Here is a 144179-nt window from a genome sequence, read left to right on the forward strand (position 1 = left end):
TGCTGTTGCCCTCTCACGCACACCAACCAACGCGTTGATGGCCGCCAAATTATGGAACTCTAATTATAGCATTTCTCTTATTATGGTTCAATTAGCTAATTATCATTATTCGCTAATTAAAGCATTGCAAATATCCTCATCCACAGCTCCTAACACTTGTGTATAAACAAATTCAGTAGGTGGTATTACCTTATTGTCCTTGAAGATCAATGATCCTAGAGAACGAATGGATTATTTTTCTGCTTCGTACCTTCGAATATTGTCTAGCCAAATTCCAGATCTAATAGCTATTCTTACTGTGTCAAGTTCCATGTCCCTTTCTGACGCTTCCTCGATGTCCCTCTAAGAAACCCCCTCTAATAAGACCTCCCCCTAAAGTATACAGTACATGTTTTTCGTCATCTTCGTCGAATGGTTCATCTTCCTCTGTTTGAGCTAACAAACGCGATAAAGCATCTGCCATATTTAAGTGACCTGGAATAGGCTTCACCGTAAAGTCGTAAGCTTGCAGTCTCAACGTCCAAGCTTCTGCCCTCGTAACCGCTCGCTTACTTTGCCTGCAACTTTCGCCAAAGATAAATTCATTTGCCTCGGAGTCCGTCCGAAGTTTACCATTATTGTTTTGCTTGTTAAATATAATGAGAATCGCTCTACTCCCCAAACTATGGCCAATGCCTCTCTCTGTGTCTGAGGATACTTTTGTTCGTTTCTAGCTAAAGCTTTTGATGCGCATGCAATTATTCGTGGCTTACTATCAGTATTGAATTGCACCATGATCGCTCCTAAACCCACCGGAGAAGCGTCTACGTAGATTTCAGTCTCATCTTTATAGCTAAAGTATCCTAATCTAGAAATTGACTTCAACGCTTCGTGCTTAAGATAAACAAATTAATACTCCTCTGATTCTGTCCAGTAAAACTATTCTAACTTTGCTAGCTCGCGTAAATGTTTCGTCTTGTCTGCTCGCATGTAAATGAAACGCTCTGAAAAATTCATAAATTCTCAGAAATTTTTCACTTCGAGCACAGTCTCCGGTCGACGGAAGTTCCTAACTGCTTTCAGCTTTTCGTCTTCGACACGCATTCCCTTGTCTGACATAAAAAATCCTACAAACTTAACTTGGTTATTACCTAGACGCATTTGTCGTTGTTAATACGTACATTATTATTTTGAAGTCGATCTAGAACTACTTTCAGGTTTTTATCATGTTTTGCTTTCGTTTTTTCGTGTACCAAAATATCATCCAAGTAGCATTTTTGTCCACTGCAGCCCAACAATATTTTTGTTTGTAATATTTCCTGAAAGATGTCAGGGGCGTTGCACAAACTAAATGGTAAACGTTTGAACCGGTAAGTAGCATTTCCGGCACAAAAATTGTTAGGTGCCGCGATTGTTTTGCGATTTCTACATAGAAGAGGCACTTGTAAGATCAATAGTAGAAAAATATTTGGCACCATGAAAGTCGGTCAGTTTTTCTTCCAAATTGTTCCAGTTTTTCTAAAAGATGTAGATCCACTACTAGCCGTATATCGTCTTCACCTTTTGGGACGACTAGTAAAGAAGAGCAGAATGACCTATCCATTGAATCCGTAACGAGCTCTATAATCCCTGTATCTAAAAGATCCTGTAGTCTACGTTCGGTCTCTCCCCGAAACGGCAATGGAATGTTCGTAAATATTTTGCGAGATGGTGGTTTGGTAATGTCATACGACAAAATTACCTGGGGAACATTGAATTTTGGGAATTCTTTCTTTGTCGCTGCTGCTAAAATTTCGCCTTGGAATCTGGCAACACAACCTCGGTAATCGTCCTCACGATCGACTACGACGTTGAGTCCTAACTGCATCAAACTGTACTCAAGGGCGTTATCTCTTCCAAGTAAAGGCTTACCGTCTTTGATAATTTAACATTTTTCGAAAAAACACGATCTGTCCTCGGAAATAAAAAGCTCCGTAACGAAAGTTCCTACAACGTTTATCTCTCTCGGACTGGCGTACGCGCGAAGCGGTTTATCGGTACTTTCTGATACACAATATATATGTTTCTTGGAAGTTTCACCGATGTAGAATTCGCTATACGACCGAGGATGTATCCCCAAGGTATCCGTTTCGTGATCTCCATTTATAGTTACTGCCATCTGTTCGACAACCTGAAATAATCATCAAAATTATCAGATCCATGTCATAGTTTCCATGTAATACACCTTAAATCAGAAATGTTATTATAATTACTCTTGTAGATTATTCATCAAATTTATTTTATGAACACAATTCGTAATTCAAAGAACATTAAAACCTGGGGGAAAATACGGACACCGTTTCAACTTTAATAATCACTTACGATATTTGTGTCATCCTTTTCGTCTTCCTCTTTTGCCAACGTGGCAATTTTGCACGGTTTTGCCGATCTCTCGTCTTCTCGACTGATCCGACGCTTAAGTGTGTTAGGGATTGGCGTTATTCGACAAGTGCGTTCGATATGACCCGTTTTATGGCAGTTACGACAAACCTTGTCCACAGCATGACATTTAGATGACACGTGTAAACGGCTGGTGCATCTCCAACAAGGCACAATCTTATTTACCGCTCTTGTACTAAACCGTTCATAGTTGCTTCCGTTGCCTCTAAAATTTCTCCAATTTGGCCGACCTTGGTATTCGATACTTTTTCCACATAGACCTGAAGGGTGCCGTGCGGGAGAATCAGTTTCAACCCGTCTGCGTGTAACCGTCTTTACTATGACTTCCGCTTCTGGTTGAAGCGTCTTCTTGAAGATTTCTTCGTTCGTTTTGTCCAACTCGTAACCTCGGATCATATCCACAAGTGCCGCTAAAGTACCTCCCTTGCGCATAACCTTACGACCCGCTTCCCGAACTTTAGAGTTTAGTGCATGTAGTTGAAGAACTTCAGTCACGCTCTTCATTAACTTTTCTTCATCGAAATCGCACAGCCTAGCTGAAGCTATCACGCGCTTTACGTATTATACGTCAGATTCATCTGCGCCTTGGTTCAGGGATCTAAACTTTAGACGCTGTAGTAAACGATATTCCCGGGATCCAAACAGATCTTTCAACCGTTTCATAGCGTTTGAGTATGGTGCAATAGCTACGTCAGGAGATGCTAGGGTTGGTTGTCCTCCCAAGGCTTCCAGTAGTAATGGTCCGGCCTTTACCTTAAAGACGTTGCTCTTGGTATGTTCGTCTGTATTGCCGGCGAGCTCCATGGATGCCTCTAATAAATCTTTCCAATTTTCAAATGATTTGCGATCGATATCGTCCTTTATATCGAGCGATTTACACTCCGGAATGTTTATAGATACCGCAGAGAGTGACTTCATTGAAAAAGCAAGTGTGGAGCTGTTATTGCTCGGTATGTCGATTGCGGTCGAGTGTCGTGGTTCCATATTAATGCTTTCTTCAAACAGCGTAGCTCTCCGCATTGGTCTAAAACTTCATCTTCTGGAGTTTAGCAACTAGTAGCATATTTCTTTTTCTCTCCAACTCTAGCGCCTTCCGTTACTTGTTTCCTTTATTGGGCTTTCTAAAAATATGAGATTAAAATTTTGTCCGTTCAATGTGTTATATTTTTTTATACATCATGTGAGTAGCCCTCCTATAGGTGTAATTCTTCTAGTCTTAATTATTGTATACACCTCAAAGAGGCGTACATTTTCAGAGCAGCCCTCTCAAATGCATCCTCTTTGCACACTTAGCCCTCTCAGAGGCGATTATTCTGGTATCCCTCCCAGAGGTGTACCTTATTATAACTATTATTATTTTTGTAGTTTTTTCCAGAGGCGTGCATCTTCGAGTAGCCCTTCCACCCGCACAACAAAATCGAGCAGTTTTTGAGCTCTGTTTGTAGCTCGCTTTCCGCCGAAACCGATCGAGAAAGCGAGCAGAAACGTCCGAAGAACCGATTGAAGCTCTTGATCGATTGAGCGTTTACGGTAGTTCGAGAGAGCGCGCTGTATGTGTTTATCTATTTCTGACAAAAAAGCTCCGGTACGCGACCGTGTTCTCGCAAAAATGATAATGGCTGAAAAATAGTTCACACTCACGTTCTCTTTCTCCCCTCCTTCCGCTCTTTCCCATCTTTTCACCTTGTTTTATCATTATTGGTTCTTGCTCTCTAGCTACATTGAGCGGGAGGTTGAGAAGTTTACGATCGCTTTGCGCAGCGGGATGCCTTAAGACTTTATTCTGTTCCATGGTTCGCTCTCTGTTCAAATACTGTTCGGTGGTCTGGTCACCATCGGCTATGATCCATATCGATCGTATCGAGAGAATGCAGAGGTCCTCTACAAGGATCGCTGCTCGCAGAAGTCCTCGGGGTTAGCTCTTCTTCTCTTACTTCTTACGACGAAAGATATCGTTTGTTTGGTCTGTTGTCCCTTCAATCCCGCCGATCCAAGGCTCAATCTTCTTTGCTAGCATCACTTCTTTTCCAGTGTGTTCATTCAACATTTTTACTATCGTCTATCCCCTTATATGTAACATCCCAAATCCTATGTCCTCATCCCACATTACTTCTCGTTCCTTCTCCTCGCACAGCAAAAGGACGCAGATATCCTCTCTTACACGCGATACATACAGGGTTTACCTAGCCAATCGGGCGTTGTCAAAGCGTTATCGGTCGCCGTAAATACTTTTTCGGGCGACGTAAACCCTCAATTGGGCACTGTCATTTTTATTCGGGCCTTGTGAAGTTTGAATCGGTCAAAGTACAGAATGAAAGCGTCCTACTCTATATTTTCTTGCTTTCTAGTTGTAAAACAATACTTTTTTGCGAGTAGTTTAACTGATGTCTAAGAAAATTCACTATTTTTAAGGTTAATCACATAAAAAATTATTCAAATTCCTTTTTTTTAATTTTTAATTCAAACCCGTACAATGCAATTTGTTTTTATATATTTTTTTTAAATATAATACGTTTAGTGATTTAATTAGGTAAACATTTTAAAATAATACATAATAAGTTAAACAATATGCAAAATACGTATTTTTAAACAACTTGATGGATCAAACACACCAGAGCTTCCGATTTGACACCTGCAATATTTATTTTGTATTTCTTCTTACTGGGTTTACCTAGCCAATCCGGCCTATTCAAAGCATTATCGGTCGCCGTAAATACTTTTTCGGGCGACGTAAACCCTCAATTGGGCACTGTCATTTCTATTCGAACCTTGTGAAGTATGAATCGGGCAAAGTACAGAATGAAAGCGTCCTACTTTATATTTTGTTGCTTTCTAGTTGTAAAACAACACTTTTTGCGAGTAGTTTAACTGATGTTTAAGAAAATTCAATATTTTTAAGTTAAATTACATAAAACATTATTCAAATTTTTTGTTTAAAATTTTTAATTCAAACCCGTACAACTCAATTTGGTTTTATATTTAAAAAAAATTAGTATGTTTGGTGATTTAATTAGGTAAACATTTGAAAACAACACATAATAAGTTAAACAACATGCAAAATACGCATTTTTAAACAACTTAATGGCGTTTATTCACACAATGGTAAAACATGTAATTTGTTTTAAAATGTTAAAATAAATGTAGCATTTATCAGTATTAGTATTAGTTTCAATATGAGCAATTATTATTAATATTATTTCAAATTATTTCACACCGTAATGAAGCTAATTCTCTAAGTCACGCGAAATTAAACGATTGTGTAATATGAACCTGCCACTATCGTAGAAAAGTCCCGAGCTTTTTCATATGTGACGGCTGTGTTGGGCGTTGGACACAGCGTTTCAAATCTTTTACTTTTCAAAGCAATGAATGAGGTACACTGGAGAGAGACAAAATCAAACAACGAAATCTTTTCGGAATCCAAATACTCTCAAATGGATATCGCTCATGTAACATCATTCTGCGCATGCTTCACAATGGTCTCTTGGAAGTCTCTTTCCGGTTCGTTCATGTATGTATTACTAGTTATCCTGAAAAATGACTCTCTCCTTTTTTCAGTCATAACATAAACACGGTAGAGATTCAGGAATAGCCACTTGTGATGGGAATTTAGTTTCGAACCTAATATGTTCAACGAATCAAACGAACTTATGTTCAAGTAATATCACAAAGTAGGTTCATGACCAATATTCGTCTTATGTTATTGTTATGTATATGTTATGTTAAATGTTTATTTGTTTTGTTTTATGTTAAATTTGTGCTGAAAATGCTTTTATTTTTTTACTTTTTTACTTTTTTAATCATGAAAATAAATATAATTTAACTGAACGAAAATTGTTTTGTAAACTAAAACTCCAATTGTTAAAATATAAAAAATAAACCACGTTTCAATTCGACATACTTCAAGAAGTTTATTGAAGTATATTAAATTACAAAATAGATTCGTAGGGTAGCGTTGTTTCTGAACATAATTCCGTTCCGTTACAGAAATTTGGAGTTTTCCCATCACTACTCTTTAGAAGAGCATAAGAACAACTTTGAGCATCGATAACAGTGCTGAAAATCAGAGAGATATTTAGTGCAACAAAGGACTTAGAAACTGTAAGTCATTGTCTGATATCAAGTCAGTGATAGGTGTACGATATTGTTGTTATACTCGAAAATTTTGATAGAGTTTAGTCTACTGCTTATTTCAATAAACATGTCGTCTGGCGCATGAAGCGTTTAATGTTTATTTTTTGTTTCAAGTTTTAAGGTGCAAACAAGTGGATATGCAGTGGCAGTAGATACTAAGAAGTCTTTAAAATGTGTCTTTACTCGTTAAATAATAAAATTGTGAACCCTATTTGATACTCTTGGTAATGATTAGCTAAATGGGTTTCACATAAAGTGCAGTTTGTTTACAATGACATTAGCTTGTGCTCATAAACGAAGAAGCTATAGTTATATTCCAGTCATCGGCTGGTCAATCTTAACATTCTTATCGTGAAAACGGAGCATCTCAGCAATAAACCTGTCAATCTATTACATCCCACGACGAGCCAACCATTATTCGTTTTCCAGAAAAGTGTGTATATGAGTGTGTGAGTCTGGTAATGGTTTGTCGAGTCGGAATGCAATCCATAAAGTATTTTAATATATAATCAGTTTCATAGTTACACATAGTTTGGTACATGAATTCTATTAATGATAAATGTCCTTGTAAACAATAGTTTGTCTTATAAATAGTAAAATAACTGTTGATGTGTAACATAAAAACATCATTTTCTTATGTATTGAATCTTAACAATCTTTTTTTTTGCAAAATCATTAAATTTTTAAATAAAAATCTACGTGGGAGGAAACATTCTCAACACGTGTGAGAGTTTGGCCTGCGCGCTGAACATTGTTACATAATGCTATTCGTTTGTCGGGCGAAAAACTAGTATCTTTCATATAAATAAAATACCGGTCAAGTTGTATTGCCATTGAACGAAATTATTGAAGGATAGGAAATTTTACATGTATTATAATTAATTAATCAAAATTAAATTGTACATCTATGCTTTCCTCATGCAGATTCCATTTATGCGATCCGCCTATGCTATTATGCCAATTAAGCTTAACCTCATATTTCATGCATTGTTTACACTGACATAAAACGTCAAAGAAATAAGATAACATATTTCAAATTTGTTTAAGAAACAAGGCATTTATAAGTATACTAGAAATTAAATATCTCAAATTAAAATATTTAGTTTGAATTAAATATCTTTTAATAATCACATGATAATCTTCTTGATGTGACTATTGTGTGTTAAGCATGTGTAAAAAATGAGATGTTTTGTTTATTATACCAAAGGCATAGTGATACAAAGAAGATCAAATTGTAGATAAGCTAGTTTAAAAATGTACTTTTCTGTAATGTGGTAATGATAATTTTGAAAATTTGTATACAGGATAACAAATTGTAATCTAACTAAGAAATCATCCCAATAGAGATTTGGTATGTTTGGCAATTATTGAACAATTTATCTTTGGGCAGAATTATACAGATGACTATAAATAACTATCACATGAATTAAACGTTTTTTTTCGCAAGTTTTAGCTGGCCCAAGTAATTACATATACGGCATTTTATCCATCTTTTAAATCCATAAAAAAACACATCCAACAATAAAAGCAACATGTTATTTTTATCATTAAGCTTGAGAACTGCTTTATACTAAAAAAAATCATTAAGAATGTAATGCATTACAATTGTTTGTAATGTGTTAAAAGTAGTTTTATTTTATACAGTGAAAACTCTCAAAATGAGTACGCATTATTATACTTGTTTGCATTACGAAAGAACGTTTATGCTAGTGTTGGCCGTTCCGGTTCGAACCTAGTAAAAAAGTTCCGTTCTTTATGCAGGCCGTTCCGTTCCGATCCTTTATACAAAATCGTTCCGTTCCGTTCATTCCGTTCTTTCCGTTCATTCCGTTCCGTTCATTCCGTTCATTCCGTTTATTCCGTTCCGTTCATTTCCTTCTTTCCGTTCTTTCCGTTCATTCCGTTCCGTTCAATTCGTTCTTTCCGTTCGCTCCGTTCCGTTCCGGTCTTTGCCGCTTCAATATTGTTAGCAAGGTGCTATCGTTCGTGCGTTCCGTTCTTTGAAAAACCGGCTTTGTCCGGCTGTTGCTTGCTGCATGCAAGATAACTGTTCACTCTTTCTCGCACACAGTATGTGTTGCTTGTACACTCTCCCATGCTCACAGGAATATTCATCGCACTTCGTCGCGTATCGTTTATAAAAATCGGTGATAAGCGAAACCAAAAATGGAGTTGCATTTGGTATTATGGTGCAATTTGTAACATCTATTATACTTTTTGTTATAATTTTGCTTGTCTTAACTAGTCAAATAACTATTATAAAATTTAAATTTGTACTCATATGGCAGAACGGGTTGGAAAAGATGTATTATAATATGCGAGTATGAACAACGAAAAATAAAATGTATTTATTTTTTATGCCACGATATCCACTTGATCTTGGCACTCGGCATGATTCCAATATTTGGCCATTCGATTCGAAGCATTCTGTTCCATTCGACAACCGTTTGAGTGCCGTGATCTTGTAAACGATTTGTGTGGAAAACTATTTGTTTTAAATAGTAAGTGAAATTGAAATAATTAGTCAATCTCGTGATACAATCGTCAACTCGTAGCACTCAATAACATCGGCATGGGTAAAAGGCTCGAATGGATCGTGCCCCATACGCTGGGATGATTATCCTGCTATGGGCATTTAATAAGTTACTGATAGCCAAGCCTATTAGTGGTACAGGAAGGCTTTGACTGAAAATGGTCGTCGCATCTAAAAAGTTTAAAAAATGCTAGATAATAAATGCATGCTTTATATTAGCACAGCTGGTACAGCTTACTGGGAATAGGTTGAACCCATCTAGATTTGGTGTCAGATATGATTTCAAATTAAAGAAACGCCTTTTCATATCCTGGAATAAGTAACATTATTCCAGGATGATTCCCCCCCCCCCCCCGGATGACAGTTTGGCATCTAAGCTTTGGGTCGATTCTTTTGCACCCCAGATTTACGTTCCGGTCTTATTGAAAAATGAACTAGTTCCGTTCCGTTCCTTTTTTTAACGAAATTCCCAACACTAGTTTATGCTCATGAAATACATCTCATAACGAGCAATATAAAATATGTTCTCCATACTTTGTTTGTTGCCGATGTGTAATCAATTTCACAATTGTTACCATTGAGATTTTTTCTTTAATTTTGAATATTGTTCTGGCAAATGAGAATATCGACATTTCTTCTTCCTCTTTGACACAACAACCGTTGTCGGTCAGGGCCTGCGTGTACCATTAACGGGCTTGAATTTCAGTGACTTTTTGATTACCCATAGTAGGATAGTCAGTCCTACGTATGGCGGCACGGTCCATTCGGGGCTTGAGCCCAAGACGGGCATGTTGTTAAGTCGTACGAGTTGACGACTGTACCTCGATACCGGCCGAATGATCGGTACTAAGGAACCTTTAATATAGCACTATTGCGTTGAAAAAATAGCCTTATTATGGAGCATAAGTATGTGGAATATTGAAGACTGTTACTTTTGTTTCGGTACTAAACTACGAAATCGTTGTTTGTAATGTGTTAAAAGTAGTTTTATTTTATACAGTGAAAACTCTCAAAATGAGTACGCATTATTATACTTGTTTGCATTACGAAAGAACGTTTATCTAGCTCTAGACTTGATTTGCCAACGCCAATGTATTTATCAAAATATCAATTCATGCCGGAGAATATTTGCCGCACTTTTTTTTATTATAACATATCATTTTGGAAAAAAAGTTTGAAAGTAAAATAAAACAGCTGAACACCAAACTCTTCCAAGACACAAACCAATTAATGTCGTTAATACAGTGAAACTCCTGATAACGAGTACCCCTTGTTGCGAGTAATTTTTGTCCTATTTTCACATGATGAGTTAAGGTGTGAATATTTGTAGTAGGTGGACGAATAATATATCATTGGAAATTAAACTTTACTCACTTTTAATAAAAAATAAACTAAAATATTTCTTTCTTGTTTTATCACCTTTTTCAGTTTGTAAAGTTTGTAATAACTGAAAAAATCGAACTAAAACAACATTTTTCAACTTTGGTAATTAATTTAAAAAAAGTACTTTTCTATTTCTTCATTTAATTCACCAAATCTCCCTTTACTTGTCTTTGCTGTCATTATTATTTTCATTTTTCAGAACCCATAACAGAACAGTGTACGCATAAAATTTGAACTTAAGAAATCCCTGCTGTCAGACCATAAGACCGATTATTAAACACAAAATGTAAAGACAAGTTGTCAAAATCGGAAGATTTGTATTATGACATCCGTTTGTGTGTTGGAAAAATAAAATTTTACGAAAAACAAACTCACTCATATCATACTGCCAAGATATGTATTATGAAACACAAACGGAAATCCAAAATTGTCAAACTGCTTTCCGTCAGCTTTTTGTCACGGAAAGGCGCCAGTCTCAGATTGTTTGACCGAAACAACACAACAATAGAGTTGTTGCTGTTGCTTTCACGACGAAATATAAGTATTTTATTTCAGAAAATAATCAAATTTTATCATTTTAATAAAAAAAAATTGTACTGCCATATCTATACAAATGGCGATAAGCTGGATATACAGGTAACGTGCTGCTGTTTTGGGTTAAGAAGCTGCTGTTATTTCCTTCCTCTGTTGTTGTTCGATGGTAGTCGAAAGATGAAGGGCTCACGCACCTGGTTTGCGTTCAACAGCATTGGATTCCAGCAACTTCTTCAGTGAGTGACTGCTTCAACAACCAACAGCATAGGCACATGTAATTATTACATTTAATACTGCATACACTTTAAGGAATAACAAAGACTAGGAGGGCTCGATCTCCGCCAGAATGTCAAAGAAAATTTCTTTCGACACACGATTTTTTTTCACACCGATGTATAACACGGTTTGCACAAATGATCCGCAAGCTTAACTCACGCTTGGTTAGAAAACTGTAACTGGTCGAAAACAATTCGAAGCAGTCGGCGCTGTTTTGCCAGATCTACCGTTGTTTCTTATTCACTGCTGCGCTATCGTCACTTACGAAGTGGGAGAAAATCATTTCGATGTTTTAGACAAGTATGTTAGCTTGATAAACGATCGTGTCTTAAATAAACTTGTTTACTTACTTACTTACTTACTTATCCGGCATTACAACCGCTTTGCGGTCTTGGCCTGCCTCAGGAGTGCCCGAAACCGCTCACGGTCTCGCGACTTCGTCTGCCAGTCCGTTATCCCGGCCTTAATGGCGGACGCCTCCACGCCATCTTGCCACCTCAATTTGGGCCTACCACGACTCCTCTGTCCTTGTGGACGGCCAAAAGACTTTACGGGCTGGGTCGTCCGTTTCCATGCGTATAACATAGCCAGCCCACCGGAGCCTGGCGAGCTTTATACGCTGTACGACAGTGAGGTCGCCGTACATCTCGTATAGCTCGTCATTATAGCGGCTCCTCCATTGTCCTTCCACACATACGGGGCCAAGTAACTTGTTTACGTTTTTTTTATTTTGATTTTGAACATTTTGACACATCTGCAAAGGCTTTGACACCCCAAGCGACATTTGCTCAAAATTGTTTTCCCATATCTGCTCGATTAGTACTCGATACGCTTAAAATTGTGAATTTGTGTGTGATCAAGTGTATTGCAAGCGCCAAGACTTGGTGTGTTGGTAAATTAGACGTTTCTCTTTCAATGGACGATGCCGTCGAGCTCATTTTTCTTCATAGCTATGGTTTTTTGATGAAAAACAAAAACTAATATTGTGTGACGTTATTCTATAAAATGGGTATTTTTTAAATATAAAATGGGTACATGACCAACTATAACGATAGGAAACATCATTTCCGAGCGAATCTAGAAGAAACTAACGAAAAAACCGCATCACAGTTGATTTTAAAGGACTTTTTCTAAAATCCCTTAAACTAGTGCAGTTTAAGAGAAGTTTAAGGCTCCAGCCCAAGTGACATTTGCTCGATAATGTTTTTCCATATCTGCTCGATTAGTACTCGATACGCCTGAAATTGTGGATTTGTGTGTGATCAAATAAGTTGAAAGCGCTAAGATTTGGCGTGTTCGTAAATTATACTTTCTTCTATCGATGGACTATGCCGTCCAGCTCATTTTACATTCGTAGCTTTGATTTTTTTATGAAAAATAAAATCAAATTTTGTGTGACGTTATTTTATAAAAAATCGAAATTATTTAAGTGTAAAATGGCTACATGACCCACTATAACAATAGGAAACATCATTTCCGATCGAATTTGGAAGAAAGCAACGAAAAAGTTGCATCACAGTTGATTTTACAGGACTTTTTCTAAAGTCCCTTAAACTGGTGCAGTTTAAGGGAAATTTAAGGCTCCAGTTTAAGGGCTCGAATTCCCGGTTATTCGTGCTCGAAAATGTCAATTGGGGATTTAAGGGAATTTGCTCGAATTCCAGATTATTCGTGCTATTAAATGTCAGTTGGGACAGCTTTTACGAAAAATTTTTTTAACGAAACTTGTCTGTCACAAGAACGGTTTCAAAATGCATGCCTATTTTCCGTTTGTCTGGACTAGTGGTGGGAGCTCGGAATCGGACCCACCCGATTCCGATTCCTTGTTCAGAATCAATTCCTGAGCCGATTCCGATGCTGGAATCGATTCCGATTCCGGAGTCGATTCCGGAGCCGATTCCGGAAATGGTTCCGGAGCCGATTCCGAAGTTGGTTCCGAAGCCGATTTCGGAGTTGGTTCCGGAGCCGATTCCGGGATCGGCTCCGGAATCGATTCGAGGATCGGAATCGGCTCCGGAATCCGGAAATAAGAAGTGTGGGAAGCGATATAAGTCCGGGAATCTCCATGTGAATAGATCATTTACAATTTAATTTTGATTCTTTGCCGTTATCAACACGTAGCATCATTGGACCCAACCCTACAAACAACGAGCGGGATATTTTATCATGGTGTGTGTAAAAACCTAGAGTTAATCGGAGAATCGGTGTGAAATACACAGAGGCGAGAGCGCGTTTTGGTTTCGACACAGTTTTGGCACTAACACAGTTACACATGTGGAAATGTGTGCGTTCATTTTCGGCCAGCTCGCTCAGTTTGATCTGCTCGCAGCGCTGTGCTGATGTCGGTGTCTCGCTTGCACTGCTGTACCGAAAGTTCCTCTGTGTGCTCTCGTTCTTGCTACTACACGAAATCGTCAGTACACCTCAAGGATCCGCAGCGAGCGGCCGCACGTGCGTCAGCCTAAGTCCTGGACGATTGATGTTATGATTTTGTAAAGTGTTCAAGTGTTCAAGTGTTGTGCGAATTCAAATGAAGCTGCGCGAATGATTCGTAATGCATGTTATGTACATCGCGCAGCTTCATTTCGTACCTTTTTTACAGTAATCAACGTGTGCAACAGGATCTACGCAGATATTCTTCAACTTTTGCATCGATGGAGCGATCAATTTTATTTTAGTCAAATGTTGTGTAACAACTTACGTTAATGTGTGAAATCGTGTAAAAATAAAATGTAAATTTTCAATAAAGTGATGAAAAAAAATCTACGCGTGTTTGTTTTTTTGTTTAGCTTTAGATAACAAAAAAATACGCAGCAAGTGTGAGCGATCGCTGAACGAAAGAAACGCACACAGCGCAACACGAAAGAAACTAACACAAACACACGAAAGGATGGGCGCGCATGGGCGCGAGCATTGAGAGAGCGCACCGTGTATTTTATATGGGAGCGGGAGAGAACCGTGGTACCCGTTCCCGCCCCCTTTTTTAAGCCTAGGAAATTATCCATCGGCTTAACTCTAGGTTTTTACGCACACCATGATAAAAATTACCCGCTCTTTGTCCATAGGGAAAGGCTATTCCTATGAAGATGCCGAAATCGACTCCGTTGCCAAACCAATTCTGATTTCGGAATCAATTCCGATATCGGAGCTGATTTTGATTCCGGAGCCAATCACGGAGCTGATTCTGATTCTGGAGCCAAATCCGATTCCGGAGCCGATTTTGATTCCGGAGCCGATTTCGATTCCGGAGCCGATTCCGATTCCGGAGCCAATTCCGATTCCGGAGCCGATGCCGGAACCAATTCCGGAACCAACTCCGGAGCCGATTCCGGAATCGATTCCGGAAACTGATTCCGGACCTACTATCCGGAATCGATTCCAGAAAACTTCGGAGCTAGCCGGAAACGATTCCGGCGAAATCTTCATTTTTCCCATCACTAGTCTGGACGCACTTGTCTTGTGTCATTTCCTCATTTTTCGAGAGCGGGAGAGAACCGTGGTACCCGTTCCCGCCCCCTTTTTTAAGCCTAGGAAATTATCCATCGGCTTAACTCTAGGTTTTTACGCACACCATGATAAAAATTACCCGCTCTTTGTCCATAGGGAAAGGCTATTCCTATGAAGATGCCGAAATCGACTCCGTTGCCAAACCAATTCTGATTTCGGAATCAATTCCGATATCGGAGCTGATTTTGATTCCGGAGCCAATCACGGAGCTGATTCTGATTCTGGAGCCAAATCCGATTCCTGAGCCGATTTCGATTCCGGAGCCGATTTCGATTCCGGAGCCGATTCCGATTCCGGAGCCAATTCCGATTCCGGAGCCGATGCCGGAACCAATTCCGGAACCAACTCCGGAGCCGATTCCGGAATCGATTCCGGAAACTGATTCCGGACCTACTATCCGGAATCGATTCCAGAAAACTTCGGAGCTAGCCGGAAACGATTCCGGCGAAATCTTCATTTTTCCCATCACTAGTCTGGACGCACTTGTCTTGTGTCATTTCCGAATGTGTTTAATGATTGGGCCTCATATGTTCCTTGGAGATGATTATGTGCCCGATAAAGTGTGTCGCAGTCTTGCAATAGAAATCCGCAGATCCCAGTATCGTCAACGTTTTCACGTATCGTTCCGTAGTCTTGCGATTGACTTCCACCGATTAGTCTTGCGTGAATACAAAATACTGCGGGTTTTAAAAAAGTAAAAATCCCAAACACGCTGCAACGCCAACGTACGTTCTATTGAGTGTGCGGTTGTGCAGATGAACGATTTTTGTATGGCGCAACGTGCAAAGGCGCGCGGCTCCTAACATGTTTAAATGCATTTTTTACAATTGAAGTTTAATGATAAGTCCGAATTTTTGACAGCATGTTAAAAACAGGTAAAGGGAGATTTTGTGCAAAAATTGAAGAAATAGAAAAGTACTTTTTTAATCCATTACTCTAGCTGAAAAATGTTGTTTTTCGTGCGAATTTTTAAAGTTTGTAATTAAAAAGGTGAAAAAACATATTGAAATATTTTTGTTTTATTTTTCATTAAAAGTGAGTAAAGTTTTCTTTCCAATGATATATTATTCGTCCATCTCATTATGTGTAAATAGGACAAAAATTGGAAAGATTTTTCAAGTTTCTACCAGTTATAACGTCTGAAATGGAAGTGATAGAGTGATAATTTTATAGATTTTTTTTAGCTAATTATTGAAATTTGTAATAAACACGATATTTTTTCAATCAGAGAAAATTTTTGTTTTGATTTCCGACCGCCCTTGGCCTACTATAGTATAGTGCCATGGTGTAGTGGTTGCCGTGGCGATGTTCGATGTAGTACTAAGAGCGGCAGTATAAAACTGATTGGTGTAGCAAGCCTCATTGAAAAACTGGTAAAGATGGTACTCCCGCTGCGCAAAGCGATCGATTGCTAGAGAGCAAGAACTAATAATGCTAAAGCGAGGTGAAAGGATGGGGAAGAGGAGAAGGAGGGGAGAAAGAGAACGTGAGTGTGAACTAGTTTTCGGCCATTATCATTTTTGCGCCAACACGGTCGCGTACCGGAGCTTTTTTGTCAGAAAGAGATAAACACATACCCCGCTGCGCAAAGCGATCGAAAACTTCCTAGCCTCTCGCTCAATTTAGCTAGAGATCAAGAACCAATAATGATAAAGCGAGATGAAAGAATGGGGAAGAAGGAAAGGAGGGGAGAAAGAGAACGTGGGTGTATGTAAACTATTTTTCGACCATTATCATTTTTGCGCCAACACGGTCGCTTTTTTGTCAGAAAGAGATTAACACATACAACGCGCTCTCTCGAACTACCGTAAACGCTTCAATCGATCAAGAGCTTCGATCGGTTCTTTGGACTTTTCTGATCGCTTTCTCGATCGGTTTCGGCAGAAACCAAGCTAGAAACCGAGCTCAAAAACTGCTTGATTTTGTTGAGCAGGGGATGAAAAGATAACCCTTAAGGCGAGACAACAAGCTGATCCAAAAATAGGGCCAATTAGAAACAAGTTCGGCAGCGGTCACAAAACATGGTCAAGCGGGATCAAGACTTATCAGCTGACGAAGAATAGGCGCCATCAAGGAAGTTAGTTACGAATTATCTACGAGAGAAAACAGACCAATTTTTAAACTGTGCGGCGAAAATTTATAATACGCGAGCGCCAGTTCTAAGAAAGTCTAAAACGCTACTCATATAAATAGATTGTTACCAGGCGTAACAACAACCATGGCAGGTCATCTTGAACAACAAAAAGCGTAACCATGGCAGGTCATCTTGAACGTGCGTTCTGCGTTCCGTTCTTTTTCTCCAGATTGGCAGGTTCGTTCCGTTCCTCAATTTTCCCTCTATTCCCATCACTAGTTCAGATGTTAAATCCGTACAATTTTCTCCATCAATTGTTAAATGAAAAATAATTTGGATTTTTTTTTCAAAGTTTTAAATCACTAAAAGACAGAAAAAACCGAATCAAATAAGTAAAAAAAAATACATAAATGATTTAAATCAAAAATCAATATTCATCGAGTAAATTTTGGGTTTACTATATATTCGCGATATTCAACTTACGCGAAAATCCGAGATACGCGAATGTCTCCGGAACGCATTATTCGCGTAACTCGGGGAAATACTGTATCATCAACGTTTTCAGGTATCATCAACGTTTTCAAGCATCATATCGCAGTCTTAGCATTGGCTAAGGCAAATTCGGGAAGGGGTCCCGCGGTCTTGAGATAAAGTGTGAAACCCTGTAATATTTGGGTTTCGTTTGTATGGAGAAACAGCAAGAGAGTGAGGGGCTAAGGGTATCGCTGAAAAAAATTAAAAAGGGGAGAATTGGCTCTTGGCTATGTTTCTGCCAAGGGCGCAAGATGACCACGATACGTGGATTTGTATATATATCCATTTTTCATGACATGGAACCAATTTTTTCACTTTCAATACAAATTGTATGAAAAAGTGCCTCCCGGATAACGATAACGGGGTTTTTTGCATAAGGAGTGAGTCATTGGAAAGTAAACTAATGATAAGGGGTTTTTATGTATTCTTTATATAGCTATGGAGGGCCCTGTGTAAAAATGTTTAAAATAAGACATTGTGGTAATATTTTTACTATATAACTATTCTTCCACATGATACCTGACTTTTTTTTAGGTTTTTTGATAGTGAATTTACGTGATATATTAATATTGAGAGTGAGTCAGAAACGAGTGATGAGTGAGAAAAATATATAACATTGAAAACAGTGCTGTGGTTACAATCGTATAAAAAACTAGCATAAATCTAATAAAAGAACAAATTTATTTCCCTTAAAACCAATATTCAAAACCACTTTAAAGTAACGTTTTTGTGTTAGACACGACTAAAAACGCACTACAACGAAAAGGTACAACAACTAATCGCAGCAATGGGAAAGAAAAACTCCAAACTAAAACAAGACGCCATCGATCGTCTGACGACAGCAACGTACTGTAAGTATTAAAAACTCTTAGTACATACACCGATTTGGAGCCCAAATAAATAATTTTGCGCCTTTGAACTTTATTTATCTGTAAGTAAACAGTTGACGCTCGACTGAAATATTGATGCCTATCTGAACTTCGTTCAACCGTTACTAAACAAGTGAAACCCCTAAGTTGTTGTATGGAGTTAACACTATTAAATTAGAGCAAAAGCAATGTTCTATTTTCGATGGAACATCCTTGGTTTTTGAACGCAGCGGATCAAAGTGTTTCGAACAATTCGTTCTAATCCGCTTCACCACGAACTAAAAACGACGTGTCGACACGCGCGAAATGTCGTCGACTCACATTTCGCGCGTGTCGACACGTCGTTTTTATAACCACCGAATTAAGAACATCGAATTGTAAACCGAACCAAACTTCTTCGCTCCATGTGTGAAATGTAAAAGAACTTCCTCCTCCCATACAGTCCACTCTTAAAACCAAACTTGTGTTCGTCTTTCCTCGCAGTCCAACCAAGCAATTTAAATTAATCTGTAAACAATTTAATTTTTACAATTAAACAAACCAAAGAAACGAATAAATATACAGTAATATTAAAGAAAGCAAGTGTTTAGTGTTTATGAACAAGCTGTGTAATGTTCAAAAAGGCATCAGAATTTCAAATGGCCGTCAAATGTTTACGAACGATGTTCGAAAGCATCTAAACATTGTTTGCTTGAGCTCGAAAACGGTGTAAATTAAAATAATTTGAGTCATCTTTATTAAACACTGTTTTCTGGCTAAGTTATCAATGTGAACAGCATTATTCAAAACATTCAAAAAGTTTTCCAATAGCAGGTATGATTTTTGACAGCTTGGCTGTTAAAAACTTTGCGCGTACTTACTTTAAACAGGGCTTGCTTGATAACCTTCTTACTAAGCTTAAAACTAAAAGGAAATTCGATTGAATTTTATTCTACACATATTGTTCTGATACATTAAATTTCTTCCAAGAGGTTTGTTATAAGAAGAAATTTTATGAGTTTTCACTTACATTTGGGATCGGGTGATAGGATGATATCTATGATGGTATCAAGATGGCAAATGGTACGTTTGGTAGTGTATCCATGGCAATCGCTGAGAATATGACGAACAGTAATTTTCGCCACAAAAGCTGCATAACGGTGGGACATTAAAGCTGCAGTATCGGACATTAAGATAGAACCCTGGTGTTTCCAACGCACCGTGCACTTGTTTTGCCACGTTACTTGTGTTTGTGTGTGTGTGTGTGTGTGTGTGTGTGTGTGTGTTGTAGTAGTAGTAGTAGTAGTAGTAGTAGTAGTAGTAGTAGTAGTAGTAGTAGTAGTTGTGGTAGTACTAAGAGAGTGTGCTTTTTAATGTGTATTTGCAAGTGCGCGGGTTTGTGTCTGAAAAACGTAGCTTGTCATGATGTCATATTGCGTTGAAAGTATTCTGATAATGTGTGTTAGCATGTGAAACATCGTGCGTTTACACTAAAAACTAAAGTTTGCATCGACAGCAGCGCTTGTTCCTCGGACGACAACGCAGATGTGCTGTTTCATGAATGTGAATGCGACACCGGTGCGAAATGGACACGCGCTCAATAGCAATGAACTCGGCATTCCCTCACAGGTGTTTCTTCAGTGCACGCCATTGAAAGGCCTTCGTGCATCTCTGCGTTGAACTTTGTGTGCGCATGGAAAACTTGGTGCGTGCATTGAGCTGGTGCGCAGTTGTTCTTTTCAATGGGCGTTTTGTTTCATGAGCGCGGCAGTATTCTGTTCTCGATTTTGAAGGGAAGACGCTTACTCGCGTACTCGTTGATAGTTTTTATCCATGCGATGTTTTCGCTGCTCGACAACGATGTAATTCATCGCGTATAGAAGTAGAACGCAGGCAGAGCACGGGATCAGCCGTGTCCAAGTTTTTAACCACCCCTTTCTTGACGGTCCAAGCAAGCAATGTTAGTAACCATGGGTCGAGGTAACCGATTATCAGCGCCATATGATAAAGCGAATGGCGGCTGCTGACATTAAGCGCAAAACGATCGAGTTCGTAATGGAACGATCGCGCACTTTTGTGGCAAACGCGCTTCGGACAACTGAAACGTGCTTAGACAACCGAAACGCGCTTGGACAACCGAAACGCGCAAGTCAACCGGACGTCTTCAGAAGACCACAGTGAAAGAAGACCGTAAAATTGTTATTATATCGAAAAAACACTGATCGCGAGGGCAGTGGTCCTGCTTATTACATCAAAAACCTAACCTATAACACAAAAAACTACTAACAAAACTATCCGAAACGACCTACTTGAGAAACAAACACACACACCAGCACACACACACACACACACACACACACACACACACACACACACACACACACACACACACACACACACACACACACACACACACACACACACACACACACACACACACACACACACACACACACACACACACACACACACACACACACACACACACACACACACACACACACACACACACACACACACACACACACACACACACACACACACACACACACACACACACACACACACACACACACACACACACACACACACACACACACACACACACACACACACACACACACACACACACACACACACACACACACACACACACACACACACACACACACACACACACACACACACACACACACACACACACACACACACACACACACACACAAACTACACATAAACCTGTCCCAACGGTTGCATGCTGCGTTGAAAACACTACGGTCCTATCATTCTGTCTGATACTGTAAGCCGAGTGTGCAATAGAACTCGTTGGTTGTGTCTGTTGGAGTGTGTCTTTACAGGCTATTATTGATGGTTTGATGGCTCGATTTTTTTTATTTTCCATTCTAGATGAGGTTCCATTTTTGGTTGATTATTGCTTTGCTCCAGTTGTTGAATTCTCTGCGGGCTATTGCAGTGTTTTGTTACAAACTTGACTTATTTCTAAACTGTACAAGTGTAAGGCTCATTCTGTCCCCAACCACGAAGCGAATCAGACGTGGATGGATTTCGCGCTCCAAGTGGATGGATTTTTTGCCGGACAACAGCCACTGACCTCGACCATACGCACTGCAAAGGAATACGTGCGAGAACGATCGGAAAGCGATCTGTGCTTAGTGTATAGTACGTACAGTGTGTAGTGCGTAGAGTTGTGTGCAGCACGTGTATACGCGCTGCGTGTGTACTGTAGTGTAGGTTTGTGAGTGTAGAGCGCATTCGTCGGACAGGTGCGTAGCGCTCGTTCGTCGTGTACTCTCGCTATCGTGTGTCTACTTGTGGTAAGTGATCCTCTCTTGTTTACCTATCCTTTCTCGTCACACAGTTGGGTTTTTTTCTCTCGCTCCGACTCTCTCATGGAGGCGGAGCCGATGGATGAATCGCAGGAGGGCTTTACTACAGTGAAGCGGAAAAGTTCTGATCCAGGACAGAATGCGAAAAAAAGGGTAGTAACGAGCCCTTACCTTCAACGTCCCGTGATCAATTCATGGGTCAATCGTTGAAAGGGAATCCCAGATTCCGAGCGTATCCCGCATCTTATAACGGGATACATGATGTATTTTTCATGCCGAAAAATAACCAGCTCGATGTAAGAGCAATTACGGCATCAGTTTATAAAAAATATCCAGGTGTCTTAGACATTATTCGCCCGCGTCCAAACAAGCTGCAGGTCACCGCAAAAGACCGGATGCAAGCCAATGCTATTGCGGCCGATCCGTCCTATACGGAGGATTACCGGGTAGATATTCCCGGTGGATTGGTGGAAGTCGTCGGTGTCATTGATGACTTAGATTACCCCTTAGAGGACATCCTAAAGTACGGACAAGGGGCTTTTCTACACCAATCCTCCCCTCGGGTAAAGGTCCTTGAAGTTAAAAAACTTTACGCTTCGAGTGCGGTCGATGGAAAGAAGGTGTTCCGTGAGACTTCCTCACTCCGGATCACCTTCGAGGGTACAGTCCTGCCAAACACGCTGTACATTGAAGGGCTCAGAGTGCCCATCCGTCGACCATTTGTGCAAAAAATAGCATGCTGCACAAAATGTAGCCAGATTGGACATTCAGAGCCTTACTGCACAAACTCCGTGAAGTGTGGTAAATGCAAGGGATCGCATTCAACATCCGAATGCAAGGCCGAAACCCAGAAACGCATTCACTGCAAGCAGAAATGGCACGAAATGTCGTTGCGTTCTGTGTACCGAAAAAAACAATCAGAACACAAACGGGCCGTCTTGCAGAATACAAGAGGATCGTACGCCGATGTTTTGAAGTCCACCTCAAGTGTGTATCCGTTCGATAACCTTTCCCTATTGGAGGGTAATGAACCGTTGCACTATTAAATGAAGTTAAAAGATTGCATACAACACGGGTACCAAACAAAAAGACGTTAAAAAAATTGTTAAAGCTTCACCCAAAAAGGTACCTCGACGTCACGACAATGCGATCCCACGCCAATCCCAGGGGTCCAAACTCCCCCGTGAAGCTCGCACCCATTCACGTTCACGTAACCCTTCCAATCCCAGCATTCTGGCGTTCCCTAGCGAACCCAGGTCTTTCTCCAGGCCATCCCTCCCAAGCCTGACAGAGATATTACACACTCTCCTTGACTCCCTCCAGCTCCCGGAACCCCTTACCGGATTGATTCCCCTGGCATTTCCTTTCCTAAGAAAAATGGTCAAGCAGTGGTTATCAAAATGGCCTTGTCTTAGTATGATGGTCCGTTTGGATGATTAATACCTCCAATTACCACTATACTACAGTAGAACTGCTGAAGTTTTTTAGGTAACATTGACTCTTTTAAAGTACTTATAGGGCAACACAATTGTAACGCATTTGTCCTAAGTGAAACTTGGCTCTCACCCGATAAAAATATTACCTTCCCGGGATATAATATTATTCGTCAAGATCGACATGATCCAACTAGCGATAGGCGTGGTGGGGGAGTGTTAATTGGTATTCGTAGCAGTCACAGCTTCAACAGAATACCCCTCCCCACACCCGAGGTAATCGAATACGTCACGATCCAGGCAAAGCTAGGGGATCTTGACGTTTCTATTGCCTCAATTTATATCCCATCGGGAGCCAATCTGGATTCAAAGAAAATCAACAAGGATCTTGAGACAGGTACTACGGAACGGTACTACCAAAACCATTTTTCATCCTGGGCGACTTTAACGCCCATGGATCAGATTGGGGTTGTACGCATGACGATAATCGTACACCAATCATTAGGGATATTTGCGACACACACAGTTTGACAATTCTAAACTCTGGTGAAGCAACTAGGGTGCCCTCACCTATGGCACGACCCAGCGCAATAGACCTATCTCTTTATTCGTCGTCTTTAGGGCTGGATTATATGTGGAAGGTAATCCAAGACCCGCTTGGCAGCGACCATCTGGCAATAAAGATCTCGATTATCAAGAGGAGTCGCACAGTCGATCAAGTCCCCGTTCATTGTGACTTAACGAGAAACATCGACTGGACGAAATACGGCGACCAAATGACCGCTTTGCTAAACCGTGTAGAACTAAGTTTCTCCGTAAATGAGGAGTATACAAATATCGTTATGGCAACAAACTAGTGTGCCGTCGGTGCCCTAACGGAGCCGCCCCCCCAGGCAAGGATTTTTAAAAGACCTCCCACTCCTTGGTGGGACGCGGATTGTAAAGCGGCATTCTCAGCGAAGCGAAAGGCTTTTGCCAGGTATAGAGACACCGGTTCCATGGAACTATACATTCATTATAGAGGCCTGGAGCGTAGGTGCAAAAACTTTATTAAAGCAAATGGTTGAGCTATTGCTTGCTCTGTACTCCAGCAAAAATCTCAGGACTGGATCAGATTCGGAACAAATTGCTCCATAATCTGCCAGATCTGGCGAGGAAACGGCTGTTGAGATTATTCAACATTATGTTGGAGCTTAACATCGTTCCGTTGGAGTGGAGAGAAGTGAAAGTAGTCACCTTGTTGAAACCTGGTAAACCGGCATCAGAATACAATTCATATCGACCGACAGCAATGTTATCTTGTCTGCGAAAATTATTTGAGAAAATGATTCTTTTTAGACTGGACAATTGGCTTGAATCCAAAGGCCACTTGTCAAGTACCCAATTTGGCTTTCGCAAAGGCAAGGGTACCAACGGTTGCTTGGCGCTGCTTGTGTCCGAAATCGAGATGGCTCATTCTCGTAAAGAAATGATGGCATCTGTATTTCTTGACATCAACGGGGCTTTTGACTCAGTACCAGTCAATGTTCTGTGTCAAAAGTTATCATCTGCGGGCTTAACCCCAAGACTGAATAACGTCTTATTCAACCTCCTTTGGAAAAGGCATTGAATTTCGACAATGGCTACATGAAAATTCGGAGAGTCAGCTTTTATGGACTACCACAAGGGTCCTGTTTGAGCCCCTTGTTGTACAATTTTTATGTCAACGATATAGATACTTGCCTTGCACCTGGCTGTAACCTTAGGCAATTGGCGAACGACGGTGTTGTATCAGTCGCCAGCAACAACATCGCCGACCTTCAAAGTCCTTTGCAAACCACACTCAACAATTTAGAAGTGTGGTTTACAAACCTAGGTATCGAGTTTTCTCCAGAGAAAACGGAAATGCTGATATTCTCTTTCTTTTACAACACTGAGAGCAATAGACGCTTGAATTTGGTTGACCCAAAGGTCGATATCTCTTTATATGGTAAAAAGATATCCATTGTCAGATCTTTTCGATACCTAGGGGTTTGGTTTGATAGCAAAAATGTATGGAGGACACATATTGACTATCTGGTACAGAAGTGTACAAGTAGAATCAATTTTCTCAGAACGATTACCGGACTCTGGTGAGGAGCACACCCCAAAGACGTCCCTAACCTATATAAGACTACGATACTGTCCGTCTTGGAGTATGGTTGCATTTGCTTGCACTAGGCAGCCAAGTCGCATTTAATCCGACTTGAGAGGATTCAGTATCGCTGTCTTAGAATCGCGCTAGGTAGCATGAAGTCGACTCACAACATGTCACTCGAAGTGATGTCCGGAGTGATGCCGCTAAAGCTACGTTTTGAGCTACTATCGCTTCGCCTTTTCGTCCGCTCTACAGTATTAAATCCCTTGATAATCGAGAACTTTGAAACACTGCAAGAGATAGGTTCTAAATGCAAAATCATGAAGGTCTATCATGATTTTGTTTCTTTACAGGTGCACCCTTCTCAAAGTCTTCTTAGTACTTCTCAAAGTATAACTAGTACCAGCTTACCAGAGTCCTGCAGTTCCATTTTAAGTGTAGATACTTCATTGAAGGTAACCATCCGACCGTTGCGCAATCGAAGGCGAAAATTGTGTTATTGAACTGGACAGAGTAGCTTACACCATCTAACGTGTGAGCAAGTGGTAGACAGCGGTGTCTATTCAAAACGACTATTGTTATAAACAAGTGGACAGTTGTTTATTATGCTGGTAAACCCTGTAAGTGCAGTGGCGGATTTTCCTATAAGCGGACTGAGCGGCCGCGGGGGACCCCGACTGAAAAGATGCCCCGAGTACAAGGCCTGAAGCTAGTTTTTTGTATGACCAACAAGTATTTGTGTGTTGTCCTCAACGGTTAAATCAATCACACACTCAGAAAAGGAAGATAAAGGATTGCTGGATGGTGTGCGAGTGTGAGAGTGATTAACTTACAGGGCTTGCAGTCCAAGAAACAACTGTTCAGATGCATACTACATTTATCTTCTCCAATAGTCAATAGGTCAGGCTATCGCTATAAATATATAGACAGTTATTTATTGTTCTATAACCCTGTATTATCACCACTCGGGGGAGTTCTGACCTTGAACACAACTACAAAAGCGAATATGCTTGTACAGTCTGTTCTCGAGTTACGCGGTTTATGCGGTCCCGAGGAATCCGCGTAACTCGAATACCAGCGTAAGTCGAATTTCGCGGTTTTCGGCACAAATACAACTGACTTTTGGTATTTTTGATTTATTTTAATTTTTCATACACTTTATCAATTATTTGATAGGTTTCGTGCAGAACACTTGTATATTTTTGTCTTTTAAGTGGATTAAATTTATTAGCAAAAATGCAATTTATACTGCATTGGACGATTGTTCAATAAAATTGTACGGATTTGATATTTCATTTGTCAAATTTAGAAAACCGCTTATCTCTGAATCTGCGTAAGTCGAGAACCGCGTAACTCCAGAACAGACTGTATGAGCAAATAGTTTAACTTGCTCTGAATAAGAATGACAAAGGATTACAAAAGATAGCTGCACGGTGCACGAGTGTGAGAGTGATCAGACAATTATCACACCCGCACGTGCAGCTATCTTTTATTGTTCTCTTTCATTCTTGCAGACTTGCACACTACCAACGAAGCAACGCTGATTGATTTTACCGTTCAAAATCGGTCAGTTCCAAATCGCGTTGAAACACGCGTTGGAGTCAGCACACTTTCGCAACTGCATAGTCAATTGTTCTTGGTCATCTGATACGTCGCAACTGGGGTTTAGTGGTTTCATCTGCTTTTTTCAAATTTAATGGTTAAAACATCAAAGTTATTTTTACGTTCTATTTTTTAATGTAAGTAAAGTAAGTAAGTAAGTAAGTAAGTAAGTAAGTAAGTATTTTTTAATGTTTTACTAAATTCCATATGAATTGAGGTAAGGCATGTTTAGTGAACGTTTTTCTTAGCATAATGTACCATCGTGATTTGAAATTACAGGAAAATATCGAAAACATGAAACGAGTTTATGCCAGTGGTGCAGAGAAACGTAAAAAGCAAAAACAGAGTTTGCAAGTCGCTGAGAAGCAAAAAAAAATGCGTTACATAAGTTTTTGGTTCCTGGCGTGGAATCATCGGATGCTTCAAACCTCTCGGGAGGTACATGTTCAGTGTCCAATGATATTTCACATCAAATAGAATTTAATGCTGATGAAGATAAACATGTGACACAGGGGGAAAACAATACAGACAATGCGTGGATGGATGATATTGCTCTTTGGCCTGTAATTGTGTCTGATGACTTGATAGAGCATGTTAAAAAAAAAAATAAGCCTAAAAATCATGGTAATATTGATGCGTTGAAAACATTGTACACAGACAACGGTGTATCGTACTATCGAGGCCTACACTTGGATCATTTTACAGGAACAAACCGAATGGATCAAAAGAAGCTAGAATCTGGCTATTTTTTTCTGAAACAAGCAAAAGTGTCTATTGTTATGCTTGTAAATTATTTTCGTGTTCACAATCTAAATTAATTAAAGGGTTTAATAATTGGAGATCCATTACTGGAACATTAACTGATCATGAAAAATCTAAAGACCATATGTTTGCTATGTGTACATTGTACAAAAGAACTTATAAGTCAATAGAATAGATTCTAGTTTGTTAAAAGAACAAGAAAATCATCAAGCATATTGGAGAGAGGTGTTAAAGAGGGTAGTTTCTACGATAAAATTACTAGGTCGTCTAGGTTTAGGCTTTAGAGGGCACAATGAGCAGCACGATTCAGAAAGAAAGGGAAATTTTTTTACTTGCTTGGACTACCTGAGCGAATATGACGAAAGTTTGAAGTTACATTTACAAAAATATGGAAACAGTGGCCAGGGAAAAGCAAACTACTTATCACACCACATTTGCGACGAGTCTATAGAAGTAATAGGGAAACGAATAGAAACAGAAATAGTGTACGAAATCAAAACAGCAAAATATTTTAGCCTAGTATTAGATTCTTCACCGCTATGTCTGGACACACGGATCAATTAACGTTTATTTTAAGATATGTCATGGATTCTGGTAAAATTTTAGAAAGATTTATTGCATTTATTCCCATAGATAAACATGATGCATCGTATTTAGAAGTCAAAGTTTTGGAAATGTTGCAAAAACTAGATTTAAATATTGAAAACTGTCGCGGGCAAACGTATGACAATGCAGCCAATATGGCTGGCAAATATAAAAGATTACAAACACGAATCAAAAGCTTAAGTCCTATTGCTACTTTTATACCTTTTGCAAACCATTCGCTAAATTTAGTCGGGAATTTTGCAGCCGAAAACTGTAATTCAGCAGTTAATTACTTTTCATTTGTTCCAAAATTGTTTACATTTTTTTCTTCTTCAACACATAGATGAAAAATACTAAATGAAAAATTGAAAACAAGTGATCTACAATCAGTTACGTTAAAATGCCTCTCTAACACAAGATAGTCTGCTAGGGCAGATGCAATATTCGCTTTGAAAGCTGGATATGATCAAATTAGAGGAACCTTACAAGAAATTAGCGAGAATAGCTCCGAAAAAAAATTACGTCAATAGAAGCTTCTTCACTGATGAAAAAAATGAATCGGTTTGAAACCGCTTTAATGACGGCAACATGGAATAGCTTACTTCAACGCATACATACTACTAGCAAATCGCTGCAATCGCTTTAATGTGAGGTATCGAAAGGATCTGAACTTCTTCGATCATTGGTGGCATTTACTCAAAGCGTTAGAGAAGATTTTGGTCGGATAGTGCAAGAAGCTACTAAGCTGTCCGGATTGTCTTTCAGCACGGAAGAAGAACCAAAACAAAAACGAAAGCGAAATTCAGCGTCAAATCAGGGATACACATTTTCCACAGAAGAGAATTTCAAAATAAATTCGTTTTATATGATTTGCGATTCTATAAGAGACCAACTGAAACAAAGAATGGAAGTTTATGAAGCAATAGTAAACCCTTTTCGAATATTTTTCGATTTATCCATATCTAATGTTGAGAGGCAAGATTCGATAGAAAAGATAAAAACAATGTTCAAAACTGACATTGGGGGCCTTCACGATTCTAGTTAGTTTTTTGTATGGAGTTTGACAGTTGGAGGCTGAAACCATGTAAACACTCCATACAAAACCACACAAAAAACTAGCCTGCAATTTTCAGTCTAGATTATTCTAGCCTCAAAGCTAGAATTAGATTCGAGTACCTGCTCAAAAACACGGTGTTGTTTACATTCCCAAGGTGCATTAAAGAGATCAGGTGATGAAATATAGAATCAAAGTGTATGTAGTCCAGGTGGTCTCATAGCATTTTTTTATAACCAATTTTGAGCATCACTTTTTAACAGAACGAGTGAAAACTTTTGCTCAAACGAGCTTTCTGGAGGCTTGACGAATACTCAAAACACTCTTAAAATCTTCATTCAGAAGCAGAAGCGATAAAAATCAGTCTTCTAAATTCATACACCTTGGGATAAGCCCACCTGTATATTATACACGCTTAGATAGCTGCTCGAAAACTGCTATACAATGCAAACAGCTGACAGGCTGAAATTTCAGCCTACGAACTTCAAAGGAAAGGGCCCCATTGATGGAACAAATTTAGAAGATGAACTTGAACACTTTATTCTATTCATGAAAGACCATGAACCATCGCATGAAAAATCAGCGTTAGACATTACAGATATATATATAAAATACTCCGAGACATGTCTTGCACTTTTCCGAATGTGGAAACAATTATAAGAATTTTCTTAACTATGCCCATATCGAATGCCGCTGGAGAACGATCTTTCTCCGCCATGAAGCGAATTAAAAATTATTTACGTAGTACGTTAAGCGATATTAGGTTAAGCAATTTATTTTTGATCTATATAGAATAAGAACTTCTCAATAGTATAGATACGAATGATATAAGAGACGAATTTGCCAGGAAGAAGGTTAGGCGAAGACATATTTAGCGATCATAGGACTAGGACAATCTGGGATTATCAATTTATATTGTTTACGGAAAACAACATATATCGCTAATGAAATATTTTCGAAAATATAATGGGAAGTATTTTATCGCGTTGCTTAAATATACATATCATTCTGGCATTACAGTGGCCGATGTGGGCCCCATTACATCCAACCGCTTGGGGCCCCGAGATGGATAAATCCGCCACTGGATAAGTGCATGCCCTGCAGATCAATATGTAATTTTTTCAGACAGCCTAAGTGCTATTGAAGCATTAAAATCCGTAAAGGCTGTTAAGAGCCCAGACCATTTTGTGAAAGAAATTGTAAAGGTTTTAAGCTCACTGTTTGAAAAGTCGTTTAGCATATCTCTGATATGGTTGCCTGCTCATTGTGGTATACCAGGAAATGAACAGGCAGATCATTTGGCCAAAAGGGGAGCTGCAGAAGGTGTAAAGTTGTAGGCGGTACGGACGTGTGTTCAGTCGAACGTCCAAACGGAAAAAGAGAGTCCGCTCGGGTTTATTAATTTCTTTTATACAAATTAACACTAACACTTACAGATTAAACTTAACGCATCTAACTTAACGAATCTAACTTAACGAATCTAGCTTAACGAACCTAAATGACCTAATTAGATAAGAACGCGGCTACACTACAAAGGGTCCTTTTTTGATAGGCCTATACTTTCTCATGAGTTCTTACAGGCCCCTCAGGCGTTTTGCATGGCACGTTGGAAAAATCTGTGGGACTCGGCTGAACTCGGAAGGTTTTTATATACAATCACTCCTCGTGTAAGCTTGAAGCCTTGGTTTCATAACACCCCTGGCGATCGTGCGTTCATTCGATTGATGTCTAGACTTAGGTCTAATCATTTCGCATTGGGTGCACATCTCCAGCGTATAGGACTAGTCGACCCCAAGGTATGTGGCTGCGGGCTTGGATTCCACGACGTGGATCATCTTTTGTGGTCCTGCGTGGAATACGAGTCTGCTCGACCTGCTTTGCTGGACGCGGTCGAAAGACTTGGAAAATGTACTCATATTCCGATTCGGGATATATTAGCGGCATCGGACTGGGAATTCCTGAAGGCCGTATTCGATTTCTGTAGAGAGAACGGCTTAACGGCTGTGTGACTTTCCTTAAGCAAAATGTCTGTGAACCAACCAACATTATTGGCAACAGCAATCTTGCATCCTATGTTATTCCCTCTTGTTTGTCTACGTGTTACATGTTGTACATCGCTTGTATGTTTGTGATGGATGAATGTATGCATGAATGTAAGAATGAATGAGTGCAATGTGTATGGCTGAGTAATCGGCATTAACGGCAGACAGAAGATCTTTGCTTGAACGATGTTCATGCAAGGATTTACTAGATAACTGGAACGATACAGACCCCCGCTGTGACTCGGACTACTGAAGGAAAGGACTACAACAATACAGACCCTCGCAATGTCATTTGGGCCACTAAATGCTGTTGGATGGATCCGACGAAATGCTTGGAATCCACACGATACAGACCCCCGCAATGCCATTTGGAACACTGAACTCGAATAGACAACCTCGAAATGATGATGAATGACGAATGATGTAGACCTTGACCACGCTCATAGGACCGCAAAATCATGGACTGGATTGATTAAAACCTAACCGTCCGAATACACCCGGGATAAGGTGCCCTTCCATGGCTCAGAGAAGGAAATGTCTCCCAGCCAGTATGGATTGAAGCGCCATGACATATGTTTGTATCACTTACTTACTTACTTATCCGGTGCTACAACCGCTTTGCGGTCTTGGCCTGCCTCAGGAGTGTCCGAAACCGCTCACGGTCTTGCGACTTCGTCTGCCAGTCCGTTATCTCGGCCTTAATAGCGGACGTCTCCACGCCATGTTGCCACCTCAATTTGAACCTACCACGCCTTCTCTGCGTCCTTGCGGCCTAAAAAGACTTTACGGGCTGGGTCGCCCGTTTTTATGCGTATAACATGGCCAGCCCACAGGAGCCTGACAAACTTTATACGCTGCACGACAGTGAGTTTGCCGTACATCTCGTATAGCTCGTCATTGTAGAGGCTTCTCCATTGTCCTTCCACACATACGGGGCCAAACATCCTTCCTCTCGAAGGCGGCCAAAGTGTGAACGAGGCGTATGTGAGTCCCGGTACTATATTAGTACTATATACTCTCAGCTTCGTCCGTCGCGACAGATTCATTGAGATGAACTGATTTTTCAGACTGTAGAAAGACCGGTTGGTAGCCAGCATCCTCGCGCGCAACTCTGCTTCCATGCTATTGTCGTTGTTGACCTTTGACTCAAGATAGGTGAATTGCGGGACGACTTCAAAAGTGCGTTCACCTATCTGTACGTCACAAGTTCGTAGTTCGGATTATTTATTGAAGGGGCACTGATGTTGCCACCATCAGTTTGGTTTTGCCTCGTTTATCTGCAATCCCAAGTTCTCTGTTGGTAGACTTCTGCTGTGTGACATAAGAGAGCCGCAGACAAATTATGTCTATGTCATTAGCGTGTGCCAGAATCTGAGTTGACTTATAGAAGATGGTTCCCGTAGACTCCTCCCTCGAGTCGCAGATGGCCCTCTCTAGCGCCAGGTTGAATAAGAGACAAGTTGAATAGGAGACATGCGAGCCCGCCCCTCTGGCGCAGACCCTTGGTGGTAGCAAAAGGTCCTGAGAGTTTTCCATCCACCCTCATCTGGCAAGTGATGTTGTTCATTGTCATTTTAATTAACCTTATCAGTTTCATTAACCTTATCAGGTCAGAAAAAAAGAAGGAGATAAAGACCACAACCTTGTGGAACTCCCGACATACAGTGGAATTCAAAAGATTGTCAGGTTGTTAGTTTGATTGGTTCTTTTGGATCGTAAGGTTCCAATACATCGTTAAATACCAAGAGCTCCTTACATTTTTAAACGCTTTTTCGCACCCGTTTGACCATGAATTTTTTTTAATTCCGATGTCAAATTCGGCAAAATTCTGTGGTGTAGTTTAACAGACTTAAAAACTATTGTAAATAACCAATATCTTTAGGTGCTGGGGCATGAGAGATTGCCTCCACTTTACCTTTACATGGACGAATTCCCTCGCTTGTACGCATGAAAGCGAGGTGTTCTATTTTGTTTGGAAAAATCGCGATTTGGCAAAATTAATGTTTATTGAACTATTATTTTGCGGTATAAGCAACTTATTTTTTGAGGTTGAAGAATAAAAATATTGAGCGAAACAAATGGTCATACCAGTTCCTCCCTTGTAATAGTAGCTCTCTTATTGGAAGAATAGTTTGCCCTGACACCGTTTGAAACACCTTTGTCGTCTTCCGCAACGGCACGTGAGAGAGTCTCTTTTCGTACGTCTCTTCGATATCACCGACTCGCACGCGCCGGTATGCACCTCGAATCGCACACACACACACACCTTCAATCTGCAGCTCCATTGTCGCCGGTACATCTGTGCGCATTGAACTCGCACCGCTGGCACTGTGTCGTACTTAAACTTCTCATTCTGGCACGTTGTTCATATCAATTGTCGATGTTGTACACTATCGACCTTTAATACAGCTTCTTTCAACTGATTCAGGTTCATATCCTCCGTAGCGTTCATGAGTTCTGCCACTCGATTCTTGTTGTTTTTTGACCGACACAACCATGACACATGACCAACCTTTCCGCATGCGTAACACGTCCATTGTTTGGGAGGACAAGATTCTGGGTTGTGAGCCCTACCACATCGAAAACAGTTTTTGTCGCGTTCCGATGCGTTGATCTTTTTCAGTTCTATTTAGCTGATGTTCTCTCTGACGGCATCCAAGCAGTGCATGGTTTTAACGTTGCCAGCTTTGATGCTCCCTGCATCTTTACACTCATCATCCGGCGCTTCCCAGCTTCTGCCAATCCTTCTGAGACCTTCTTTGGTAAGGAGTTTATCTCCGTTATCGTTTAGCCTATCGATTGTTCGTATTTGCGATACTTGTATCGCTCTGCCACCACATTTACTTTGGGAGCTAAGAACTGTTTCAAAAATTGGATCAGGTTCTTATACGGTTCAAGATACGGATCATTTGGCGAACATATTCGTGATGCCATGGAATAGAACAAAGGATTGTAGCCAGCATTGGCCATTTTTTTACTTTTTTCTACGTCGTTCATGGTGAAGAACCGCTGCAGGCGACTTTCATATTCCTATTCAATATTCAAACATTGGCACTGCCATTTCATATGGACCAAGCCTGACGTTGACGACTCTGGCTCTTCCTCGTTGGACATCCTCGGTTGCCTCCGCACACTAACCAACATTAAAAAGCACTAATCTCAGACACGAACTTGATCGACTGACTGATAACGATTTTATTTAATTTAATTTCATTTCATTTCATTTATTAATTCAATATCCGCCATAAAGGCTAAATAAAGCAGACTTAAAAATAAATAAACCCTAACAAATAAACGAAATAATTTATGAAAAACTAAGCCTAACTAAACTAGTCTTGACCTAGGCAAAAAAAAAGAACAAAAAAACATAGGTAGAACGTAGAGACTATCATAAACTTAATGAAAACTTAGAAGAATAATTAAAGAGAATTAGAAGAAAAAATACGGTTACGGAAAGAGTTGAGAGAGGAGTCGAAATCAAAGAGATGGTAAAAGTGGTTAAACAACCTGAAACAGGATAGAATAGGATCATTGAAAGTATAAAGAGTATGACGTGTTTCAATTGAAGAGGATCACGAGGACGAAGGGAACGAGAAGGAACATACAACGGGATGGACGAGAGTAAATCAGGAGCATCAGTATCAGAAAGTAATCTTCTTCTTCTTCTTTGGCTCAACGACCGTTGTCGGTCAAGGCCTGCCTTTACCTCTTGTGGGTTTGGCTTTCAGTGACTAATTGATTTCCCCCCATAGCAGGATAGTCAATCCTACGTATGGTGGCACGGTCTATTTGGGGCTTTAACCCATCCATGACGGGCATGTTGTTAAGTCGTACGAGTTGACGACTGTACAACGAGACCGGCCTATCAGAAAGTAATAAGCCACCAATAAAACATGCCTGAAGACACATGGCGGTGGAAGCTTAAAGAGTGAAGATTGAATAACTGCAATCGCGTTTCATAGGGAGGCAGCACCGAACAAACGACGAAAAGCAATCGTGGTAAAGAGGCGCTGAATGTTTTCAATTCTCGAACAGCCATCAATAGTAGGAGGATTCCAGATGATACTAGCATATTCAAGAAGAGGCCTTACCAGAGCACAATAAAGGTTTTTAGGAAGCTTTGATCTCTAAAAATAGAGGTAAAACGTAAGATAAACCCAAGGGTTCGATTAGCTTTTAGTAGAACCTCACCAAGCAGCAGTTAAAAGTTAAGACGGCTGTCAAGTATAATACCAAGGTCACGGATGGACATAACACGAGGGAGGGACGAGTTAGATAGAGTATAGTTGAAAAAAATAGGAGAAAGAGAGTGAGAGAAAGAAATAACAGAACATTTTTCAGGGCACAGGCGAAGTAAATTGGATGAACACCAATGAACAAAAGCTTTAAGGTAATGCTGAAGTCTCAAACAATCAGAAGAAGAAAATACTGTCAAAAAGATTTTGATATCATCCGCATAAAGGAGATGTCCATCAGGAGGCAAAACTTAACAAACATCATTGATGAACAAAGAAAACAGAAGTGGACTTAGCACACAACCCTGAGGAACACCTGACGTACAAAAAAACTCCTAAGATAAGTACGACCCGGTTTTAACCCTGCATGATCGATTACTTAAATATGAGGACAGCCAGCTAATAATGCCATCACCAAAACCAAGTTTAGACAATTTAGCTAATAATAAAGAGTGAGGTAAACTATCAAAAGCAGCATGAAAGTCGGTGTATATTGCATCAAGTTGGGTATCGGCCTCAAAAGATCTAAACTTATTGGAAACAAAAACATGAGATTAGTTAAAGTAGACCTACCAGGCATAAACCCATGCTGTTTAGGGCTAATAGCTGAACTACAACTATGAAATATGGTTGGAAGGATACATAGCTCAAAAGATTTGACTGTGGCACATGTTTGGGTTATCCCATGATAAATAGAGACAATGCTACGGCATCCCTTTTTGTGTACCGGAAAAAGCCAACAGGATTTCCAAAGAGAAAGGGAAGACCCCGAGAGAAAGTGAAACGTTGAAAATTTTAGCAAGGTGTGGAGCAAGCACGTCCTTACAGTTTATTAAAACTGAGGCAGGAATGCCTTCTGGACCAGGAGTAAAAGAACGTTTCAACCCAAATAATACCTATACAACTGTTTCAGAACTAACCGAAATATCAGAGAGACTAATTAAGTTCTCTGGCGTGTAGAGTAGCCCACCCTCGATAAGGTTAGGGTCACTAACCGGTGGCTCAAACATTTGGGAAAATGAGCAGAGAAGAGTTCACAAATCTCAACAGGAGTAGAAGCAGTTAGAGAATCAAGTACCATTTCATTAGGCAACGTATTGCACCCTCTTCGTACCCTAACAAATCGCCAGAAGGATGCTGGATCAGAACGAAATCGCGATTGCAGTCTACTCGAATAGGCCTCAAAACGAGCCCTGTTGTATAGTCGATGCGCAGAGGCAGCGTACTTAAATAAACGAAAGTTGAATGCAGATCGGTTCAGACGATACCTCCTAAGATATTTCATTCTATCCTTTTTCAGGTTGCGAAGAGTACGATTGGACCAGGGAGGATTAGGAGGGGATCGAAAAATAGGTGTACATGAAAGGAGTGCAGAGGTTAACAAAGCATTAAACGATTGGACAGCCTCGTCGACCGATGTACATTGATAAAAAAAGACCAGTCAGAACGAGATATAGTAGAATTAGAATAAACGACGATAGTCAGTGAAACAAAAATTATAACCAACACTCAATGAATTAGGAGCAAAAGGCAATACATTCCTAACCCTACTAGCTCTGAATAAAGAAGACGGTAACGCAATTTATAGAGCAGGATGATGGGCATCCTGGGGCAGGAGCAGTGACGAAGCAGGATGCACAGAACAACAAGCAGCTGCAGCAGAGTTGGAGAGCACCAGGTCCAAATAATGATTTAAATGGTTATGCACCCCGTTCAGCTGATAGAGTTCATGCTAATTTAACACATCCAAAAAGCAGGAACTGGATGAATTCGAAGAGATATGTGACACATAATATCTCATTGGTAAAGATGAATCTGACGTTACTGCGGCTGCAGGCGACCACTCTAACGCCAGTTGATTAAAGTCGCCAAGAAGGATAAGATGATCATTCGGTTTCATTTGCATGTATGCATCGCTGATGAAAGCAGAAAGGGATTCAAAGTAGTTGCGGTCGCTGCTCAAATACGGTGGCACATAAACAATCCCCACAAAATGCCGAAACTTAGGAAAAGAAACACGTATACATAAAGCTTCAAGCGTGGGTTGATTCATGTTAAGTGCCACAGATGGATATCGACAGGAACATGCAAGCAGCACACCACCCCCACGCGATCGTTCATTGTTAAACCTGCTGCGATCGCAACGGTATATAATATATTGTAGGAATCACTATCCAGGACCATGTTGGATGGAATCAATTCATTTAACCAGGTTTCAGTAAGCGCAAGCATATCAAACCCTGATTCATTCGCAGAAAGGCGCAATTCATTATATTTGGTGTGAAGGCCTCGAACATTTTGGTAATAGATCACAAAAGGGTCTATTAATTGTGAGCTATCCGTTTGGCAAACGGGCTGATCTGTGGTGAGCGGTTCGTGTTGCTGAAATTGGTCTGTGATTGAAGCCCCACCCCCGGTGATAACTGTGGCGGTGTGGGAGGAAACTCCAGTTGAATAGCCTCTAGGATCTCGGTCATCTGGGATAGCGATTGAATCCTGCGCTGTGGGGATGGCGATCGATGTTCCAAAAAATTATCCGGATTAGTGGTAGTTTTTGGCGCAGCAGAATAGCAATTTGAACTGTTTGAACGAGGCCGCGATCAACAAACTCCCGAACAGTAAGTGAAACTGGCCAAATAGTAGATTGATGCGCGAGATCCTTAAGTGATTTAGGAATACTCATTTTAAACGATATAAAGGACATCAAATCAAGGTTCGCACCCTTTTTCGTGAGACGGTAAACATCTATGTTGTCGGTTGGCAGCACAGCTTTAAGCCACACACGCATATCATCAGCGGAGAAATGCGATTTGATGTTCGTGAAGTATAACCATACTTTCTCAGCCATGCCAGTGTTCGTGGTATCATGGTTCAAAACAGGATCAGAAGATGATTTTGTATTTGTTTGGCAGTTTCCAGCACTAATATCACTAGTCGGCTTAGTACGATGATTGTAGTGGTTGCAGTTATCAGAAGCTTCCACAGTGTTAGTATCGTTCGCTGCTTGTTGGATATCTGCAGTGAGCTCCATTGAGTTGGTAAATGTACGGCGAGTGGATGCTGTTTTAGTCGTTCTGATATTAGTGGCGTTGTGTGACGAAACATTAGTGGAAGTGTGCGTTCGCGATGCGTGAGAAACAGACGGCTTAGCTAATATGGGTGTTAGCTTATCATCGAGAGCGAGGAACTCGGGAAGCAAATTGCTCTTGATAGCCGATCTAAGAGAAAAGAGAGATGAGTCAGTCGTGGTGAGAACATCTGCTTTCACCAATTCGAGTAGGGCTGCTATCTCACTTGTGAGAAGTGAGTTTGTGCCATTGCGAAACTCGTTACATGTTTTGCACAACCACAATAACTGATTATTACGCCCAAGCTCACGAGTAGAATCACGGGACAACCCCGTGCAATGAGTGTGATGCTTGGAACCACAAACACCGGCACAGGACACCGAATTATCACTATCGGTGGGTGCATTGCAGGTTGAGCACTGCATAACGATGACTCAGCACAATCTGATGAGTGACAGGAGCAGAAACGAAGCCAAACACTTTCTCGGCAAAAATGTTGAATAAACAGAAGAACTCCAGTGCAGCTTTATGTTAATCGAAGGCACGCACTAGCCAGTACGAACAACTCAGCAGCACCACTGTTGCAAATGTTGAAAATCAGGAAATAACACGGTAAAACAGCATCAAAAATCAGGAGCACAAGGAAGGCACAACCATTCGGTTTGACAGTCGATCTCTCTCTGCGACATTGATCAAAACGAACGACCGATTTGAGAGAGGTTTCGTGCGTTTACCTTATTTATTCGTCGCCAAAATTGTGTTAACTGCTTAATGCTGAACACCGTAAAAACGTTTGGCAGTGTCGAGACCCAAAAACTCGAGACAGATTTCGGCATATTAAAAAAAAATTATTGCCACTATACATTGTGCTACATGATGCTTAGAAGGTCGTTGAAGCATCTAACAAGTTCAAATTAAAAAAATATTAGATTAGTGTTAGACGTTCTCCTACGCTTGTTTTAAATAGGCCTCTTCACCCTCAATTGGCAGGGGCATCGAATGGTCTCATCAGCAGCGGCACGAAATAAAATAAACCTTCAATACACCCACCGATAACACTTTGAATCCCAATCCAGCTTGTCCCACAGCGTCTCAAGGCCACACACAAATTAATAAATGCTAACACCCACCAATAACAACAATACATAACCGCAATGCACATATGAGTATCAACGCATACACCGCAACAGCCAATCAGCTGGCGGCGGAAGGCACGGGCAGAAGCACAAGTAAGGCAGGGCAGGGTGAGGGAGGCAGAAGAAGCGGACGAAAAAAGGGCGCCCCAATATTTTTAAAATTTTTGACCGTTTTTTTTTGCTCTGCCGCCATAAATAGTTCGTCCATTTCGCCAACAGATGGCGCTAACCCTGCGCAGGCCTGCGCAGGAATCGCTGAAGTCCCGCGCGGGAGACCAGCCAAAATCTGCGCTGGCCAGCGCAGGCTTTGGTACATTTCCTGCGCAGGAAACTGCTCGAATTTGCGCAGCGGGACATCAATTGAAGCGTTTACGATCGTTCGAGAGAGCGCGTTGTATGTGTTTGTCTCTTTCTGACAAAAAAGCGACCGTGTTGGCGCATAAATGATAATGGTCGAAAAATAGTTTACACTCCCCTTTTTCCCTTCTCTTTCTCCCCTTTTTCCCTTCTTCACCATCTTTTCATCTCGCTTTATCATTATTGGTTCTTGCTCTCTAGCTACATTGAGCGAGAGGTTGAGAAATTTTCGATCGCTTTGCGCAGCAGGATGTGTTCCATCGAATTTTTCTGGACCAACATGATGCAAAAACTCTACTCTAACAATTTTGTCGCGAAAACTTAGGATGCTTAAAGGTATGTCTTCGTCCATCATGGCAAAAATTCCGAATAACTGATCAAAATCAACTCCCAAAGTCTTAGATTTATTTGTCCAAGGAAGCTCAAATGATGTACATGCATTACCTTTCAAATGATGTACATGTAAATAAATTATCTCTCCAAGTTTTGTTCTACAGCCAGCCGAAAAAAGGCAATTGTTTTCATGTAAACGTTACGCCGATATTGATCACAAGTTCGAATATAGCGAACGATCCGTCCTACCATAGTACTTAAATTAAACTTGAAAGATTATGATGGTATAAAATTTTATTCTAAAAGATATTCAGTAATTTGTATACGAATAGTTTCTCCCCATCTTTTGAAATCAGTCAAAAACTTTCGCGGGCCGGATTGAAAGTTGCAGTGGGCCGCATTTGGCCCGCGGGCCGGACTTTGCCGACCGCTGCTCTAGGCGTGTTTGAGCGACGCATCCTCCGGACCATCTTTGGCGGTGTGTTCGAGCATGAAGCGTGGAGGAGAAGGATGAGCTACGAGCTTACTGAGCTGTACGGCGAACTGAGCATCCGGTGGCAAAGGCTGGCAGGATACAACGGCTGGGGCATGTCATGAGGATGCCGGACTCATTCCCCACCATGAAGGTGCTCGACAGCGATCCCTAGTTCGGCATAAGGCGCAGGGGCGCAAAGCGAACTCGATGAGTGGACCAGGTGAAGCAAGACCTAACGGAGATCGGGTGTCTGCATGGATGGGAGGCTGCAGCCAGGGACCGAGCATCCTTTAGAATAATTGTTGACTGGGCCATGTCACATCGATGTGCTCTATTGTGAGCAGGCCAATAAGAGAGAGAGAAAGAGTATTTGCCTAAACTAAACTGAAAATTTTGTTTTACCTAAACATTCGAAACAGATTTGTTGTATAAGTTGCTCAAAAATTGATTGAACATTCCATTCAAACGAAAATACCCGAAATATACTCGGGTTAAAACAAAAAACCTAAAAATTCTATCGCAAACCCTGTAATAAAGTGGAGAGTTTTTGTTCCACGGATAATCTACGGTTATGTTTTGGAGCAATGAATGGGGCTATTGTTGGGAGAATTTCCTCGTATAGGCTTACGCAAGTCCAAATTTGTGCATAAATGTATAAATTTCGGCAATTCGGCCAATTCAATTCGGCCCAGGAACTGAAAAGTGTGGAGACCCCTGCTCTACACCACGCTCGCTTGCTGTCATGCGTGAACGCTCGAGTATATTCCCTCCATGTTATGTTTTCGCAGCTCAACTAGCATAGTAAGAATGTATGTGTTTATGTGCAGCGAATTTTTTTTCTGTATCCATCTCCTCCACCCCCACACACTCACATACACTCGTCGCGCACTCTTTAAATTTTCCCGCGCAGGCTACGTACAACACAATACAAAAGGTCGTTTTAACCGCACGCTCTGATCAAAGTCGCGAGAATTCAAAGACGGGGGGGGGGGGCGTGAACAACGTAAGCATGAGTCGTTGCGTGTGTGTGTTCACTCGAGAACTCATTTTTTTATCTTTCCTGGAACCCATATGTTTTACATTTTTCTGACTCTAAGCAACCAAAGTAGCACGGGAAGTAGAAGCTACTTCACGAGCTACTCTTTTCGCTACTTTTCCGCCTTTTGAATCGCTTGGGTTTATATTTCTTGCACATAGTTTTATCCCAGCATTTTATAGGGGTTTCTTGGATTTTATCGACATGTTTAGGGAGTTGTAATTTGGTCTAGACTAGACTCTTTAAGCCAGATTTAGAATTGTTCGGAAGTAGGCGTTGACATGTTCGGCTATACTGTAGAGCTATCATCCTACCCTTTGGTAATCTTTCGTACCCCTTGGACTGCAGCTTGGATAAATCTTCAGTAGTAAACAAACAGGCTTCGAAAAAATATGCTAGTTTTATTTTAACTAATTTATGTATTAAAATGCTTGGGAAATGATAATTTGATACTTAAAAAAAAATAAGAATGAAAAACTAAACACTGTGGCACAGGGTGTAAACTAAACAAATGACAACACTACAGAATCGCCATACCCCTCAACGCCTACTTCCGAACAATTCTATATAATTTGCAAAAAAAAGCTCAATTTTGCAAACAGAGATACTTGTCTCACGCGACATGTCTGGTTCATCCAAAATAAACGAATTATCCTATTTTTTTAACGAGCCAGACTCATTCAAAATTGATAAAAATAAATTTGTACTCATTTAAAAAACGTTTCATGTTTGTGTACAATAAAAATGTTGGTAAGCTGGCTCAAATGAGCTGCTTTAATCCACGCGGAGTGAAATTTGCGCTACTTTTTTGTCGCACGAGACGTTGTCGCTCTATGTCGGTTGTCGGAAACGGTAACTCGCTGAATATGTCTATACAATCCTTGAAAAGCTTATATCTTCACTGCCTACTATGCACTGGCGTGATATATTGGTTGTCAATTCTCTCACATATATGTATCAGCAACAGTATCAGTGTATATAGAAGCGCTGTAAGTCATTCAACTCTTGCATACTCATCAATTTTCAAGGAGTGCTAGGCATATAATTAAAATTCTATTTTGTGTCTACAGTTACAGAAAAAGAAATTCGACAATGGCATAAAGGATTTTTAAAGGACTGCCCCAATGGTTTATTAACAGAACAGGTGAGTAATTTAATTATTGAAATAATGGGTGGGATCGCCAATGGAAGTCGTGAAAATAAACGACGGTTAAAAAAGACGACATCTGCTCGATTGCAGTGTTTCATTGTCAAATTAACAATTGTAGTAGACTAAGATTTTTTTATTTTCCAATTAAATTGAGGTTTGTCTAGTATGCATTTGTGTATTTTTGAATGTGTATTCATGGGTTATCTTATTCCAAACAAAAAAACATGTCCGTCATGGGTTCAAGCCCCGAATGGACCATGCCTCCATACGTAGTCCTTTCCCCATACGGACTATCCTGCAATGGTTGAAAAATATGTCGCTGAAAGAAAAGCCCACTGGTGGTAGAGGCAGTATTTGACCAGCGACAATTATTTTGCCAAAGAAGAAGAGGAAGGAGAAGAATAAACGATTATTGAATGAAATTTTGTACAAAACTGTAACCGTTACGCAGCCAATTGCCAACTTTCTTCATCCGGCATTACAACTACTGCGCGGTCTTGGCCTGTTGCAAGAGTGTCCAAAACTATACCACCAGACACCATTGTGACCCATCATCTTAAACCTACCCGCTGCGCAAAGCGATCGAAAACTTCTCAACCTCCCGCTCAATGTAGCTAGAGAGCAAGAACCAATTTTCCAGCGATGTGAAAGGATGGGGAAGAGCGGAAGGAGGGGAGAAAGAGAACGTGAGTGTGAACTATTTTTCGGCCATTATCATTTTTGCGAGAACACGGTCGCTTTTTTGTCAGAAAGAGATAAACACATACAGCCCGTAGCGGCCATCAGGAGCCCTGCGAGTTGTGTAGTGCATATATTTGGTACATTTGGTTTGGTGTGAACCGGATTGTGAAAGGAATCACTACGTGCAGTGAAAATTTGTGTACGGACACTAGGTGGCCTTAATTTTGGGAAAATGGCACTCTGTGCCCGTTGGTGTGAATCTTATTCGTTAAGACTTATTCGTTGGACTTATTCGTTTGCTATCCGTTGTGTTGCGCTAATCACAACGTGGGTTGCCCCGCTATCACGGGCAAATCAGACATTAGTGTGCTGTGATTCTTAATTTGTTTTTTTTCGTGTTGGTAAAAACATTTCCTGCGTAGAATACGCAGTTCGTAAAAAAGTGACGCTGACCGTTGGAACCCTTGGGAAAACCGCCATCCTTATTAGCAACCATTAGCGCATTAAGCTCGCGCCAATCGTGATCGTCGTTGCGCACAACTTTCATGCAAGCTGTAGAAAGTCAGTGAACTTTCGCGCCAAATTTTTAAAATAAAAATGGAGAAGAAGTTGAAATCGGTTCAACTGAAAAGGCATCAAGCGGTCGAATTGGTGAAGAGTATCGAACAGTTTACACATATATAAACAATAACCGAACATAATAAAGCTGCTGTCCTCCTTGAAGGGCGAGGTTGGTTTGCTCTTAGAGCACACCACGTTGACAGCAGATAATTACGAGGTGACGTGGGCTGTCTTGCTGAAGCGGTTCGACAATCCGCGTACGCTGATCCGGGAGTACTACCGGAAGATTCATCACCTGCCGGCAGTGAGCTGTAACAACGTGGACGAATTGGCGCTGCTCTGCTCGTCGATGAATTCACGCGGCATGTGAACGGTCTAAAGAAGCTAGACAAACCGGTGGACACCTGGGACACGCCGCTCGCTAACATGCTTCTGATGAAGCTGGATTCGTCGACCATTCTAGCATGGGAGAACCACTCAGCGCAACATAAAAAGATAAGTACAAGGATTAGTAGACTTTTAACAAGATCGTGTACGAATACTAAAATCATCGCGCGTGTTTTCTAATTACGGTGACGGTAGTTTGAGAATGGTGGCCGGCAACAAAAGGGTATCCGACCATAGACCGAGAATTGTAGGCAATGCTGCAAATGAAAGGAAAGTTTCGCCGAATGTTTCAACTCAACAGTGTGTTTTGGGTTGTACAGAGCTTCATAGTCTGCGCAATTATCCTGCATTCTTGCGAAAGGACGTACAGCAACGCCGAGAAGTAGCCACCCGTGAGCGAATGTGTTGGAACTGTCTCAATCGCAGTCATCATGTGAGGGATTGTCGTTCCGCGTTTAAATGCACTACGTGCAACGCACGCCATCACTCCTTGCTGCACGTAACGCCAATTGTCACAATGGCTGCGCAGTCGGATGATGAAGTGGTTCTGTTGGAAACAGTCCAACTACAACTGGTCGATGATCACGGCAATACACATACAGCACGAGCACTATTAGATTCCGGATCGATGTACAACTTTATCTCCGAATCTATGGCCCATCGACTGTTGACACCGCTTTCCAAAATAAGCATTGCTGATCGAGTATCGGGCAAATCAAACAGCACGTGAAGTGTTCCATCACAGCGACCGTCTGATCGCTAGGAGAAGACTTCCATTCGTCAATGGAATTTTTAGTGGTCAAGACTCCGTCAGCTGAAATTCCAACCATTCCTTTAAATATTGCTAAATGGAACATCCCAAACGTACAGATGGCAAACTCGTCTTTCCACGTTCAGGGAAAGGTCGATGTTGTAATCGGTGAAAACACGTTCTGGGAGATACACACTGGAAGGAAACAGTCATTGGGCAACGGAAGGCCATGGCTGATAGAAACTGCGTTTGGATGGACGGTCTCGGGGAATACTTCCCAGCTTGCTGGCCCCAATCTACGATTGTGTCACACGGCTCCAACAAAGGAGCCATCGAACGCTTGCCAGTGGTTTTGGGAGGCTGAAAGCATTATGGAGGGTCCTGCTTTGTCAGTGGAGGAGGACATGTGTGAAAAACATTACGCAACTATCACGAGTCGTAATGCACAAGGTCGCTATATTATGTCCTTGCCGCGAAGCCCAAAACCAGAAAGAACGCTGGGTTTGTCAAGAGAGATAGCAGATCGTCGTCTACTGGGTGTAGAACGTCGACTGAAGGCCAACCCTGAAATGGAAAGGGAATACATTAAATTTATGAGAGAGTATGAGTCGTTGGGACACATGGTCAAACTCACGGAACCCGTTGATGACAACAAACCACATTGCTACATTCCTCAGCACGCGGTAGTCAAAGAGACCAGTACAACAACCAAGGTGCGTGTTGTTTTTGATGCATCCTGCCCCCATCTGGTTACTCGCTAAACGACACTCTGCTGATTGGTCCAACAGTGCAGTATGATCTGCTTACAATCATCCTACGCTTTCGAAAACACGCTGTCGCAATAGTGGCAGACGTAGAGATCGGCATCGGAAATGTATCGGCAGATTCTTCATTGTGAAAACGATGGAAATCTATTGCGCATACGTTACCGTGAATGTCCCTCCGATCCCATTTCCACGTATGAGTTGCAAACGGTGACCTACGGTACCGCAACAGCACCATTTCTTGCCACTCGGACGCTACAACAAATTGCGCACGATCACAAACAACAATACTGTTGCTTTAGAATTCACTAAACAAGCTTTAGAATTCACTAAACAATTAATTTTATTCCGGGTTTTTGTAACGGCGACTTCACAAGCGAATAATGGTTTTCGGGTGTAGGCGCGGTTTAAAAATAGTCCGGTCTCTCAGCTGATCGTTTGCGTACTGCTCTTTGAATGCGTACCGAGATAGCATGACCCTTGGTGACCCCTGTTCTCGACCGTGACCTAGTTTCTAATTTCTCGTATTCTCTCTCTTTCTCTCTCTCTCTCTCTCTCTCTCTCTCTCTCTCTATCGGACGTAACTTCATTTCCCTCTCGCCTTGTTTCTATCTCCCCCTGTTTATCTTCTGTTGTCGGTGTTATCCTCCTGTCTAACGCCACCTGGTGCTCGGTTCGATAACCAGCCCGGATTATCGCGAATGGTCAAGTGGCAACCGATCTTTAAAAACAAACATTTTATGTGCTGACAAACCGCATGGCAAACGTGCCAACAAATACTTTTTGGCAGACGACCCAGTGCTACATGATTTTTAAGTGAATGATTTGTTAACTGGAGCAGACGATGTAGTAGAGGCCATTGGAATGTGAACGCAAATTTCCCAAATGCTCGAATCGGCAGGTTTCCCCTTGAAGAAGTGGGCATCTAACGTTTCCGAAGCGCTTGAAGGAGTTCCGAGCGACGATCTAGCGATCAAACCACTTCTAGACTGGCAAGAAGATCAAGCGATTTCAACAATGGGCTTGGTTTGGGAACCGTCTAACTTCATGCTACGATTCAGAGACGACCCTCCAACACCAGCTCAAGCTTACGCGAAGTTTGGTCCTGTCTTACACGGCCAGAATCTTCGATCCCCTGGGACTACTAGGGCCAACAGTAATGCTTGCCAAAATGTTTCTGCAACGATTATGGGGGTTGAAGCAAGGCGGTAAAACGCTTGATTGGGATCGAGCACTACCAATTGACCTAGAAGAGGAATGGAGAAAGCTGCACAATACACTGTACTCGCTACGCGAATTAAGAGTGTCTCGGTTTGTTTCACAATCCGGCACAGAATACCTGCAGCTACACATATTCGCCGATGATTCACAAAAAGTTTATGGAGCATGCTGCTATGTACGAGCAGTATCCGCAAGAGGCATCCAGCACAGATTATTAGCTGCCAAGTCTAAGGTGGTAGCGCTAGCAAACACAAACACAATCGCCCCGTTGGAGTTTTGTGCAGCACGGCTAGCAGTACACCTTTTTCAGAAGGTGGTTTCTGCACTCCAGGTGACAGCTACATCTATCTGTTGGACAGATTCGATGACAGTAATTCACTGGCTGAACTCATCACCGCGTCGCTGGAAACCATTTGTGGCTAACAGGGTGGCACAAATACAGGAAGAAACGTGTATCTCCAGTTGGCGTCATGTTCCTGGAGTCGATAACCCGATGGATGACATCTCGCGCGGGCTGAGTCCGGAAGAATTGCTGCAGTGTAAACGTTGGTGGCATGGACCGAGTTGATAATCCTACGGACAAAAGAAGTGGCACCGTGATCAACCGGCGATCAAGGAAAGCGAGGCTGACATCGAAGAGCGACTGGCAGTCTCATATATTGTCACTACATCTACGATGTGTGATTTCAGCAACATGCTGTTCGCCAGATACTCTAGGTATGGTAAGTTAAGGAGAGTCGTGACTTTTTGCTTGCGGTTTATAGCAACGCGTAGAGCGAGTAAGGCGTCATCGTGCAAGCGCGTTAAGACAAAGGCGGACATCAAGACATTGCTGCACTCCATACCACCGATTACAGCAGAGGAACTACAGCAAGCTGAGCTGCGTTTGTGCCAGCCAGCACAACAGGAGTCGTTCGCGGAAGAGCTGGTCGATCTACAACGAGGGAACCAGGTTAGTGCGAGATCTGAGCTGAAGTGGTTGTCCCCATAAATCGACGCACAGGGTGTGTTGCGTGTCGGTGGCCGGCTAGGTAATGCCAACATCCCGGAGGCAACGAAGCATCCGACAGTCCTTGCAGCATCACATCGTCTGTCCGTGCTATTGGCAAAAAGGGTCCATCAGCAGGAGATGCACGCCGGACCACAAGCAATGCTAACCATACTGCGGCAGAAGTTTTGGTTGATTGGAGGCCGAAATATGGTTAAGCGAGTGTATCGCCAGTGCCACACTTGCTTTAGAAACAAGCCAACGTTGGTTAAACAGGCTGTAGCGGATTTGCCTGAATCACGGGTAACATGAACGAGACCGTTTGCGGTGAGTGGGGTTGATTATTCCGGTCCGTTCTTGTTGAAGTCGACCATCCGCAATCGCAATCCCACCAAGATGCATATCGCAATATTTGTTTGCTTCGCGACCAGGGCAGTTCATATCGAATGGGTGAGTGACCTCATATCGACTGCATTTTTGGCAGCGTTACGTCGTTTTGTCGCGCGGAGAGGGAAGGTTGCTGAAATGCATTCAGAAAATGCAACAACGTTCAAGGGGCAGTGCATGAATTGCATCGCATTTATAGGATGCTGAAAATCGATGAGGCTGATAGGAGAGGGATTTTTGATTGGTGCGCCGAAAATGAGATGGTGTGGAAATTCATCCCTCCGCGTGCACCTCATTTCGGAGGGCTTTGGAAAGCGGCGGTAAAATCGGCCTAAAAACAATAGGATTTAGTATCATCACACAGGAGCATATGCTTACCCTTTTACCTCAAGTAAAGCAATGTCTAAATTCTCGCCCGTTGATACCGTTATACGACGAACCAACTGATTTGGAAGCATTAACCCCGGCTCATTTTCCGATAGGTTGTAGTATGCAGGCAGTACCGGAGGTTGATTAATGTAAGCTTTCTTCCAAACGTTTAAAAGAGTACCAATTAGTACAGAAGCATTTACAAGGAATTTGGTCCCTGTGGTACAGTATCGGACAAAAAGATAGGGCTTTTTTTTTTCAACGCACAATGCCCCCGTTGGTACAGGTTTTTGTGTGGTTTGTATTTGTTTGTGTGTGTGTGTGTGTGTGTGTGTGTGTGTGTGTGTTTGTGTGTGTTTGTGTGTGTATGTGTGTGTGTGTGTGTGTGTGTGTGTGTGTGTGTGTGTGTGTGTGTGTGTGTGTGTGTGTGTGTATGTATGTGTGTGTGTGTGTGTGTGTGTGTGTGTGTGTGTAGTAGTAGTAGTAGTAGTAGTTGTGGTAGTACTAAGAGAGTGTGCTTTTTAATGTATATTTGCAAGTGCGCGGGTTTGTGTCTGAAAAACGTAGCTTGCCATGATGTCATATTGCGTTGAAAGTATTCTGATCATGTGTGTTATCATGTGAAACATCGTGCGTTTACACTTGGATAAAAGCTTAAGTTTGCATCGACAGCAGCGCTTGTTCCTCGGACGACAACGCAGGTGTGCTGTTTCATGAATGTGAATGCGACACCGGTGCGAAATGGCCACGCGCTCAATAGCAATCAACTCGGCATTCCCTCACAGGTGTTTTTTCAGTGCACGCCATTGAAAGGCCTTCGTGCATCTCTGCGTTGAACCTTGTGTGCGCATGGAAAACTTGGTGCGTGCATTGAGCTGGTGCGCAGTTGTTCTTTTCAATGGGCGTTTTGTTTCATGAGCGCGGCAGTATTCTGTTCTCGATTTTGAAGGGAAGACGCTTACTCGCGTACTCGTTGATAGTTTTATCCATGCGATGTTTTCGCTGCTCGACAACGATGTAATTCATCGCGTATAGAAGTAGAACGCAGGCAGAGCACGGGATCAGCCGTGTCCAAGTTTTTAACCACCCCTTTCTTGACGGTCCAAGCAAGCAATGTTAGTAACCATGGGTCGAGGTAAACATTGTACCGATTATCAGCGCCATATGATAAAGCGAATGGCGGCTGCTGACATTAAGCGCAAAACGATCGAGTTCATAATGGAACGATCGCGCACTTTTGTGGCAAACGCGCTTCGGACAACCGAAACGTGCTTAGACAACCGAAACGTGCTTAGACAACCGAAACGCGATTGGACAACCGAAACGCGCAAGTCAACCGGACGTCTTCAGAAGACCACAGACCACAGAAGACCGTAAAATTGTTATTATATCGAAAAAACACTGATCGCGAGGGCAGTGGTCCCACACACAGCAAAAAACTATCCGAAACGACCTGCACACACACACACACACACACACACACACACACACACACACACACACACACACACACACACACACACACACACACACACACACACACACACACACACACACACACACACACACACACACACACACACACACACACACACACACACACACACACACACACACACACACACACACACACACACACACACACACACACACACACACACACACACACACACACACACACACACACACACACACACACACACACACACACACACACACACACACACAAACACATACAAATCACACATAAACCTGGCCCAACGGGTGCATGGTGCGTTGAAAACACCAGGGTTCTATCTTTCTGTCCGATACTGTAGATCAGGGGTCTCCAAACTAAGGCCCGCGGGCCGCATGCGGCCCTCAAGCGCCTTTAATGCGGCCCGCGAGGGCTGGGTTAAGGTTAAATTAAATAGCTTTCTTTTCTAACAGATTTTTTTTTTACTTCTGAAAGATGAACATCAAGATTCAATAAAAGAAAGCTGCAGAAATTTGAGATATTTCAGTAGTATTTTCTTATTAAAACGAGATTTGAACTTCTACTCATTCTAAAGGTAGCGTCAAAATGGCCCTCAACAAGGTTGATTGTGAAGCAATGCGGCCCGCGAACTGAAAAGTTTGGAGACCCCTGCTGTAGATGGTAAAAGTCCCATCCAGGGGGGAGGGGGGGGGTAGATTCGATACGAAGTCGAACATCCACAATGACGGGGCCCCACAAAAACAAAAACTGGGCTGTTTTGCTCTATCTTCTATACCGCACCTGCTTGCAGTCATTCGCGAGCGTTAAAATATACTCTCCCGATTTCATGTTCTCGCGAATTGCCTGCTGCTGTGCCTGCGAGTGGACCACCGATGCGAAATGAAAACATTGTGTATATTTCCGTACAGTATCTCATTGCGGCGGAACCTTACAAATGTTATTGCGCGGTCGAATCAGGAATCGCGCATCGGATCGATGGAAGAAGGGAGTACGAACGAGAGGAGAGAAGAGGAAGCACAGAGAAAAACGCTGCACATTTACTCATACATTCTTACAGCAGCAGGCAATTCGCGATGACATGAAAGTGGGAGAGTATATTTTAACGCTCGCGAATGACTGCAAGCAGGTGCAGTATAGAAGATAGAGCAAGACAGCCTAGTTTTTGTTCAACGAGGACTTTCAACTTCGTTCAACTTCGTTTGTGGAACGAGGAAGGGGATCGTACAGAACGCGACACCAAAATGAATACACATTCGTCGCGTATCGGTTACGTCAACCCGTTCACACTTACGCTAAGTTCGAAAAGAAGCACTTGCTTACGTCGGCGGAATCGCGGACTGGATCGACCTTGCGCGTCGAGTTGATGACCGAGGCGGAATCGGACACCGTGGGAGAAGTTGGGTGGAACTAGTGCAAACGTGCACTTTACTTCGATGAGGGTAATGCTGATCAGTCAACTGACTGAACAGCTGCTAACCAAAAGTGATTATCAAATTGGGCAGAGCCTTCGGCGGAATCTGCAAATTGGTGAGGTGCACCAGAACACGAGTGATCTACGTGTCTATGGAAGGTGAACTGACTTCGCCATCAATTCGAGCTTTATTTATAAGAGAGATGGTGTGAAAGTTGTGACACATTTGGCAACCAGATGTTTGTCAAATGTGAGATTTCATTTGGTTTTCCGGGTTTGGGTTTTTACAGGTGTTTCTTAAATTATACCTAGCGTGTCTGTGTTTTATCAACTATCCGTGCATTGTGGATGTAGCGAACGTTTTCCTGTTTATGCCTGGGTTTTTACGGAAGTTTAATTGCTTATCTGTGGAGCGTTTTCCTTATTTATGTTTTGGGGTAAAACACGAGAACGTTTACGCTTCTGGTGTTTAACGTTTCTTTACCTGGCTGCTGGCTATGCGCTTACGCTTCTGGTGGTTAACGTCTTTTTAACTGTCTTTTGGTAATGCTAAGTTAGATTTGACCTTCTGTTAGCAGTTAATCTGCTACAGTGTGTCGAGACCCGAAAACTAGAGACAGATTTTTGCACATGAAAAAAAAATATATTGCCTCTATACACTGTGCTACATGATGCTTAGAAGGTCGCTGAAGCATCAAACATGTTCAAATTAAAAAAAAATATTACATTAGTGTTAGACGTCAGCTCATCTCAAAGAACCTGTCGCGACGGACGAAGCTGGGACTATATAGTACCTATATAGTTCCGGTACTCACATACGCCTCTGAGACATGGGCACTGTCCAAATCTGACGAAACCCTCTTTGCCGCGTTCGAGAGGAAGATGCTCAGAAGGATACTTGGTCCCGTATGTGTGGAAGGACAATGGAGGAGCCGCTATAATGAAGAGATATACGAACTCGGCGAACTCACTGTCGTACAGCGTATCAAGCTCGCTTGGCTCTGGTGTGCTTCCCACGTTATACGCATGGAAATAGATTACCCAGCCCGTAAAGTCTTTCGTTAATCGTTGTTGAGGTTTTTGTGTTGCTTTTGTTTGATCGGATCAGTTATTTTAGTTGTTATTCATAAAATTGATAAGGTTCTCATGGACATTTTAAAAATATATATTTTTTTTGTTAATATATTTATTTGTATTTAAAATTAATTTTTACTTGCGAATAAATATTTTTGATTATTCTTTTAATATACAAAAAATTATATTTGTTGATTATTCTTATAAAACTCTTAAAAACTTATAAAAGAGTTATAAACAAACTTTCTAAAAATTGAGAAAAAATCGATAAAACCTTTCTAGAACATGTTATTTTTATTTTTGAACGGTTTTGAACACTTTGACCGCCGACCTGATGTCACAGTTTTTCGAGTGAGTGCGTCGCGCTTGGCAAGAGAGCGATGAGAGCGACAAGTTCTTCCGAAGGAAACATTTACCCAAACGACTAGTGTTGGGTCAAGAGCGAAAGAGGTACCTCAATCGCTCCGCTCTTCTTATTGTGCGCGCTCCCGCACTGCCCACAGGAAAAACAGGTAGCTCCGCACGGAGCGCTGCACACAGGAGCGATTGTGCGATGCGCTCCCAGGAGTGAAATTTCGCACTTTACTGAGCGCTGCACGCAGGAGCGATTGTGTGATGCGCTCCCGCTGCACGGAGCGATTGTGCAATGCGCTCCCAGATGCGATTGTGCGATGCGCTCCTAGGAGCGAAATTTCGCACTTTACTGAGCGCTGCACGCAGGAGCCATTGTGCGATACGCTCCCAGGAGCGAAGTTTCGGACATCACGGAGCGCTGCACGCAGAAGCTAGAAGATGTGCGCTTGAAAGCTTCGCATAGAAAATGATGGCTTGCATAAATCCAGGCTTTAACTTGCGGAATGTGAGCGGAATGTGCCAATTATTTTTACTCACCTGTTTGAAAGAAAATATTTTCTTATGATTTATGCAAGCTAGTGTTGGGTAAAGTAGCACAATTCAGTGTGCTGTGCGTACACGCACGCACATCTCAGAGTGCAGTTCACATTTCGCACTGTGCGCGCTCTCCGCACTGCGCGCGCACTCCGCACTGTGCGCGCCCTTCGCACTTTTCGCACAGTGCGAGCACAATCCGCACGGTGCGCGCACTTTTCGCACAGGGCGTGCGCACTCCGCACTTTACGCACACTTCGCACAGTGCGCGCACTTTTCGCACACTCCGTACAGTGCGCGCACTTTTCGTACACTCCGCACAATGCGAGCACACTCTACACTTGCTCAAACCAGGTTGTAAAATACGGGGTATGTCGAACGTACACAAATCAACCAATGAGAGAGAGGGAGAGAGAGAGAGAGAGAGAGAGAGAGAGAGGCTGCACTTCATTCCTCGCTCTTCTTTTCCACTCTTTTACGCATGGCGAAAGCGCAGAACGCTGAAACACACGCACACAGCTGAAATCAATACAATTTATTCATCGTTGTCCCAAGGCATTGGGTAGAGCGAGAAACATAATTCTTTGCCAGTGTGGATGGCAGCACACCGAAACTGCACGAGCACACCGAAACTGTGCGGAGACATTTTCTGCGAGAATCGAATGCACAGAACGCTGTGTTTCACTACCATCGAAAACCCGTTACACTACCACAAGCATACATCACTTCCAGACAAAAATTTAAAGGCCCCGAAACACAATATCAACACAGCGGTCCGTAGCTGGAGAAATTATCAGGAAAAATCGGCTGTCACCAAGCAAGCGTCTCTTTTAAACAAACATGAACTGTGAAGGTCGTAGGTAAACGACACTCCAGTGGGTTGAGGTTTCTCTTGAATTTGGCTGAGATGAAACGTGTCTGTGTTGTACTCGGAGCCACTGCTTTGTGATTGTGCAATAAAACAGACAGCTGGTTTCACGCGAAAACTGCTATTCGCGTCGCAGGCTTGCGATAGCAGGGCATGTTTTAATGCAAAAAATATACAGGGTTTCGAATCATATAAGGGAATAGTTCAATCACTTAGGGGAATGTTGCAAATCGGCAGGGGAATATTGCATGCAAGCTGTGGATGTTTGCAATCACTTAGGGGAATTTTGCAATCGATTAGGAGAATGTTGCAAGCGTACTGTGGAGCTGTCATCAGACTGAGGGAGCCGGTGTAATAAGCTACGAATTGATACCGACGATGTTTTTTTTAAAAACATCGTTTGGAGTTGTTTTCGTGTGGGATTCTGCTGTACGCATGATAAACTAAATAAATCCTGCTGCGGAGTCATAATTAAACATGATAAGTTAGTAAGATTGACGAAAAAAATTTAAGGTATTAACAGCGGCACCCACAGTCTGATGACAGCTCCACAGTACGCTTGCAACATTCCCTTAATCGATTGCAAAACTCCCTTAAGTGATTGCAAACATCCACAGCTTGCTTGCAACATTCCCCTACCGATTTGCAACATTCCCCTAAGAGGTTGAACTATTCCCTATGATGGGGGGTATGATTCGAAACCCTGTAATTTTCACTCGAAGCCCTAGTCAAATTTTGTAATTAACTAAAGAGAAGGGGACATGGGACAGGGCGAGAGGGGGGGGGGGCGATGGGCATGTGTGTGGTATGAATGTGAGCAAGCAATTTATGGACCTTTGATTCGCCCCGACTTGAACTCGTTGCACCAACGGATCGGAGTCGCTAATGCTAACTGATGCTAATGCTAAAAGGCGGTTTGTCAAAATATGCTCAGTACTACACCACATGACTTCCTACAACATGGTACGAAGTGTGCTCGCACATTACAAAGTGAAGCACTGGACGAAATTTGCGAATGCTTGCACTGTGCGAAGTGTGCTCGCACTGTGCGAAGTGTGCGTAAAGTGCGTAGTGCGCACGCACTGTGCGAAAAGTGCGCTCACCGTGCGGATTGTGCTCGAACTGTGCGAAAAGTGCGAAGTGCGCGCACTGTGCGAAGTGCGCGCACAGTTCGGAGTGCGCGCACAGTGCGGAGAGCGCGCACAGTGCGAAATGTGCACCGCACACTGAGATGTGCGTGCGTGTACGCACAGCACACTTAATTGTGCTATTTTACCCAACACTAGTTAAAACAATGAGCTAGAAGATGTGCGCTTGAAAGCGCGAACCGTGAATTGCGAACCTTCGCTCGTGCGCATCGCACAATCTGCTCCTGCTCCTTTTCCCCTTCTCCTAGAACGCATACAAATGAGGTTCTAGAGAGAAGTGGAGAAGAGGGGGAGAAGCATTCAGCTCTCTCTCTCAAAAACTAAGTCCAAAATTGTCTGCCTTTGGGTACCAGTGTGGGTACTGAGATAGGGCCCCATCTCAGGTCCATAGTTTTACCCATTCATCGCGTTTTGGACGTTTGGGTGGGTTATCGGCGTTCCGAGTGGACCACCGATGCGAAATGAAAACATTGTGTATATTTTCGTACAGTATCTCATTGTCGCGGAACCTTACAAATGTTATTGCGCGGTTGAATCAGGAATCGCGCATCGAATCGATTGAAGAAGGGAGTACGAACGAGAGGAGAGAAGAGGAAGCACAGAGAAAAACGCTGCACATTTACTCATACATTCTTACAGCAGCAGGCAATTCGCGAGAACATGAAAGCGGGAGAGTATATTTTAACGCTCGCGAATGACTGCAAGCAGGTGCGGTATAGAAGATAGAGCAAGACAGCCCAGTTTTTGTTCCAGCTAGGTCCAAAATGTTTCCTTGGGAGCTTGAACAAAAAATGGGCTGTCTTGCTCTAATCTATAATAATATTTTGCTAAAAAAATAAACTCATACATTAACTGTTTTTATCTGTCTCTTACGGATTTTCCACAAATCGCGAAAAACGACTGTCCATATAGTGGTGGTAGGCGCTGTATTAATACTAACACATACTATTCCTACGACAAAATCAGAAGCAATATCAATCGGCATCAAAGATTTAACATTTCAAAATCGGAACAGTGCATAGCCGTTCGGAGCAATCCCGAGCCGACTGAAGTCGCTACTCGGCAGTCGGAGGTGTTGAGATCGTTGAGTCAAACAGGCCTATTATTTTACTAGAATGACATTCGATTCCGACGGAAGCACTCGAGTCGACCAGGAGAAAAATTCCCGCTGCGCAAAGCGACGGAAGAAATCATGCCGTTCGGAGAATTTTATCATGCCATCTTTTTCCCTCCAACGGCAAATTTGTCAAGCAGCTCGTCGAGCTACCCGTCGATGGCTCCGCCTCATACCCCTCACCTGAGCACGCTGACGAAGCTTTGGATGTGTTGGTGCGTCAGATGGCCAATCGCTGTCAGCCGTCGTCCGTGCTTTTTCCCTCCATAGCGCTATCTCTTTCTCGCGTGTGGTCAATGCTCATGAGCTGTTGTGGCGCCTAAAAATGCCGTTAACAAACATTGCAGCGATGAAGTTGCATTTTCACTAATCAAACCAAAAAAGCGCAATGAGTTCAAACACTGCAATATAAAAATGACTAAGGAATCGCTAGTTTACGCAGGAGGGTTTGCTGTGCAACGCGCTGAACCCTAATTCGCATTAACACGTTCAGTCCGGCGCTGATTTTCATGAGCTTACCGTTCCGCCGGCATCTAGATCGCAAGCTGATTGTGGAACCGGTATACTGGAAAGTTCACTGGCAGTCCCTGGGGCCTGCCATCGTGCTGAACGTGTTAAGCAGTAAGCATAGCACTAAGATTTTGCTTTCGCCTGTTGTGGATTACATGGATATGCTAAGCATCCTGCGCATGGTTATGAGTGTGCGTGTGTATGCAAAACTGTCGCCGAATGTATGTTCTTCCGGAATGTTATGATCCATAGGTCAAAGAAAGGAAGGTGTTCATGAAAGGCGGAAAGACGAATTGAGGCCCCTGTAAATGGTAACTGATGACCGGGAGGAGGGGGTACTGGCACACAGCTGTTGGGAGATAGAGCAATATATTTAAATTGTCAGTGGAGGAAGGGAGGTGGGGTGGGCTTCGGCCATGGGACCCCTGCGATCATCGGTCACAGGCCCTAAAACTATTGCCGGCATGATGAGGGTTGGGGGGGGGCAAATGGTTCTCCAGCCACGGGGCCCCAACGACCATCTTTCCGCGTGCCCTTGTCGCTAATACTCTGTACACTTGTAAACATACGCCATACTACATACTAAAGATCTTCGGCGACCGCCTAGTCCGCCTACCGGTAGATCCGCCGCTAGTTCATGACGGTGTTTTTTTTACTGTAGAGTGCATCCTTCCCCCTGCATGCAGCGTATGAATCGGGCAGGAGGCAGTGTGGCAGTATGCAAGTTGCCCGGTGCATAGGAGCGATCCCGCGGCACCTAATTCCTCGCATCTGCATGCCCGTCGTGGGTTCTAACCGCGTAAGAGCCGGAAAACGTCGGTATGATCGCGTAGGCCATCATGACAATAATAATAAAAATAATAATAATAATAATAATAAGAAGAAGAAGAAGAACTTAGCATAACAGTTCACACCCGGGGAAGAGTTTGTCTTGACTTTGTTGCTGCCGGGTGTCCCGCGGTGGCGCGACAAATCAACGGAATGCAATCGACCAAAACAAGAACCTACCGATCCGAACTCATTCCAAGGCATTGCCGGCAATCGGCGTCATGATAACTACTCCAAACCAACAAGCCACCAGATTCTGGAAGGACAGGTGCAGCACCATACGCGCACCGTAATAAACAAATCCAGAATCCTCTTTTGTATGGAATCAATTCAAGTTTTGTTTCCACTTGCACCCGCTAGCTTAATTAGAAATAAATGTGCAATATATCACACGCACGTTTGCTTAGATCGTGTGTCTTTTTAATACCCCCAACAGCAGAGCCGATCGCAAAGATGCCAATGCCAATGGTTGTGTTGTCTCTCAGGTAGCGAGATCGAAAATGCGTGGTATTTTGTAGCCGCAGCGGAAGAAAATGTACGCATCAGAATCAAATTTTGGGGTATCCAAACGCACGCTCACATACAAACTCGCGCGCAAACTCACACACACACACACACACGCACACACACACGCACGCACACATGCATGAACGCGCGCACGTCAGCACGCACGCACGCACTCACGCACGCACGCACAGTTTTGGGGTATCCAAACGCACGCTCACATACAAACTCGCGCGCAAACTCACACACACACACACACACACGCACACACACACGCACGCACACATGCATGAACGCGCGCACGTCAGCACGCACGCACGCACTCACGCACGCACGCACGCACACACACACAAACACACACGCACGTACGCACACATGCACGTACGCGCGCACGCGAGCACGCACGTACGAAAACGCGCACGCTAGCACGCCAGCACGCACCCACGAAAGCGCGCGCGCGAGCACGCGCCTCCAAAGTCGCGCACGCGATCACGCACCCTCCACCACCACCACAGCGTCTCAAGGTCACACACAAATTAATAAATGCTAACACCCACCAATAACAACAATACATAACCGCAATGCACATATGAGTATCAACGCATACACCGCAACAGCCAATCAGCTGGCGGCGGAAGGCACGGGCAGAAGCACAAGTAAGGCAGGGCAGGGTGAGGGAGGCAGAAGAAGCGGACGAAAAAAGGGCGCCCCAATATTTTAAAATTTTTTTGACCGTTTTTTTTTTTGCTCCGCCGCCATAAATAGTTCGTCCATTTCGCCAACAGATGGCGCTAACCCTGCGCAGGCCTGCGCAGAAATCGCAGAAGTCCCGCGCGGGAGACCAGCCAAAATCTGCGCTGGCCAGGGTGCGTGATCGCGTGCGCGACTTTGGAGGATTTCTTTCCAATTAAGCTAGCGAACGCAAGTGGAAACAAAACTTGAACTAAATTCATACAAAAGAGGATTCTGGATTTGTTTATTACGGTGCGCGTATGGTGCTGCACCTGTCCGACTAGAATCTGGTGGCTTGTTGGTTTGTAGTAATTATCATGACGCCGATTGCCGGCAATGCCTTGGAATGAGTTCGGATCGGTAGGTTCTTGTTTTGGTCGATTGCATTCCGTTGATTTGTCGCGCCACCGCGGGACACCCGGCAGCAACAAAGTCAAGACAAACTCTTCCCCGGGTGTGAACTGTTATGCTAAGTTCTTCTTCTTCTTCTTATTATTATTATTATTATTATTATTATTATTGTCATGGTGGCCTACGCGATCATACCGACCAGTGTTGCGAACGGTGACGTTCATCGACATAAAATTGTAAACATTCATTCGATTTGAAGCTTCCCATTCCCATCTCTCTCTGTCATTTGACATTCCCGTCAAAAAATGTCATTTGACATGAAGACATTTTCAAGATACATTCATTTGACATTCGCCAACTTGTATGAATCGTGAACTGTGTCGTATTGCAAACGGCCGTATTCATGTCAAACTACAACAGAGCGTGCGGTGCAAAGGCTTTCATTTCACTAGTTTTTGCTATTTCACTAGAATCCCCATATTCAGCGATGATACACTTCATAATCCTCCGATCGTATCGATTTGTGTTGTTCAAAAAATGTCAAATGACATTCAGACTACATTGTTTACATTTCATGTCATTGCATCAGCCTTGACGGTAGCAACACGAATGAATTTCGTTTAATGACAGTCGTGTCGTGGAAGCATTGAATGTCATCAGCCAAAAATTATTTTGACCGGCTGTTTACGGTGACTGTCATGAAAAATGTCAACAGTTAACAACACTGATACCGACCTTTTCCGGCTCTTACGCGGTTAGAACCCACGACGGGCATGCAGATGCGAGGAATTAGGTGCCGCGGGATCGCTCCTATGCACCGGGCAACTTGCATACTGCCACACTGTCTCCTGCCCGATTCATACGCTGCTTGCAGGGGGAAGGATGCACTCTACAGTAAAAAAAACACCGTCATGAACCAGCGGCGGATCTACCGGTAGGCGGACTAGGCGGTCGCCGAAGATCTTTAGTATGTAGTATGACGTATGTTTACAAGTGGACAGAGTATTAGCGACAAGGGCACGCGGAAAGATGGTCGTTGGGGCCCCGTGGCTGAAGAACCATTTGCCCCCCCCCCCCCCCCCACCCTCATCATGCCGGCAATAGTTTTAGGGCCTGTGACCGATTATCGCAGGGGTCCCATGGCCGAAGCCCACCCCACCTCCCTCCCTCCAATGACAATTTAAATATATTGCTCTATCTCCCAACAGCTGTGTGCCAGTACCCCCTCCTCCCGGTCATCAGCTACCATTTACAGGGGCCTCAATTCGTCTTTCCGCCTTTCATAAACACCTTCCTTTCTTTGACCGATGGATCATAACATTCCGGAAGAAAACACATTTGGCGAAAGTGTTGCACACACACGCACGCTCTCACCCACGCGCAGATGGCTCAGGATATCTATGTAATCTACAGCATACGAAAGCAAAAGCTTAGGGTAACAAAGTTATGCTTGATGCTTAACACGTTCAGCACGATGACATGTCCCAGGGACTACCAGTGAACTTTCCAGGATGCCGGTATTATAATCAGCTTGCGTTCTAGATGCCGGCAGAACGGAATGTTGATGAAAACTAGCGCCGGGCTGAACGTGTCGCGCGTTGCACAGCAAACCCTCAAGCGTAAACTAGCGATTCCTTAGTTATTTTTATATTGCAGTGTTTGAACTCATTGTGCTTTTTTGGTTCGATTTGTGAAAAATCAAATGCAGCGCCGCAATGTTTGTTAACGGTTTTTTTTAAGCGCCATAACAACTCATGAGCATTGTCCACACGCGAGAAAGAGATAGCGCTATGGAGGGAAAAAGCACGGACGACGGCTGACAGCGATTGGCCGTCTAACGCACCAACACATCCAAAGCTTCGTCAGCGTGCTCAGGTGAGGGGTATGAGGCGGAGCCAGGGACGGGTAGCTCGACGAGCTGCTTGACAAATTTGCCATAGGAGGGAAAAAGATGGCATGATAAAATTCTCAGAACGCCATGATTTCTTCCGTCGCTTTGCGCAGCTGGGTGGTTGACAGTTGGACGAAGCAACCGGCGGTCTGAGTGATTGTAAACAAACGGATTCAGCACTTCTATAAAATCTTTTTTTTTTTGATAATTTTCTTAGAAATGGGGTAAATATCAGTGATGAGAGTGTTGATAAACAAATTTTAATCTTAATTACACACGTAGACCGTGGCTTAAAATCTTTGTGAAGTTAAATTTGCGCGTTTCCGACAGCTAGCTCTACAGCTGTCCACAATAAATCTCTCGAATGCACCTTCCTGTTCGAGCAATACGTTACCGAGTTTTACTTCGTCGACTCGAATCTATTCATTTCAGAGTCATTATAGTTAATTTTGGTTCATATTTTATTCATTTCATGAAATTTTTGCCTCGTGGGTCGTGTTAAACATACAACTGAAGTTCATTTTTGTTCATCAAGGTCATCGCAAGCTATCGATCATCATCGAGCGTTGTTCAGAAAGGGCCTCATTGAATTTTTCGGGATCAGGCGTTGACATTTGGATCATTTGTTTTGTTTACATCTTGTACCTAAGCATTTAATTTAAATCGACTCGATCTGATTTTTTTAGCTGTTCTCAATAATCAATACTCAATACGTTCTTCATTTAAAATCAGTTAGAACTGCTAGTGTCCGCTAACTATTTGACCTTTTTTCCCTTTTCTAACAGGAATTCATTAAGATATATAAACAATTCTGTTCTCAATGCGTTCATTTAAAATCAGTTAGTATTGCTGTGTAATCCGCTAACTATTTGACCTTTTCTCTCTTTTCTGACAGGGATTCATTAAGATATATAAACAATTTTTCCCTCAAGGCGATCCAAGCAAATTTGCATCCCTCGTCTTCAGAGTATTCGATGAAAATAACGTAAGTATTTATAATATCCTTATCTTAAAAGCTTTGATTTCAATGAATTCATTTTTACCCAAATTTCATCGAGGATTTCGAGGATCGAAGCGCAAAATTTGGCCACTTTAATATTCTTCTGACTCCGTTCGTTGTGAATTTAAAAAAAAATCTGTTCATCTGACATTTTTTTTAAATGAAAAGATTTTTTGCGAATCATTGAAAACAAAGATATGCTCGATGAAAGAGAATTGAGATCTAGCGCATATAGCTGAACCCACAAGAGCAGCAGAGGACAGTCGATACTTCCGTTTAGAAACCCGGTGATTGTTTTTCTTTATTGTGATAGAGACTGTTTGATAATATTTCTATTTAGTTCACTTTTATTTTATCTTTATAATTCACAATTGATCTTTGCCTGAACCGAGTGCTTCGCTTTTCATCTTACGTCTAACGCACACATGCATTGTCCTCGCTATCGGTCGGACGCGTACACCGGTCCTATCGATCTCGCTGTCGTAGCATCCAGCGAGGATGATCGATGTGCGTCTATAACAGTCGGTGCACTTCTCACCGATTACATCAAACATACTCTCCGCATTGAAATAGGTATTTCAATCATCAATGGGAAGAACGCATAATTCTGATACCGCGCGCTTATATTCTCCCTTTGCTGTTTTAACTGTAACCACTCTGATAATAGCATCTGCTCCAGAATGTAACTGTATTATTCTACCTAATGGCCACTGAAATGTAGGACAATTGGTTTCCTTTAGCAATACTAATGCTCCTTGTGTAATTGTTACTTCATTTTTCCACTTTGACCTATTCTGAAGCTCAGGAAGATATTCGACAGTCCATATCTTCTAAAATTGCTGTACCATTGTTTGCAGAAGTTGCCATATGGATCTGGACAGTCTGGATAATTTTAAATCTAAATATGATGGTTCAGCTGCTGTTTGCATTACTCGCTCTGTGAAAAAATGTGCGGGTGTTAAGGCTGTTAAATCGCAAGGATCGTTAGAACAAGGAAATAAATGCCTTGAATTGAGTACTGCTTCTATCTGAATAAGGGTCGTATTCAGTTCCTCATAGGATAATCGATGGCCCCCTACGACTCGAGTAAGGTGATGTTTTACTTGTTTTACACCAGCTTCCCAGCCAGCGGCGGATCTAACGGTAGGCGGACTAGGCGGTCGCCTGGGGCCCCGTAGATTGCCATTATATAGTATGCCGTATGGACAGAGTACTAGCGACAAGGGCCCCCGGAAGGATGGCCGATGGGGCCCCGAGGTTGGCGAAACATTTGCACCCCCCCCCCACCGGCAGCAAAAATTGAAGAGTTTGCGACTGATGATCCAAGGGGGCCCCGACGGCATTTCAAGTTTACTGGCAATCTCCCAATAGCAACTTTAGTGCCGCTACCCCCCCCCCCCCCCCCAAAACATTTACCATTTACAGAGAGCCTCAACTCATCGTTCTGCCTAGGGCCCCCGATACCCTTGATCCGCCACTGTTCCCAGCTTCCCGCCGAAATGGGGACTCCTTGGAGAAATAAATGACCATTCGATTCCGCGGCTGGTACACTCGTTAACGATTCTCTTAGCATTTTCTTCCTCAGCAAACATCTTAGCCAGTTCTTCCAACTCGTTGTGCGCTCCAACGAAGCGTTATCTGAAAAGATTCTAAGAGGAAGGCCTCTACGGCTTATTAAACGACGCAGACGACCGCAAAAAATGCATCGGTCGATAGGTCGGAAACTAGCTCGATGTACACGAGTAATCATGCACACGAGTAATCATGCACACAAACAAACACACATAAGTCTTTATAATCGATGGTTTTCTTCCAGTAGCACTAGATTTGATTAAAAATGGTCAATTCCAGCAAAATCTACACCAGTTTGATGAAACACTGGGGCTGGTTGTACCCGGTAGGACGGTAAATCACCCATCAACTGCTCAATGGTAGTAGGGTTTGCTCGGAAACAAGTAACACACTTCGCAATCACTTTCTTAATAGTAGATTTTACTCTTAGCGGCCAGAACCGTTGACGAACCACTGCTAACAATCCTTTTTGTCCTTGGTGTAGGTTCGTTTCATGTAAATGTCGCACAAGAATCTCCACAAACCTATGGTTTGCTGGTAACAGCATCTGATGTCGACTATCATACCGAATAAATGCACTTTTCAATCGTCCTCCAACCCTCAATAACTTATCCACTGGATCAATAAATGGTCTCAAGCTCAATAGTTCATGTTTCGTATTACCATTTTCTAACGCTCGACAAACACTCGCAAATGATTTACGTTGAATACACCGCATTACCTTCAAACTGTCCTCTAAATCTGCACTTGATGGTAAATCTTTCTTTAAGTCACTTCTTTTAGACACTCTGTGTTTCGCAAAACGCACTATATTCACCATCATTCGTAACAGTATGTTATAGTCATTGGTAAATTCAAAATTCAACTTTACTCCTTTCATACTTGCAGCAATCAACATCACCTTGCCCTTTAACTCAGGAACCTCAAAATCTTTTTCTGGATTCACACGCATTTTAACTACACTCTTTGTTCTTAAGAAGGAGGGCCCATACCACCACCCTTCATTAGGCAATAATCATTTGGGGTTTTCACCACGCGAAATTATATCTGCAGGATTATTTTCCGAAGTAATGTTCCGAAGCCATGTAAGGTCCTTTGTAAACCCATGAATTTCTCTAACACGATTCGCAACGTAGGTTTGTAATTGTTCTGGAGGGTGACGTATCCACGCTTTTACAATTTGTGAGTCTGTCCACAAATACACTTTGTTAAATGACACATCAATCGCTTCTATCTCTTTTACAGCCAATCTAGCTAGTAACTGTGCAGCAGCTCTACACGTGGTGTTGTGATAGCCTTTTTCTATTTTAAGGGGCCTTTCCGTTGTAAGTTCGCAGGCTGAAATTTCAGCCTGTCAGCTGTTTGCATTGTATAGCAGTTTTCGAGCAGCTATCTAAGTGAGTATAATATACAGGTGGGCTTATCCCAAGGTGTATGAATTTAGAAGGCTGATTTTTATCGCTTCTGCTTCTGAATGAAGATTTTAAGAGTGTTTTGAGTATTCGTCATGCCTCCAGAAAGCTTGTTTGAACAAAAGTTTTAACCCATCCTGTCAAAAAGTGATGCTCAAAATTGGTTATGAAAAAAATGCTATGAGACCACCTGAACTACATACGCTTTGATTCTATATTGCATTACCTGATGTCTTTAATGCACCTTGGGATAAATGTAAACAAACCCGTGTTTTCGAACAGGTACTCGAATCTAATTCTAGCTTTGTGGCTAGAATAATCTAGACTGAAAATTGCAGGCTAGTTTTTTGTGTGGTTTTGTATGGAGTATTTACATGATTTCAGCCTCCAACTGTCAAACTCCATACAAAAAAACTAACTAGAATCGTGAAAGCCCCCTTAGTTGGCAATAGGCGTGAGCTGCTACAAATAAGATTCATTGTTACACTATCATCGACATTGATGCATCGAATATAAACACAAACTCCGTACGCATTATCAGAAGCGTCTACAAACACATGGAGCTCAATCACCTTAGTATTAATCGCAAGAATCGAGCGTGGCACTTTCAAATGGTTCAAATGAAACAGTTCATTACGAAGGCAAATCCACTTATTAATAATAACTTGCGGCACTATCTCATCCCACCCAGTTCTAAGCTCACTTACTTCTCGAAGTATTAATTTTGCCAACGTTATAACAGGGCCTACCAGTCCTAGCACATGATATATTTTTGCGACTTCACTCAATATTGTACGTCTCGTATTCGCTTCTTGCTGACTGCAAGTAACGTCAAATGAATACCAATCTTTCGGGGCGACTATGGGCCTCGAACGACGAGATATTGGCAGATTTTGGCTGGTCTCCCGCGCGGGACTTCAGCGATCCCGGCGCAGGGTTAGCGCCATCTGTTGGCGAAATGGACGAACTATTTATGGCGGCGGAGCAAAAAAAAACGGTCAAAATTTTTAAAAATATTGGGGCGCCCTTTTTTCGTCCGCTTCTTCTGCCTCCCTCACCCTGCCCTGCCTTACTTGTGCTTCCACCGCCAGCTGATTGGCTGTTGCGGTGTATGCGTTGATAATCATACGTGCATTGCGGTTATGTATTGTTGTTATTGGTGGGTGTTAGCATTTATTAATTTGTGTGTGGCCTTGAGACGCTGTGGGACAAGCTGGATTGGGATTCAAAGTGTTATCGGTGTATTGATGGTTTATTTTATTTCGTGCCGCTGCTGATGAGACCATTCGATGCCCCTGCCAACTGAGGGTGAAGAAGCCTATTTAAAACAAGCGTAGGAGAACGTCTAACACTAATCTAATATTTTTTTAATTTGAACTTGTTAGATGCTTCAACGACCTTCTAAGCATCATGTAGCACAGTGTAAAGTGGCAATAATTTTTTTTTAATATGCCGAAATCTGTCTCGAGTTTTCGGTTCTCGATACACACACGCACACACACAGCGCGGGGAAAGTGATCGTTCACTCTATCATGTCGCGATTCCCCACCCCACCCGGCGCTAGGGAAGAGGATGCGCTACATGATAGCTGAACCAGCCTTTCTTCCGATAGGGTAGCCGTACTCGCTCGTGCGGGAGGGTGGGGGGGGGAGGTGGGGGGTTGGTGGAGGGTGCGTGATCGCGTGCGCGACTTTGGAGGCGCGTGCTCGCGCGCGCGCTTTCGTGGGTGCGTGCTGGCGTGCTAGCGTGCGCGTTTACGTACGTGCGTGCTCGCGTGCGCGCGTACGTGCATGTGTGCGCGCGTACGTGCATGTGTGCGTACGTGCGTGTGTGTTTGTGTGTGTGTGTGTGCGTGCGTGCGTGCGTGAGTGCGTGCGTGCGTGCTGACGTGCGCGCGTTCATGCATGTGTGCGTGCGTGTGTGTGTGTGTGTATGTGTGTGAGTTTGCACGCGCGTGTTTGTGTGTGTGCGTGCGTTTGGAAACCCCAAAACTATTTGATTCTGATGCGTACATTTTCTTCCGCTGCGGCTACAAAGTCCATGCATTTTCGATCTCGCTACCTGAGAGACAACACAACCATTGGCATTGGCATCTTTGCGATCGGCTTTGCTGTTGGGGGTATTAAAAACACGTGATCTAAGCAAACGTGCGTGTGATATATTGCACATTTCTTTCCAATTAAGCTAGCGGACGCAAGTGGAAACAAAACTTGAACTAAATTCATACAAAAGAGGATTCTGGATTTGTTTTTTACGGTGCGCGTATGGTGCTGCACCTGTCCGTCTAGAATCTGGTGGCTTGTTGGTTTGTAGTAATTATCATGACGCCGATTGCCGGCAATGCCTTGGAATGAGTTCGGATCGGTAGGTTCTTGTTTTGGTCGATTGCATTCCGTTGATTTGTCGCGCCACCGCGGGACACCCGGCAGCAACAAAGTCAAGACAAACTCTTCCCCGGGTGTGAACTGTTATGCTAAGTTCTTCTTCTTCTTCTTCTTCTTCTTATTATTATTATTATTATTACAGGGTTTCTCACGATTTATTGGTTGGTTCCCATCAATTTTTGGTGGGTTCCCATGTTTGTTTGGTGCGTTCCCACGATTTTTTGGTCGTTTCCCAGAATTTTTTGGTGCAATTGTATTGATGTCCAATCGGAAAATACCAATAAATTATGGGAACGAACCAAAAATCTATGGGATACGACCAAAAAATCGTGAGAACGCACCAAAAAATCATGGGAACTGACCAATAAATCGTGGGAAACCCTGTATTATTGTCATGATGGCCTACGCGATCATGCCGACCTTTTCCGGCTCTTACGCGGTTAGAACCCACGACGGGCATGCAGATGCGAGGAATTAGGTGCCGCGGGATCGCTCATATGCACCGGGCAACTTGCATACTGCCACACTCTCTCCTGCCCGATTCATACGCTGCATGCAGGGGGAAGGATGCACTCTACAGTAAAAAAAACACCGTCATGAACCAGCGGCGGATCTACCGGTATGCGACTAGGCGGTCGCCGAAGATCTCTAGTATGTAGTATGACGTATGTTTACAAGTGGACAGAGTATTAGCGACAAGGGCACGCGGAAAGATGGTCGTTGGGGCCCCGTGGCTGAAGAACCATTTGCGACGAACCAAAGTTTAACACGTTAAGTTCGATGATGGGCCCCAGGGACTGCCAGCGAACTTTCCAGTGTGCTGATTTTACAATCAGCTTGCGTTCTAGATGCTGACGGAATGGAAAGCTGATGAAAATCAACGCCGGGAACGTGTGCGATGAACGTGTTAATGCGTAATGCACAGCAAACCCCCCAGCGTGAGCTAGCGATTCCGTAGTCATTTTTAAATTGCAGCAATTGAACTCATTGCGCTTTTTTGGTTTGATTTGTGAAAATGCAACTTCATCGCCGCAATGTTTGTCAACGATTTTTTTAAGCACAACAGCTCGCGAGCATTGACCACACGCGAGAAAGAGATAGCGTTATCGAGGGAAAAAGCACGGACGACGGCTGACAGCGATTGGCCGTCTGACGCACCAACACATTGATACCTGTCACAGCGCGCACAGGCGAGGGTAAGGAGGCGAAGCAAGGGACGGGTAGTTCGACAAGCTGCTTGACAAATTTGCCCTAGGAGGGAAAAAGAAGGCATGAGAAAATGCGCGAAAAGCAATGAGTTCTTCCGACGCTATGTCCAGCAGGCTGCTTGACCAATTTGCCGTAGGGCGGAAGGAGAAGGCCAAAGAAAATGCGCAAAAGGCAATGATTTTTTCCGTCGCTTTCCCCAGCGGGGTCGTACATCCGAATGTGGGCATCAGGTTTAGAGTTGGGCAAAACGCACAAAAAAGCGAAACAGGGTCCGGACGATTCCAGCAAATTTCGGACCCAGTTCCGAAGGGTAGGTTCAATCCTACAAGCCGGAATCCGCTAGGAATCGTCTGGAATCATCGAAATTGTCGGAATCGTGCGGAGTCGTTGGAACCGTCCGGAATCGTCTGGAATCGACCGGAATCGCCCGGAGACGACGGTAATCGTCAGGGAGCGTCGGAATCGTCCGGAATCCTGGCTCACATGTACGACAGACAGCATTGCCACATGCGCGGCGGCTGGAACGTGAACGTGAATCGTCTAGAATCGTCGGAACATTCGGAATCGACCGGAATCGGCTGAAATCGACCGGAATCATCCGGAAACGTCGGAATCATCCGAAATCGATCGGAATCGTCCGGAATCGTGTGGAATCGTAGTCAATTGATAGTAGTGAATGTGGGCAGCCACATTTAATACATATTTCACTTTCTCTGTCAATGCTTTGCATGCACCTCCGGCAAGTACTGCCTCTCCAAAATGTTTGGAGCGTTCATGAAATATCTTAATATACTGGCAACAAAAGAGCTTACCGGAACCCGGAACAAAAGAGCTTAGGAATCGAACCTATAGAGAACATATCATTAAAGTCGTACGACTTGATAACTGTGTTCATAATTAGAGCCGTTATTAACACGTTGTCTGCCACCATACATGCCCACTGAACTGCCCCGTCAGGCCACGGAATCACTCTTTGAAACGATTGCATTTGCTTTTGCAGTTTTTCTCTTTTAAATCAAATTCACCAATTCTCTTTGTTGTCTCAGTCGCTCCACAATGTCGTCTGTTGGGCTTATTCCATGGAATTTCATTCTTGGAACCCCCCTTTGCAACGCTTTGGTGACGCACGCGCATGCAAACGATGCTACAACAATGACAGGCAAAGCATGGGCCGATCAAAGGCACGTGAAACTGTGAAAAGATCGTTTACGTATTGTCCAAGCTGTCCCGATCAACCTCAACTTTGTGATGAGTGTTTTAAGATTGTGCATCAAAAGTAAAGGATGAATAAATGAACTCCAAGATCTTATAATTATTGTTCATTCTCATTCTCATTTATTTATGAAAACATAATAGAAACTCATTTTGATATTTTAATCATTTTTTAAGAAATAATAACCGTGAAAGAAAAGCATTGTGAAGGAACCGATCAAATACGGGCAAATTTATCTCTTGTAACACGTCTTTTACAATGTGTAATGTGTCAGCCACTATGTGGCTGACGTGGCCCTATCGGAAAAAACCCGTCAGGCACATAAATCATGATAAATGAACTAAAGTGGACTGAAGCGGAGTTCGTAGTCCAATTATTCCTTTGGTTTTCGAAACTACTGCCGACATTGGTCAAAATGTGGCATCGATAAGATATTGGCTCATGTGTTCGGTGATACGATAATGACTATTACAATATATTAGCATTATGCAAACAAATGTCTATGAAAAACACAACGTGTAATACAATAGATAATTATAATAATAGAGATTTTTTCATGATTTTAATCAATCTAACTCCGTATTTTATCCACCCGTCAAATTGACGGTGTCTGAAGACAGATATATCATGGCCGCCCGTAAACTTTACCGGAGGGGCCGGTCTGGTGGTACAGTCGTCAACTCGTACGACTTAACAACATGCCCGTCATGGGTTCAAGTCCCGAATAGACCGTGCCCCCATACGTAGGATTGACTATTTTGCTATGGTAGCAATAAGTCACTGAAAGCCAAGCTGACTTCACTAAGTGGGTACAGGCGGGCCTTGACCGACAGCAGTTGTTGTGCCAAAGAAGAAGAAGTACTTGCCGGAGGTGCATGCAAAGCATTGGCGGAGAAAGTGAAATATGTATTAAATGTGGCTTCTCACATTCACTACTATCGATTGACTGCGATTCCGCACGATTCCGGATGATTGCGACGATTCCAGACGATTCCGTACGATTCCGACGATTCAAGACAATTCCGGACGATTCCGACGATTCCGGACGGTTCCGGACGACTCCAGAGGATTCCTAACGATTCCGACTATTCCGGACGATTCCGACGATTCTGACAATTCCGGACAATTACAATGATTCCGGACGATTCCGGCAGATTCCTCTCTGGAGTCGGAATCGGAATCATACTTGCCGGAACCGGAGCGGAACCGTGGGTGCGATCCGGAGAACCCATCTCTTCAGGTTATCGAACTCAGAAGCTCTAGTTAGAGCTCGTATTAAATATATTAGGGCAACATTTTTTACAATATATTTTTAAAATTTGTATCTCATTATTACTAGATATCTTTAAACTTGTTTCAGCTTTTTAATTAAATTTTTCGTGATGTTCTTGAAATGTATTCAAATATTCAAATTATTAAATGAATATTATCATGTTTCGATTATAGGATGGATCGATAGAATTCGAAGAGTTTATAAGAGCTCTTTCAATAACTTCAAGAGGAAATCTGGATGAAAAGTTACATTGTAAGTAGAAATATAAATTGGAGCGAGTGATCAGATTTGAAGCTAAACTATATGTCGTTGGTAAAAATTTCAGGGGCGTTTCGATTGTATGATGTAGACAATGACGGTTTCATAACACGGGATGAAATGTATAATATTGTTGATGCAATATATCAAATGGTGGTATGTTATTCATTTGAAACAAATTTAAATCCAACAAGTCCTTAAATCTACAATAACTTAACCTTCTTTTTTTAAATAAATTCCTATAATAGGGTCAGCAGCCACAAAGCGAGGACGACAATACACCACAAAAGCGAGTGGATAAAATATTTGACCAGATGGATAAAAACCACGATGATCGATTGACTCTGGAAGAGTTTCGTGAAGGCAGCAAGGCAGATCCAAGGATTGTACAGGCGCTAAGTTTAGGCGGTGATTAACCAAAACACACAACGCGGGAGGAGGAGGAAATCCCGCCTCGTTCATATTGCTACAATGCGCATATGAACATCAAGATTACTCACTGCAACGCAGTGTTTGTAAGGATTTTAACCTGAAAAATGTTTTATAACCCATTCATCTTTCTGCACAACAAACCACTTGGAGTTTAAGCTTCATTGAATTTAACATCTATTAATGCATAACTTTCATTAGGTTTAATGTTTGAACAATAACCCTAGGCAATGTTTGACACAAAACTGATTACTTTGTTTGTATTTTTTCATTTTATTTATTATAATTAGCATAAATATTTATAAGAATTTATTAGTTTCGGTTCATCATACATCTGTTCAAAAATACAACCACACAATATATGCGTGTGCAATAGCTAAATTTATTGAAAATTGTAAAACTAACGCAGGCCATACTCTTTTTGATATTGCAAGCAATGTGTAATGAATATTGAAACTACAACACTTAACCAAAGATTCGTGCGCAGCACGTTATATGATGAACAATGTGAAAACAATCGATAAAAAATTACTAGCAATCAATTTACTATAAAAATGTTGCCAGCTTATAGTGCAGATGTGCTAAACCAATTCTGATTGTTCGTGAAACTCGTGTTGTCCAGCTCACTTCTAGTGAAGTTATGTAGCACAATCATATTACAAATCTTTAGACAGACAACATTTAGATACTAATACATTAACATGCTTGAAGAAGAAAATGTATTACTATGAATCACAGCAATTAAATTATTGATAATCTTACATAAAAGGCAATCAACGTATGCCAAATGTTAATCAAATAGAAGCATTCATAGCTTTTACAGGATTTAAATATTGACAACGAACCCATTATATTATTTATCAGACATTTTGCCAAATATTGCCAGTTAATCTATCAGTTAACAATTAGTACAGCGCCTACCATTATAATATCGACAGTCGTTTTTTGCGATTCACATGAAATATGGAAGATATAAATGAAAACTGCGAAAGAAATGGACAAAATGTAATTTGACATCCTTGCATATCATTTTTTTTTTAAACAAATAGCAAACGACTTTTTCCGGAAAAACAAATTTACTGTGATGATTTTTATTAACAGCATTATTCACATACCGAGTATAGTTCTTCTTTTGGCTCAACAACCGTTTTTGGTCAAAGCCTGTCTGTACCACTTGTGGGGTTGGCTTTCAATGACTTTTGGATTACCCCCCATAACAGGATAGTCTGTCCTACGTATGGCAGCACGGTCTATTTGGGGCTCGAACCCATAACAAGTTATTCGGAGGATAGTTATCTGTTTTATTTGTGTAGATACTGGCTTCAAACCTCATGCAAATTCACAAAAACCTCATGAACATTTCGGTTTTTTATGGATAATGTGCCAACTAAAAAGCACTTAATAAATAGTTGGCAGTCAATCGAAATTCAATCAGTGAGTTTAGACTGTACATAAATTTATGCGTGATTTTTCGCAAAAATTTTAATATATCGGCTCAATTCTGTTTGCCGGAAGCATAGCTAACGAATGTCATCTACGACGACTGAGGAAAGTTTTCCGATGAGTGGTCCAAGGAACTGTCTAGGAAGCCACTTAGTCCGAAGATAGGTGTCCTACTTTAGGAAGCCACTACTGCAGGTTCGGATTCATGATGGCATTTTCATGGCAGCAACAACATTCTTTTAGGGGATACGGGTCATGTCGGACACACAGTTACACAGTCCAGCTTGGAATGTTTTGAAAATCATGTTAATGAACTTAAAAATGTTTGTGATGCAAATATATTCTAGTACAGTACGGCTTTAAGAACTGTTCCAGGATCGATCAATTCCAGAGTCTAATTCAATTCCAGGACCGGTATGGGATCGAGATCTATTCCACGACTGTGGTATGGTGTCATATTAAAATTCATGCATATTTTGCAAATGTGCATATTATTATTCCAATATGTTTTTCAACAGCTGCCAAATGTTGAATCTGCATAATGATGAAATTTCAGTTCTTATATACACTCTCCAATAATATTTTATTTGTATTTTTGTACAATTTTTATTTGCAGTAATTATTACAAAAAGCCAGTGGACTTTTTAGTTATGCTACGGTCCTAAATTGATTTTCTCGTAATAATAAGTCATTTTTTTCATAAAAATTTGAAAAATATTACATAAACATGTGAAATAGCATTGTTAACAAATTATAAATCTATTGTCCTTGCAGTTACCGTATGTGATCTATTGATTGATTATTTTGCAACAACATAATTTGAGTGAAGAAAATAAAGAATGAAAGAAATTATAGAAAAACTTATCTTCATTTTTCCACTCTATCTTACAAAATATTCAAACATATTTGATACGCTCTTGAAATTAAAAAAAAATATATAGTAAAAAATTGTATGACTCTATCCCTCTATTTTTGGACAAATTACAAGCCCATTATTTATAATAATAAAAAAAACAATATTTTCGAAGTGATGGTATTGTTTTGTAACGTCACTAAATTGTTTTTTTTTCGGAAAAAGTCGTGTTCAAAATTTGAAAAAATATGCAAAGGCGTTAAACCATGTATTGCCTAAATCATAATTTCATAGTTTTTTTACTGTTGCAAATTGCATACAAATATAGTAGGCGTTGTATTACAAAATCTTCAGTTCATAAAAACCGCATTAGGCGGAAAATGTCAATAACAATCGGTTGGTTAGTTCTGACTGTTTTCATACAAGATATCCGGGTCGTTGAACTAGGCAGCAGATGAAATTTAAAATGAAGAATATATATTAATAGGTATGGTAAATTCAAACACAAGGCGACCGATTAAATTTCATACAGTATTTACAAAATAATGGCAACTATTTACAACAATATGACACCGTCTGAAGTACGTTAATATTTCACGTACAAGTGATAAGACAGAAGTTTTTACGTTTACGAACAACAATCAACTACTTTAAATTTTAAGATATAATGTTCAAACAAACAAGAATAATTTTATTTTTTCAAGTTTTCTCATGATGTTCTAGTATTCTCATGGTATTATATTCTGGTATTCTATATGATGTAAACATCTAATTTATCACAATTTAATTGCTTAATAAGTACTTAACCCACGAAAATGATACTTTTTTAATTATTATACAACATTATTTTCCCGACTAACATACTTATTCCGTTCAACAAATCCAGTGTTTCAGAAGTTTTTACGAAAAGCTGATGCTGACATTAAATATATTTAAATAACATGTTATAACTATTAAAATTAAATTGAATTGAATGTTTCTAAATGTTTTTTATTTGTTACTTATTAATTAATCTTTCCTTTATGCCTTATAGAGCACTTTATCGATGAAAAAACATTTTTGTACATAAAATCCTCTCTACTATGATAAGATATTTGGTTTATTTTTAGGCAATGTAAAATACTTTCACTTTCATTTATTGATTTTTTAAATATAAAAAAATATTTCTGTTTTTCATCGCATAAAACAAGAAAAAAATATGCTAAATAACATCTTTAAAACATTTAAAAGATTATTTATTTTATGAGATATGCTACAAGCACTCAAGAGTGCAACGATTTTGTTGATTTTATAAAACAACGGCAATAAGTTCAAGTCCTTTTTTGTCATTCGCATGAATTAACTTGCTGGAAGCAATTCCTAGTCGATATTTATAAAAAAATCAAAACTCGACCGAAAATTATCATATAAAACTTCCAGTATTTGTCTCCACCAAACAAATGCGGTCATTAAAATTAGTTCATCTTCAAGGAGAGTGTCATAGCTTTTTTGGATGCAATTTTATCAAACGCAATATGCTGTCAAAAATGTGTATTTAATAACGAAGTTTGGTTGTCCGACGTTATCGAACAAGTTACTCACTAAACATTTTGCCAACACGTCCAAAAATTGCATTTGACGAAGGATCTCTAATGTAGCCTTACACATAAAATACCTATTGCACGTATACAAGTGCATGTTTTTCACATAATATGATACCTGCCTGTTTATGGGTCATATGTTCATTTGATTGATATTTCAAGTATTTTGTTGTGAATAATAACCGTTGATTACCTTTTGGTTTATTTTTATTGTTTGCCTTACATAAGAGTAAAAAAATCCACTCGTTTAAGATTGCTAAGGTTTGTTCATCCCACCTAAAAAAATCCAACAGTTTACATATTAGCAAACTAAGTTGAAATATCATAGATAAAAAGATATGGAACTAATTTTAAGGCTTTCATCCACACAATTCATTATTTGATTTTGATTTTTTTATTATTGACTTCTTCTTCTTCTTTGGCACAACAACCGTTGTCGGTCAAGGCCTGCCTGTACCACTTGTGGGCTTGGCTTTCAGTGACTAATTGATTTCCCCCCATAGCAGGATAGTCAGTACTACGTATGGCGGCACGGTCCATTTGGGGTTTGAACCCATGACGGGCATGTTGTTAAGTCGTACGAGTTGACGACTGTACTACGAGACCGGCTACTAAGTTATTATTGACTACTAATGGATAAATTTGAAAACCCCTAGAGCATTACTGAAGGTACTCGGCATCTGTCTTTGATTATGTAACATTTCAAATTAAATTTGGTTGCTGCCGGGGGGTGGTGGGGGGGGGTGCTTAGGGTTCGTCTAGCGCGGGGCCCCAACGTCCATCACCCACGGGGTGATGCGCCCTCCTTGCTAATACAGTGCCATATTCTATCAACTGTTATGGATAATGGACTAAAGATTCCGGGGCCCCTCATTGACGGGGCCCCTCGCAATTGCTTACTTTGCTTACCGTTAAATACGCCACTGCCCTAGAGTAATTCTACTCACACTGAAATTGAATCCGAGCAAATAACTAAAAATCTATTTCAATAGCAACGAACAGCATTTTTAGTGAAAGATTTCTTCACTACATGCAAATAACGAAGATGACTAGACAATTTTTTTCTTTATGCACATTTTTAAATATGCACATTTTTAATTGATAATTACTACATGCTATGAGTTCACAGCTAAAAAAGCTTAAATGACTTTATTTCAGTCTTTGCAACCTGTAAAATATACCTTCATTGTAAAATTGATTCTTTGCTACCTCGTCTTAAAAGTATCAGATCTCCAAAGAGGACCGGAGTCTAAACACACGCCGGCTTGATAAACTGGATGGCAATATACACACATTTATTTCAAAACTGCTATTCTTGTATTTCTCAACTGTCATTCTCAACTGCTAGCGCTTTTACACAATGCATTACTATACTTACACTTAAAATCTTTGTGCGGTCATTTGCGCTGGCTCAAATTCGGACAATTTTGTGTATATTGGACTACAAAAAAGCAAATAGCATTCTTCCATCCAAAGTGATTCGAGTATGCCTTTTTTTAAATTACAGAATCTTTTCAATAGCGCTATACCGTAGTTTTTTTTTTGTAATTATTCTGTTTTAATTGTTTAGTTGAAGTAATCTCTGCTTTGGTTGATTAAAATGAAAATGAACTTCAGTGGAAATACAGAAGTAGTTTTAGATAACAGAGATTTTGAGTCTTTCGACTACAATTATCTCTTCCTGCCGAGATAAAAGAGTCAAATGCGTTTTGACGTATGAAATCACTCAATGTAATATGTTCATATTAAATTACCCACTAGTACGCTGGATCCTTGAATTTGCTGGTCAGACGAAATTTCCTACAAGATGTATTGCTCCAAATCCTCGGAGGTTTAAAATGGCAACTAAGAAATAGAATACGCGCAGCAAATAATTATGAAAATAACATTTCAAGCGTCTACGCACAGCAAATCATTAAAAAACCAATCGATTTTTTCCTCAAGCTTCAAAAATGTCCTTAAAACAAAAAAATGGCACTTGTATACTGCGTTTCATAATGATAGGTTGAACTAGTCTTTGTCAATGTTTGCAGAAATTTTCCTTATTTAGTTTCAAACAACAACAAATGTTGTTCCCCCCAGCATCATATGGTTTTGGAAATACACACGAAACCGTAATTTTAATAAAAATCGTAGTTCTTGTCAAAAGTGATTTAAACTCGGAAGACCACTAATGGTTAAATGATTTTTGTTGCTATAAACTAATAATTTGAATCATTTTTTCTCGTGTTGTTTTCTATTATAAATATTTTTTATTATAAATTATTATAACTTATAAATTATAAATTTTGTTAGAAAGCTTTATAGGTTCTCCTAGCTCATTAGATTTTAAGGATTTGATAAAGGCGAATAATGTAACTCCAGTGTTAAAGAAAAAGTGTCAAAATGCTAGTTTTCAAGTATGGTCCGTGTTAGCAAACTCGTCTCTGGTTTGACATACCTAACTGAACGAAGGACATTTCCTGATTCAAACGGAGACCGTTCTTTGTGCTTTCCATCTCACAGCTTTGCGTCAGGATAAAGCTACGGAAAGCATTTTGTATTCACGGTTTTACTTTTTTTTTCTTTTTTCTTATGGCTCAACAACCGTTGTCGGTCAAGGCCTGCCTGAACCACTTGTGGGCTTGGCTTTCAGTGATTTTTGGATTACCTCCCATAGCAGGATTGTCAGTCCTACGTATGGCGGCACGGTCTATTCGGGGCTTGAACCCATGACGGGCATGTTGTTAAGTCGCACGAGTTGACGACTGTATCACGAGACCGGCTAACTTCACGGTTTTACTATGAACTATATATTAAAAAAACGCAAATTACATATAATTTCATTCAGAATGGATTTTTTGCAATGATTTATTGTAAAAAGTGTAGTAATAACAAAATTTACAGAACGTAGAGAAATATAAAACAAACGCTACCTTGCATGTCATCGCCAAAAACATTAATAGAACAGCATACAATGTACACCATTTGTAGAAATAATAATAAAATTGTACGATACTTCTTGTGTTTCACGTTGCAGTTTGTTTTGACAAATAAAGCCATTTCAATTTGGCATTTTCGGAACGAAATTCTCAAACAAATTTCTAACAAGTTTGTATAATATCGATTTCGTTCGTGTAGAATGGTAATTTGACACTATTCCGTTTGAATCAGGCAATTGGCAATTGCTTTATATTTTCGGATTTTTAATACAAAATACTTCTAAAACTGGCATACTTTAAATTTAGTTTGTTAAAATTCCTTAAAATCTAGTTTAAATCTGTTGTTGAACATTTAACAACTATAACAAATAAATATTCATCACTCTTGTGAAATGATTCAGGATGTTTATAGGACGACTTCAGTAGATTACGAACACACACATTTGTAATACATTTTCCATTATTATTATTCTTCTTCTTCTTCTTGCGAGAGGGGATGTATCCTCCTATGCTGTTCAAACGCTTGTTTGAAACAGCATATTCAGAGGCTTACTCTCTCTGTAAAGACTTCGACTATCTAGAGTCATATGTAAAAATTATTACAGGGTTTCACACTTTATCTCAAGACCGCGGGACACCTTCCCGAATCTGTCTTAGCCAATGCCAAGACTGCGGTATGATGCTTGAAAACGTTGATGATACCTGAATTCATCGGATGCAATGCTGAATCTGCGGCACATTTCTCGAAACACACTGGTCCGCGCTGAGGACATGCGGTCGAATATTTTTTTACACAGATAACCTTTGTGTACATCAGTGTACTGAAAACAGTGAATTATTTTTTCGTGTTTTTACCAGAAAACATTATTTAAACAGTTCAAACTACTTTCTTAACACTTGTAAATATTTTAATTAAACAAATATACATTCACTCATTTTATTAAATAGTCTGTTTTTTGCTAAAAAAAACGAAAAGGATAATTGAGTGTTTCTAATAGACTGGTGTACACAAAGGTTATCCGTGTAAAAAAATATTCGACCGCATGTCCTCGGCGCGGACCAGTGTGTTTCGAGAAATGTGCCGCAGATTCAGCATTGCATCCGATGAATACAGGTATCATCAACGTTTTCAGGTATCATCAACGATTTCAAGCATCATACCGCAATCTTGGCTTTGGCTAAGACAGATTCGGAAAGGGGTCCCGCGGTCTTGAGATAAAGTGTGAAACCCTGTAATGTTCATTTGTTGTCTCATAACACAGTAACTAAAATTTAAATTTATAAATGACTATATCATTTGTAAACAACATCATTCAAATAACGCATTGTGTGAAGAATGTTTGGTATTGCTTTGTTATTATTTTGTTAAAATATTTTACAATTTAAAGATTATGATAAAAACTCAAACGACAAATTTACCAAAACCATCCCAAGCTATCAGTATGAAATGCAGTGGAAATGAGTTTTCTTTAAAAATTGCGATGAAGTTTAATTTTTTTTTTGCCCATGCCATTTTTTATAAAGCGATTTTTATCCATAACATTTCATTATTTGTTTGTTTACTTAGCCATTTACTTACTTTTTTCAAATTTATTTATTTATTCATTGTATTAACCTTTGACTTATATATTAACTTATTTATTTATTTATTTTTTAAATTATTTAATCATGAATTTAAATTAATTTATAACATATTTTGTAATTATATTAAATTAAAATATTGATTTATTTTATAAGTTTTCATTAAACAATGTTTGCTCAAAAATGTTACATTTAAAAAGCTTGGTATCTTATAGTTCATAGAAATCAAACAAAGTAAAAACCATGTACCGCCTAACACCCGAATAGAACCTGAACCTGAAATTCCGCAAAATCGAAACACAGCGACGGTAACTTCCTTAAAATCTACTCAAATAAACGCATAAAATGAAAAAAAATGAAATGAATGAGTACTACCATTGTTTGTCATAGTCAAAGCTTGTAAATTAAAAAACGCAGATTAATAAACGTGAGTTAAAGAAACAAAAATCGTTTTAAAATGAAGAAACGACTCGCTAGCTTGTGTTAGAGAAGATGCACTTTAAAAAGTGCTTTATACATTTGAAGGTGCATTATAAAGATGTCATAAGTATTTAATATTTGATGCTAGCCATGTAACAGAACATCAATATTGTTAAACATATTAATAGAGGAACAAAACAACGCAAAAGAGCAAATTTTAAATGGATGTTTAAAAAAAAACAAGCAATAATTGTTAAAGTTATCTGAGTTGAAAAGAGAGTTGCATTTGAGTTAACCACAAAATGGCTTTAAGGCCAGGAAATTGTGAAATGAAGGAGCAGTTTCCTAAAAACCTAACGGCCTATCCAATAGAGGAATGAGATAAAACAATTGGATGATAACATTCATACCAAATTATGGTATAGCAAAGATCTTGAAAAGCAATATAGCCTAAAATCATTAGAACAACAGACATTAATTCAAGACCTAAGTTGTTGCTGTCATGTTGCTGCTTCAATTTTCTGTTAAAATTAATTTTCTTGAAAACCAGGAATACTGACAATGACATTTTTTTTAACACAATACTTTCCTATCACTATAGCATTTGACACCATTAAAATGAAGCTTAGCGGCTAATAAAAACGTTTTGGGCCTGGGATGCAACTCTTCCTTGTTGTTATGAACTGAAACAGGATGCTTAATACGAAAAAATATCAATGAACAGTTTAATGAGCTTTACTTAGTTATTTTTATTTCTTACTGATGACACTTTTATACTTGCAAAGTTCATACGTGATTGTTGATTAATGTGTTGGTCTCATTTAATTCATTGGTAGATTTAAAACATATATTGCAAAAAATTTCAATAGATTCAAAAAACTTTCGAAAAATAAAAAAAAAATCTTTATGGAATGTTGTTTCAAAAAATTGATGAAACAGATGCGAATAAACACCAATAATGTCAAAACATAAAACTGAAATTCATAATACTTTTTGTTGCGACGATGAATTATGGGCCACCCGAAGAACGCGGTCTTGTAACTCAAACCCGCTCGGGTAGCGGGTCTTTTCGACCGTTTTTTATTACACCTGTTCTCACTTTCCTCTGAATCTTTATCTGGTTGCTATGGATCGCAATCCATGAGAATGGATCGCAATCAACTACGTCTGAATCGTTTTCAACTACGTCTGAATCGTTTTCAGCTACGTTTGGATCGCTCTCAGCTACCTTTGGATTTTACGGTAGCTCGCGCAAATTTCGTTTTAGCGCACCGTTTATTTGGTGACCGCGGGACACATTTGCACTCTAAGGAAAGAACTAAACAATTAATGCATTCAATTGTAAAATCTTATCGTATTTTATATGAAGCATACATCACCATTCATACGTTTTTGATTATTAGACCAAGTTTTCCAAACAAACCAGTACAATCTTCTTCTTTTTAGCGTAACGACCTACGTGGTCATTCAGAATTGTTCAGGGTTTCGAGGTATAGCCGGATATTCCATCTTTAGAATGGAGGAAAACTGTTCTGATGCGTAGAAGCAGACAAATCTGTCAAATGTTGTTCATAGCTTAAAAATGGGTTTTTAACACATATTCTCAATTGGGTTCAAACATAGAACAATATGAAATTTTTGCTTTTCAAATCGTCTGTTATGAGCCATACCTCAAATCGTGAGGTACGCCGAATGGTCACTAAATAAACTTTGCGCTGCAATGAGATTTACGCGAGCTACCGTAAAATCCAAAGGCAACTGAGAGCGATCCAAACGTTGCTGAAAACGATCCAAACGTAGCTGCAAACGATTCAGACGTAGTTGATTGCGATCCAATCTCATGGATTGCGATCCATAGCAACCGGATAAAGATTCAGAGGAAAGTGAGAACAGGTGTATCTTAATTTTTATAGAGACTTTAAGCCGATTGGCTTCATTCGACTCTTAATAAATTAAACTAATTCAATACTTAAAATCTAACATTCTTCTTTGTAAGCCATTTGTGGCTTGCAAATTACCTTATACCGGTTAGTCTCTCTTTACTTGAAGCTTTTATCTGTTGATTTTATTAAAAATATGTATGTTACAAATGTGGTTTTGGTTAGAGTTGTTTCTAAAAGTTAGTAATACGAATGAATTTTAAAAGTTTAGGCTGGCAGTCGATGTCTGGTGAGAGGATGGTGTCGATGCTGTGGTCCTATTGGCAGGTAATGCGTTCTGCTGAATATCCATGGCATTCCACGCAAACAATGAGACCCCAAATTTGAGTGATTCAGGCCAAGGGGTATGAGGCAGCTTGAGGAAGCAAGGAGAAACGCGCTGCGATTAGAGTTCGCATTCTGTTTTACACGCGCGCTTCACTAACACCAATACAAATACCGTGCTTTGACGAGCCGTCTGTGAATGTGTGTGTGTCTTCTTTCAGCGAGCTCAACTTGGAGCTGCTCGTCACATCGTGTTGTCTCGCTTACACTACAGCATCGAACCATCGCTCCGTATGTCCCCCCCCTCCTACGCGTACAACACCACCAGTACAGCGCGACGCTTTGCCGGAGATGGTTGTGCGTGTTTTGTTCAAAGTCCCGCGCGCAGTGTTTGTGCGTTGATGCGCATTTCATTCAGTCTCGTGCGCTGGTGTGTTTTGGTGAAGTGTGAAGTGAATAAACAGTGTGCACAGACGCACATGCAATGCGTGGATAGACAGGTAAGAATTTGCTGAACAGAGTCAACGCAGATTGTCGACAAGTTTCCCGCAGCCTGGCTCGACCCGGTATGACGTTATTCGTGAGTATGAAGGATTCTAAATGTGTACTTTAGTGTGTACTTTATGTTTCAATAAAGTGTTTAATGTAATAAAAAATGACCGTGTTTGTGTTTAGTTTTAGAATAAGTGCATGAAAGAAAGCGAAAAACAACAAGCTTTTGATGTGTTGGTAGCATCCCGTCCGGCAAAATGAGTGTATTTTTTGAGTGATTTGAGTGACGCTGTCGAAATACAGTGTCTCTTCGACGAATGAGTTACACCCTCGCGCGAGCCCTCCCCCTCCCCACCCGTAACGCACGGTGCGCTCTGCAGTTCTCAATGTGTTTGTGTTCTTTCGAGCCATGCTACCAACACATCAAAAGCTTCTTGTTTTTCGCTTTCTTTCATGCACTTATTCTAAAACTAAACCCAAACACGGTCATTTTTTATTACATTTAACACTTTATTGAAACATAAAGTACACACTAAAGTACACATTTAGAATCCTTCATACTCACGAATAACGTCATACCGGGTCGAGCCAGGCTGCGGGAAACTTGTCGACAATCTGCGATGCCTCTGTTCACCAAATTCTTTCCTGTCAATCCACGCACTGCATGTGCGTCTGTGCACACTGTTTATTCATTTCACACTTTACCAAAACACACCGGCGCACGAGACTTTGAACGAAATGCGCATCAACGCACAAACACTGAGCGCGGGACTTAAAACGAAACGCGCACAACCATCTCCGGCAAAGCGTCGCGCTGTACTGGTGGTTTTGTACGCGTAGGAGGGGGGACATACGGAGCGATGGTTCGATGCTGTAGTGTAAGCGAGACAACACGAGGTGACGACCAGCTCCAAGTTGAGCTCGCTGAAAGAAGACACACACACATTCACAGACGGCTCGTCAAAGCACGGTATTTGTATTGGTGTTAGTGAAGCGCGCGTGTAAAACAGAATGCGAACTCTCATCGCAGCGCGCTTCTCCGTGCTTCCTCAAGCTTCCTCATACACCTCGGCCTGAATCACTCAAAATTTGGGGTCTCATTGTTTGCGTGGATGGCTCGAAAGAACCCGTCCGGCAAAATGAGTGTATTTTTTGAGTGATTTGAGTTACGCTGTCGAAATACAGTGCCCCTTCGACGAATGAGTTACACCCTCGCGCGAGCCCTCCCCCTCCCCACCCGTAACGCACGGTGCGCTCTGCAGTTCTCAATGTGTTTGTGTTCTTTCGAGCCATGCTACCAACACATGTAAAGATAGTTGTTTCTTTCGTTTTTCGTTTTCTTTCATGCACTTATTCTAAAACTAAACACAAACACTGTCATTTTTTATTACATTAAACACTTTATTGAAACATAAAGTACAAACTAAAGTACACATTTAGAATCCTTCATACTCACGAATGACGTCATACCGGGTCGAGCCAGGCTGCGGGAAACTTGTCGACAATCTGCGTTGACTCTGTTCAGCAAATTCTTACCTGTCGATGCACGCACTGCATGTGCGTCTGTGCATACTGTTTATTCACTGCACACTTCACTAAAACACACCGGCGCACGAGACTTATAACGAAATGCGCATCAATGCACAAACACTGCGCGCGGGACTTAGAACGAAACGCGCACAACCATCTCCGGCAAAGCGTCGCGCTGTACTGGTGGTGTTGTACGCGTAGGAGGGGGGGGGACATACGGAGCGATGGTTCGATGCTGTAGTGTAAGCGAGACAACACGATGTGACGAGCAGCTCCAAGTTGAGCTCGCTAAAAGAAGACACACACACATTCACAGACGGCTCGTCAAAGCACGGTATTTGTATTGGTGTTAGTGAAGCGCGCGTGTAAAACAGAATGCGAACTCTCATCGCAGCGCGTTTCTCCTTGCTTCCTCAAGCTTCCTCATACCCCTCGGCCTGAATCACTCAAAATTTGGGGTCTCATTGTTTGTGGGGAGGGGTAAGAGGAAGCTTGAGGAAGTAACCCGCTTGGCAAAATGTCGCGCGACATGCATGCTTGAAATCGATGCTTGTTAACATTTTATTTCAAGCATCGTGAGTGTCCCAGCGTGAGCGCTGAGCGCACCTCCCCTCATTCTCAATGCCGCGTTTTTGGGTAATCCTCGCTCCCACCCTTTCTTTCCTTCTCCTCAACGGACCCACCATTCCCGCGAGCGTAGACCGATCAAAAAATTCTAGGAAATTCCGACAGTAAGTGTGCAGTTTTTTATTCACAGAGCTATTCGGGAATATTTCAATTCTTGATGGTGCGTGCTAGACGAACGAAACGTTGGCTGCTTGCTCCGCCGATGGCGCGTGCTGTTGGAAGAAAAACACTTGCTGTTTGATGCGTTTACCTGAGGAATGAAAGATATATCTAGCATTAGAATGGTGAACATAACTAGGACTATTTAAAAGTTACCAATCACGAAGATATCTGAAGTTAAACGGCGACTCTGTAAGCCCGATTCACCTTCTTTGATCGGTTATCAGGTGCTTTGGTAATGAAATTGCTAGGTGTGATAGAAAATAATAGAAGAATAAACAAACATTAAAAGCAATACGATTGTTAGAACACAAACATCATTTGCAAGATTCTTCTTTTATGCATACACTTACCCGTAGATCAAGTAACAAAACAAACTGCATTTACGCCTGCGTTGACATCTTTCACGATTTACTTAACCACTTTTCTATAAACATTTTATAATTTTCACTGCATCTTCCGGCACCGATCCTTCCCAAATGAAATTTGCATTCGTTCTGGCAATGAGTTTCGAACGATCAAAACACAACGCGAGAGTGAAGAACACAAAGTAAATGGCACTATGTACAAGTTATGATCATATGGTCAAAATAAAGTATAATGGAATTTATTTTACTTCAAATGAATTGATTTTATTCTGATTTACATTTCAACTATTGTTATCAGCCTAGTTGTTAATGTTTAAAATTTTGATGAAGTGAAAACATTACCAGATAAATGAAACAATTATCGATGCATTTTGACCATATCGAATTATGATCGTCTTTACACATAGTGTCATCTCTTGCGCTTCAGGGTCTCACGCTCAGAGCAAAAATTCTCGCCAATTCGCAACGGTGGGAGCGATCGGCTATGGAGGGGTGGAGGAGTGCGAGTGTGTGTCTCATGCACACAGCGAAATTTTGGTCAACACCTCGATGGTGGGAGCGTTTTTCCATAGGATGGAGTAGTGGAGTGCGAGTGTGTCGCATGATTCCTTCAAAGCTATGGCCAGGGGTAGCCAGAGGAATCAAAATAAGTTACTCTTTGCCAAGCGGGGTGTAAAACAGAATGCGAACTCTCATCGCAGCGCGTTTCTCCTTGCTTCCTCAAGCTTCCTCATACCCCTCGGCATGAATCACTCAAAATTTGGGGTCTCATTGTTTGCGTGGAACACAAACACATTGAGAACTGCAGAGCGCACCGTGCGTTACGGGTGGAGAGGGGGAGGGCTCGCGTGAGTGGGTAACTCATTGGTCGAAGGGACACTGTATTTCGACAGCGTCACTCAAATCACTCAAAAAATACACATTTAGAATCCTTCATACTCACGAATGACGTCATACCGGGTCGAGCCAGGCTGCGGGAAACTTGTCGACAATCTGCGATGCCTCTGTTCAGCAAATTCTTACCTGTCGATGCCCGCACTGCATATGCGTCTGTGCACACTGTTTTTTTACTTCACACTTCATCAAAACACACCAGCGCACGAGACTTTGACGAAATGCGCACCAACGCACAAACACTGCGCGCGGGACTTAGAACGAAACGCGCACAACCATCTCCGGCAAAGCGTCGCGCTGTACTGGTGGTTTTGTACGCGTAGGAGGGGGGGACATACGGAGCGATGGTTCGATGCTGTAGTGTAAGCGAGACAACACGATGTGACGAGCAGATCCAAGTTGGTGAGCTCGCTGAAAGAAGACACACACACATTCACAGACGGCTCATCAAAGCACGGTATTTGTATTGGTGTTAGTGAAGCGCGCGTGTAAAACAGAATGCGAACTCTCATCGCAACGCGCTTCTCCGTGCTTCCTCAAGCTTCCTCATACCCCTCGGCCTGAATCACTCAAAATTTGGGGTCTCATTGTTTGCGTGGACTGCTAACGGGGGACGGTACTCAAATCACTCAAAAAATACACCCATTTTGCCGGACGGGTTCTGTTAATATGTGAAGGACGGTGATGTCGACGCCTCAGAAACTGCATAGTGGTGGGCTGGATTTTGCTGGATGGCAGCACGCCGGGTTACTACGTCCTGCGTTGGCTAGCTGGTCTGTTATTTCGTTTCCCTGAATACCTGTGTGAACAGGAATCCAGCAAAATATGATTTGGGGTGAATTTGGTATATTGCAGAGTTGTTGGATGTTCGAGTCGCGGTTGGTTCGGGATTCAAGTGCTTGAAGAACACTTTCACTGTCAGTGTTGCGAAAGCAACTTCGTCGGCTGCTCGACGATAGCGAATATGAAAAATAACGACCGTTTTCACCAACGTACAATGTACTTTATTAATCACCGGCTCGACCGAATGTAATTATTAACTGTAGTTTTAAAAACGCGGTCTTTGTCGTTCGCTAGTTTTGAAAGAGGCCGATTATCCTGCGCACGGTCTATTTAAGCCCTTTCTTCCCGCGATGGCCGTTGCGCCATCGCGTTACGCAGCGAACGTTGCCCTTTTCCCGATATCCGAATTTCGAACATCGACTTTGACAGCCGAGATGTTTACACCTATCTCCTGTCAATATCTATTTGTTTTGGTTTGCGTGTGCCATAAAGGAGGCACGCGGTTTGTCGACACAGTTACATGTAACAGTCAGTGAAGATCACGTTGGGTTTGTCTCTGTGTAGACCTTCATCAGCAGCAATACCCAGGGCTATTACTTTTCTGGTAAAGATTGGTCTGGTAGCCGAATGGCGCTATTGTCGATGCTGGAGTAGATTCCACAGGCAGACCGTTTTGTACTGATTCGTCAATGTAGATCAAATGGTGGATATGGTATTTTTGTTTAACGAGTTCAGCAAAATGACGGTGGTGAGCGGGCGAGTACCGATTTGGATGAGTTTGGTGACTGAGGGGTGTGTTTGTTGTGTTAGCGTGGTGAAATCGGCGATTGCCTGTTGGATAAGGGCATGTTTGTCGACTATCTTGTCGTTGTCGGTTATGTTCTGGTCGAAGGGTTTAAGGCTGCTTTCACACATAAGTGATGCAATAGGGCTCGTGACGAAAGCCACAGTGGCACAGTGGATGGCGATATGGTAGAGTGGTGCTATTTGGTTTTGGAAATTTTCCCGTTGCCGGGAGACTATTTCGATGTCGTAGAGAAGTTTTGGTAGAAGCCAGCTATTGATGATTTGAAGTTGTGTTATGTGGGAGGCGCGATGTTGACCGGTTCTTCGCTTCTCTTTTTACCCGTGTAGTGTGTGCTTTACATGTTAAGTGACGATCAAACGTCACTCCTAGGATTCGGCTGTGCGTGTGTTTGGTATTACTAAGTTATTGTATGGTATGGGTTTTAGAGTATGATATTTGCTATTGCAGATGTGAAGTATTTTGGATTTACAGAGTGAAATTGTGTAACCTGTCCAACGTAACTATTTCTGAACCATATTGACTCCTTCTTGTAAAGTTGTGCGTGATTCGGTTCTATTGTAGGATGAAACATTTAATGTTACTGGGCATGGGGCGGAAGAGCGAATCTACACCAATCAGGAAAAGAATGGGAGAGAGAATGATACCCTGGGGAACACCATTCTCTTGGCCGTGCAGCTCAGAAGTTTGAGTTCCAATTAAAACTTTAAATTTGCGATTTGAAAGGAAGCTTTGAACATACGCTTTCATACGCCCTCCAAAATCCCACATATTGAGCTGTTCAAGAATTGTATATCGCCAGGTTCTGTCAAAAGCTTTTGATAAATTAATATTGCACAGTCGATGTGGTGGCCTTTGGGGTAGTGGGTTATTAAAAGTTCATTAAGTTCGGCAAAATATGTCTCAGTACCTTTTCCACCTCTAAAGGCGTGTTGATTGGTACAAAGGTGATTCCGGTCTTCTAATTCTTGTGTCAGTCTTCTATTTACCATTCCCTCCATGATGGGGAATGGGAAATGGGGCGGTAGCTATCTATTGCATGTGGTGGCTTACTGGGTTTTTGAATGGGAATTGTGAAACAGGTTCTCCAATCATCCGGTATGTTCCCGGAATACCAAATATTATTGTAAATCTGAAGGAGGAATGTTTTGGACCGGTAGGGGAGATTTTGAAGCATATATAACCAATGTTGTCCAGGCCTGAGGACAAGCAACAACATTTCTTAAGAGCGCAATGAAGCTCATCATCAAGAGAAAAAAGACTATAGTAATTTTGGTCGGAAGTGTCAATGAGTGTCAATGGACTCAGAGAAGAATTGAGATGGAACATGAGATGGAAAATTGTGTTTTCCAGATGTATCATAAAAGTATCTAGCTAAAGCCTCGGGTATTTCTGTTGGTGGAATGATGGTGTTTTCTGTTTTTAGAATGATTGGTGCAGATTTGTGTTTTTTACCGGATAAAATTGCAACTTTCCGGAATATTGTTTTGGTGATTGTATTAGGGTTCATTTGAAAAAACAAAGTTTCTTAATGTTAGATTTTTTGCAAATTTGACGGCTTCTCTTGATTCATGATTGGCGTCTTGGTATTGATCGGCCAAGAGCGGGGTAAAAATATTGTCTGGTTTTCTTGATCGTTCGAGACTCTTCATTGCTTTTCGGCGAGTCTTTATGGCAAGGACAACAGTTTTATTCCACCAGGGAACTGACTTTCGGCAAAATGTACCCTTGTAAGAGAGATACAAGTGGTTGGCCTTAGAGAGATACTTGTAGTTGGCGCCTAGAGAGTTAGCCCCGAAGTTATCGCGTAGCGAAAACGATGACTCTTTGTGTAAGAGATGTACAAAATTGGGTTTTGGTTTTGGTGGAAACTTTATTTTTGCACATGGTTTTTATACAGCTTCAAAATTACTGTCATTTTTCGGTCGCTGTCGAGATGCCTGTAGCAGCCCACTGTGCAGTTCGCGTGGCTCGTACGCAGAGTACGAGCTGTCATCAACAGAGCTGTCAGAATTCCTTTGCGTGAACGACCATTCTGTTTGGCGCCCATTTTGAGAGCAGACCGATTTGTGAAAAGCAAAAATAAAGATAATTGAACTATACTCTAAATGCAAATAATGATGCGATGGCGATGCCAACCGCAATAGCGAGAAATTCGATCGCACGAATCATTAGCTTTCTCGAACACGAACCATCCACATTAAGCGCTATCTGTCGGTGAGATTTAGTACTATCTATATAGTTGAATCTTTTCTGTCAACCTAAGTGACACCTCTACTTTGTTTGTTTACGATCGCTGTAAAACCCCACCCCGTGAACTGGTTATCTGTCAAACTTTTTACCGGGTTCACTAAGCTTCGATACTTCAATTGCAAATAATTATATCGTACGTTTTCAAAATACGTTATCTAGAGGATGGTAATTAAACAAGGACTTGTCAAAAAACTGGATAAAAGTTATTAGTGAATTATTCAACAATATAGTATCCAATCTGGAGGTGTGACTACACATTTGAGAACCATTTTTGGCATCATTTCTATCAAATTTGTACAAACAAATTTTCAATCATGCGCTCGTTTGTAGATCTAATTTGGCTACTATGGATCTTTAGCTATTTAAATATGCATTCTTTATATTTTCGGAAGTTTTATATGAACTGATGAAAAAAACGAAAAAAAAGCTTTACAAATATTGCTTTTTGGTGGTTTAGCTTCATGACAATAACGTATGAAGACTTTACCCCGTGACAAAGATATTTTTAATCTGCTATCAATTGTTGATTTACAGATGTCATCACACAACCTTAAAAAAAGGGTCACCCGAAGTAATGGACCAACCAGCCACTGGAGAAAGCATACAAATTTGCGAAGAACGGATTTCCTGTTAAACAGCAGCCATGCATTATGCTGTCATGACGCATCGCACGACGCTGATGATGCACCTCACGAATAGATACAGGAATCAACCATGTCACCACCAGTGTCAGTGTGGGAACCCAGTCACCCGAGCGGAATTGAAGGTAGAGGCCCAAAACCAAAATGCAAAATGCCAATGTACAGGTATAGAAGGCCTGCTGCCAGCTGCGTATAGAAGGCCTCCTTCTCGTCATCGGTGCTCCCAAGGTGCGAACTGTGCACATTTATAATACTCAGGTTGAAGAATCACAAATTCTCAACCTGCACACCTGCTGATTGATCGGCCACCACCCGATCACTCTTTGCTGCATCGCACCTAGCACCATGAACGCTGTACCGAGCTCGCGCATCTCTCCACCGCTCTGGTAGATCGTGCAGTTGCTACGAAACTGGCGCACCGTCACGCCTTTCCAGTAAACCTTCTGAAGTGCTAATTTTTCGAAACCGCGGGCCTAGACCTTATCGAACGCAATTCGGGTCTTTACATTCGATGTGAGAGGTTTGCAGTTTCATGTCCCGAACTTCCAAACGTAAGTCCTTTTTCCATGCGTGGATCTGAATCGATTGGTCTGATACGGTACTTCTTCTTGTTGGTTTTCGTTGCAATGTATATTTACGAAAGTGGCTTGCAAAGCCTTTCCTCTTACCTGCAATCTCGTCGTAGGGCCTACGATCGCTGGTTTTTTAGAGTCCTGCAGCAAGCCAAGACGGGATAAACCAGCGTAGCCCTTCGGAAAGGAGCATACGCTAGAGTCATGGAGATCAATCATCATTTTAAATTTAAATATATATGTTATTAATGCGTTATCTTATGATTTTTTTTTCATGGAAATATGGATTGATGTCAAAATAACAGTGGAAAGTGGTTTAACTAATAAGATACAAACCAAAATCCTTAACTAGTCCATTTTGCCCCGATTTTTCTTAATTGATTTTTGCTACAATCCCTACGTTTACTTTCTCAATCTCTACAACAGTTTTCTCCACATCCCGTCGGGGTCACCAGTTTGGGGCGTTTTACTACTATTTTTGGATCGCACGGAAATAACAACTTTCTCAGTCGATGGTCGATGGCGCGTAAGAGAGAGTTTAATATATTAAGAATGCTCGAATCATGCTGTGTATGTTTATGGTGTACAGTGGCCGGCAAAATAGCGATATTTTCTTATTGTAAGAGGCATACACGAGAGAGCAGAGGCATTCTACATGCATGGAGCAAAAATGTTTCTACGTGGTTAAGCGTGTATCTTTTTACTGCTTGTCAGATTAATTTTTTTTTAATTACGTATAAACACCATACACTGACCGATATCACATTTCTTGAAGTTGTAGTGATCGTTGCGACATCTATGCGTCAGGCACGGGAACCACTCCACTCACTTAGCATAGTTCCAAACCGTATCAACCAGGAGCTAGGATCGAGCTAGGTGATAAGATCAGATGCGCCGATCTGATTACGAGAGAGGATCGGATGCGCCGAAGATAGGATCGGGTCGCCGATCTAATGAAGAGAGGAGATCGGATGCGCCGATCTAGCGAGACGATAGGATCGAGTGCGTCGATCGAGTTAGGGACGGACCACTTCTCACACGCACCTGAACCGAAGCACACGTGCCAATAAACGAGACCAAACGTATCACAAAAGTATACAGAATACAATACAAGTGGTGACCCCGACGTGATACAAGTGAAACACAAAAAGTTTTTTTCAGCTCGGTGCTTATTTGCTCTCGTTTGCCTCGTTTTCGTGCCCGCGAGTGATTATCGTGCACGCCAGTGAGAGTTGTGCCGCGAGTGACACTCGATTCCGCTAGTGATCCGTTCCGTCGTTATTCTGCCAATCGCGATTCGTGTGCTGAAACAGCCAGTGTCTCCCCACTTCCGTCGAGATACAGCTTCGTCGAGACCACCACGGTGACGTCGGACTAGACGCTGGCACCCTGCGCAGCCATCGCGAATCTGCACCAGACGGACGGACCACGCGGTCCGGCCATCGCGATAAGCCGTCGGAGAAGACGCACCCACGCGGTTCGGCCATCGCGATTCCACGTCGAACAAGACGCAACCCAGTGGTGTAATTTCACTTCGGACGAAACGTGCCACGCGGTGCAGCCACTGTGTACAACGAACGTGACGTACCACAAAGTTATAGCAAAAAACGAAAATTAGTGGTGTTGCTATAAAACCCAGACGCTCGTGAGTACTTTTATTGTTATTATTGTTATTATTGTTATTATTATTATTATTATTATTATTATGATTTTTATTATTATTATTATTATTATTATTATTATTATTATTATTATTATTATTATTATTATTATTGTTATTGTTATTGTTATTATTATTATTATTATTATAATTATTATTATTATTATTATTATTATTATTATTATTATTATTATTATTATTATTATTATTATTATTATTATTATTATTATTATTATTATTATTATTATTATTATTATTATTAATATTATTATGATTATTATTATTATTATTATTATTATTATTATTATTATTATTATTATTATTATTATTATTATTATTATTATTATTATTATTATTATTATTATTATTATTATTATTATTATTATTATTATTATTATTATTATTATTATTATTATTATTATTATTATTATTATTATTATTATTATTATTATTATTATTATTATTATTATTATTATTATTATTATTATTATTATTATTATTATTTATTCCGAAAGTTATCCAGCTGGCATAAGCTGACATAACATACTTAATTCTATAGTTAATGCTAAAGAACAGTACTAACAAAAACGTATCGAAAAACATAACAAGTTTAACTGTCAATCAACCAAATAATAAAAAAAATCAATATAAACTGTGGAAGCGTCATATTAAGCTATGTAAAAGGGTCCGTAAATTGTTTAAGTTTGAGTTCAAGTCGACATTGTTTCCTAGCGAGTTATAGGCACTTATCATTTTTAATAAAGAATCGTTAGATCCAAAATTAGTCGATCTGAATTCTATGTTGAATAATGTCCTGGTTCTTAACATTCTACTGGGGGCCTAAAAGTTCAATTTACTCAGAATTGACGGGGCGTCTAAAGATCCGCAAACAAGTTTGTGTATAAATAAGCACTGTGCCGTCTTTCTTCTATGTTGCAGAGGTTCTAGTCCAAATAACAGGCACCTTGTACGGTAAGAGGGACAAACAGAATTACGAGACCACGGGAGACGATAAAACAATGAACGAGTTAGCTTGCGTTGAACCGATTCTAGCCTATCTATTAAATATTGCTGTGTCGGAGTCTAAATAATACTAACGGATTCTAAGGTAGGACGGATAATTGCACAATACAGAGCTTTTATATTGAATGAATCTTTTAAGTCTTTCGCAACACGTGCTCCGTGCTCAATAAAGAGAGAAGGTTAGTTTCAATTGAGCGGTTGCCCAAGCGAAATTTTTCGGGGATAATGACCATAAACTCATGCCATCTCTTTCTATTCATCAGCTCTACTCTCTCACACGCATCGATGTACTTTTAGACATCTCTTTGTTCATTGTGCTATATTTGAAGGGTTTAAAACTGATAGATAACGATTTATGTTCATGAACTAGTAATGGTCAAATGGTAATGGTGTAATGTTTGCACCATGGTCGACATGAGTTCAATTCCATTTTTATTGTTTTCATTGATGATTTAAAGTTTTGATTTCTTTTTAAAACATGCAGCTCCAGTAACTTCAGACCCCTTTACTAATTGTTAGAAATGAGTGTTTAATAGTCAATCTATTATTTTTATTGTTTTATTTATTTATTTTAATTCATTTAGTATCAGTACCCCTTCATACAAAAAAACAAGCAAATAGCACAATCATGAATAATAATATGGTGGCGCAACTGGCAAGGTGATTCGAAGTAGAATTAGCGATGTGGTTGGTAGCATCAAGGATGAATCATGAGCATGAATTGGAATATGAGGGAAGGGAATGAATCCGAATGTTCATTTCTATTTTTAGCTCTTTTTTGCATGGGTTCATCCTTCACTTGTGTTCACTATCCCCGAAAATGATCTGTATTTCGCAGGTCTTTTCGGGGATAATTCGTTAACGAATTATCCGCGAAAAGACCAGCGAAAACCAGCGTGGTCGGGAGCTTGGGTGGGTAGAAAGCCGTGCTGATCATTGGAAATTATATTTTTAAAACCACTTGATAGGTGTTTCGAAATGGTGATCTCGAAAATTTTGCTGACTGCATATAACATATAAATACCACGGTAATTACATATGTCATTTCTATTTCCATGTTTGTAAAAATAATTTTTGTAAACATGAATGAAGATTTCCAGGCTTGAGGGGAGCATTTCTGCTGCAAAGACTTGTAGAACAATGTGGTCAAGACAGGAGTTAAAGCATCTCTGCAGCGTTTGAAAATAGCACTGGGTATAGCGTCAGGCCCAGCAGCGAATGAAAGTTTCAACTCGTTGATAGCCGAGGCAATGTCAGCTTCAGACAGAACAGGAAGAGGAATGTCGGCAGCATCAGGTATATGGTTGGACGTAACAGCATTAGTGACTGGTGGTGAGTTAATCACGTATGTTGATGAAAAGTAATCAGCAAATGCTTGGCTGATTTCAACATTTCCGGTGTACGATCTTCCATTCAGAAGCATCATTGATGGAAGTCTGTTACTATCTCGTTTTTGTCGAGCAAAACTAAAAAAACGTTCTTGGATCCCTTTTAAATCGGTTTTCTATTTTTCTTACGTAGTTGGCGTAGGCTCGGCGATTAAATGTCTGGTACAGACGGGCAGCTTTAATAAATATTCTTCTATTGACCTCGTTCTTATGTTGACGGAAAATTTTATGGAGTCTTTTTTTCTGTTTTCTCAGGTCTTTCAACCGTGAGTTAGACCAGGGTGGCTTGGTTGGGGTCCGATAACGAGGGACAAACTGATCGTAAAAGCATGTGATTTTGTTTGTGAACAACAAAATGTTTTGGTTGAGATCCGGGTCTCTGGTGATATGGCTCCAGTCAACGTTGGTAAGGGCCGATGAGAGACCTATAAAATTCGTCTTTCGGAAGTTCCGACTCTGGATATTTGATGTATGTTGTGGTGTTGTAGTGTGGTTTGATTCAGAAAATATGCGGAGAGCAATTACCGGGTGATAGGAGTCGGGTTGAATCCAAGGGTCGAGAACGAGCTCCAACTTTAATAAGTGGTAAGGAATCCCATCATCAGCCAAAATAAGGTCCAGTATAGAACCATGAGGATTCATGTAGCAGTTTAGTTGGGACAGTCCTGCATAGTTGAGTTCATCGAGGAGAACTGAACAGGAAGGATTATTCCGGGATTCCGATGTATTTAAAACTGCAACATTTTCATTGGATGTGCTACAAACGAACTGAGACTGATTGAAATCCCCCATAAGGATCATCGTACAATCAGTATATTTATCCCGCACACACCGAAGAGTGGAGCATAATGCATTTATTGTGTGGGTGTCGTTGCAACGATCCGGTGCGAGGTAGATAGCACCAACTATAAAAGAATTCGTAGGGGTTCTCAGTTGAATCCACAGACTCTCAGTTATGTTTGAGAGAGGAGTGCAAGGGCTAAAGGCAATTTTTTTTAACTGCAATAAGAACTCCCCCTCCTCTTGTCTTTGTACCATTAGTATTGGAACGATCGGTACGGTAAACTGTGAAGCGGTTGACGTCAAAAAGCATCGTCGAGCCATGTTTCAGTTAAAACTATAACGTCATATTCCGATTCATAACTTGCTGCATATAAATCAGCTGTTTTAGTGCGTAGCCCACGCACATTTTGATAATGGATCGAAAGTTCACTCAGGGGAGGCTGTGAGTGTGTGATCGTTGCGAGAGTGTCGGAGAGCGAAACAGTATGATGTTCGGTGTTTGGGCTGTTCTCTTCGGGTGTGAGAGTGTTCGGGACGATCTGTGATCTCATAGTCATACTGGTGAGTTGTATAGGGTATGTGGTGTAAAAAAATCGTTAATTTTTTTATTACGGAACTCAATTTCGGCGTATACGAAACCGCGGGGCCAAGTTGCAGGTGAAAGTGCTTTATTCTTAAGTGCATTTGGGAGACTGACCTTGAAGGAGATGAATCGAAGCGTTGCAGGATCGCGATCACGAGGAAGTATTTTTTTTACCATTCAATTTTTATTTTCAAGGCGATTGGTAATAAAAGTTGTCATATCTTCTTCAGTAACGTGCGGTGCGATGTGAGTGACAAACATCCATACTCGTGGCTCAACATTTGGAACGAAGCCATCAAACGATGAACTTGCATCAGTTGCTGCACCGGTAAGCAATGCGTTTCGATGATTAAAGGAGTGATTAGCCGAAGCAGCACTGTCAACACCGATTCTTTGTTGTGTTTGTTCGCGTGGTGAAGTAGATGAAAGAGTGTGAGTGATATTGCGTGTATAGGAACATCCAGGTGGCATTTCCGAAGAGCTCGTGGTGTTGTGAATAGTTTTGACGGGATGGACAGGCGTAGTGTTCAGTGTAGTAGTGGAAGCCAATCTTTCGTTGAACTGTGAAGTGTTAGTGGCATGGTTCCTAGTGAGTGTGTGAGGATATTCAGAATAGTTTGTGCGTATTCGTAGATCAATCTCTGCAATCATTTCTCTCTTCAACTCATTTAGTAGGTGAGATATTTCGTTCTTCATCTCACTAATCGTTTCGATGCCTTCTCACCAAGAACCAAGCCATTATCGGAGTTGTTGTTGGTGCACATATTGCAAAACCAAACAATATTATTGCTATGAGAAACACTTTTTACGCTCGATTTTGGCATTTTTAGACACTTTGGGTGGAAAGCCTGTTTGCACGAAGAGATGTTCAAGTCACCGCCACATATGATAACTGCTTCCTCGGTGTCCAGTGAGCAAATCCGGCAGTGAGTCATGGTGAATTGACGAGCAATAACAGCAGAGCACGACGAAAGCAGGAAATTATACTCGAAACAGACCGATTTTAATGCCACTAATCAAGTGTTACAGCATACTACAGCAGTTAATTATCTAGTTTCAGAGTCTTCAAACTAGTGATACTATAAGCGCGATCACAATAACGCAAAAATTATCTGATTTGTACGGAGCAAACTTAAACACGACCGTTCACCGCAAACGTCAAATGCAAAATACTACTTTTAGAGTACTTTTAGACAACCGCGACGAGTGGCTTTTTGTGATTCGAAATCCGTACTCGGCCCGTATGTCACAGATTCTAACACATAAATTGAATCAGCAGCTCAATCCGGTCAGGAAAGGCAAATTGAATTTCTTTTAATGTCCTTTAAATGCTATGAATAATTAGAAGCTTTTTGATTAAAAAACAACGCGTTGAGGAGGAGCAGCGTTACTGGTTAATTAAACAACTTGCGTTATTTTGAGTCGAGTAACCAAACCGAACACCAGTGTAATATAGTTTCTCAAATTTTGTTTTATTCTCAAAATAGCATTTATTCGAATAGATGTGTTGCTTAATGCAATAGTTTATATTCATATGCAATGCTTTATATACGAAGATGAAATAATTTGAAGTAAAATAACAAGCAAACCATATTTTTCTCTCTATTTTTTTTTGTTATTAATGGTGTAGGTAGATGAGTTTGAATGAATCTTTCAGATATTAAGCAACGTTATTCATAACTTACTAAGCCGTTGTTCGGTCTACATAAAGCCATCTTGTTTACAATAGAAAAATTATACGTAAGCATACAACCGCATACTCGCGAAGGCCCATACATATATATTACAGAAACATATATATTAGGCCTACCCGAGTAGGCGGTTAAATAATAACATGAAAAATGTGGTACTAGCTAAAATAAAATATAAGCAATAGAAACCATATCTTAAACCGCTGTTCAAGCAAACGTTGTTTGCAGTATTTAGCTCGCAAATGTATAATTTTAAACGCAAGGTTCTACATAATTGCCCGGGAAAAGTCCGGTCACCCCGTCCATAACGCCCTCCCACCATCCATCATCATTTTTCTTAAGCACATACAACACGGAACTTTCCTGAAAACTTAGCTCGTCGTCCTTGTCGGCGTAATAATCGTAGATAGCAACCACCTTTTCAATATAATTTTTTGGGACCCAACCTGGGAGATTTTGATCATCTGGTACGATCGGTGCCACCAAGCTATTATGGGTATTACGTGGTCGACCAAAATCAGCATGATCCGATTCCTCCGGTGGTGGTGGCGGCGGTAAGGGTGGTGATTGTGACCCAGGACGAGGCATATTGCGGCTTAGTGTGTGCATACCGATGTGACTATGGTCTGGCTGTTCATGGGTGACGGTGAGTGGTGATGGGGGTGCTAAAAAAAAACGAGTAATTTCAATATGTTAATTATATAAATTTTGACTATATTTTTGACAACTATTCCAAAGCTAATGAAATTTCTACTTATGACAGACAGCTCGAAGGATGGAAATCGATGCAAATCTTAGTTATTTAGCAGTTGGACCACAAAAGCTTGGGATGAGAAAGCTGGGCAATTAGTTCGTACTCGATTATTGGTTTATTTGATAGAGGAAAATTATGAACAAATAAGATTATTTAAATCCTTTATCAGGAAATCTGTTTCGTCATTTATAAAATCGGTCGTGCCGTACTAATAAAGAATATTTTTAAAAATAGTCACGAGCAACAGCTCAGTCTGATTGTTTTAGGAAAATATTATAACCAAAAGAAAATCAAACGCAATAACAAAGCTACGCAGCTCTATGTACTCCGTCCATTGAAAATCCGATATTGCATACTATTTACACTTCGTTCCTTATGACACCTTATGGCAAGAGAGCGATGAGAGCGGCATTTTCTCTTACTACTGTTATCACTCATTTATTTCATTTCGATTAGCGGCTTAGTACATGTCGTTCTCATCCTTTTTTCCCTCATTCGTTCGTTCTAAGGAGAATAGCTGAGCGTCAGACGAGACGCTAAGCGGTGAGCAAAAGCCGTCAAACGTAACATTATGATGTGGCTAAATGTAAATTATGAGGTTAAATGTAAATGTACCAATAGTGACGCAATTTGTGGAAGTACCGATGGGTGTTAATGCCTAAGTGCCGATAAAGTAAATATATAAATATTTGAACATATGGTAATTGAACCATTTTACCACTTAACAATAACAATAACAAACTAAAAAAAACATATTTTTCTTGCTGTTCATTGTAGCCATCATGATGGTATGGTTCCTATGTTTTGTGTTCTTATGATGGTGGTAGACAATAAAACCTTTAAAAAAACTGTATATAACATGAATGGGACACGTTGCGGGCATTATACAGACATCGAAATACAGCGTCGAATCATATAAGGGAATAGTTCAATCACTTAGGGCAGCGGTCGGCGAACTTTTTAGACAATGGGCCAAATTTAGTAAATGATCGAAAGCCGCGGGCCAGGAGCAGGCTTTTTGATTTTCCCATCCTCCCGCGTCGCAAAAAAATATTGACGATATTCTGGGGACGGTACAAAAGTTTTAACGGCTGGAAAACTATCGAAGCAAATGTGTATTCAATAATTATCAAAATGCTTTATCGACCAGTATTGTCATGTTAGATGAATTGATAATTGATTCCTTAAGAAATAGCACTTTGACAATCGTTGTACTCGTAAACAACAACAATGTGGTATCGTCGTTCTCGTTAAAACTACAGGGGGCTTGAAATGTTCGTTCTTGCTTTCAAATACGATTGAAAATATCCCTAAAATAAACAAAAAGGAACCCATCTGATTTGTATGAAATCAAGAAAAACAAATAGCAGAAAATATATTGTCGCAAGAAAAATTTATGGACCTACAGTGGCCGGCAAAATAAAGTGGCCACTACTTACAATTTTACTTTTTTTACATTTTTTCAGTGAAAAATGAATTTATTGTACTGTTTTATTTTTTGAAACATTGTTCGTGATATGCTTAAGAATGTGCAGTATCATAGCATGACAAAAATGAGAAGTTTGCTTCAAGAAAAAATATTTTTTCCAAAATTGATCAAAATTACTGTGCCAAAATAAAGTGCAAACTTTATTCATTCTACAGAAAATATTTTTCTGAACAAATATAACAGCAAACTTATAATTTATATGCGTTCCTCTCGCATTCTTTACATGTTCGAGGATCTTTGACGTATTTTTTCTAATTTTTAAAGGTTTATCTAGTTCTGCATCTAGTTTTTGCATTTGGTTCTTCTCAAGCGTAATCAAGAGCTTTAAAATTTATTCGTTTGTGACACCAGTTTTATCCACCTTCGCACATAGAATCTGCCTCAAATTCTCGATGGAACCATGATTTAAACTTCATGGAGGACATGCAAGGTGTTTTATACGATACTAGTTGAGAAATGTTTTTTGTATTGATTGTGTGTGTTGAGATGTTAGCCTGTAGGAACATGTTTTTAGTTTTCAAACCCCATTTTTTAAAAAGAAATATCCCAAAGTATTGATGAAGAATGTTAAAAAAGGTATCAGCCATAGTTGTACTTTCGATTCACACCAGTTTTTACGCTACTCCTAAAGAGAAACACCCCCTAGCTATCACATTGCAATTTTCGTAATTTACTGCCCGTTAGATGTGGCGTCCTTCAAGTTCCTCGCCCGAGCTACAGCAAGACTAACAAAGCCAATTGGCTTCAATATGATCAAGAACATGCAGATATATCGTTAGATTGTTGAAAAACTGATATTTGGACAGATGAGTCCAAATTAGAACTGATATTTAAAAATATCTAGACACGATCCAACAAACCAATATGTATGAAGAGTGCAATGTGATGACCAGGGAGGGGATTTCTATACGAGAAGTGGGGAGCATGGTTTGAATCGACAGGCATAATGAAATCTAATACCTATATACGCATCCTGTGTGAATTTATCTGTTTTCTGTGAAAAATACGGAGTTAGTAAATAAATTGAAGTTACAACTGGAAGACGACTCAAGTTATACACGAAGAATTTTTTATTTTATTTTTTCAATAAAATCGCATAATTTTTTTTAATGGCTCCCAGTTAGTTTTAATTTTAATTCAATCGAGATTTACTGTGTAAATTTTAATGCAAATATAGTGAAAATGACGTGATTAAGAAAAACAAAATATGTTAAAGCACTGAAATACTCTTAGGAAGAACCAATTCCAAATAGGTGCAGATAAAAACATAATAAATTATGGCAAAGATCCTCGAACATGTAAAGAATGCGAGAGGAACGCATATAAATTATAAGTTTGCTGTTATATTTGTTCAGAAAAATATTTTCTGTAGAATGAATAAAGTGGGCACTTTATTTTGGCACAGTGATTTTGATCAATTTTGGAAAAAATATTTTTTCTTAAAGCAAACTTTACATTTTTGTCATGCTATGATACTGCGCATTCTTAAGCATATCACGAACAATGTTTCAAAAAATAAAGCAGTATAATAAATTCATTTTTCACGGAAAAAATGTAAAAAGTGTAAAATTGTAAGTAGTGGCCAATTTATTCTGCCGTCCACTGTACTAGCTGATTTACCCGGTCACACACGGGATGAAATTGATGTTTCTTTTTAATTAAAAATAGAAGAATATCCGAGAAGTACATAAACAATGATTACAATGATTATATCCCAAAGCTTCGATTCTTCTTATCTGTCGTAATAACTGTAGGTAATTAAGATCTGCTATGGCTATCATCCGTTTGGATACCACTGAGTTTTTGGTTTACCACGGAGTTTATTGAATCCATATACCATATATAGGTACTTCCCGATATATGCTTTAGCTGACCCAGTAAACCTGGTTTTACCCAACATATAAGTTTACGATAAGGTATTATAAGTTGTTAATACAGGTATCTGAGTACACATTTATATTTTTATGTGTTTATTTCATTGACGTTTAATAAACAAATAATATGGTAATAATAAAATGATAATAATATACAGCTCTAAAACAAATCTCGTGCAGTGGAGCACCGTTTATATGGGTACCTTTTATCCAGCTCTTCGTTTATCTATGCCGTTGAAAAGTGACAGTTAAATACAAAGGTGACATTGAGTTCTGAAGAGGATATTTGAAAAAAAGGTTTTAAGAGCATATTGTCATAACAAAAATCGCTCTGAATCATACAACAGTTGAAATATTCTCTTGGCAAAGCATGAAGTTAATAAAAACTGGCTACACTTTACCAAAACATTATACAAATTTAAAAAAAAAACAGGAATTTGTGATTAAATATATAATTCGACTCATTATCTGTGTTTTCGAGTATCCAGGCGAGGTCGGGTCCCGATTAGCCCGGAAAAACGGCGCTCCACTTTATATTATAGATTTAAAATTGCTAGTTATTCAATAGCCCCGCTGCCATGATTACTAACGGCATTTTTGTGGATTTTGCAAGGAAAAATATACCATTTTATGTCTTTTTCAAGCTACAATTAGAGCGCTGTTAGAACTGTTTGCGGAGTGCTCTAATTCTAAATGCTAAAACTATGATCGAAAACACTGCTTACCCTCACAACCTGCGCTATCGCGATTGCTAGGCCTTATGCGAGCTCGCAAACTGCTCGAATTTGTTTTGCGGGTATAATAATAAATTTATAAATTTAATTTAATTTTTTTTTTATTATTTATAATAAATAATAAATTTATTCTAACCAGACTTAAGTGTATCTTATCTATATAAAATTTGGTATACGACTTCTTTCATTCAGAAAGTCTTATTGACGTGTTAAAAAACAATGTTAAAATTGCATAACGGTTGCATTAAAAAAATGGACAAGTTAATGAGTTTATCATGCGTTTTACTTCGGCTTTACTAAAAAAACGTTAACCGTTCGAACTCTAACCATGGGGCCCTTTCCGTTTGAAGTTCGTAGGCTGAAATTTCAGCCTGTCAGCTGTTTGCATTGTATCCCGCTGCGCAAAGCGATCGAAAACTTCTCCAACTCAAACTGCAAACATATTTCACACCCCATAGCTGGTATCGCGAAAGAATTGGTTTAAAATTAACAGTCGTTAAAAATTAACCAGAGTCGTTAAAAATTGCTAGAATTTGGCATCGCGAACGCATTGAGTTCATTTGTTAATTTTAACGACTGGTCCTATGCCGTCGTTAAACAGACGACTATCAAGAGCGTATGCGATACAAATTAACAGTCGTTTTATTATACTGCTCGAATTTTTTACCCGTGTTTGCCTATATGTGATATCGAGCAGTCGTTAACTGTTTTGACGGTCGTTTATTGTAACAGGAATGAACAACAAATGAACTCGGTTAAACCAAAATGAACTTTAAACGACTGTTAAAATGTGTTCATTTTTTCGCGATGCCGGCTCATGGCTGTGAAATATTTCGCATTCAAAATTGCTGCAAATTTATAAATGAAATATTTCGAATGTTTCAGCGCTGAAATTTTTGGATTGAAATATTTCTTCGATCGGAATCCAAGCGTTTTCCTTGACATTTCTGCTCGCTTTTTCGATCGCTTTTGGCGGAAAGCGATCGAAAATCCGAGCTACAAAACTGCTCGATTTTGTCGTGCGGGATAGCAGTTTTCGAGCAACTATCTAAGCGTGTATAATATACAGGTGGGCTTATCCCAAGGTGTATGAATTTAGAAGACTGATTTTTATCGCTTCTGCTTCTGAATGCAGATTTTAAGAGTGTTTTGAGTATTCGTCAAACCTCCAGAAAGCTCGTTGGAGCAAAAGTTTTCACTCGTTCTGTCAAAACGTGATATTCAAATTTGATTATAAAAAAAATGCTATGAGACCACCTGGACTACATACACTTTGATTCCAGATTCGTTCACCTGATTTCTTTAATGCACCTTGGGATAAATGTAAACAAAACCGTGTTTTCGAGCAGGTACTCGAATCTAATTCTAGCTTTTAGGCTAAAATTTTCTAGACTGAAAATCGCAGGCTAGTTTTTTATGTGGTTTTGTATGGATTGTTTACATGATTTCAGCCTCCAACTGTCAAACTCCATACAAAAAAACTAACTAGAATCGTGAAGGCCCCCTATATCAGAGAAAAACCGACAGTTACGATTGAAATTTGCCAAAGCTTTTATCGGCAACGATGAAGAGTTTTGGTCAAAGGTGAGTAATATTACATGCACTATAACGTTTCTTTTTTTTATAATCAATTTGGTTCCTGTAGGTTCTTTTTACTGATGAGACGAAAATAAACCTTTTTGGGTCGGATGGGAAAAGATATGTATGGCGGAAGAAAAATTATGCGATCCAAGAGAATCTTCTTCTTCTTCTATGGCTCAACAACTGATGTCGGTCAAGGCCTGCCTGTACCCACTTGTGCGCTTGGTTTTCAGTGACTAATTGATTCCCCCCCATAGCAGGATAGTCAGTCCTACGTATGGCGTCGCGGTCTATTTGGGGATTGAACCAATGACGGGCATGTTGTTAAGTCGTACGAGTTGACGACTGTACTACGAGACCGGCAAGGGAATAGTATAGTTAAAACAGTAAGATTTGGAGTAGGTTCGTTGATGGTATGGGGCTGATTGTCATCTCAAGGTACCGGAAAGCTTCAAGTAATTCAGGGAATAATGGATAAACACTATTATGTGGATATGCTGAAACAAAATGTGAAGGACAGTGTGGAGAAACTTGGAATTTCCCATGATTTTGCATTTTACCAGGACAACGACCCTAAACACAAATCATGGATCACACGAATGTGGTTGTTACATAATTGTTCAAAAATCATGGAAACATCACCACAATCGCCGGATTTAACCGTCATGTGTACAACCGCCAACCCGGGTAAGTTTCACATCTTTATTCCAAAATAACTTTGGATTAAAAATCGTATCTACATCAAATTTTACAAATGCCTCAGAAAAGATGTTTTCTACCCAAGTGCAAAATATAAAAAATATCAGAAATGTTTAAATGTGTTTTTAGATTATTTAAGTTTATATACCCTTTACATGTACAACCGCCTACCCGGGTAGGCCATACATTTTGTATGGAGCAATGATGTTTTTTGTGATTAAAAGCGTATATATTTTGAATTACTTGTTAGATTTGAATAAAAATTGTCTTATATGATCACAATAATGTATTTTAACACATCGTTGTTAAATTAGAATTTTAAAACTCCTATCAATATTTTTTTCAATAAAAAATGTGCTGTAACTCCAACACCCCAACCGACCTTGCCGCATGTTTTGAGAGGATGCTTATGTCTTTTTCTTTTCTTTCAAATGTTGTATTACAGTGTATTACACTGTATTACACACTGAGTGTAACAATATATTGAAATGAACACTGAAATCACTTCTTTAAAAATGATACCAACCACTACAAGCAAACGAAATAGAATTGGCTGAAAGTTAACACACACATTCATACTTTTGTCATAGTGATACTGCCGAATAGATACTCAGGACTAACGTTTCAATAGGGACGGCATTGTATGATAGCCTAAAAAACGAATCTATCTTCTCGCAAGTGTAGAAGCTAACACCCGATGTGATTGTGTGATTGTTGAACAAAGTTCAACACTCATCAATTTTTTATAGATTCCTTTCAACATTATTTACTCAGCTAATTATGGATCTTCCCGTTTGAAACTTGATTGAAAATGTTTTTTTGGTGCAATCTGTAAAAACCGGCTCCGGAGCCGTGAGTGCGGAGTCGTTGGTACGGAGCCGGTTTCGGAGCAGCTGGAGCGGAGTCAGCTTTGGAGCCGTGGGTGCGGAGCCGGCTCCGTTGGATTGGAGTGGAGGAGGTTCCGAAGTTGTCTGGAGCCGGTCGGAGCCGGTTTTTTATAAAACATGATGAGCATATTTTATAGATCGTCAACATATATTATACAACAAGCAAAACAATTGAAAAATGTATATGACTTTTGAAAGAAACGTAGATAAAACTTAGAAAAAGACTAATAATTCACTTTAAACATGCGGCCTGGCCAGTTATGGTGGTGAAGTTAGAGCATATTTTTGATTGAATAGGATTTTTAAAATTCTAATTTTACTACGATGTGTTATGAAACATTATTATGTACCTGTAAGACAGTTTTCTATCAAATCTAACAAGTAATTCAAAAGATATACGCTTTTAACCACGAAAAACATCATTGCTCCATACAAAATGTATAGCCTACCCGGGTAGGCGGTTGTACGATTACGTAAGGTTTTTTGGTCGTACACAAGACGGTTAAATGTCATTGAACATCTTTGGGCTAATTTGAAAAAAACGAGAGATACAACATCGTGTCACTAACAAAAGCAGCTCGAAGCAGTTGTTTGTAAAGAATGGGATCAAATAGGACCAGATTTATGTAAAAATTTGATCGAAAGTATGCCACGACGTCTTCAGGCAGTAATTAAAACCAACGGAAATGCTACTAAATATTAATGAGTTCTTCTTATAATAAAAACATCATGAACTTCACACGAAATCCAAGTGTACGGTTTTGCGTAAGACCTGTAAAATAGTGGGCGTCCGCATTCATCGCGATCGCAGCGTCGCCTCGCGACCGATTTTAATTATTTTTCTTTTTCTTTGCATGGTTGCAACTTCCAACGTCAAAGAAGAAGTCAAACCTATTAAGAAAAAAAAAACAACTTTATCAATTCCAAGAACACGAAACTTGAGTGCAAAGACAGACTACCGTTTAATCTAGGTTTGTCCGGTTTTCCGATTGAGGCACTGTATGATTCGAACCCCTGTAACCTATATCTTATCAATGCCACATTTTTATCGATGTCGGCAGTAGTTTCGAAAATCAGGGAATGAGTGCGTTAGCAATGCCGTATCAGGCCACTTTAGTAAAATCATTCATCAAGAGTTTTTTTTATGAAAGTGAGTGGTTGATGAGTCCCTTTCATTCCGTGTCTTCATTTTTAAAGAAAAAGGATACCATTGAACAAAATAAACTAAATGTAATCAACCCACCAGTCAATTTCCAGATTCCGGGTTCCAGATTGATAGGTATCCCACATATGTACCTGAAATTCTATGAAACTTAAGACAATAATACTTATGCTATAAACTCATAATATGGTTGTGATGAGTTTACGAAAAGTAAAAATCGATATTTAACAAAAGTAGTTTTTCATATTTCACTTTAAAGATTTAATTCCGTGAATTTGACGGGTTCCGTAAACCTAGAGGAGTTAATGCGTAATCGTCAGATTGTTTTTCATGAATAATACTTCTTCTTCTTCTTCTTTTTGGCTCAACAACCGTTTCCGGTCAAGGCCTGCCTGTACCACTTGTGGCCTTGGGCTTTCAGTGACTAATTGATTTCCCCCCATAATAGGATAGTCAGTCCTACGTATGGCGGAACGGTCTATTTGGGGATTGAACCCATGATGGGCATGTTGTTAAGTCGTACGAGTTGACGACTGTACTACGAGACCGGCGAATAATACATGAATAATACACGTTAAAATATTGCCGTCAAAATAACAGTGTAAATTAGTGTAACCAATAAGATACAGACCATAATCCTTCACAGGTCTATTTTCCACACTTTCCCCTACTTGTAAATTATAGAATTAATTTTAGTGCACTGCAAACAAATTTTCAAAGTCCGCTTGTCAACTATTCCCTAGCTACAACAAGGTTCATACAAGGTTTTCCATTCCAAGCAACTGTTTACCATCTGTAAGCAACGTTCGATTTGCAAACACGTCTACCACTTATAAACAAGTAATGTCGTTTATGGTACACTGTTCATATCAATTTCACAATTGTCGTCTTCGATAACACATGTCAGATGAAGCAAGATTTGTTTTGGTTTTGGGCGGTGCTTATATCAACCGATTTGTAATTTTGTTTGGTTTTTTTCTCGGGTATTAATTTTCTCGTTAAATAGAAAATATTACAGTCTGTTCCAGAGAACCGCGCTTCTCGACTTATGCGGATTCGGAGATACGCGATTTTCTAAATTTGACAGATCAAACGTCAAATCACTACAATTTGTGTCAATAATTGTCCAATGCAGTAATAAAGCATTTTTGCTAATAAATTTAATCATCTTAGAAGCTCTTAGAAAAATCAGCCGTACCGGAGAACTCGTTCGTTCCTGGGATTGTTCGCCGCGACGCTCATTTTCACTCATTTCATAGCCCCCTAGAACAAAAATTAGAAAACCGTATAGATTTTGTACAAGCCAACCTAGTGGTACAACCCTGTCCACTCATAAGCGACGAATGTTTCTCGACGAACGAGTTTGCCGGTACGGCTGAATATCCGAATGTTGCTGCACGAATAGTATCAAATAAATTATAAAGTGTATAAAAGTACTCAATAAAATAAAAATACCGGGCAATCAATCGTACTTTAGCTAATAATCGCCCTATTCGACATACAGTCTGTTCCCGAGTTACGCGGTTCTCGACTTACGCGGATTTGGAGATACGCGCTTTTCTAAATTTGACAGATTACATGTCAAATCAGTACAACTTCCTTCAAGTTCGGTAAAAATTGCATTTCTGCTAACAAATTGAAACCGCTAAAACCAGAAATATTACGGCCAAGCTACACGTACCGGACGACATCGGACGATGCCATAAATCCGTTAATGCCAACTGTCAAATCCCATACAAAATCGGCCCGCTGTGATCCGACACGGCCCGGCCCGACGCGAATCTCTTGTCTGCGGTCCTACGTTTTATGGCATCGTCCGATGTCGTCCGGTACATGTAGCTTGGCCGTTAGAATTTTCTGCACGAATCATATCAAATAAATGATAAAGTGTATAAAAGTACTAAAATAAATAAAAAAAACTCCGAGCAATCAATAGGGTAAATGTACAAATAGTGGTGCAATTTGTAGTGGTACCGATGTGTTTTAATGGATTTAAAGTGTCAGAAAGGACATTTTCTGAATATTTTAACACATAGCAATTGTAATATGTTTTATCTTCGCAATCACAACCATTTTTACCATGAAATACATCAAATTTTCGAAAAAATACAAATTTTTGTGACTGCTTCGTTGTACCTATAATGGTGGTATGGTTCCTATAGTCGTCTTATTGTGTTCCTATAGTGGTGGTAAACAAAGATGCATCAAAAACGGTGTATAATATCAATGAAACTTAGTTTAGAAGCTGTTTTCGTATGAATAGCAAGGATTACTACCATAATATTGGTTTCTTCCGTAATTTGATCGTAAAAAAATGTATAATGTTAATCGATGAAACTATTGACGAAAGTACTGCATCACACCTGTCGTCAACCTACACCCGGAAGAGTGTGCTTGATTTGAAGTCAATTTTTCATTCAGCCATATAAACGAATTTTGGCCTGTTTTTGGTAAATTACCTACATAAAACTCATTTCTGTTGCTTATTTTAATGAAAACAGTACGACATGTCGAAAATATCCTCGAATAAACAGAAAACGACCTGTTTTTATTGATTTTATAACTAATACCACTATAGGAACATGCCTGTTTTGTGTACCTATAATGGCACTATGGTAAAAAACACTTAAAAATGCATAAATATGGTCAAAAGGCAAATAATTTTAGTAAAACAATAACATTTCATAACAGTTATGTTGAAAAACTAGTAATTGCGTGGTTATATGGTCATTTAGAACGTTAACAGAAATATGAGTTTCGTTATGAAATCCTAAGGATTTTGGAAAAATGTTGACACATTTCACAAAATAATGGATTTTTCGGTCACAAAGTAACGGAATGGCCCCATTTAACTTTTAAACCCTTTGTAAAAGGCTAAAGAACATTTCACACTAACGTAAATAACTTAATTGCTTTTAATTTGCCGTATGAACCGCATTTTAGTGCAATACCACCACTATTGGTACTACCCCCACTATAGGTACATTTACCCTAGTATTTTATTCAAAAGATATTTTTTTCGACTTACGCGGATTCGCCGGGAACGCAGAAACCGCGTAACTCGGGAACAGACTGTACGCTGATATTCGAGTAACGCGGATTTCTCGGGAACATATTGTACAATGGAACCCCTCATAACGAGAACCCCTTATAACGAGTTTTTCGCATAACGAGCAAATGCTCTACAAATATCCCACTTAACACTTTAAGCGCCGCGTCATATGATTTCGTATGACGGCTTTGCTCACCACTCAGCTTTGTATCTGACGCTCAGTGATTCTCTTGAGAACGAATGAGGTAGGAAAGAGAGAACGAGAACGACATGTGCTACGCCGCTTATCGCAATGAAACAAAAGAGTGATAACAATGGCCCGAGAAACTGTCGCTCTCATCGCTCTCTTGCCATGCGCTACGTGCTCACTCAAAAACTGTGACGTCAGGCTGGCGGTCAAAGTGTTAAGAAGTAAAATCTTGCGTAACGAGCAATTTCATGTTTATTAACCATAAGAAATTTTGATCATTTAGTGAGTTTCAATATTAAGAATCGTTATATATCAAGCTACAGTAGAACGTTGATTATCCGGGGACGGATTAACCGTGCGCATAAATGTGACAGCTGTTCAAACATAAGGCGAAAATTTGCAGCGATAGTCAAGAGGGCAACCAGTTTTTTGTGCAGCTCTGTAGTGTCTAGTTGTATTTTTGAAATTCAATTTTGTTCATGAACAGTTGTTAAACCTATAGCTGTTGATTAAAATAATATTCTACTGACGATTAATCGATTAATTCAAAGTGAATAAATCATAAAACTAGTGAATTTTACATTTTTTTATGAATTTTGACATTTGGCAACCGTCCGGTTCCGAGCTGCCCGGATAATCGACGTTCTACTGTATATCTTCTCTATCTCTATATCTATCTATATATATTGATAAGGAACTCGTGGCAACCGAAAGTCGATGGTTTATACGAAAAATGAAATGAAAAATATGTCATTCTTATTAGTTTGTATCCCACTCTCTCTGCCTACGCGACTAATAAATGGAAACGCAAAACAAAAACACTGCTAAAGTCTCACCCAGGTAAATCACTGAATGGATTAAAACAATGCACTTATGTTTTAATTATTCACAAAACCTTAAAATCACTGAAAATAAAATTGATACTTACGCGGCATACTGTTACGCTCCTCAAAAGTTGATTGATGCTGCATGACAGGTCCAGACTGCATAGGATGTACCATGCCGATTTGCGGCGGATGGTGCATTACCACCTGACTTGGGGGCATTGGCATTGGTAGAGCACTATAGCCTGGGCCCCGTTCAACTCCACCGCCGCTGGACGTTCGTCGCGGATGGCCAACCGGATAGTTGGGCGCGTAATGCGAGGGTACTTGAGGAGGCACAACGACTGGTGGTGTCCGGTACTCGCGTGATGCCTTCCCTAGAGTTCCAGTGTTACTAACGGGCTTACCTAGAGTGCCAGTATGTCCAGTACTGCGGGCCATCTGAGGCGGTGTCGGTGGCTTGGTAGTCGGTGGTGGTCCAACTGACACATTTTGAGGAATGGTAGACTGTATAGTGCCCTGACTGGAGATGCGATGCTTCTTTTGGTTATTGTTGGTTAGCGAAATGCCGTGACCAACGTCGTCTAGAAGCGAATAATCGATAGGTTTACGAACATACTTAATCGGCTTTTCTGGATTGAGTGGTGCAACAATTTTGTATTGCCTCGAACTGATCTTATTCGCGGTCAGCACACCGATCTCACGTCGTGCCACCTTTTCCTTGTGTATCATGACAGTTTGTGAAATATGATTCATCTGTGATTCCATTTCTGCCATTTGCGTAGTCTGCAGATCCATCAGCTGCAGAAAATTGAAAGCCAGAGTGTTTATTTGGTAGGCGACGCTTGCCAACGATTGTGTAGTATAATTCTTCGTTTCTTCCAGGGAAGCCTTCTTGTTGTCTGAGCTGTAGAAAAAATATAATATGAAATCATTCTATGTTCCAAAACTCAAACTCTACTACAACAACTAAGACTACGACTGCAAACATTTGTAATACAATTTGTGAAGTGTGAAGTGAAATTTCTCGAATATGAATCTTATAGGGATACCTACTGCTTTGAGAGATATTCATCATAGGAAAAATAAACAAACGTGTTGCTATGGAGTTTACGTGTACCATGAAGATATGGCCTCCTTTGACCACTAACATAATAATTTATAAATTGTCATTAAAACATACGCCTTTGAGTATATGGGACTGTCAAATCGCATATCCCAGAAAGACAGTCGTGTGTTTCCTGTCTCTCAACACAGTCGGGCTTAGCACCATTTTTCGATCTAAAAATTTCGATCGTTCGAGCTGTAATGTTGGTATCATTTGACACTCATTTCGCCGCCAAGGTTTACTGTTTTTTTAACTAGTATAACTGGTAAAAAACTATAATCAAGGCTAATGTTTTTGAAAAACGTTATGTAAAATCAAGTTGATAAAAGTTTTGGTTCTTATGAAATGTTTTGGGTGAAAATAAATTATTTATTATTTTAAAAAAATATTTTGTCTACAATGAATACTGAACTCGATGTCAGCGCCTACACGCGTGGTGAAAAACAAAATCATGAAAAAGTCTGCGCCACGTTTACCGAGCCGAATCGAATATTTGTGTTCGTCAAATATGTGTGGGTATCAGGTGCATAGTTAGTTTTTGCTACGAGGGGACTGTCCATCGAGGGGACTGTTTTGGGTACGACGGGAAGACTTTAACCCACGACGGGCATGTTACGTCGAGCAAGTTGACGAACGTACCACACGACCGCCCCAATTTAAGCGCCCGTCCCAATTTAAGTGAACGCCCTAATTTAAGGGACCGCCCCAATTTAAGCGATCACCCCAATTTAAGCGAACGCCTCAATATAACCCTGCTATTATCGCTTAAATCGTCATGCCTAAGCAGAAGAAAAGATTTTATCCTAGATTAATTGTAAGATTACAAGGAAACTTTTCTAGCCCCTTATACCCTTACCCAGATTAATTAGCCTTATCTAAAGCGATGCAGGGTTTCGAGTCAAATAATGGAATAGTTCAACCGGTTAAAGGAATCATTCAACCGGCTAATGGAAGCATTCTGTGGAGGTTTACAATCATATGATGACGTGTTTCAATCCAGTTATAGAATTTAGCAACCATACTGTGGAGCTGTCATCAAACGGTGGGAGCTGGTATAAATACCCCAAAACATTTTCGTTAATTTTATTTATTTATCATGTTTAATTATACCTCCGAGACAGGGTTTATTTAGTTTATCACGTGTACATCTGAATGCCATACAAAAACAACTTAAAATGATGTTTTTTTTAGAAAACATCATTGATATCAATTCTTTGCTTTTTACACCGATACCAACAGTCTGATTACAGCTCCACAGTATGCTTGTAAAATTCCACAATTTGGTTGCAACACTCCATTATATGATTGTAAACCTCCACAGAATGCTTGCACGATTCCACTACCGGCTTGAAACATTCTGTTATTTGATTGAACTATTCCATTATGATTCAGAACCCTGTACGTTTGATAAAGATTTTAATGGTATTTTGGCGTAACAATTGAAATGATTCGGTAAGCACTCACGGTGAAGTTTTTCAACACCAACACGGCTGCCAATTCTATCACATTAATCCCGCAAGCCGTAATCTCACCTGAAATTTATTTTTGTAAGCGCCTACCAAATCAACATTTTGTTTATCACGAGCAAGCGGACACACCGTGTTATGTTTTGTGTTGAGCTTCTGGCTTGCAAGACATTTGACTCTAGACCAGCGGTCGGCACACTTTTGAGGCAAAGGGCCAAATTTAGTAAATGATCTAAAGCCGCGGGCCAGGAGAAAGCGGGTTTTTTATTATTATGATTTAATTATTACATTGAATAATTTTAGTAACAAAATAATTGGTTAATGATATCAAGCAATGCGATTGGTATTATTGGTGTTTTCCTATAATTGTGTCATCCAATAATGGTTCAAAATTGATAATACCTACTAAAAAAATTGATATATAAAAATATAAATCAGAAAATTTCGTATGCAACCTTCATTCCGATAATCTTATTGTGGTGTTAAAATAATGTTAATATTACATGACGGTTACATTAAAAAGTGGACAACAATTGTCGATATTGCATGGGTTTATCTTGACCTGCACTAACAACACGTTAATTGTACTTTGAGTAGTAGTATCCCATTAGTTAGCAGTCAAAATTTGACACCTCTATCAGTCGAACTCTAACCATGATGGCCAAAAAAGTGAATGGCCAAAAGCGTGCGCGATCAAAGAATGGCACCCCGTAGCGTCCAAAATGGACTCCGTGCGGAAGTTTGTGGACGACGTATATAATAAGTAATACCCGTTTTGGCATTTCGGTCGCCAACATCTTGCCACTATTAGGCAACAATCAAAGCATCGAAAGAAAGCCCAGGTTCATTTTTGAGGTTTCAATTCAAATGAAACTGAAATGGAGACAAAGGGTCAGGTCAAGTGCCTACATTACTGCGTTAGCTGGACCGGGATATCGATGCAACCCACCAAACAGTAAAATAATACCTGGGAAACATGAAGAAACAAATCAGGAATTAGAAATCGCATCCACTGGCTTCGCAGTGGCAAACAATTACGCAAACACTCAATGCAATCATTTCGGGTGAATTTCGACAGAATTTCGATATAACACCATAGTCCGCAAACTGGTCCAACATCCGTCACATGTGTCCCATTGATTTTTTTTCTACGCCAACGTGATGCAAAAACTCTACTCTAACAATTTTGTAGCGAAAACTTAGGAGGAATTGATGAAAATCAAAGGTAGAACTTAAATCATGCATGTCTTCTTCCACCATGGTGAAAATTCATAATAACTGACGAAAGGCAATTAGCAAAGTCTTGAACTTATTTGTGCAAGTGATCTGAAATAATTCCCTTTGAACAGATGTAAATGTAAAGAAATTATCTTTCCTAGTTTTTTTCTACAGCCAGTCGAAAATGGCATATTTTTTCATGCAAAAGCCACGGGGATATTGACCTCGAGTTCGAACCATCGTACTTTTTCAACTTTTATTTAAAGTACTATGGAATGATGGACCGTTCAGTATCTTTAATTAAAAGTTGAAAAAGTATGATGGTTTAATATGGTATACTAGAAGATCTTCAGTAATTTGTATACGATCGTTTCTTCCCATCTTTCAAAATCTGTCAAATCTTTTCGCGGGCCGGATTGAATGTTGCGGCGGGCCGCATTTGGCCCGCGGACCGGACTTTGCCGACCGCTGCTCTAGACAGTCCAAGTCTTTAAAAGAGAGAGCAAGCCTCTGAATATGCTGTTTCAAACAAGCATTTGAACAACATAGGAGGATACATTCCCTCTAGTCAAATACAAGAAGAAGTAGCTTTTGGTTATAAGTCGATTTAACTGAATGATAAGTCAATTTTACATTATGAATTGCTGCAATTTCAGTAATTTGTTCCACTGATATCCAGTGAAACGAAAAACTTTACACTTATTTTGCTGATTTTCAGTAAAACTTGCATTACTGAAAAGCATTCAGTATATTGTTTGACTGCAAAACAGTACACACAAGACATTTATGAAGAATTTCAGCAAAACTATCTATTACTGGATAGCTTACAGCAAAAAACATTACTGTAGCAAATATGCTGTGTAACTTGAGTTCAATAAAGTTGTGTTCGGTTTTCATATGGTGGCACTGCACATAGCTCACGCTTACTGAAGCATCGATATGAATTTAAATCTCACAATCTGCACTTACCGATAATAGGTATCCTCACAATATTCGGCAACCCGTTCCAAATTAGAAAAGCTTTCCTGTAAATTTTTACGCCCTTCTGGGATTTCGGTGCGAATTAATGTGATAAGGTCATCCATGTCAAACAGAGATGTTGTTTGTTAGCTGGTGAATTACGTTGATTCCCCTGCCTGATATATAAGATGAAAATAATTGTACGCATTTCACTGTTTGAGAAAAGTTAAGAATTTTACCAATTAATGATTTCCGACAAGCTAGTTCCACCAAATCTTCTCTAACTAATTGGACGCTAACATGCAATCCACAGAAAAGAATCAACACGACTTCAGTGATTTTGACATAATCTATGGATGCCAACGTTTATCGCATCCACATGAACACTTTGCGTCAAGGTCTGTGTAGAAACGAGGTCGCATATTTTTGTGCAATAGACGTGGAGCGAGAACTTCTCTCACGAAACAAAGTAGCTCAATCTCACAAACCGAGGTATCGTTCTAATAAACAGTTAAAAAAGACATAGGGTAACTGGACCAGTTTTCTGCACGCTAGTGCAGCAGTTTCACAAAAACTGCTCACACATAAACATTTTTTTATTATTTTTCATGAAAGTGATGTTATTCTGGTTGATAAACTATCATAGTATGATACACTATTTTTTATTTGCCAGTTCAAAGCCTTTTTTAATAAATATTCGTAAAAATCCAAACATTGATTTTGCTCCTATTTTCGGAAGGCTGTGTTCCTATTTTCGGCTGCGCAAATACGGGTCAGAAAGTGTCTTTATCAATGTAAATATGTACAAAAACTTGTTAAAAGCAATTTAAGATTCTTACTTTTCGAAGACTGGTGTGAAAAGCACTTTAAATATTTATTTTATGTTGCTTATTTTGGCTCGTTTTGAGAGCCATTTTGATGCGCCGTTTAAACAGAGCAGCCATTGAAGAAAATTGACAGTTTGATGGTTATCGCGTACGATGCGATTTGGCTTGCAAATATTTATTTTTCTTTTAAGTTAGTGCATTGTTTGTCGTGAAATTGTTGATATTTGGTACAAGAAAGGTCATATTATGTGTCGACATACGCATTATAGTGTTCTGATCAAATTTAAAAGGAATATTCAGCCAAATCCATGGTGTGTATTGCTCCAAGTTTCGGCAGGAGCCTAAAATGTCACTACGTGTAAATCAAAGTAGCTCATTTGACTCAGTCAACCAACTTGTCTTTTATTTGAAAACACACAAAAATAGGTTAAAATGTGTTTAAATCTATTTTGTGCGTTTGGCATTAATCTGGCTTGTAAAAATACTAGATAATTCGATTATTTCGGATGAAGCAAAATTGTTGCGCGCGAAGAGTAGCTCTGTTTGCAAAATTGAGCTACTTCTTGACACGCGCGAAGTTCTCGCTGTATGTCTATTTGAACGGTAACCGTCCAAATAGACATACAGCGAGAACGTCGCGCGCGTCAACAAGTAGCTCAATTTCGCAAACAGAGCTACTCGTCGCGCGCGACAATTTTGCTTCATCCGAAATAATCGAATTATTAAGTATTTTAACAAGCCAGATTAATGCCAAACGCACAAAATAGATTTGAACACATTTTAACCTATTTTTGTGTGTTTTCAAATAAAAAACAAGTTGGTTGACTGAGTCAAATGAGCTACTTTGATCTACACCGAGTAAAATTTTGAGATATTCTTCTTCGCGCGCGAAGTTGTCGCTCTATGTCTATTTGGACGGTAAGGCGACCCCACCAAAGTCCCTAAACCACCACCTGATATATTTAATCCACCTTGGTTGTCAAAGTAAATGCGTTTTGTGACATTTCCATTGGAGTGCAATCACATTTTTTAAATGGAATGTAAATTCAGTTGTATCCAAGGTGGATTTAAAAATATCAGGTGGTGAACTCTAGTGCATTTTGACAATTCGTCACTTGACGTAAGGTCCCGAGGATTCAAACTTTGTTTACATTAATTAAATTTGTTCATATAATTTATCTACCCCATTTTTTCGAATAAATATTCTTTAAAAATATATTTTGGACTTTGTGAGTTCTTATTTAACATTGAAACATACATTAAAGTGTGTTATTTTGTGTAATTCAATGAATTTATTCTAGAATTCTTTGTGTTTTCGACATTTTTAATAATAAAATTTAAGAAATCATTTTTTTTTTCAATTTTTACATTAATTCCTCATTATCTACGAGCCGCATGGACAATTTACTTGAGATTAGAACTCATGCTAGCATGATTTTAAATTTCATGCATAAACAAATCACCAAATCTTTTGTTAATATATTACGTTTTTTCGATAAAATCAATAGACATACTAAAATTCACATAATAACAAAGAAATCTGTTATATTTGCTAAGCTTTGTGTGCGGAAACCAATGGTCAACGGTTCTAAAATGACGTAAAGTCCCTCAACTATGGCGACCCCCCAAAGGCCCTAATCCACCACCTGATATTTTTAATCCACCTTGCGTATCAGGCTGGAAATAGACGAACCGAGATCATCGCGGTACCGCGAAAATCGCGTATGACTTGAGCTGTCAATTCTGTTTTAACATCTGACAGATAGCCGATATAATCGCTGTTCGTGTATGGAACCATCCGAGGTCTAGTGACGATTGAATGTGCCAAGAAGAAATATTTTTCTATCAATTTGCGAATCAAATTATCTATTTCACATAGTTTGTGCAAAATAACATACAAAACTCATTTCTCGTCACGAGTTTTCACACAAATCCGCCAGAAAAAGTAAAAATAATCGTTTCGCGCTACCGCGAAAATCTCAGCAATACCGAAGTTGGGTATCTCTGCGAAACAGCAGGCGCGATTGGAGGCGCGGAAGTTTTTGACAGCTCTACTGTTCGACAACTGTTATAAACAAGGCGCGAATTTCGCGGTACCGCGACGATCTCGGTTCGTCTATTTCCAGCCTAAGGCCGAAAATACACGGGCCGGAACGCTTGAGCTGAACTGATGATTTCGTGTGGTGGCAAGAAAGAGAGCGCACAGAGGAACTCTCGCTGCACTAGTGCGAGCGAGACACTAATACCAGCATGCCGCTGCGAGAAAACTATAACACACATTTACACATGTGTGATAGTGTGAGTGCAAAAACTGTGTAGAAATCAAAACACGCTCGCGCCTCCGCGTAATGCCGCGTACAGTAGAACGTCGATTATCCGGGGGCGGATAAACCGGCGGGCGGCTTAATGTGACAGCTGTTCAAACGTACAGCGAACATTAGCAGCGATAGTCAAGTGAACAACCAGTTTTTTGCAGCTCTGTAGTGTCTAGTGGTATTTTCGAAATTCAAATTTTGGCCATGAAAAGTAGTTAAACTTATAGTTATTGATTAAAATAATATTCTACTAACGATTTATCGATTGATTCAAGGAAAATTAATCATAAAATTAGTAGATTTTATAATTTTTATATGAATTTGACATTTCTTGGACCATTATCCGTTCAAATCGATTAACCGGCAACCGTCCGGTCCCGAGCTGCCGGGATAATCGACGTTCTACTGTATTTCCAATCGTCTCCCCCTGCTTCTACATGCCCCTCGCCTGAAAGTCACACACTTTTTCATTCTCTTTGCTAGTAGAGCCGATCTTGGGCCGGACCCCCACCGCGTGTTTCTACCAACCCCTCGCCTGAAAATTTCGTTCTCTTTGTCCGTCGGGTGGGTTCATCTAATCATGACCTATCCAAGGTGGATTAAAATATCAGGTGGTGGATAAGAGCCTTTTGGGGGATCGCCATAGTTGAGGGACTTTACGTCATTTTGAAACCGTTAACCAACGGTTTTCGCACAAAAAGCTTAGCAAATAGAACAGATTTCTTTGTTGTTATGTGCATTTTTGTGTGTCTATTGATTTTATCGAAAAAATGAGGTATATTAACAAAAGATTTGATGATTTGTTTATGCACGAAATTTAAAATCATGTGAGTAAGCATTCTAATCTCGTAGATATCGTAGATGCGGCTCGTAGATAATGAGGAATCAATGTGAAAATTGAAAAAAAAATGATTTCTTAATTTTTATCATCAAAAATGTCGAAAACACAATGAATTGAAAAATAAATTCACGGAATAACACAAAATAACGCACTTTAATCCATGTTTTAATTATTTGATCTAAAAAATGGGGTAGATAAATTATATGAACATATTTAATAAATGTAAACAAAGTTTGAATCCTGGTTTGAAAGTTTGAAAATGCACTGGAGTCCACCACCTGATATTTTTAAATCCTCCTTGGTTCCCAACCCAAGTGACATTTGCTCGAAATTCCCAGTCAGACAAATCGGACTTAATTTACCCCTATCTTACCGCTAAATTGCCGATAATTTAAGAGTAATTTAATGATAAATTATCAGTCGTGAATTTACCCATTCGAGCAGTTTTGATAGATCCTATTTCTTTCTCTATTTTATTTTATTTTTTTTCGGCATAATTGTTAATAAATAACGCGAAATGTATTACATTACAGTTTAATGGTTATATTTATTCATTTTCCAAAACTCATACAAACGCACATTGTAATAATGTCCTTTTTCCAGAAAATTCGACATGAACAGCCACTTCACCCGGAGAAGGTGATACACAATTAGCACTAATAAATGCATTTTCTCGGCTGATTTTTACATTTTACAGGATTGAACACACCGCTGACGTCTTCTTCCACTAAAAGATAATTAAAACAGTACTCTTACTGTTCTTATCAACATCTTTTCACAGACAATAAACGATAACACTTCGTACCGCTAAATTGCTCTTAAATTACTGTTATGACAGACATAAAACAGATCGAATGGGTAAATTAACAGAAGGCTGTCTGACTGGGTTTTACCCAAGGATGTTATAAAAGACCAGGTGATGTAGCCCTTCTGACAGCTAGCCATTGGAGAACCTGCGTGACACTTTTCCCAAGTTTTACCGACCCATATAACAATGGGGAATTATTTCTATGGCAAACGGGGTGTGAGGTAGCGAGAAACAGGTTGCGACGAGCGAGAGGCTCTGTCAACTCAGAGAGAGGGGAATGAAATAAAGGGGGAAGCGAAGAGCAACACATAAGGAGAGCGCGAATGCCATGGCGAGGAGTAACAAAAGATGAGGAAGAAATAGAAGAAGCTATGTAGGAAGCAAACAGCAACACATACGGAGAGCGAGGATGCTATAATGAGCGGTGACAAAGAAAGAGAAAGAGTGATATAAAACAAGGAGCGTGACAACACATGGAGAGAGTATAGCTAAGGGGATAAGAGAAGAGCCACACATACGAAGAGCAAGAATATTTGCGCTTGCTATAGCTTGCTAACTTTTCATACATGCCGCTCTTATTAAAAAGCCGGTAGGTCTTCGCTGATGATCGTTTGAATCAATTAAAAAACTTTTTGCGCAACGGTACCGTTTGTATTTACGGCCGTTTTGTACGTAAAATCGGAAAGTTCATTCAAACTACATACACGTACATACAATACGTACTTACGTACATACAATCATTCAACTACCTTTGTCCATCGTATTGGAAACACACGTCTGGATGGTTCGACCCAACTAACCTACAATGACAGTTCGCTTCAACCAACACTCCTCCTCGAACTGGTTTTCCTAAATCGTAACCAGTCCTATTTCTTGACGCAATTTACTTAGTCTAATACGCGCAAGCGGCTTCGTCAACAAATCTGCTAACATGTTTTCTGTAGGACAGTATCTGATATTAATGACTTCCTTTTGCTGCAAATCGCGCACAAAGAAATAACGTGTCTCTATATGCTTGCTACGTCGCTCTATACGTTCACTATTAACCATTTTAATGCAACTTTGATTGTCCTCAAATACTTCTATAGGCTCTTTAATTTCTAGTCCTACTTCTTCTAACAATCGTCTAACCCATATAAGCTCCTGACAACCTTCAGCTAATGCTACGAATTCGGCCTCGGTAGAGCTTAAAGCAACGCAGGTTTGTTTTCGAGAACCCCATGCAACAACTCCTCCACCTAACAGGATTAAAAAACCGGAGTTAGATTTTCTTGAGTTGGAGTCACTTGCCCAATCGGCATCTACGTACATTTGTACTTGTTGGTTTGTTGAACCTAGCTGCAACTTATGATCAATAGTTGCTATCAAATATCGCAAAACTCTTTTCGCTTCTATCCAATCTTGTTGAGTTGGTTTACTGGATTTTTTAGCTAATATTGATGTACTAATAGCGATATATGGTCTAGTGTGCACGGCTATGTAAAGCAGACCTCCAATGAGACTAAGATAATTTTTGTTATCTGGAAGTGGCTCACAATCCTCCTCCTTCTGCTTTAAGTAGCCTAATTCAATGGGTACCGGAGTCATTTTGGCATTTTCCAGGTTGAATCTTTTCGCAAGTTTTTGAATGTATCCAGATTGTCCTAACTTGTATCCTTGCTCATCCTTTTCAATTTCAATACCTAGGAAATGATGAATATCCCCTAAATTGGTCATTTTGAAGTTGTTTTTCAGATGTTCGAAAATAGCTTCAAATTCACTATTTGTCTGAGTTATGATTATCAAATCATCAACGTATACCAGTACATAAGCAAAAGCTTGTCCGTGCTTTCTTGTGTAAAGGCAAGGATCTGAATTACATTGTACAAAATCTATTGATTTGAAAGTAGAATCGACCTTTTGGTGCCAAAGACGCGCGGACTGTTTCAATCCGTATAAACTCCTCCTTAATCGACATACCGTGTCTTTATCGCCTATAGCGTACCCTTCGGGTTGTTTCATGTAAATGGTCTCTGCTAAATCACCATTAAGATAAGCATTCTTTACATCAACGTGTTTAACAATCATATTTTTCTGGCTAGCTACAGTTAGCAGTACTCTAAAAGTAGTCTGTTTCATTACTGGAGAAAATATCTCATCATAATCTGTTCCGAATTTTTGTGTAAATCCCTGCGCAACTAGTCTAGCTTTGTAACGAGTTGTATTGTTATCCTCATTTACTTTGGTTTTAAAAACCCATTTACAACCTATTGGTTTAGAATCGGTTGGTAACTTGACTTAGTCCCAGGTGTTGTTATCAAGGAGTGATTGGTATTCCTCATCCATTGCCTCTCGCCACTTACTAGCATCTTCACTATGTAAAGCTTCATTTACAGTACGTGGATCATGCATTATGGCTTGGCTGGTTGTATGATTCGCAACTAATCCATGTAAATCTGGAGGATCAACAAGGGTCTCAGTTTCATGGTCTACACCAGAAATACAACGAACTGCTATTTCTGGTCCTACATAGTCGTTGTAACGTGTTGGTAACTTGTGAGGCCTTTCACTACGTCTTAAAGTTTCTGTATGTTGCGTTTGAGATGTTTCAACCAGGTTATCGGAAAGCGTAGGATCATAATCTAAACTAACAAACGTATTTCGGGTTTGTTCACTGTCTGGGAGCATCTCTTGATTGTGACTGCTACATTCGTTTATGAAAATAACGTCGCGACTTCTCATAACGTCTTTCCTTTCAGGATCATAAAGCCTATATGCCTTAGCAGTTTCGTCATATCCTACGAGTATTACTTCCTTAGACTTCCTATCTCATTTCAATCGCTTTTGCTTTGGAATGTGTGCCATCGCTTTTGATCCAAACACACGAATGTGAGTGAGGTTAGGCTTGCGACCACTCCAAGCTTCTTCCGGAGTTAGATTATGCCCCTTCGTGGGTGATCTATTGATGAGATACTTGGCCGTTAGAACAGCTTCCGCCCAAAAGGGTTTGGGTAAATTTGCATCAAACAGCATGCAACGCGCTTTTTCTACTACTGTTCTATTGAACCTTTCCGCTAGGCCATTTTGTTCTGGGGTATACTCGGTTGAAGTTTGATGTTTGATCCCTAGTTCTTTTAACCTGTTTTGCAATAATTGGTTCGTATATTCCTTTCCATTGTCACTACGCAATATTTTTAGTTTGCGACCGGTCTCTCTTTCCGCTTTGGTACGAAAATCTTCAAAAGCTCCTAATACTTCCGCTTCTGATTTTTGTTTTAAGAAATATACAGCAACTCTTCTTGTTTTATCGTCTATGAACGTTATAAAATATCGCTTTCCGCCTAATGACGTTTCTTCCATTGGACCGCATATGTCCGAATGAACGATTTCTAATATATCTTCGGCTCGACTGCCTATTTTAGGAAATGGGAGACGACACTGTTTCCTTTCGCACATATTACGCAATTTTCAGACTCAATCCCATTAAACGGTATACCGGATGCTAATTCTTCTATGCCATGTAGCTGAATCTACAGCTTTAGATGTAACCGCCATCGCAAAACTATCTTTTCTCTCTTCTAACGAGAATAAGCCATTCGTAACGTCGTGACTACCGGTTGCAATAACAATGCCGTTTGGTCCAGTCACTTTTACGCCTTTGTTGGTAAAATGAACTTCTTTGCCCTGTCGAACTATTTGGCTAATCGATAATAAATTATTTGATATTCCCGGGACATACTTCACATTTTCTACGTTAACCGTTGTGCCCTTTGGAATGCATTTTGTGTTAAACCTGATAGAGCCTTTCGCAATAACTTCCAGCGCTTGTTTATCCGCTGCTCTTACAGTACAACTTGCCGCACACTCGTTTTCTAACAAATTACGATTGTTCGTGAAATGTTCAGACGCACCTGACGAACGAAGACGCATTCACTGTACAGTTTCGGGCAATATGGCCGAACTTACCGCAACGCCTGCACTTCGGTCCCTTTGTCTGCTTCGATGGTACACCTTGTTGATTTCTCGGCTGCCATTGATGCTTCGTCGTTCCAAGAAAGACCGCCTTTTCAGATGACGCACTCGATTTGTATTCCTGCAGCAACTTAGCTTTTATGATATCGCCAGTTATCGCCGTTCCAGAATTTTCTAGCGCCATGATCATCGGCTTGTACTCATCAGGTAACCCGGCGAGAAGTAACGTGCCGATCCACTCTTCACTGATGTCGAAACCAATACCACGCAACTGGTGTGCTGTGCCCACTATGTCGTTCACGAACTTTCCATAGACGCACACGATGCTAACGTTGTGTTGATGAGTTTCCTTAGAAGTCCTTCACGACGCGTTAGTCCCGTATCCTCGAACGCTACTTCCAGCTTCTTCCACACGTCCCGCGCAGTTTCTGCATCTTTAACATGGACGTAATTGATCGGGTCCAACAGCAAAATAATTTTTGCTCTCGCTTTCCGGCACTTCTGCTTGTCCACTTTCGTCTCATCTTCCGGTTTTACCACCTGCCATAGGTCCTCCAGCTCAAGGAAAGTTTCTACAGCAAACTTCCACGTTGGCCAATTTTCGCGACCAACAAGCCTTTCAATCAACGGTAAATTATTTGCAGAACTGGTAGCCATTTTGTTTTACTGCGTTGGGTCTGGGCCCATAACCTTTTGGAAACACACGTCTGGATGGTTCGAGTTCAGATAATAGAGTGAGAGTTTATTTACAAGTGTATATAATAGTTCATGCTTTCGGGTTGGACAATACCCAACATCTGTCAAATGACAGTTCGACCCAACTAACCTACAATGACAGTTCGCTTCAACCAACACATCGACGCATTCGCCTGGAACCGTCCGAAGCCATCCGCAACCGTCACGAGCTGTTTGGAATCGGCTTCGGATGGATCCAACGAATACGACGGCTGAAGTTACCGACTAACGCAACTGGCCAGTCCTGGTCGGCTACAACAGATGACACCAGATATTACCGAGATTGCATTTACCTTTCACAACTTGCGATTATTGTGGAGTAATTCGGCAGCGATTCCGGTGTTTTTTTTTTTCAAATTTATCCATCGCTAGTAGCTTGACCCTAAATAGCCACATTCATGATTCTCAGATGGAGAAGAAAACAAAGACAAATTGACATGCGAGCGCGCTAGGGTTTTTCTTCTCGAGACATTCTAGCGAACTTTCGATCTCCAAGACTCGCTCGGCCCCTTTATTTGCTTAGAGGTTGATGGCAAGAAACAAGAATGCATTGAATAGTATTTTGTTCACTAATAGCGTAGGCAGGTACGTGCAACCAAGATAGCCGAAAACATTGACGATGGATCTAACACAACGCCGGTAAAGTGTGAAAACCTAAATAATTACGCTCTTCCTCCAATATTCTCTTCAATCACAGCAAAGAAACGAAGCGAAAAAAAAACCTGCGAGAGAAACGAAGATCCGCCCTCAGATTAAAAGCCACAACGCACCAAGAACAGCTGTGCACAATACACACATAAATACAAATACATAGCGAACAGAGCGGATACAGCCCAAGTGCCACAAATCCACTAAAAGACCACTGAACGGCTTCTAACTCAAGTTCTCTACCTAAACGGAATATAGAAAGACTTCGTTTAGCAGACGGCAAACGACTCATGCATTCTAAAAATAGCAAAAAAGCTGGTGGCGCTCTCTGTTGGTGGGATACCCCAACCAGTTGAACTTCATCGCTTGGAGGAGAGCTTTCTCATTTCCTCTGTACTGTTGTATGGTTTCGCATTGAAGTTATGCATCGCTAGAACTAGAACGGCGATACGATTGTTTAAATACTAAACTCCAACGGAAACCACCAGCACTGAAGCAAGTAAGATTTGAGTAATGGTAGTTGGTGTTGATACCCACGTATCTGACCACACGACTATTCATATAGATTTTTGCTCAGAAAGTTAGAAGGCTATATAGGTCATAATAAGATGAAACTTGTCGAAACACATTGCAAGAAAAGGATAGCAATATAATGATTAGTTTTAATACGCCATCTATTGATCAAAGCAATGAAGCTGTGGAGCTTTCATTTTTTTTTTCTAAGGATATTCAATTTTCCAGTCGTTTAAGCTTAATCTGAGGCGCTTGGGAGGTACAAGCCACGCACGGCCGTGGCCCCACCCGCTTTTTTCGCAAACCGCTGTTTGCATATGACGTCATATTCACCAAACCTCTTGTTTTGCTGAAATCAAGAGGTTTTGAGGTGAATTTGTGGTGCAAATTGTTATATGGGGATTATTTTCTTTAATATAACTTTTCATTGAAATTAAAGTAAATAATCATTATCAAATTATATTTATCATCCGAATTTAACGTTTTTTTCGTTAAATATGTCAAAAATATACACCATGATCATATACGGATTGTAAAAATGTTTGGGATTTGACATAGCGACTCTTGCTGGATCGAGAACCCGCACGACAGGAGGCGCTTTGTCAAATTGCTCTGTATTTTACCACCTGGTCTCTTATTACATCCTTGCTTTCACCCCAACCCCACCCTCCCTCGCCACTACTATCCTTTCGATCGATTGTTACTGCGTCGGCGTAGTTATAAATGTCTCGTTTTTGTGAAAACGCTTTCTTGTGCTAGGTATTGAATCATTTATCGACAACTTTCCGGTCATAGTTTTTTTATAGAATCTACATAGTATTAAAGACGAGACGTGCCAAGTGAAACGCCTGTTCGAAACGTAGTAAAATTCAATCTTAGTGTTCAGGTGAATACTGTGCACAACAACTGGATTTATCTGTACGTGTGTCAAAAGGATTGACTCTTCATACGACTAGGTTTGAGAAGAAGTTAAGCGGGCCCACTCAAAACTTCGCAGTCAAGACAATCAAAATCAGTTGAATTCAATCTTATAGTATTCCAGTACTATATTATTACATTCATACATTAGAAACAAACAAAGCGTTAGATTTCATTACAGCATGTCCGCCATCAATCTTCTCCGAGAAGTGCTTAAGGCATCCGAAAAGGCTGCTAACATAGCTCGTGTCTGCCGCCAAAATCCAATCCTATTTAGCTTGTTGGTACAAGAAAAAAATAAAGACGAATCGAATACCCGATTTGCTCATGATTTCAAAACACTGGCCGATTGTCTGATACAGGAGATGATAAAACATGACATTGGAAAACAGGTAAAATTCATTTCGTGACATAAATGGACTTAAAACAATGAGATACAGCAATTTTATCGATTAGTTTCCGGAATTACGTGACAACATCCGAGGAGAAGAGAATGCAAAATTTACCAATACAGCGGGCGAATCTATCATAGTATCAGTGACGGACGATCCAGGCAACACTACTAAGGCCCTTGAAAAGGTATTTATTAAATTTGTCTTTTCTTTCAATATTAAGAATTGTTTATCACAACATGTAGATATCAGAAAAAAAATAATAATAATATATTTATATATATATATATATATATATATATATATATATATATATATATATATATATATATATATATATATATATACATATATATATATCTAAAACATATATATATATATATATATATATATATATATATATATATATATATATATATATATATATATATATATATATATATATATATATACAGTGGCCGGCAGAATAAAGTGGCCACTATTTACAATTTTAAAAATGAAGTTATTGTACTGCTTTATTTTTTGAAACATTGATCGTGATATGCTTAAGAATGCGCAGTACCATAGCATGACAAAAATGAGAAGTTTGCTTCAAGAAAAAATATTTCATCAAAATCACTGTGCCAAAATAAAGTGCCCACTTTATTCATTCTACAGAAAATATTTTTCTGAACAAATATAACACCAAACTTATAATTTTTATAAGTTCTCGCATTTTTTACATGTTCGAGGATCTTGAGCGTATTTTTATTTTTATCTTTTAAGGTTTATCTAGTTCTGCATCTAGTTTTTGCATCTGGTTCTTCTCAAGCGTTATCAAGAGCTTTAAATTTAAATTTAATGTTTGTTAAACCCGTTTTATCCACCTTCGCACATAGAATCTGCCACAAATTCTCGATGGCACCAAGATTTAGACTTCATGGAGGACATGGAAGGTGTTTTACACGATACTAGTTGAGAAATGTTTTTGTATTGATTGTGTGTGTTGAGATGTTAGCCTGTAGAAACATGTTTTTAGTTTTCAAAACCCATTTAAAAAAAAATATTCAAAAGTATTGATGAAGAATGTTAAAAAAGGTTTCAGCCATAGTTGTACTTTCGGTTCACACCAGTTTTCCCGCTACTCCTAAAGATAAACACCCCCTAGCTATTACATTGCCAATTTCGTAATTTACTGTCCGTTAGATGTGGCGTCTTTCAAGCTCCTCGCCCGAGCTACAGCAAGACTAACAAAGCCAATTGGCTTCAATATGATCAAAAACATGCAGATATATCGTTAAATTGTTGAAAAACTGATATTTGGACAGATGAGTCCAAATTAGAACTGATGTTAAAAAATATCTAGACGCGATCCAACAAACCAATATGTATGAAGAGTGCAATGTGATGACCAGGGAGGGGATTTCTATACGAGAAGTGGGGAGCATGGTTTGAATCGACGGCATAATGAAAGCTAATACCTATATAAGCATCCTGTGTGAATTTATCTTTTTTTCTGTGAAAAATACGGAGTTAGTAAACAAATTGATGTTTAGTACACAGGAAGACGACTGAAGTTATAAACGAAGAATTTTTAATTTTTTTGTTTCAATCAAATCGAATAAAACTTCTTTAATGGCTCCCACTTAGTCTTAAATTTAAACCTATCGAGAATTAGTGTGCAAATTTTAATGAAAATGTGGTGAAAATGACGTGATTAAGAAAAACAAAATATGTTAAAGCTTTGAAATACTCTTAGGAAGAACCAATGCCAAATATGTGCAGATAAAAACAAAATAAATAATGTCAAAGATCCTCGAACATGTTAAGAATGCGAGAGGAACGCATAAAAATTATAAGTTTGGTGTTATATTTGTTTAGAAAAATATTTTTTGTAGAATGAATAAAGTGGGCACTTTATTTTGGCACAGTGATTTTAAACAATTTTGGAAAAAATATTTTTTCTTGAAGCAAACTTCTCATTTTTGTCATGCTATGGTACTGCGCATTCTTAAGCATATTACGAACAATGTTTCAAAAAAAAAGCAGTACAATAACTTATTTTTTGACAGAAAAAAATTTAAACATGTAAAATTGTAAGTAGTGGCCACTTTATTCTGCCGGCCACTATATATATATATAGTGTATATTTATATATAGTATATATTTTTTTATATATATATATCTATATATATAAATAAAATTCGATTCGAGTTGCGATTTGATTAGTGATGGGAATTGTGCTTCGAATAAAATTGCAAAATAAGTTTTATGCAGCTTAAATTTTGTACTCTTTTGTTCTGCAAATTATGCTTATCAGAAAAATAATACAGGTAGTCCCCGAGATACGCGGTCCCTCTTATACGCGGATTTGGATTTACGCCTTTTTCTGAATTTGACAGTTCTTTAAGCAAATTGTCAATTGCAAAATAATTTCTTCTTTGATCGAATTTTGACATTAATTGAAGAAAATGCAAAATTGTAATCTTGTTTGAAAATCATGTCAAATAATTTATTTTGTGACTAAAACTACTCATTACAAGCTAAATTACATGAAATTAGCTATATTTTGGCTGAAAACTGCGTGATTCGACTTACCCGGAAATTCGAGTTACGCGGTTTTTTCTCGGTCCCCATTAATAGCGTATCTCGGGGACAGCCTGTAATAAAATCATGCAAATAATTAGGGAGAAATTCGCGTAACTCGGATTTTCATGTACGTCGGACATCACGTTTTCAGCCAAAATTGATTTGATATATGGTTAACTTTGATTGATTTTAGTACTTTTATGCACATTATTAATTAGTTCGTACAATTCGTGAAGAAAATACAGAGATTTCTGATTTTTTGGCGATTTCAATGTTTTAACAAAAAATTAGTTAGTTCTGCATTTGAGAATTGTTCTAGAAAATTGTACCGATTTCCATATGACCTGTAAAAATAAAAATACCGCGTAAATCGGGTGTCGCGTAACTCGGGGAAAGACTATACTGTCATCCTCGATTGGTGTTTTCCGGCAAGCGTTGACACAAAAATCCTGGCGTACGTGTAATATTATAACATTCGAATTTATCGGTCAGTTTTGACATTTTCACTCAATTTATTGATTTTTGGAGCTTTATCACCAGCAATCAAGAATTGTTTATCATTCCGTTTTTTATCATACACGAACAATCAATTCAAATACTTCTACCAACTTGGCAGTCAGAATCCTTCCCGGAACAACTGAGAAATAAGCATGTCAATTTTCGATTTCCAGTCCAAGCAACTATCTTAATTGCAGTTCAATTGCAATTATCTGTCAATAACAATATAACAGAAAAATACCAAACGACGGTGATAGTACTTTCCATTGTCTAATAAGTCTATTAGATAATTATAGTTAGAAATGCTTAATTTGTAAATTTGAGGAAGTCCGCATGCTGTACAATCTATGTAAAATGTATTTCGCAGCCGTGAAATTCCGGAGCATTTATTTTGAGCTTAAAAACAATGTTTTCTTATTGATTTTTTAAAATGAATTGTTTTTCATTAACTAGTTCTGTTTGATTTAGCAATAAGTGGAATTTTCCCATCACTAATTATGTAGAATCTTGATTCATAAACGATATATTCATTTGAAAACAAAAACTATTTTATTAATAATTGCAGATTCTTAATGGCGACAAAGTATCCGCAGCTGCCCTTGTCGATGAGGTTTATCGGGAAGTTGAAATTGACTTTGAAAGTTTGGAATTACCTACTGATTCAATACCGTTAGACAATGATTGGTCACAATTGGGTATTTGGATTGATCCAATCGATGGTACTGCCGAATACATCAAAGGCGAAGAAAAATTAACCAAATATTCGAATATTGTGTCATCCGGTCTAAAATGCTGCACAGTACTGATTGGTGTTTATGAAACATGCAAGGGCACCCCTATTCTTGGCGTAATCAATCAACCATTTGCGGAAAAAATCAGTAATCAGGAAGAGTTCCGTGAGGAGTACAGAAGTAAAATTTTCTGGGGCCTATCGGTGGGTGATTTAAAGTTTAACAACATAGCTTCTCAGGGAACTGATGCTCGTATTGCTATACTATCTCCGTCCGAACAATCAAAGTATGTTGAATTCATTCGGAATCAGCTAAAATATGACGTAGTTTATTCTTCGGGCGCTGGTTACAAAATACTAAAGATAGCTACTGGAGAAGCAGAACTTTTTCTTCTCAGCAAGGGAACTACGTACAAGTGGGACACTTGTGCACCTCAAGCAATTCTCCGTTCAATGAATGGTGATCTATTCGACCTGCAGGATACATTGATTAATAAGTCGGTTAAGAAAATTTCATACCATGATCATAAAGTAACCCGTAATATCGGTGGACTTATTGCTTACCAGAACATCGATAAACTTCGAGAATTTCTGAAATTGTAAGCTTATCAAATCTTAGGCGTACATACGCCAACTTATACGCTTTCCGGTATCAATTATATATTACATGATACATATTTGGAGAGTTGTTGTAGTCCAAGTGGGCCGGTCCCGTAGTTCAGTCGTCCACCGTACGACGTAAATAATGCCCATCATGGGATCAAAATTCGAATGGACCTAGCTGAGTGTAAACTAATCAAGTCAAATTTAGTAACCCCATTCATTACTGGCTTAAGCTGGCCTAGAGACAGACTATGTAGCAGCTCGAAGGATGTTACGTCAAACAAGAAGAAAAATAGTTTCGGGTAGCTGTTAATATTTGTTGAAATATAGATACCTAAATGTTTAGAAAACATTCGTAGAAGATGATGTTTGACTTAGAAAATATAACTAAGCATTTGTTTTCATTCCATTAATCAATGTATAAAGTTAGAATATTTAATGGAAAGTTGTCGTAAAGAATACATTTATACATTTAAAGAACAATATCACCTAGATGTTTATGGATCAAAGGAAAATTTATTTTATTTTGAACTATTTTTAATCGATATTGATTATTGATATGGACCGCATAACAAGCTTTCGTTCTCGTTATACAGAAAACTAGTTATGCGAGAGGTTTTCTTCCATTTCTTTGTATAAAAAGTAGAAGAACTGGTAAGAGAACTGCAGATGTTGGTATTAATATCTCTTTATGGCATATATGCCAACGCAAAAATACCTAATTTGAATAAATAGGGTGGTATTTGTAGTTCATCATTTTCAGTTCGTTTATTTTCTTAAATAACACACTGATGCTCTATCGTTTTTGTCTTTTATTTAATATTATGTTTCTCTAAAACAGGTATTTATGGCATATGCCTCGATAATAAGTCGGCTACGCAACCGGGTTAAACCTGCAAAACTAGGAAATAGCGAGAATTTCTCCGAAAAAATCAGAGCAAATTTCATTTTGTTGAATTACTTTCTATGTTTTCATGTGTTCAATTTGTAGTAAATTATTTTCCATCGGCACATGGCATTTTCAATCACAATGGTGTTTTCCAACATCAACATCCTACAACCAACCACCATATAATATAATGCATCGTTCATAAAGGATACAGGTCGATGCATGCCGAAGGAATTGACAAATGAACGTAAGTAGAAGAATTCTCGCTTTGAGAGTTGTCTCCTTTTGCCTGACGGCTGCCAAAAATCTGAAATAGTCGTTAAAAGCATCAATGTATAAAATAAATAATTATATTTATTTTATAGTTGTTGGGGACTGCGCTGCCCCAACGTGGGAAGAGAAGAAACCAGTGGAGGGTTGTAAGGCCTCCACCTTGCGGAGAACAACCGGTGAAAAAAGAGCTGAAGCCCACTAGCTTCAGCCTGGAGGAAGACCGATTTTCTTTCTGCCTAACACGAGGAATTGATACACTAGGAGTACCAAAACAGGACTGGTTGTGTTTATTTTCCGTTTGCACGTCTGTCTGCTTCGAAAGTTCTAAACCAACAACAACGCTCTCCGCGTTTGCTCGCGCTTTTAACCGTTCGCGCATGGGAGAGAATCGTAAGAATTCAAATGTGTGGGTGTGAGAGAATTAATTCGATCGCGCACGAGAATAATGCAAAAAACGTTAACGTTAAGAATTCTAGAACTTCTCTCTCTTTCTTCTGCTGCGTGTTTCACACGCGCTGCAACTGGTTCACTGTCGGAGCGAACCGTTTGGGCGCGAACATGCACCCCCGGGCTGAGAAGAATCCTCTGAAGCACTGCAATCAGGTTTGCAGTTGTCTTCGATCGGCAAGATGGAAATTCGGGATACGGCTCGTCGATAAATCGCTCCGGCGATTTTAACGTCCACAGCTCGTACGAGGTTGTCTGGTCCCGGGTAGATGTTCACGATTTTGCCCAGCTTCCAGGTATGCGAAGGCAAATCTCTTTCCTCAACTAACACGATCATTCCAGGGCGAATGTTTGGAAGTGTCTTTTGATTCTTGCTGCGCGGTTGCAGGCTCTGAAGATAGTCTTTTCTCCACTGCTTCCAGAACTGCTCCCTCAGTTGTTGCAGGTATTGCCACCGAGACAGTCGATTCATCGGAGTACTGTCGTAGCTTGGCTCGGGGGTAGCAATCAGAGGACGACCAACAAGAAAATGGCCGGGCGTGATGACTTCTGGATCTAAGGGATCAGCGGAGATCGCAAACAGCGGTCGCGAATTTAGGATAGCTTTTACTTGAGTCAGGACCGTTGCAAACTCCTCGAATGTCAGTTTAGCGTCCTTGAGCGTTCGTTTTAGAAGGTACTTAGTGCTCTTGACGGCTGCCTCCCAAAGACCTCCAAAATTTGGCGCTTCGGGTGGGATGAAATGCCACACGATCTCCTTTGGCTGACAATATTTCTCGATCTCGTCGACGGTCGTTCGGTTTTGAAATAGTTGGTACAGCTCATGTAGTTCCGAACTAGCCCCCTTGAAATTACATCCATTGTCCGAAAAGATTTCCTTGCTCAAGCCACGTCGACTGGTAAATCGATGAAATGCAGCAAGTAAAGTCTCGCTCGACATGTCCGAGACTAACTCCAAGTGTACCGCCTTCGTTGCCATGCAGACAAAGACAGCAATGTAAGCCTTCACAAGGCGAGGTTTGTATCGGCTCTCCTTGACCCATACCGGACCAGCGTAGTCTATTCCTGTTTTCTCGAACGGATGGGCTTGAGTCACTCGACATGACGGCAGGATGCCCATCAACTGGCTGGAACTTCGAGGCTTCATTCGGAAACAACGGACACAGGATCTGGTGATCTTACGGACTGATGATCGTCCATCAAGCAGCCAAAACTTCAATTTAAGCGCCGCTAGGAGACCGGAGGGACCCGCATGCATGAGCTCTTGGTGAAACGTCAGGATGATGAGATCCTTCACTCGGTGGATTTCGTCAGCAAGAGCCTCATACTGAATGACCTTCACAATGACGTTTAAAGCGCTTCGAAGTTCGGTGATGGTACAATGTTGGCAGGTTACACGCTTTGAAACGTCTCTTTGTCGACAATTCAGGATGAAGCGTTGAACTAGAGCAATCACTCGTTGCAGTTTCCGAAAAGAGCTAAACTTCAAGAACACGGGTAGTTTGTCTTGATTGACAACCAGCGCTGCATCGACGGGTGGTGCTCTGGAACGATTTCGTCAGGAAGATCTTCCGGAATTTCTACGTTGTAATCGGCTCTCTGGAGGAACGTCGGACCGATCCACCAGAGAGTGGTTGTCTTCAAGGTTTCTGGCAGAAGACCTCGAGACACGATGTCAGCTGGATTTTCCTTCGTTGAAATGTACTTCCATTGTACGTCCAGCGGTTCGGTAAGGTTGCGAATTTTTTCACTTCGATTTCGCACAAACACTTGCAGGTTTGCAAGTGGTTTCTTCAGCCAAGCAAGGACAATCTGGCTGTCAGTCCAGAGTATGATGTTGCGGAGGTGAAGATCGATGGACCCAGCAACCTTAGAGATCAGCCTTGCGAGAAGATGGGCTCCTAGCAATTCCATGCGCGAAATGGTTACTGGTTTCGCTGGTACAACCTTCGATTTGCTGCAAAGCAAACGAAGACTTGCAGTTCTTTCAGGAAAGATGCAGCGAAGATACAACGCTGCTCCGTAGGCTCTTTTGGATGCATCAGAAAAACCGTGCACTTCAATAGCAATGTGGTTAGGAAGCACCACACAACTCGGTATTCTGATGTCATTCACGTTCTTCAGGGATGTACGAAACTGCAGCCACTCTTGCAGCAGTTCTCCTTCTAGGCTGGTGTCCCATGGAAGTCCAGCCAACCAAATAAGCTTCGCAATGATAATGACTGGCGAGAGCAAGCCAATCGGGCCAAATAGTTTGCTTATCTCGGAAAAAAACGGATCACTTGGTTGGTGGATTGGAATGTTGCATGAACTGGTCAACGACGAATGCAAATTCGTCTCGATGTGGATTCCATGTCAATCCGAGTGTCCTCAAGACACCTTCAGTTTCGTCGCCGAGAGTTACCAGTTCCTCACGGTCAGCTTCGGGGACGTAATTCAGGAGCTCTGGAGAGTTCGAACTCCACTTGTGAACTGGGAACCCAGCGAAATTGAGCAACCCGAGGAGCTGGGTTTGACACCCAATTGCTTCAGCCACAGTGCTGGCTCCGGATAGGATGTCGTCAACGTAACAGTCGTCTCGGATGATGTTGACTGCCTTCGGATACGATGACGCTTCGTCGATGCTCAACTGCAGTAAGCACCGAGTCGCAAGGAAAGGAGCGCACGATGTTCCATAAGTGACGGTTGTCAACTCTAAGACGCGAAGAGGAAGTGCTGGATCAGCACGCCAGAAAATGCGTTGAAAGCACGAGTGGTCGGAGATGACCTTGATCTGCCGATACATCTTCGATATATCAGCTGTGAACACAACAAAGTGTTTCCGGAAACGGACGAGGATGACAAAGATGTAGTTCTGCACAGTTGAACCCTCCATTAGGGCTTGGTTGAGAGCTACATCGGATGTTGTAGCCTTGGCGGTTGCGTCGAAGACCACTCGCAGCTTCGTACTGGAGCTCGATGGACGTAGGACAGCATGGTGAGGTAGGTAGTAACGAGCCTTGTTCGGTTCGTCGGATTCCTCCTTGACTTCATGGCAATGACCAAGAGCTTCGTAGTCATCGATGAACTTGGAGTACTGGAGCTTCAGGGAATGATCTTTCTTCATTCGCCGTTCTAAAGAGAGGAAACGACGCAAAGCAAGCTCTCGATTGTTAGTTAGTACAGGTGGATACTCACGAAATGGTAGGGCGACAATGTATCTTCCATCATTGTCACGTCGGTGGGTAGCAAGAAAAATCTTTTCGCATTCTTCATGCTCGGTCGTTTCATCTTTATCTCCGATGTCTTCAACTTCCCAAAATTTATGCATGGTCTCGGAAAGCGTAGTGGTGGTAGCGATGAAGCTCTGTTGATTGGTCGACTCGTCCTCGACGTCTCCAGCAACGACCCATCCGAGATGAAACTCTTGCAGGTCAGGCAAATCTTCTCGTAGCTGCATTCTGTTTGACTTGAGAAGACGCATGAAATGTGACACACCCAGTAACATGTCGATTTGACCAGGTGTATGAAATTCAGGATCGGCAAGAAAGATATCGGACGGTAATGGCCATTTCGACACGTTCAGCTGGCTTGTGGGGATGATTCCTGTGACCTTGGGAATCACGAGGCACTCGGCGGTTGTTGAGAAGGTTGAATATCGAGATTCAATGTACCGACTCCAGTAATCGGCACAAGTGTGGGGATACGCGGGGTGAGGAGGCGATCGGCCATCGCCTTCGAGATGAAGCTCACCTGTAAGCCGCAATCCAACAGCGCACGACAGGGGATCGTCCTGTTGGATTCGTCTCTCAGGTTCACGAGAGCTGTCATAAGCATGGCCGTCCTTTGTTCCAACGGTCGGCTGTATGGAACGGCGGCGTTTGACGTTGGATGATTCGATGCTTGAGCCTGCTGCTCAAACTGCATGGATTGAATGGGGCTTGCCATCTGTGCTTGGGTATCCGGCAGTTCTGGTGGTTCCTCATGTAGTAATGTGTGGTGTTTCCGCTGACATTTAATGCACGTTCTGTTGGACGAACAGTTGTTGGAACGGTGACCGGATCGAAGGCAGTTGTAACACAGTTTCAACTCCTTCACCTTGACGTTGCGTTGTGCTACTGTGAACTGTTTAAATGTGGGACACTCGTGATTACGATGTGCCCTGTTGCAAAAGAAGCAGAGCTGGCTAGTTGTGGTAGGTGCACAGCATTTACTCTCTGGCTTGTAGCATTTCGAACATGATGGTTTGGAGCTTCCTTGGTTCACCGTTCTAACCGTTCTAAAACCTGACATTCGCCTGGCAGGAACTTAAGCGTTTGGTTAAAGTCGGGCAACTTTCCATGTTCCTGCGTTCGTTCCCACAGCCGAACAGTTTGTTCGTCCAGCCGTGAAGTGATTATTTTTCGTTAATAACAAACCAGACAATTTGTAGATCTTGATGTCCTGATACTCCAAACCCCCAACGTGCCGTTGAACTGTCTTTACGAGCTCCAACAGCTCCTTGTGGTTTCCTTTCAGGACAGGTTTTAAGTCCAGGAGACCAGCCAGATGTGTGTCAACAATGACTCGGGGGTTCTCGAACTGGGACTTCAGCTGTTTCCACGTTTGCTCGAAGTTGTTGTCCTGGATCATCTTCACTGTAATACAACCAGAAGCATCTCCAACCAAAGCCTTATCGAGATGATGCAGCTTCATGGCATCGGAGTCATTGCCCTTTGCAACAATGTCCTCAAACATTGTCTGGAACTTGGGCCAGTTCTCCACCCTTCCGTCGAAACTGGGAATAGGCGCTCGCAATGGTTGTTGTTGCAGGATGAATTGCTGCGTAACAGTGCTATCTGCTGGGGCCATAGGCTGCGACCGCGCTTCAGATAGCTTCTCGATTGTGTTCATGGCTTCGGTGTGTAGAACATCGAATGCCGTTAGCATCTTATCTTGCTCATCGAGTTTTGACGACGGAATTGATTCCAAGATTTCTTGATGCATGGCGGAGTATTCTTGATAATGAACATCGAGCTTTTTTGCAAACACCTTTAGCTGCGTTTGAGACACCTTTGTTGGGTCTTCTTTGGCTTCCTCTAGCATGTTGTTGATCAGAGTAACTCTGCGCTTGATTTGGCCACGCTGGTGAATCAGCACCTTAGCGTCGGTAGCTTCATTCTGGGATCTCTTCGGAGTGTGATCCTGGCCACCCATCTTGGTACGTATGCCTGTCGATGAAGCTATTTAAACTTTTACCCGGAAAGCGTTGTCAAAGCCACGCTCACGCTTGTTTACACTTGCACCGAACACGGTATTCAAATTCACGGAAAAGTTTAAGGAATCACTTGAGTCTTTAGCGTTGTTTAAGCCACGCTTACGCTTGTTTCTTCCGACGGCGGGCTTACGAAATTCAACAGAATTTGGATTCAAAGCACATAGGTAGCGTTGTTCTAGCCACGCTAACGCTTACACACACTCACAAAGTATGAAACAACAGCATGCGCATGAGTCTGGGATCATACGCAAAATACGAGGAACTCGCACCTTTGTGGAAATGTCTCGAACACACACGAACGAAACACTACTGCGCGCACTTCTCGCGCGCGAGTCTACACACACATGCACGAGACTAAGGCAACGCGCCAGACAGAGGAATTGTTATCGCGCTCGGACGCACGACTTCGCTACACGCGCTTCTTCTCGCGCACACACACAAACGTACACGAGACAAAAGCCACGCGCCAGACAGAGGAATTGTTCTCGCGCTCGGACGCACGACTCAGCTACACGCGCTTCTTCTCGCGCACACACACAAACGTACACGAGACAAAAGCCACGCGCCAGACGGAGAAATAATTCTCGCGCTCGGATGCACGGAATTTAGGCACTTGCACTGCTTGGATGAAACTGTCTTGCGCACACACATGCACAAACAACGGAACACGCACTTATCGCGATCAGACACACGAAAAAGCTACGCGCTTTAGAAAAATGTTTTGCGAACAAATTTCACACGAATTTGGATGCGCGTATTTTGCTTTGCGCTCGCACACACAAACAAAACTACACGCACCTTGGAAAGAAATGTTTCGCGCACCGGCTTTCACACGAAACACGGATATGCGTACTTCTTTTCGCGTTCGCACACACGAAAAAAACCGCGTTTGCTTAGAACGGAAATGTTTCGCGCATACACTCTCACACGAAACACGGATAGGCGTACTTCTCTTCGCGTTCGCACACACGAAGAAAGCCGCGTTTGCTTAGAACGGAAATGTTTCGCGCACACACTCTCACACGAAACACTAGGACGCGTCCTTCAGGTAGGGACCGTTTTATGCACACAGACACCCGAAGCACGGGCACGTCTTGAGGGAATTGCTTTGCGTTTGGACGCACAAGCACGAATTCGCGAACTTTTCCTCGCGCGTGCGCACACACACGAAGCTCAAGTTTCGCGCGCTTGAGAATAACTTGTTTTGTGCATGGACACACACACACTTGGCACCTGCACTTTCGAAGGAATTGCTTCTGAACTGAAGCTTTGTCACTTCATGAAACAGTGGCACGGTTTTTTCGGGAATGTTCCGCACTGACCATGAAACACTTGACGCGTTCCTCTCGTGGGGATTGCTCCGCGCACACACACACGCGAAACACGGACACGCGTTGGGTTCGACCGACGGTCGATTGTACCGATTTGCGCGATCGGTGGTTCCACCTTGCTGGTCGCCTGGTTGACCAGAATGGACAAGATTGTCGCTTCCACTGGTCTCCCTGTTTTCCAGTGGAACGCCTTGACGCCGGGGACTGTAAGCCGGTATCACAATGATGCGGTTCGATTGGACCAAAATGTTGGGGACTGCGCTGCCCCAACGTGGGAAGAGAAGAAACCAGTGGAGGGTTGTAAGGCCTCCACCTTGCGGAGAACAACCGGTGAAAAAAGAGCTGAAGCCCACTAGCTTCAGCCTGGAGGAAGACCGATTTTCTTTCTGCCTAACACGAGGAATTGATACACTCGGAGTACCAAAACAGGACTGGTTGTGTTTATTTTCCGTTTGCACGTCTGTCTGCTTCGAAAGTTCTAAACCAACAACAACGCTCTCCGCGTTTGCTCGCGCTTTTTTTAACCGTTCGCGCATGGGAGAGAATCGTAAGAATTCAAATGTGTGGGTGTGAGAGAATTAATTCGATCGCGCACGAGAAAAATGCAAAAAACGTTAACGTTAAGAATTCTAGAACTTCTCTCTCTTTCTTCTGCTGCGTGTTTCACTGTCGGAGCGAACCGTTTGGGCGCGAACAATAGTCGTTTGACGTTTAATTGTTCGGCCGCACTCCCGTCGCGCTACGTGATTTTTCAGTAATTTTCTTGTGTTTTCTGCGTCGCATCGCATTGTTGCCTATTCTACGGAATATTAAACTGTTTCACATCATCGTTTCGTCTTGGCGAATTGTTTAGTTGCACCGCAACTGTGGTTTCCTGCTGTTTTTTCCTGCTCGTCTTAGCAGTGTTGTGCTGTGATTACGCGTGATTTCGTGATGGCGGCTATTTGCTTCTCGTGTGCTGAACCACTAGAGGCCACCGGCTGCATCATCAGTTGTGCATATTCTGACGCTATGTTCCACCGCGGCTGTTGCAAATTGCCCCTCGAGCTAATTGACGCAGTATTGTCCAATGTCGACCTGCACTGGAGCTGCATTGGCTTCATTAACATTCTTAAAAATCCGCGCTGCCGTTCAGTAAAAGAAAAAGGCGCCCAGGTCGGTTTCCAAGCCGCCCTCACCTCAGCTGTAGCAGCTATCGGCAAGCTCGTTTAGCCTATTTTCGCCGAAGTTCGCAGTGGTTTTTAACTCCTTCAAACTACATCCACGCCTCACATTCGGAGTCCTGATCCTCGATCGGCTACTGGTAGAAAGCGGAGGCGCGTAATCGAGATTTCGGCATCTCCTGGTGTAAACAGAATTGTAAACAATCGCGGTAACATCCTTTGTGCCGCGTCATTTCCAAACGCATACACCAATACCACGATTGCCGTTCAGTCGGCACCTACACAACCGCATGAACTGGTGGGAACCGATCAGTTATCATCACCGCTTCAAGCTGCACCTCGTGAGCCATTCACAGATAGGATCTGGATCCGCCTATCCCGCTTATCAACGGCCGTCACTGTGGAACAAGTGGTCGCTTCTGTAAAGCGTCGTTTAGCCACCGATGACGTTATAGCGTATTGCCTGCTGAGAAGAGGGGTTAGTGTGGACAGCATGAATTGGCTTTCATTCAAAGTGAGATTCCCGGTTATCCTTCGAGATGCGGCACTCACACCATCCACCTGGCCCGTCGGTATCGGTGTACGTGAGTTTTTTCCATCCCGTCAACACGACC

General features: G+C 40.7%; 4 protein-coding genes and 1 long non-coding RNA gene across 12 annotated transcripts; 2 read left to right on the plus strand and 3 right to left on the minus strand.

Moving 5' to 3' along the window:
* Window positions 1-6503: 6503 nt before the first annotated feature.
* Window positions 6504-75887, plus strand: LOC120905832 (frequenin-1). 7 transcript variants are annotated; one of them, XM_040317052.1, is made up of 7 exons: window positions 6504-6519; window positions 17928-18244; window positions 42893-42966; window positions 62773-62862; window positions 72114-72192; window positions 72266-72354; window positions 72447-75887. In XM_040317052.1, exons 2-7 carry the CDS (start codon window positions 18181-18183, stop codon window positions 72612-72614), a joined length of 564 nt encoding a protein of 187 aa, XP_040172986.1. In that variant the 5' UTR covers window positions 6504-6519; window positions 17928-18180; the 3' UTR covers window positions 72615-75887. The 7 variants fall into 7 exon arrangements, with proteins under 7 accessions (XP_040172986.1, XP_040172981.1, XP_040172983.1 ...); XM_040317047.1 differs by having other exon boundaries at window positions 6512-7045; XM_040317049.1 differs by having other exon boundaries at window positions 6512-6985.
* Window positions 75888-86378: 10491 nt separating this feature from the next.
* LOC120905834 lies at window positions 86379-87517 on the minus strand. The gene is made up of 3 exons (XR_005739947.1): window positions 86791-87517; window positions 86594-86684; window positions 86379-86528 (listed from the first exon to the last, which is right to left on the minus strand). It is a non-coding gene; the product is annotated as an uncharacterized LOC120905834 (long non-coding RNA).
* Window positions 87518-99693: 12176 nt separating this feature from the next.
* LOC120905830 (abl interactor 2) lies at window positions 99694-118254 on the minus strand. The gene is made up of 4 exons (XM_040317044.1): window positions 118119-118254; window positions 117889-118055; window positions 113232-114034; window positions 99694-100546 (listed from the first exon to the last, which is right to left on the minus strand). The coding sequence occupies exons 2-4, from the start codon at window positions 118002-118004 to the stop codon at window positions 100134-100136; spliced, it is 1332 nt and encodes a 443-aa protein (XP_040172978.1). The 5' UTR covers window positions 118005-118055; window positions 118119-118254; the 3' UTR covers window positions 99694-100133.
* Window positions 118255-129186: 10932 nt separating this feature from the next.
* On the plus strand, window positions 129187-134682 carry LOC120905831 (inositol polyphosphate 1-phosphatase). Of its 2 annotated transcripts, XM_040317046.1 has the most exons (4): window positions 129187-129276; window positions 129605-129827; window positions 129892-130014; window positions 133459-134682. In XM_040317046.1, the coding sequence occupies exons 2-4, from the start codon at window positions 129618-129620 to the stop codon at window positions 134224-134226; spliced, it is 1101 nt and encodes a 366-aa protein (XP_040172980.1). In that variant the 5' UTR covers window positions 129187-129276; window positions 129605-129617; the 3' UTR covers window positions 134227-134682. The 2 variants fall into 2 exon arrangements, with proteins under 2 accessions (XP_040172980.1, XP_040172979.1); XM_040317045.1 differs by having other exon boundaries at window positions 129192-129827.
* A 1023-nt stretch (window positions 134683-135705) lies between these two features.
* On the minus strand, window positions 135706-136814 carry LOC120905674. Its single transcript, XM_040316676.1, has one exon. The coding sequence runs from the start codon at window positions 136812-136814 to the stop codon at window positions 135915-135917; it is 900 nt and encodes a 299-aa protein (XP_040172610.1). The 3' UTR covers window positions 135706-135914.
* Between the last annotated feature and the right edge of the window lie 7365 nt (window positions 136815-144179).

This window comes from Anopheles arabiensis, chromosome X, assembly GCF_016920715.1.
Source record: "Anopheles arabiensis isolate DONGOLA chromosome X, AaraD3, whole genome shotgun sequence".
Lineage (NCBI taxonomy): Eukaryota > Metazoa > Arthropoda > Insecta > Diptera > Culicidae > Anopheles > Anopheles arabiensis.

Excerpts from the sequence above, each read along its gene's own strand:
- LOC120905831 (XM_040317046.1), top strand. The coding sequence starts at position 129,618 with ATGTCCGCCATCAATCTTCTCCGAGAAGTGCTTAAGGCATCCGAAAAG. Across the intron at positions 129,828-129,891 it reads AACATGACATTGGAAAACAG|TTTCCGGAATTACGTGACAA; the intron begins GTAAAATTCATT and ends TTTATCGATTAG. Across the intron at positions 130,015-133,458 it reads CTACTAAGGCCCTTGAAAAG|ATTCTTAATGGCGACAAAGT; the intron begins GTATTTATTAAA and ends TAATAATTGCAG.
- LOC120905832 (XM_040317052.1), top strand. The coding sequence starts at position 18,181 with ATGGGAAAGAAAAACTCCAAACTAAAACAAGACGCCATCGATCGTCTG. Across the intron at positions 72,193-72,265 it reads TCTGGATGAAAAGTTACATT|GGGCGTTTCGATTGTATGAT; the intron begins GTAAGTAGAAAT and ends TAAAAATTTCAG. Across the intron at positions 72,355-72,446 it reads ATGCAATATATCAAATGGTG|GGTCAGCAGCCACAAAGCGA; the intron begins GTATGTTATTCA and ends TTCCTATAATAG.
- LOC120905674 (XM_040316676.1), bottom strand. The coding sequence starts at position 136,814 with ATGGCAACGAAGGCGGTACACTTGGAGTTAGTCTCGGACATGTCGAGC.
- LOC120905830 (XM_040317044.1), bottom strand. The coding sequence starts at position 118,004 with ATGGATGACCTTATCACATTAATTCGCACCGAAATCCCAGAAGGGCGT. Across the intron at positions 114,035-117,888 it reads TGTGAGGATACCTATTATCG|CTCAGACAACAAGAAGGCTT; the intron begins GTAAGTGCAGAT and ends TTTTTTCTACAG. Across the intron at positions 100,547-113,231 it reads GGAGCGTAACAGTATGCCGC|CACCCCCATCACCACTCACC; the intron begins GTAAGTATCAAT and ends GTTTTTTTTTAG.